The 144,179-nt window shown below is 43.5% G+C and overlaps 2 protein-coding genes and 1 non-coding gene across 3 annotated transcripts in view; 1 reads left to right on the forward strand and 2 right to left on the reverse strand.

Moving 5' to 3' along the window:
* Positions 1–14,916: 14,916 nt before the first annotated feature.
* Positions 14,917–99,135, reverse strand: LOC137650264 (AP-4 complex accessory subunit Tepsin-like). Its single transcript, XM_068383567.1, has 8 exons — positions 99,013–99,135; positions 96,150–96,222; positions 86,552–86,643; positions 85,917–86,078; positions 65,179–65,239; positions 52,436–52,575; positions 20,972–21,167; positions 14,917–19,254 (listed from the first exon to the last, which is right to left on the reverse strand). Exons 1-8 carry the CDS (start codon positions 99,058–99,060, stop codon positions 18,704–18,706), a joined length of 1,323 nt encoding a protein of 440 aa, XP_068239668.1. The 5' UTR covers positions 99,061–99,135; the 3' UTR covers positions 14,917–18,703.
* LOC137650320 (5S ribosomal RNA) lies at positions 89,837–89,955 on the reverse strand. Its single transcript, XR_011045958.1, has one exon. It is a non-coding gene; the product is annotated as a 5S ribosomal RNA (ribosomal RNA).
* An 18,095-nt stretch (positions 99,136–117,230) lies between the features above and the next one.
* LOC137650265 (polyadenylate-binding protein-interacting protein 1-like) overlaps positions 117,231–144,179 on the forward strand; it is a 109,355-nt gene continuing 82,406 nt past the window's right edge. The window contains exon 1 of the mRNA XM_068383568.1: positions 117,231–117,587. Within this exon, the coding sequence (XP_068239669.1) occupies positions 117,371–117,587 (217 nt within the window). The 5' untranslated portion in view covers positions 117,231–117,370. The remainder of the gene's footprint in view (positions 117,588–144,179) is intronic.

Below are 144,179 nucleotides of genomic sequence, written 5' to 3' on the forward strand. Positions count from 1 at the left end.
ACCACGGTAGGTCTCTCCCTTGCTTGAGACTCAGCTTTTATCGGACAAGGTTCCTGTAGATGAGGAAGTTGCTGTTCTCCCTCCTACTGATATTCCCTTGAGGACTCTGTCAGATGGAGAGGAGCCTAAAGCTGCTTAGCCTCCTATGGACTTTAATCAAATCATGATGATTTTTTTAAGGATCTTTGTCCGGATCTTTTGTAACTGCTGCTCCTCGTTCGCCTAAACGTCAGAGCTTACACTAGGCCAAGCTACTTCGAAGCCGTTGTTTTTAAGCTAGTGCTCTCTCGCTCTCCTAGAGAGCGTTACGTTGGCTAGGCGACTGGTTTTTCACCAGGAGGAGTTTGGGGGATACAGCCTTTGCTTTCCCTTCTTTTAAACTGGTTTATAGTGCGAGAGTCTGATATGACACGAGAGAAGTTCTCGGCTTGGGAGTTCATGCCTCTGCCCAGATAGACGTCTCAATTCTCGTAGACTCTCCCTGGCGCCTGGCCAGGAGACGCTCCAAGTTGTTTGCAGGTCAACTTCACAGCTGTTTTCGAGCCTTTGAAGTTTTGCTGTACAATTATGTCACGCATAACAAGGCTTTCAGTGATGGTAAACGGTACCGCCTCAGTCGCTAACCCCGTCTGTTGCCACACCTGCTCCCGTAGACCCTAAATGGGCTTTGCTGCAAGACATGCAGTCCAAGCTTGCGTCCTTGTTAGAGGACTTTAATGCGGAGAAGGTTGCTACCGAACCTTCTGGCCAACAACCTTCCAACCGGTCGGTTGTGCGCCCTGTTGACGCTGAGGTAACCTACTCGCGTCTGCCAGTTGAGGTGGTCCCTCCACCGATGCGACCCAGTGTGGGTTGCCGGCCGCACGTTGACGTTAAGCGACGCTCGGAGGTGGTTGTTGACGTTCAGGGCGTTCAACAACCAGCAGAGGTGACTTGTTTTGACGCAGTGCGTCAACCTCAGCAACCCGGTAGGGTGTTGACTGCACAACCCAGACGGTCTAGACAGTCTCGGTTGACGCTGTGCTTCCTCGCGCACCCATGGTTGTTGACAGTTCAAAGACTGTGCAGCAGTTCCATGATATTGCGTCCGGCTCCGTCACGCATCCGCCAGTGCGACCGGACTCAGCAAGCCAGACGTTGCCCACTCCGTTGCCGTTTCCTCATCAGGATGAGGAACCCTCTGATGAGGACGTTGCTGAACAACAAGACGATCAGCCCCCAAAATAGATCAAGCCCTGCTATCCATCCAGAAGATGCTGAAGAAGGAACGCTGCTCAGTCAGGCTGTGGATGAGTCTGGTAGGGACGCTGTCATCCGTGGAACAATTTGTGTCACTAGGAAGACTACACCTCCGTCCTCTTCAATACCATCTAGCTTTTCACTGGAAAAAGGACAAGACGCTAGAAGCGGTCTCGATCCCGGTTTCCGAAAAGATAAAGTCTTGTCTGACTTGGTGGAAGGACAATATCAACCTAAGAGAGGGTCTTCCCCTGGCTGTTCAGACTCCCAACCACGTTCTCTTCTCGGACGCATCGGACGTGGGCTGGGGCGCGACACTAGACGGTCGGGAATGCTCAGGACTGTGGAACTCGAGTCAGAGGAGCATGCATATCAACTGCAAGGAGCTGTTGGCAGTACTTCTGGCCTTGAAAAGCTTCAAGTCTCTCCTTCGAGGCAAAGTGGTGGAAGTTAACTCGGACATCACCACGGCCTTGGCGTACATCTCCAAACAAGGAGGTACCCACTCACTGACGTTGTACGAGATCACAAGGGACCTGCTCATCTGGTCAAAAGGTCAAGACATCTCCCTAGTAACGAGGTTCATCCAAGGCGACTTGAACGTCATAGCAGATTGTCTCAGTCGGAAAGGGCAAGTAATTCCAACCGAATGGACCCTCCACAAGGATGTGTGCAAGAGACTTTGGGCCACTTTGGATAAAACCATCCATAGATCTCTTTGCAACCTCGCTGACCAAGAGGCTTCCAATCTATTGCTCTCCAGTCCCGGACCCAGCAGCAATACATATAGATGCTTTCCTCCTAGATTGGTCACATCTGGATCTCTACGCATTCCCACCGTTCAAGATTGTCAACAAGGTACTGCAGAAGTTCGCCTCTCACGAAGGGACAAGGTTGACGTTAGTTGCTTCCCTCTGGCCCGCGAGAGAATGGTTCACCGAGATACTTCGATGGCTAGTAGACGTTCCCAGAACTCTTCCTCTAAGGGTGGACCTTCTACGTCAGCCACACGTAAAGAAGGTACACCAAAGCCTCCACGCTCTTCGTCTGACTGCCTTCAGACTATCGAAAGACTCTCGAGAGCTAGAGGCTTTTCGAAGGAGGCAGCCAGGGCGATTGCTAGAGCAAGGAGAACATCCACCCTTAGAGTCTACCAATCGAAGTGGGAAGTCTTCCGAAACTGGTGCAAGTCAGTATCTGTATCCTCGACCAGTACCTCTGTAACTCAAATAGCTGACTTCCTCTTATACCTGAGGAAAGAACGATCTCTTTCAGCTCCCACTATCAAGGGTTACAGAAGCATGTTGGCATCAGTCTTCCATCACAGAGGCTTAGATCTTCCCAACAATAAAGATCTACAGGACCTCCTTAAGTCTTTTGAGACCACGAAGGAGCGTCGTTTGGTTACACCTGGTTGGAATTTAGACGTGGTACTAAGATTCCTTATGTCAGACAGGTTCGAGCCGCTACAATCAGCCTCCCTGAAAGATCTCACCTTAAAGACTCTTTTCCTGGTATGCTTAGCCACAGCTAAAAGAGTCAGTGAGATTCATGCCTTCAGCAAGAACATCGGATTTTCGTCAGAAAAAGCTACATGTTCACTACAACTTGGTTTTCTAGCCAAAAACGAGCTGCCTTCTCGACCTTGGCCGAAATCGTTCGATATTCCAAGCTTATCGAATATGGTTGGCAATGAACTAGAAAGAGTCTTATGCCCTGTGAGAGCTCTTAAGTTCTATTTAAAACGAACTAAACCTTTACGAGGCCCGTCTGAAGCTTTATGGTGTTCAGTTAAGAAACCATCTTTGCCTATGTCAAAGAATGCTTTATCCTATTTTATCAGACTGTTAATACGAGAAGCTCATTCCCATCTGAGTGAGGAAGACCAAGCTTTGCTGAAGGTAAGAACACATGAAGTTAGAGCTGTCGCAACTTCCGTGGCCTTTAAACAAAATAGATCTCTGCGAAGTATAATGGACGCAACCTATTGGAGAAGCAAGTCAGTGTTCGCGTCTTTTTATCTTAAGGATGTCCAGTCTCTTTACAAGAACTGCTACACACTGGGACCATTCGTAGCAGCGAGTGCAGTAGTGGGTGAGGGCTCAACCACTACAATTCCCTAATTCCATAACCTTTTAATCTTTCTCTTGAAATGTTTTTATTGTTGTTTTTGGGTTGTCCGGAAGGCTAAGAAGCCTTTCGCATCCTACTTGATTTGGCGGGTGGTCAAAGTCATTTCTTGAGAGCGCCTAGATTAGAGGTTTTGATGAGGTCCTGTGGTATGGGTTGCAACCCTTGATACTTCATATCCTAGGGGTCGATCAGCATCCTAAGAGGATCGCGAGGCTCCGTAAGGAAGACGTACTTAAAAAGGCAGAGTAATTGTTCAAGTCGACTTCCTTACCAGGTACCTATTTATTTTGTTTTTGTTATTTTGATAACTTCTAAAATGAAATAAAAACTCTTAGCTCATAATAATGTAAACATATTTTGCTGGTCTCTACCCACCCCCCTGGGTGTGAATCAGCTATTATAATCACCGGCTAAGTTAAATATTGAAAAATGTTATTTTGATAATAAAATAAATTTTTGAATATACTTACCCGGTGATTATAAATTAAAGGACCCTCCCTTCCTCCCCAATAGAGACGCAGTGGAACGAGGAGAAAATTGAGTTCTTTGTTTACATTGAGTACTGGTATCTGGACGACAGATGGCGCTGTTGGGCACACCCGCAATCTGTGTAGCGATCGCTGGCGAGTTTTACCTTAGAGTTTTCTGTTGAGCAACAGAGTTGCAGCTATTATAATCACCGGGTAAGTATATTCAAAAATTTATTTTATCATCAAAATAACATTTTTAAATATTAAACTTAGCCGGTGAATATATAATAGCTGACGTCTCCGACGGCTCGACAGATTCCAAAAACTGGCGAGCGATCGCCATGAAGGTTGCAGGTGTGCCCACCAGCGCCGACTATCGGCCAGATACCGCATATACTTGTCAATCTCTCCAGTTCTTCTCTGTCGGTCTTGTCGACATGTTGGTTCCGCTCGCTTTAGACCTCGAGTTTTCGACCGAATTGGTGAAGTACTTTATTTTGGTTGTTTATTGGCTTTCGCTGTGTTGGTGTGTTTCTTCAATTAAACCCTTTTTTTGGCTGGTGTTTATTGTTGATGAATTTGGTTTTGACTTGTATTTTCTCTGATTGTTCAAAATGGCTGACCCTTCTCCTGCATATCGCAAGTGTGCGAGGGATTGTAACAAACGTCTTCCCAAGGCCTCTATCGACCCTCATACTGTTTGTTCTAATTGCCGGGGTAAATCCTGCCAATTAGGAGATCGGTGTGAGGAGTGCGTGGTCTTGTCGGAATTCGAATGGCTTGAGTATGAAAAATATACTCGTAAGCTTGAGAGAGATAGGGTGAGGAGAAGCTCCTCTAGATCTTTGGAATTTTCCTCCTCCCATGCCCCTGAACTTAATCCTTCCCCTGTAGTAGTTGTTCCTGAACCCCCTACTAGCACTCATGAACCGTCCATGCGGGATATGTTTTTTAGCGATTCAAGCTTTAGGCGAAAAAGTTGAGTCCTTAGCATCGGACAGAAACCAACTTATGTCAGATGTTAAGTTGTTGAAGTGTCAGAGTGGTAAAACAGAAAATCTTAGTGATAAAGTGATAAGTGCGCAAAATGTGTTTAGTGTTGCGACCGAGGGTTCGTCTGTTCGTGCTTGTCGCTCCCCTAGTCCGAGACCTCTTTCAGGCTCCCCTGCACCAGGGAGAAGTAATGTCGTAGGACTTAAGGGGGCGAGAGGTGTAAACCAACGTACAGAAGTTCCCTCTTTGGTATCAGATGTTTCTCGTCAAGATCGTCCTTACCATAAGACGGGTGAGACTAAGTTCTCCTCGTCCTCCGAAGATTTATCACATAAGAAACCTTGGCGCAAGGTATCTAGACCCTTAAAGCGAAAGTCAGTCCCTTCAGGACAGGTCCAGCGTCCTGGCTGTAGCCATTGGGGCAGCTCTGACCTTTTGCAGTCATCGGATGACAGTTCGCCTGTTAAGCGAAAGCGTAACACGGGGTCCGAGGGTCTCGGTAGAGGCAATGTTTTGCCAACGCAGACGTTACCGACGTCACGGCCCGTTCCGACTCCCGTTGATCCGAAGTGGGTTGTCCTGTGGGACATGCAGTCTAAGCTTGCCTCCCTTATGGAAGAGTATAACTTTGATCAGGTTCACGATGATCCTTTGCTTGCGGGTCGCCAGTGCGCTGAACGTGACTCTGGCCTTCAGCCGCCTAAACGAGTGTTTTCTCGTCCGTTTGACGTTAGTGCTAACATTTCTAGTGCTTTGAAACGCGATGCTAGTCGTGTGCCTAGTCATTCACGTCAGTCACGTGACATGGATCCCCCTTTGCTACAGTCTCAGACTGACGTTCAGCTGCTGCCGCCGCAGCCCCGCACTGACGTTCGCCGATCGGCTCCGTTGCCTCGACGTGACGTTGAGCGTCTGTCACCGCAGTCGGAAGTTGTTTTGCCTGCTCAGACTCTGCAGTCAATGCAGGTCCGACGTGATGTCGAGCGACAATCAACTTCACCTGTTGTTGTTGGTCAGTCACAAGACTTTCAGTCCTTTCAGCAGCGACGTGACGTCGTTTCCTCTTCTGCTGCTGCTGCTCCGTTGCTTGTTGACATTGCCTGTCAAGCGTTGCCTCCTCGGCATGTCTCTCCGTATCATGAGACTCGGCAGTTGTTGGACGAAGTTCCGTCGGATGAGGAAGTTGCTGATCCCCTTCCAACTGATATGCCTTTGGGGACTTTGTCAGATGGAGAGGAGCCTAGAGTTGCTCAGCCCTCTCTTGATTTTAAAAAGATCATGCTGATTTTTAAGGAACTGTTTCCTGACCATTTTGTGACTGCTGCTCCTCGTTCGCCTCCATCAGAGTTTACGCTAGGCCTAGCTGCTTCGACGCCGTCGTTTACTAAGCTAGTGCTCTCTCGCTCTTCTAAGAGAGCTTTGCGTTTACTAGGCGACTGGTTGATCACCAGGAGGAGTTTGGGGAAGACGGCCTTTGCTTTCCCCCCTTTTAAACTGGCTTCTAGTGCGAGCGTCTGGTATGACACGGGAGAAGTTCTCGGCTTGGGAGTTCCTGCCTCTGCCCAGGGAGACTTCTCAAGCCTCGTAGACTCTCCCCGTCGCCTGGCCATGAGACACTCAAAAGTTTGGTGGTCCTCTTCGGACCTTGATCATCTCCTCAAAGGGGTTTATAGGGCCTTCGAAGTTTTTAACTTTTTGGATTGGTCGCTGGGAGCCTTGAGCAGGAAGATCTCTTCGGCCGACCGTGATGTATCCGTGCTACTTATGTCCTGCATGGACAAAGCTATCCGTGATGGCTCTAATGAGCTCGCTGCTACCTTTACGGCAGGAGTCCTTAAGAAGAGGGAGACTCTTTGTTCGTTCCTTTCTGCAGGAGTAACTCCCTGTCAAAGGTCAGAGCTTCTCTTTGCTCCGTTGTCATCTGCCTTGTTCCCTCAGCAGTTGATTAAGGATATCGCAGCTTCTCTGGTGCAGAAGGATACCCACGACTTCATGGCTACGTCAGCACGTAAGGCTGCTCCTTCATCATCTTATGTCATTAGACCTAAGCTCGATACTCCAGCAACGAGGTTTATCCCGCCCTTTCGTGGCAGAGCTCTCAGTAAGGGAGGCGCTCGTGCCGATAGTAAGAGAGACAAGAGGAGAGGATCTAAGTCCTCCCGTGGCAGCGTCTGACTGCCCACGTCCTCAGACAGCGGTAGGGGCCAGACTGAACAACTTCTGGCAGGCCTGGGAGAAGAGGGGTGCAGACCGGGAGTCTGTTTTGTTGCTAAAGGAGGGGTACAAAATTCCTTTTGTACAGAGACCTCCTCTAGTAAAAGTCCCTTTAGACATCTCTCCCAGGTATCGAGAGGAGTCAAAGAGGCAGGCATTACATCTGCAGGTGTCTCAGTTGCTAGAGAAGGGTGCGGTGGTGAAAGTCTCGGGCCTTCAATCACCGGGGTTTTACAACCGTCTCTTCCTAGTACCAAAGCATACAGGAGGTTGGAGGCCGGTGCTGGATGTCAGTGCGCTCAACGTTTTTGTTGTCAAAACAAAATTTACGATGGAGACCACCAAATCCGTTCTAGCAGCGGTCAGAGAGGGAGACTGGATGGTCTCTCTCGACCTGCAGGATGCGTACTTCCACATTCCTATACACCCGGATTCTCAACCGTATCTGAGGTTTGTATACAGGAATGTGGTGTACCAATTCCGAGCACTGTGCTTCGGCCTCAGCCCTGCTCCTCTTGTTTTTACGAGGCTCATGAGAAATGTAGCAAAATTTCTACATTTATCGGGGATTCGAGCCTCCCTGTACCTGGACGACTGGCTGCTCAGAGCGTCGTCCCGTCATCGCTGTCTGCAGGACCTTCAATGAACGTTGCATCTTGCAAGGAGTTGGGACTGTTGGTGAACATAGAGAAGTCTCAGCTGACTTCCTCCCAAACGATTCTCTATTTGGGGATGGAGATTCACAGTCTAGCTTTTCGGGCTTTTCCGTCTGCCACCAGGATAGAGCAAGCCTTGCTCAAAGTCCGCCTCATGCTGAGGAAAGACCATTGCTCTGTGAGAAGTTGGATGAGCCTCCTAGGGACGCTGTCATCCCTGGAACAATTTATCTCTCTAGGGAGACTTCACCTTCGCCCTCTCCAGTTCCATCTAGACTCCCATTGGAACAAGAACAAGACTTTGGAGGCGGTCTCGATCCCGATCTCCGAACCAGTAAAGACGTGCCTGAGCTGGTGGGACAGCAATATAGGTCTTCGAGAGGGTCTGTTCCTGGCAGTCAAGAACCCAAACCACGTGTTATTTTCAGACGCGTCGGATTTGGGTTGGGGAGCGACTCTGGACGGTCTGGAATGTTCGGGTCTTTAGACGGCAGATCAGAGGAGCCTTCACATCAACTGCAAGGAGCTGTTGGCTGTTCACTTGGCCTTGACGAGTTTCGAGAGTCTTCTTCGAAACAAGGTGGTAGAAGTGAATGCGGACAACACCACAGCCTTGGCGTACATCTCCAAGCAAGGAGGCACTCACTCCCACACTCTGTTCGTCATCGCAAGGGACCTCCTCATCTGGTCAAAAGATCGAGGCCTCTCACTGTTGACGAGGTTCGTCCAGGGGAAATTGAACGTCTTGGCGGACTGTCTCAGTCGGAGAGGTCAGGTGATCCCTACAGAATGGACCCTCCACAAGGACGTGTGCAAGTGTCATTGGATGACTTGGTGTCAGCCCACCATAGACCTCTTTGCGACCTCACTGACCAAAAGGCTCCCGACCTATTGCTCTCCAGTCCCAGATCCAGAGGCGGCCCACATAGATGCCTTTCTGTTGGACTGGTCTCACATGGACGCTTTCGCATTTCCGCCGTTCAAGATCATCAACAAGGTTTTGCAGAAGTTCGCCTCTCACGAAGGGACAAGGTTGACGTTGGTTGCTCCCCTCTGGCCCGCGAGAGAGTGGTTCACAGAGGTACTTCAATGGCTGGTAGACGTCCCAAGGAGTCTGCCCTTACGGATAGATCTCTTACGGCAGCCCCACGTAAGGAGTCTTCATCAAAGCCTCCCCGCGCTTCGTCTGACTGTCTTCAGACTATCGAAAGATTTTCAAGAGCTCGAGGATTTTCGAAGGAGGCAGCCAGAGCGATCGCGAGGGCTAGGAGATCATCTTCTATCAAGGTCTACCAGTCGAAGTGGGAGGTCTGAGAGTGGTGCAAGTCCTCCTCTATTTCCTCTTCCAGTACCTCTGTAGCCCAAATTGCGGACTTTCTCCTGCATCTGAGAAATGTTCGCTCCCTCTCGGCTCCCACTATTAAAGGCTACAGGAGCATGTTGGCATCTGTTTTCAGACATAGAGGCTTGGATCTGTCAAATAACAAAGATCTCCAAGATCTCCTTAAGTCCTTCGAGACCTCTAAGGAGCGTCGTATGTCAACTCCCGCTTGGAACTTAGACGTGGTCCTAAGGTTCCTAATGTCAGACAGGTTTGAACCATTGCATTCAGCCTCCCTGAAGGATCTCACCCTCAAGACGCTTTTTTTGGTGTGCTTGGCTTCGGCTAAAAGGGTCAGTGAGATCCATGCTTTTAGTAAGAATATCGGCTTCTCTACGAATAAAGCTACATGTTCGCTTCAACTTGGTTTTTTGGCCAAGAACGAACTGCCGTCTCGTCCTTGGCCTAAATCTTTTGAAATACCTAGTCTGTCAGAAATCGTAGGTAACGAAGTTGAAAGAGTGCTGTGCCCCGTTAGAGCTCTTAAGTTTTACTTAGCTCGAACTAAACCATTATGAGGTGGTTCTGAGGCCTTATGGTGCTCCATTAAGAAGCCCTCATTGCCCATGTCTAAAAATACGTTATCGTACTTTATTAGACTTTTAATCCGGGAGGCACATTCTCATTTAAATGAGAAAGATCGTTGTTTGCTTAAGGTCAAGACGCACGAAGTGAGAGCGATAGCAACTTCGGTGGCTTTTAAGCAAAACAGGTCTCTTCGAAGTATTATGGACGCGACCTTTTGGAGGAGCAAGTCGGTGTTCGCTTCATTTTACTTAAAAGACGTCCAGACTCTTTATGAGGAATGCTACACCCTGGGTCCATTCGTTGCAGCGAGTGCAGTAGTGGGTGAGGGTTCTACCACTACATTCCCTTAATCCCAATATCCTTTTAATCTTCTCTTGAAATGTTTTTAATCTTGTCTTGGGTTGTACGGAAGACTAGGAAGTCTTTCGCATCCTTTTTGATTTGGCGGGTGGTCAAATGTTTCTTGAGAGCGCCCAGATTAAGGGTATTGATGAGGTCCTGTTATAGGGGTGTTCGCCCTGGATATAACAGCTCCTGGGAGTCTTTCAGCATCCTGAGAGGATGGCTGGGCTTCGTGAGGAAAGCGGACTAATGAGGCAGAGTAATCGTCAGAGTCAGCTTCCTTGCCAGGTACCTATACTTAAGTTGGTTTTTTATGAAATATTTGTCAAAAAACTCTTGAGCATATACGCCTTTATTGTATTAATACTGGTCTCTACCCACCACCATGGGTGTGAATCAACTATTATATATTCACCGGCTAAGTTTAATATTTAAAAATGATATTTTAATTATAAAATAAATTTTTGAATATACTTACCCGGTGAATATATAAATTAAAGGCCCTCCCTTCCTCCCCGATAGAGACCCAGCGGACTGAGAAGAACTGGAGAGATTGACAAGTATATGCGGTATCTGGCCGATAGTCAGCACTGGTGGGCACACCCGCAACCTTCATGGCGATCGCTCGCGAGTTTTTGGCATCTGTCGAGCCGTCGGAGACGTCAGCTATTATATATTCACCGGGTAAGTATATTCAAAAATTTATTTTATAACTAAAATATCATTTTCTAATCGTGACAAGGCAACCCTGTATACACATTACGAGCCTATAATGAACTGGACTCATTATCATTTGAAACAAGATTTAGAAAATTCTTTTTCTATACTACCAAAACCATCAAATATTCCTGCCATTGTTATAGCTAACAAATGGTTGACCATGGAAGCTTATGTACCTTTCATACTTGATCTCTAGACACTATCTCAAACATCAGGGTTCAAAGTTCCGGGTGGTATAACGAACTGTGTCAGAAACCATGGAAGGATACTTAAAAAGTAAATTTTTTGACTTTCTCAGGATTTCCCTGAACTAAATGCAAAGCAAAATTAGTAAAAATGGGAATTACTTATGTACGACGTCTTACAACGGCCAGCTACTAACTGAGCTAAATTTCAATGAAGAAAAATATTAACCTTCCTCAAAACAAAAACCTTCCCAAATGAATGAATGAACTCTGATCGACTTAGATAGCAATTCAAGAAGACATCCCGCAATTAACAGTTAAATAAATTACAAACCAAAGGAAACACTCAAAACATTGCGAGAGAGGCTTCAAATAACCACAATTTAAAGGTTGATAATGATCACCTTGTCAACACACAGTTGAATTTTCTATTTCAGTTCTTGGCTACAAAAACTTTTGTTTAGTATCCTGTGACAGAGTTAGATTGACTTTAACCACCAGTTGTCACCTTGGTAGGCATAAATCATAGCCTCTTAAAGGGAAGAAAATTGGAAATTTTTAAGTTTATGGGGTAAAATCGATATTGAGTTAGTTTCGGGGATGAAGCAATATAAACATCAGGGAAGATTCAAAGAAATAATGTTACCTCTTACATTCATTGCAGATGGCCTGAGGTAGGGTACTATTAAAGTTGTCCTGCAAAAAATTGACTTAATGCATGGAAAAACAAAATAACAGCTGTTCAAATGATGGTGGGTAAGTGCAAAACAAAAAAGGTAAAGGACATAGCATTTCCATTATCTTAAACTGTATTTTTATATAAAATTCAAATATCTGAGTAGGTAAATAAACTCAATTAACAAAACTTGTAATAAAGAATAAAATTTATGATATGAATATTAATTATAAATAATCTTTACACTGTGCATGAAATTTATATACATTACATCCATGTAGACAATCAGAACATTATCTATATACCCATACAGACCTTACTGTTAAAGGTATGGGATTAAAATCCCTTAGCTTTTACACTGCTCATCCACATCTACAAATAATACTCAACAAAACAAGGGTCTCTGATACCTAATAACATAACACATTTGGAAGTAATTTGTATTTTTCCTAGTATACAAACCTGAAGCAATTTATGCTATTTATAAGGGTATTACTTTCTTCGTAGCTGAAAGACAACCCATGATAAGTTTAGTGAGGGATAACTACCCCATCCACTAGTTAGCGGGTGGGGTAGACTGACTACCTCTCTCACTCACACATCTTGTCTGAGTAACCACTTTGCTTTATAGCAGGACTTCTAGGGGGACAGGGTGGCGGGCCAATTTGTATAAATAGCTCCAGGGTTGTATCCTAGGAAAAATACAAATTAATTCCAAATTTGTTATTTGTTCTGGCATAAATACAAACCCTCCGCTATTAATATGGGTGACTTACTCTTAGAATGGAGGAAATCCTCACCAACTAGCCTTGGTCATGACCCGGGGTCCTCTCTATTTCGATCTGTGATCGATAGTAGAAGGAACCCTACCCTTGCCAAAATCAAGTGCCAATATGAGGTAATGCACTGATAGTGGCCTGCAGAAGCTTGTGTGTGAGTGGAACTAACAGTGTGGTTTGTCTTTAACATAGGAACTCGAGTACAAAACCTATTGTTCTTAAGACTTACCCAATACCCTCCCTCAACAAGGTATTGGGGACGTAACAAAGTATTAATCTATACTTAGGAGGCACAAGGGAAATGAGTCTTCCCTGCAGCGAGGTGAGGTCAGCTATGCTGAGGCTTGGGGAGCTCTTTTCCCCAGAGGGGAGGTGAAAGAAAAAAGGAGACATTCATTCTTACTCATTCACCCCAGACTTACCCAGGTAACCTCAGCCATCTGCTACTTGTCCATCAAGGAGCCTAAGGTGTTTAGACCATTTGTTGTGCGACCACCACCGGAACAATGGAAAAGTTCTCCATACTCCTGTGGGTTACATCTTTGCAGGTAGTGGGCCATGAAGGTCAATTGATGCTTCCACACGCCCACTTATAGTATCTGCGCCACAAAGTAAGCTCTTGAACGCCAGGGACGTAGCAACGCCACTGTCGTTACGAGCTCTGGGTCCTAGGATGGAGGAGGGTCTAGATTGAGAGTAAACTCAATAGCCTTCCGATCCCGGAGGGAAAGGAAATCCTTATGATCCTCCTCTTGAATTTTCCCTGTGCTGGTCAACAGTGCCGACACACGGGGGCGAGCTGGTGTTCTCTTAAGGTAACACCACTGACTCCTAACTGGGTAAAACCTCAGTTGAAAGGGTCTTTGGTTACCGAACAAAGACACTATCTGGAATGGGCTGCACCTAAGGTACAGCCATCTTCTGTGTAAGGAAGCAATCTGTTGCCTGACATAAAGGTTCATAGAGAGGGGCCTTCAGGGACCGAAGGACCCAAAACGCATTCCCAGGAGGAGGTTGAGATGCAACGGGGGACAAGTTATCTCAAACTTTGTATGAGTAAAGGCATCGAATGGAGAGAACCCCCTTCCACGAAATCAGTCACAAAGGACCGAACTTTTCACCTGAAAAGTGTCTGGGATGTCTAGACATCTTTTCCACAACTTGTTGCGAAAGGCCTCTCTTGGAGAGGAGGTGTAGGACCGTTTCCAGGCGTGAAGTCAAAGCAAAGCTACGGCTTTGGAAAGTTGTGGCATGTGGCTAGTTGGAAGATTGTGTCGTGGAGGAAGAGCCATCGGAACTTCGTCGGGAGCTGCAGAAGGTCCGGGAACCATTCTGCGATGCCATAGCTAAGCTATTAAGTCTCATTGATAAAATCTTGCTTATTCTGACTTGGCTGAGGACTTTCTCACCAGATCGAATGGGGGAAAAAGCATACACCTCTAAGCTGTGCCACCGATTTTTTAATACATCTTGTTCGAGGGCCTGGTGTTCCGGGACTGAGGAACGGTCAAGCAGGAGCCTGAAGTTCAGGGCCGTTGCAAGCATGACCACATTCGGGGGACCTCACAAAGTTAGGACTTTGTTGGCTACAAGATGATTCAAAGACACTAGGAGCCCACTATCTGAGTGGTCCTGTTCAGATTATCTGCAAGCACATTCCTTTACCAGGAATGATGAGAGAGGATGGGGGCACACCTAGCTGTCCTCTGTGGTTTCCTACTCCTGGTACATTTCAGAATCGGGCCAACGGATGAAGATGGAAAGGTGCGGCACATAAACACCCAGAATTTATTTAGTGAATTTCTTTCTCATGCCCCTAAGGGATCGTGAATTTATTTCGCGCGATCCTAAGGTATCGTGGTGACGAAAACCCGCAGGAACTCTATCGCTGATTCCATCCTTCAGGAATCGTGTCATGTGAACCCACAGTGGTTCACGCGACCAGAAGCATTGTCAGAACCCAAAGGAACTATGTCATAGTTACCTGTAAGGAGACGGAAATCCTTAAGCAGCAGGTTTCCCTTAGGGTTTATATGAACGGTGTTTTGGTTATTATTTATTTAGTTTTAAGTTTTGATTAGTTTTAAGTCTTTATTTTGAATGTGGATGGTTTATGGTTTATTTTTAGTTTTAAGAAATATAGTTTTAAGGTTATGTTTTGTTTTTGTTTCCTTTCAGTCTAAGAGTCCAGTTTATGATAACATAAGGGGAAAGTTTGTGCAGAAGAGACATTTGTCTATTAGAGTGATCAAGGGTGTGGGGGTTGCTTTTGTGTGCATCTCGCCACACCCTTTGGGATAGGATCTGGGCATGGTCGCGTGGGCGACTGCGGTCTTTGTGGTGATGGAGGCCTATGAGGCTGATGAGTGTCTATCATTGAAGGAAGGTTACCCCACTGCCACCAAAAAGGCAGACGGTACTTAGTCCAAGACGAGGTAGCCACCGAAGAGAGGCGGGTTTGGTTCCACGAGGATGTTAAACAGTGAGAACCCTCTCTTGACTGAGATGTAAGAACACCAAGAGCCAGCGCTTGGAGAGCATCGAGTGACACTGTTCTGTTGCGTGACACAGCACGAGGAAGAGCTGTGTCTAGAGGTGGGGGGTGATAATGGGGAAACTTGAACCACGATCAGAACTCGCACATCTAGGAACCTCATCACTAACTCCTGTTGGGATGCACAATGAGAGTCCAAAACCTCTCTGTCGTAAGAGTAAACTCTTGGTGACTAGGTTCACGAGAACCAGAAGGTTCAGCGTGATCGCGTGAATACTTAGAGATTGCATGCTTAGGAGAGAACTCCTTGCTACCATAACCCAAAGGTTCAAAGTAGCGCAGGTCGCGCAAACGCTCAACACGACGAGTCTGAAAATTCCCTGTTATAAGAGCAAGACTCTTGATGATAAGGGTCATGAGAAACTGAAGGTTCAGCATGTTCTGTGTTGCGAGACCCTGAAGGGTCAGCGCAACGAGAAACCTAAGTTCCTCTGTCACGAGAAACTGAAGTGTCAGCGTGACTAAAGGTACAAGAACCAGAAGGTTCAGTGAAGTGTTTGGCACGAGAGCCTACAGGCTCAGCGATGCCGATGTTATGAGCGTAAACTGTGTTGCGAAACCACTAAGGGTCGGCGCAACGGGAAACCGAAGTTCAGCATGGCTTAAGGCAAGAGAGACCCACCCAAAGGCTCAGGGTAACCTGTGTTGCGAGATCCCGAAGGGTACCGTAACGGGAAACCAAAGTTTCCTTGTCACAAGACACCAAAGGGTCAGCGTGACTGATGGTACGGGAGCCTGAAGGATCAGCGTAACCATTGTTACGAGACCCCAAAGGCTCAGCGTAACTGAAACACAATGGTTTCAAGTCGCATGAACTTGAAAGACCAGCGCAACTAAGGCCCGAAGGACTCCTAAGGTCATGAGAACCCGCAGGATCAACATGATGAGAGCCCGAAGGCTCACGATCACCAAGAGGAGAACCAGCAGGTTCAAAAAGACATCTCTTCACAGCATGAGGAGGAGAACATCCAGGGAGGAGAGGTGTCAGAAACCCTTCCACCCTACGATCCTCCGGAGAGGAACGCAGAGGAGACTTCGCCTGAGGGAGAGACTGATTCAGCTCTAAAGGAAAACGTCACTTAAGACAAGGTTCTCGCTACGCCACTGTGTTGTGAGACCCTTTAGGGTCAGCGCAACGAGCAACCTTAGTTCCTCTGTCACGAGACACCGAAGTGTCAGCGTCACTAAAGGTACAAGAACCAGAAGGTTCAGTGAAGCGTTTAGCACGAGAGCCTACAGATTCAGCGATGCCAATGTTACGAGCGTAAACTGTGTTGCGAGACTCCTAAGGGTAAGCGCAACGGGAAACCGAAGTTTCCCTGTCACGAAACACCGAAGTGTCACCGTGACTAAAGGCACGAGAGCCCGAAGACTCGGGGTAACCTGTGTTGCGAGATCCCGAAGGGTACAGCAATGGGAAACCGAAGTTTCCTTGACACAAGACACCAAAGGGTCAGCGTGACTGATGGTACAAGAGCCCGAAGGATCAGCATAACCATTGTTACAAGAGCCCAAAGGCTCAGCGTAACTGAAACCCAATGGTTCCAAGTCGCATGAACTCGGGAAGTCCAGCGCGACGGAGGCCCGAAGGACTTCTAAGGTCATGAGACCCCGCAGTATCAACATGATGAGAGCCCGAAGGCTCACGATCACCAAGAGGAGAACCAGCAGGTTCAAAAAGACATCTCTTCACAGTACGAGGAGGAGAACATCCAGGGTGGAGAGGGGTCAGAAACCCTTCCACCCTACGATCTTCAGGAGAGGAACGCAGAGCAGACTCCGCCTGAAGGAGAGATTGATTCAGCTCTAAAGGAGAACGTCGCTTAAGACAAGGTTCTCGCTCCGCCCCTGGAGGAGAACCATAAGCGTAAGGGGAGAAGGCGGTCTTCTCTCGAGAATGAGAGACTCGTTTCCCAGAAGGAGAAACCTACTTCGGAGAAAGCTCCCACTGCCTCGGTGGATCAGCAAACTCCTCGGTGACGGAAACAGACGCAAGGCCTGACCAACTGACTGCAGCGTCTGCGACAATCCACAGCTCTAACACAAAAGATGAACACAAGTTTTCTCTCGCGAACAAAAGTAAAGTTCTCCCGAAGGAGATCGCCTAGAACAAGCTTTCTCCCAGCCCTATGGGAAAGCGTAGGCGTACGACATTTGTTGGTCACTGAACAAACACTCTTGCGAACGAGAGAGAATTCCTTCCAGAGGACATCGCCTAAGACAACCATTCTCCCAGCTCTATGGGAAAAAAGCGTAGGCATAATAATCCCTCTCTCGCGAACGAGAGAGAAGTCCTCCCGAAGGAGGACATCGCATAAGACAAGCTTTCTCCCCTTCCAGCTCTATGGGAAAAGGCATAGGCGTAACAATCTCTCTCGTGAACGAGAGAAAAGTTTCCACGAAAGAGGAACAAGCTTTGGACTTGCTTTTCCCCACTCAAGGGGAAGAAACACAGTCTTCGGTGACAAGATGGCACAAGCAGATCTCGACGAGCTGTCAGCAATTCTTCCCGAAAGAGGGAAGGTTGCCGAACGGCTTTAGTGGGGAAGTTCTCCCTCGGAGGGGGTAGCCCAACTCAGGGGAAGTTCAACACTCCCTCGTAAGGGAAGCTTCCCATCAACAATAATTGTTCAAGTTGAAGGTCGGCAATGAGTGCTACCTCATAACATGGGCAGCTGAAGATCTGCCACAGGAAGCGCAAGGCATTGACCAGAGCGGCCGAAGCCATCGGCCTTGCTTTCTACATCGCTCCTATCTGTTGGATGTTGTGAAAATTCATAACTACACTGCATAACATGATCTATTTGGGGAATAAGTCGCCTTCCTAGTAAGAGGATTCCTCGAAAGGGAGCTGAACGAGTTAAAGTAATGAAACAAACACACGGGAGTGTCGAGGACCTGCCAACCACCTCCGGCAAGGTAGGGGAGTAGTATCAAAACAATGACAACTCCCTTACGGCGGAGAGCGAGACCGCCGGATACGTTGTCAACAATAATCAGTTACAAATATTTAACAACATAAAGAGTATGTTTCCATTTATAAATATACACGCATATATTTCTATAAGACAAAAACACACATAAAAGAAAAAAAAAACTAAACAGGAAAACAACCAACGCAAGTCTTTGCGGGAAAGAAAGGCAGTATGTCCGTTCTCTACTGAGCCAAAAAGTAAAGTGGATACTCAAACGAGAGGTGTGAGAGAGCGGGGTAGCCAGTCTACCCCAACCCCTGGATCCTTCAATAAAATTATCATGGCTGGTCTTTCAGTTACGCAGAAAGTAATACCCATATAAATAGCAGAGGGTTTGTGGGTTTGTATTTACGCCAGGACAATTAGTAATTGAAATAAAATAAATTTAACAATTACAATAAGATTTTAATTCTTTTAGATTTGAGAAAACATATCACTACATTTAGTTATTAATCTAGGATAGCATTCTAAATGTTTAAAAAAAAAAAAAAACACACACCTTTGACCGCTGCCCTTTTTTAGTTCTTTTAGAACTGGTGTCCCTACATTTGCATAACAACCTAGTAGTTTTGCATTTTATGCAGGACTATAAATTGGACTAGATTTATGAATTTGGGGTATAATAGCCCAGGAATGGGGCCTTTAAGGCCATGCACCTCTTACAGTTCTAATAATAACACAAAGCAAAAACAATATGATTCCCTATAAAAAAATCTGGATAAAAAAGGATTGAAATAACAACAAATACTGTAACACTAAAACCTATAAACATTATCAAAGGGAAAACAGAAATGAAATGTTTTGACTTATATCACCTCACAATCTTAAATACAATTTTATATTTTCATTGTACAATACTTAAACTAATTTATGGAGAATTAACGAAAGCTTTCTAGATTTTAACCTCACTGAAGATTCCAAATTCTCATTTCCTTGTAGGTTCTGAAGTATTTTTCCTAATATATTATTTACCTGATTTGGGGAAAAAACATCATACTGGATTCCAAATTCCACGATCAAAAGCAACCTCAATAACCTACATGTCTGCAAACTATCTACAGGAGGTGCAGTTTCTTTCACAACGGCAAAAGGTTCTTCAGCAAGGGCTTTATTCTCTGCAAATTCACCAAGTTTATGCGACACTTTCTCAAGCAAAAGAGTAAGATTAAATGAAGTGCATTCTTGACAGGTTTTGACTAGTTCATTGTGATCTACAGGCCAAGCAATTTTGTCATGTAAGTAAATATTAAGAAATTCCTCTTCCGACATGCCAACGGACTGACTCTCACTTAGATGATGGTCTGAAGTCCCGATGGACATTTCCATATCAGAAGTAAAGGGGGATGGAGAAATATCAGTTGGTTCTCCATCACTATCCCAACCACCTCCGGCCCGTCCTGTTCTGTGAGCTGAAACGAATAATAATGAGCATGGGGAAACTTTCATAAGGTTGAGTAAAAATTGGAATTGGAGAAATACCAATGATTTTCAAGAAAATTTGACACAATACATAAAACTACATGAAAAGTTTAAAAAATGGAAAAATTAAGTCGTTGATTTAAAACTTCATGGTTTAAGTGAATAAATATCAATGTCAATCGGAATGATTTACCATTTACTATATAAACTAGTACATTTGATTCCCCATACTACAGATTATGTGAGATGAAACTATACAAGGGTCATTAGTGATTGATATCAACCCTCTTGGGTCAATGGAACTATAAGGGTGCCTGGAGATCAAAATGAGGTCGATAAACACCAGGGTTCCATTGAACATTTTGGCCAAAAGCTGACATTCCTATAAGAAATAAAACATTACTAGAGGATAAATCTTTTGATGCCCATTAGGGCTGGTTTTTGTCCAGCCAATGCAGTTCTAACAAGACGAACAACCAAAATTTTGAACAGGGATAACTTGAAACTCACAAATCAAGAACCCAAGTACTAAAGTCCTTGCTACTGTTCATCAAACCCTTCTATACCACTTTTAATGAATAGCAAAATGTAAAAGTGAAATAAATCTTATCGAGAAATTATGAAATAAGAAATGTACATATAAATTTTGTGCCTTATAATGATGATCGACATCATTATAACTAATTTATTTATTAATTTGTTCACAAGCCTAAAGGGTCAATGCGGGATTACGAACTTCGTGAAGGGGTTGATGGTCTAAGAAGTTTCGGGACCCCTCAACTATGGTAATAAATGTACAGTAATGCCAAAACAGTAACTTTGAGAAATTGTGTAACTTGCCATTCTGGTAATTGTTATTATTATTATTCAGGTTTTACACCGAGTCAAAATTTTACAATCTTACGAGGCTAGCCAGATCATTCTCTTGCATTCATCATTAACATAGGTGAGGAAATACTGTAGGATAGAAAACCCCCAAAAATGGACATGATAATTATGGACAGTAATTTACATAGACATTACACATTTAGCAAAATTTCTTCAAAGAATACTGTAGCACAGTACTGTACTAGGCTTTCTTTTTCTTTTCTTTTTCCCCTTCTGTCATACATAAAACACAAATATAATAATTTATAAATATTTATCCTTAAGAGTATTCTTTAAATGTTCTCTTGCATTATTTAGCCAAAGACAATTAATCAGCTTTTTTACTGATATCTTCTTACATTTTTTCTCAATCAATTATGATAGTTTTCTCTGATACCCAAATTTTCTATTTTATCATATTGTTTCCTTTTTTAACTTTGCATATTGTTGTGATAAGTAAAACTCTTTCGCAGCATTCTCATATTTACTTTACTTTCTTTATTACTAAGTTTAAATTTACAAAGGCTCCATCCTTGCCAAGTCTAGAAAAAGAGCACATTATAGCTGTGCTACTTTCAAGTTTTTGCCAAATGTCTCATGCCTATGTAAAATACTATTCATAATTTATGTGTCCATTTCTTTGTGTTTTCTGTCATACCTGTACTTCCTTGGTCAAGTTATAATGAAAAATAATTGTGATAAACCTGTTAGTATTATTTCCATTTAAAAGACTAATGACTACTGTAGATATAGAACTCATCAATGTAAAAATGTCTCTTTGCTCTCAAACCATTATTACAGACCAAAATTCCTTTGATGAGCATCAACTACTACACTCACCCTTATATTTAGTAGAGTGGGACTTAGCAAGAATAGGAAGATGTGGCTGTAGAACTGCCTGGTTTGGAACATATACAGATGATCCAAGGGATGGAAGAGAAAGAGGCTGATAGTCTCCCTTTTCACTCTGTAGAAAATTTACCTCTTTCTTGTTTTCTCCTGAGGGGGACATGACACGCTCTACTATGTCCCGTACCTGGTTCAAACAAATTATCCAGTTATGAGCAAACCTTGAATATACTGAATGCAACTTACTTAAGAATTAAGTAAATACCTTCTATAATATCTCAAAGAAAACAACAATACATTGTTTAATTTTCAAAATAAAGATGAAAAATGATATTTTAATTATAAAATAAATTTTTGAATATACTTACCCGGTGAATATATAATAGCTGCAACTCTGTTGCTCGACAGACAAAAAACAGTAAAAACTCGCCAGCGATCGCTATACAGGTTACGGGTGTGCCCACCAGCGCCAACTGTCGGCAAGATACCACTCACGATGTAAACAAAGACTCAATTTCTTCTCATCCCACTGCGTCTCTATTGGGGAGGAAGGGAGGGTCGTTTAATTTATATATTCACCGGGTAAGTATATTCAAAAATTTATTTTTCAATATTAAACTTAGCCGGTGATCATATAGCTGCAACTCTGTTGCTCGACAGAAAAACCTACGGTCAAAATACGCCAGCGATCGCTATGCAGGTGGGGGTGTACATCAACAGCGCCATCTGTCGAGCAGGTACTTAGTACTCCAAGCAAACAAAGAACCAATTTTCTCTCTGTCGGGCTACCGGCAAGACCTACTAATACGCTGTTACTAACTGGATTTGTTTTCACAACTATTTGGTGAAGTACACTATTCTAGTTTTGAGCTTTCGCTATGCAGGTGTTTTATCTCATCTCAAAACTTGAACTCGTTTTGAATAGATTTAATTATGGTGACAAAGAGAGTATGGACTCTCTTTCACTTTTAAATGGCCGACCCTTCCCTTAGACGGAAGTGTGTTTAGGTTTTTAGTAATTTTGCTTAACACGTTATAGATCTATATATTTTATATCTCTCCGCCATTATTAGGCCTCTTCGATTAACTTTCCATTTATTATAAACATATAAAAATAAATTTTTATGTTTTGTTTATATGCGACCTTTCCTGATAGTAGGCGGTCCTAACTTGGAACCGAAGTTAATCAACGTTGAGCCCGTTATATCGTATTTAAAGAATTTAATGTTTTATGAAGAATTTCTTTGATAGTCTTCGTACTGTTTTCAAAGATGAACTAATGTTTAGTTTTTTAGACTACGCAGTTGTTGACGTTCAGGACGTTCAACATGCGCTCTATCATTACGATAGAGAGAGAGAGTGTATCACGGTTTCACTTTGCAGTAAGAGTAAATCGATTCTGACGTTTTGTTCATTCTTTCTTAGCTTAAATGTTTTAAATTCTATTTTAAAGGAACTTTTTAATTGAAAAACCTCTCAGTTTTTTCCTTTAGTCAAATAACATGTTTTTTTGACGAAATATAATTGGCCTCTTCTCTTAGGTGCGAAATCAAGAGAGAAAGAGAGAGAGAGATAGAGACGGAGGGAGAGAGAGGAGAGAAAACGTTCCGTTCAAGCGGGTAACGTTGTTCTCGTGTTACTCTCCTCCCTAGTCGCTGTACGGGGAAGAAGGTAAAACGTTTCTAGGGTTTTATTCTTGTCCCCAGGCTATGTGCGGTGAGAGATTGTAAACGTAGTTTTGAATGAACGAGTGTTTAGTCTCTTTCCCAGCCACTGATTTTTTTTTATCTCTATAAAAGTTTCGATTTCAGTGTAATAAGTGCAAAACAGAAAATCGAAGTGATAAAGTGATATGCGCAAAGTGTTACAGTGTTGCGTCCGAGGGTTCGTCTGTTCGTGCCTGTCGTTCACCTAGTCCGGGACCTCTTGCAAGCTCCCAAGCCCAGGGGAGAAGTAATGTCGAACGACTTATGGGTTCGTCAGGCCTTGATCAACGAACAGACGTTTCCCTCCGTGGTTTCGGGCGTATCTACCCAAGATCGCCCCACCCACACAAAGACGAGAGAGCCCATTTATTTCTCGTCTGCGGAAGAGGTTTCTCGTAAGAAACCATGGACCAAGGTCTCGCAGCTTATTAAGCGCAAGTCGGTCCCTTCCGCGCAAGTCCAACGGCCCAGTTGTAGCCACTGGGTCAGTTCGGACTCGCTGCAGTCTTGCGACGACTGCTCACCTCCTAAGAGAGGCAAAGCGGTACCGCATCAGGCAGTCACACCGTCTGTTGCCGCACCTGCTCCTGTAGACCCTAAGTGGTCTGTGCTGCAGACCATGCAGTCTCAGTTAACGTCATTGATGAGGGACTTTCGTGCGGAGAAGGTTGACACTGCACCAACCTCTAGCCTACAACCAACACGGTTGTGCGTCCTGTGGACGCTGAGGCAACCTTCTGCCGCACTCCAGCTGAGAGAGTCCCGCCACCCATGCGTTCCAGTGTACCCTGCCAGCCGCATGTTGACGTTCAGTAACGCACGGAACCTTCCGTTGACGTTCGCGAGGTACAACAACAGTCTAAGTTGTTTTGTTTTGACGCGGTGCGTCAACCTCCGCATCCTAGAGTTGTTTTGACTGCTCAGTATAGACAGTCAAAGCAGGCTCGAGTGAACACTGTATGTCCTCACGCACCTGTTGTGGTTGACAGTTCAGTTGTTGACAGTTCACAGACTGTCAAGCAGTTACATGACGTTGCCTTCTGGTCTGCTACTAATGCACCAGTGCTGTATGTCCTCACGCACCTGTTGTGGTTGACAGTTCAGTTGTTGACACTTCACAGACTGTCAAGCAGTTACATGACGTTGCCTTCTGGTCTGCTTCTAATGCACCAGTGAGAGACTCACTGAGATATCCTAGCTTTTATCGGACAAGGTTCCTGTAGATGAGAAAGTGCTGTTCTCCCTCCTACTGATATTCCTTTGAGGACTCTGTCATTTGGAGAGGAGCCTTAAGCTGCTTAGCCTCCTATGGACTTTAATTAAATCATGATGATTTTTTAAGGATCTTCGTCCGGATCTTGTAACTGCTGCTCCTCGTTCGCCTAAACGTCAGAACTTACACTAGGCCTAGCTACTTCGAAGCCGTTGTTGTTAAGCTAGTGCTCTCTCGCTCTCCTAGAGAGCGTTACGTTGGCTAGGCGACTGGTTTTTGCACCAGGAGGAGTTTTAGGGATTCAGCCTTTGATTTCCCTTCTTTTAAACTGGCTTATAGAGCGAGAGTCTGATAGGACACGAGAGAAGTTCTCGGCTTGGGAGTTCATGCCTCTGCCCAGATAGACTTCTCAATTCTGGTAGACTCGCCCTGGCGCCTAGCCAGGAGACGCTCCAAGTTGTTTACAGGTCAACTTCTCAACTTTTGTCGAGCCTTTGAAGTTTTGCTGTACTATTATGTCACACATAACAAGGCTTCCAGGGATGGTAAATGGTTCCGCCTCAGTCGCTAACCCCGTCTGTTGCCACACCTGCTCCCGTAGACCCTAAATGGGCTTTGCTGCAAGACATGCAGTCCAAGCTTGTGTCCTTGATAGAGGACTTAAATGCGGAGAAGAACCTTCTGGCCAACAACCTTCCAACCGGTTGGTTGTGCGCCCTGTTGACGCTGAGGTAACCTACTCGCGTCTGCCAGTTGAGGTGGTTCCTCCTTCTGGCCAACAACCTTCCAACCGGTCGGTTGTGCGCCCTGTTGACGCTGAGGTAACCTACTCGCTTCTGCTAGTTGAGGTGGTTCCTCCACCGATGCGACCCAGTGTGGGTTGCCAGTCGCACGTTGACGTTAAGCGACGCTCGGAGGTGGTTGTTGACGTTCAGTGTGTCACTAGGAAGACGTTCAACAACCAGCAGAGGTGACTTGTTGTGACGCAGTGCGTCATCCTCAGCAACCCGGTAGGGTGTTGACTGCACACCCAGACAGTCTAGACAGTTTCGGGTTGACGCTGTACTTCCTCGCGCACCCATGGTTGTTGACAGTTCACAGACTGTGCAGCAGTGCCATGATATTGCGTCCGGCTCCGTCACGCATCCACCAGTGCGACCGGATTCAGCGAGTCAGACGTTGCCCACTCCGTTGCCGTTTCCTCATCAGTTTCGGATGAGGAACCCTCTGATGAGGACGTTGCTGAACAAGACGATCAACCCCCAGCCCTGCTATCCATCCAGAAGATGCTGAAGAAGGAACGCTGCCCAGTCAGGATGTGGATGAGTCTGGTAGGGACACTGTCATCCGTGGATCAATTTGTGTCACTAGGAAGACTACACCTCCGTCCTCTTCTATACCATCTAGCTTTTCACTGGAAAAAGGACAAGACGCTAGAAGCGGTCTCGATCCCGGTTTCCGGAAAGATAAAGTCTTGTCTGACTTGGTGAAAGGACTATATCAACCTTAGAGAGGGTCTTCCCCTGACTGTTCAGACTCCCAACCACGTTCTCTTCTCGGACGCATCGGACGTAGGCTGGGGTGCGACATTAGACGGTAGGGAATGCTCGGGATTATGGAACTCGAGTCAAAGGACAATGCATTTCAACTGCAAGGAGCTACTGGCAGTACGTCTGACTAGAAAAGCTTCAGGTCTCTCCTTCAAGGCAAAGTGGTGGAGGTGAACTCGGACAACACCACGGCTTTGGCGTACATCTCCAAGCAAGGAGGGACCTACTCTCTGTCATTGTACGAGATCGCAAGGGACCTCCTCACCTGGTCAAAAGGTCTAGACATATCACTAGTAACGAGGTTCATCCAAGGCAACTTGAATGTCATGGCAGATTGTCTCAGTCGGAAGGGACAAATAATTCCAGCAGAATGGACCCTCCACAAGGATGTATGCAAGAGACTTTGGGCCACCTGGGGCCAGCCAACCATAGATCTCATCGCAACCTCGATGACCAAGAGGCTCCCAATATTTTGCTCACCAATCCCGGACCCAGCAGCAGTTCATATAGATGCCTTTCTACTTGATTGGTCACATCTAGATCTATATGCATTCCCTCCGTTCAAGATTGTCAACAAGGTACTGCAGAAGTTCGCCTCTCACGAAGGGACAAGGTTGACGCTAGTTGCTTCCCTCTGGCCCGCGAGAGAATGGCTCACCGAGGTACTTCGATGGCTAGTAGACGTTCCCAGAACACTGCCCCTAAGGGTGGACCTTCTACGTCAGCCACGCGTAAAGAAGGTACACCAAGGCCTCCATGCTCTTCGTCTGACTGCCTTCAGACTATCGAAAGACTCTCGAGAGCTAGAGGCTTTTCAAAGGAGGCAACCAGAGCGATTGCTAGAGCAAGGAGTACATCCACCCTTAGAGTCTACCAATCGAAGTGGGAAATCTTCCGAAACTGGTGCAAGTCAGTATCCGTTCCTCGACCAGTACCTCTGTAACTCAAATAGCTGACTTTCTCTTATATCTGAGGAAAGAACGATCTCTTTCAGCTCCCACTATCAAGGGTTACAGAAGCATGTTGGCATCAGTCTTCCGTCACAGAGGCTTAGATCTTTCCAACAATAAAGATCTACAGGACCTCCTTAAGTCTTTTGAGACCACGAAGGAGCGTCGTTTGGTTACACCTGGTTGGAATTTAGACGTGGTACTAAGATTCCTTATGTCAGACAGGTTCGAACCGCTACAATCAGCCTCCCTGAAAGATCTCACCTTTAAGACTCTTTTCCTGATATGCTTAGCCACAGCTAAAAGAGTCAGTGAGATTCATGCCTTCAGCAAGAACATCGGATTCTCATCCAAAACGGCTACATGTTCTACAACTTGGTTTTCTAGCCAAACACGAGCTGCCTTCTCGGCCTTGTCCAATATCGTTCGATATTCCAAACTTATCATATGGTTGGAAATGAACTAGAAAGAGTCTTGTGTCCTGTAAGAGCTCTTAAGTTCTATTTAAAAACCTTTACGAGGCCCGTCTGAAGCTTTATGGTGTTCAGTTAAGAATCCATCTTTGCCTATGTCAAAGAATGCTTTATCCTATTTTATCAGACTGTTAATACGAGAAGCTCATTCCCATCTGAATGAGGAAGACCAAGCTTTGCTGAAGGTAAGGACACACGAATTTAGAGCTGTCGCAACTTCCGTGGCCTTTAAACAAAATAGATCTCTGCAAAGTATAATCGACGCAACCTATTGGAAAAGCAAATCAGTGTTCGCGTCTTTTTATCTTAAGAATGTCCAGTCTCTTTACGAGAACTGCTACACTCTGGGACCATTCGTAGCAACGAGTGCAGTAGTGGGTGAGGGCTCAACCACTACAATTCCCTAATTCCATAACCTTTTTAATCTTTCTCTTGAAATGTTTTATTATTGTTTTTGGGTTGTCCGGAAGGCTAAGAAGCCTTTCGCATCCTACTTGATTTGGCGGGTGGTCAAAGTCATTTCTTGAGAAGCGCCTAGATTAGAGGATTTGATGAGGTCCTGTTGTATGGGTTGCAACCCTTGATACTTCAGATCCTAGGGGTCGCTCAGCATCCTAAGAGGATCGCGAGGCTCCGTAAGGAAGACGTACTTAAAGAGGCAGAGTCATTGTTCAAGTCGACTTCCTTACCAGGTACTTATTTATTTTATGTTTGTTATTTTGAATAACTGCTAAAATGAAATACAAAATACTTAGCTCATAATAATGTAAACATGTAATGCTGGTCTCTACCCACCCCCCTGGGTGTGAATCAGCTATATGATCACCGGCTAATATTGAAAAATGTTATTTTTATTAATAAAATAAATTTTTGAATATACTTACCCGGTGATCATATATTAAAGGACCCTCCCTTCCTCCCCAATAGAGACCCAGTGGACTGAGGAGAAAATTGGTTCTTTGTTTGCTTGGAGTACTAAGTACCTGCTCGACAGATGGCGCTGTTGATGTACACCCCCACCTGCATAGCGATCGCTGGCGTATTTTGAATGTAGGTTTTTCTGTCGAGCAACAGAGTTGCAGCTATATGATCACCGGGTAAGTATATTCAAAAATTTATTTTATTAATAAAAATAACATTTTATAATTAAAATATCATTTTTAAATATTTAACTTAGCCGGTGAATATATAATAGCTGATTCACACCCAAGGAGGTGGGTAGAGACCAGTTAAATATGTTTACATCGTATAAGCTAAGAGTTTTTTATTTCATTTTGACAGTTATCAATATAACAAAACCAAAATAAATAGGTACCTGGTAAGGAAGTCGACTTAGACGATTACTCTGCCTTATAAGTACGTCTTCCTTACGGAGCCCAGCGATCCTCTTAGGATGCTGACAGACCCCCAGGAGCTGAAGTATCAAGGGCTGCAACCCATACAACAGGACCTCATCAAACCCCTAATCTGGGCGCTCTCAAGAAATGACTTTGACCACCCGCCAAATCAACCAGGATGCGAAAGGCTTCTTAGCCTTCCGGACAACCCATAAAAACAACATTAAAACATTTCAAGAGACAGATTAAAAGGATATGGAATTAGGGAATTGTAGTGGTTGAGCCCTCACCCACTACTGCACTCGCTGCTACGAATGGTCCCAGTGTGTAGCAGTTCTCGTAAAGAGACTGGACATCTTTCAAGTAAAATGACGCGAACACTGACTTGCTTCTCCAATAGGTTGCGTCCATGATACTTTGCAGAGATCTATTTTGCTTAAAGGCCACAGAAGTTGCTACAGCTCTAACCTCGTGCGTCTTAACCTTAAGCAAAGATCGGTCTTCCTCACTCAGGTGTGAATGAGCTTCTCGTATTAACAATCTGATAAAGTATGACAAAGCATTCTTTGACATAGGCAAGGATGGTTTCTTAACCGAACACCATAAAGCTTCAGATTGGCCTCGTAAAGGTTTAGTACGAGCTAAGTAGAACTTAAGAGCTCTAACAGGGCATAAGACTCTTTCTAGTTCATTGCCTACGATCTCCGATAAGCTGGGAATATCGAAAGATTTAGGCCAAGGATGAGAAGGTAGCTCATTTTTGGCTAGAAAACCAAGTTGCAGAGAACAAGTAGCTTTTTCTGACGAAAATCCGATGTTCTTGCTGAAGGCATGAATCTCACTGACTCTTTTAGCCGAGGCTAAGCATACCAGGAAAAGAGTCTTAAGAGTGAGATCTTTCAGGGAGGCTGACTGTAAAGGCTCAAACCTGTCTGACATGAGGAATCTTAGGACCACATCTAAATTCCACCCAGGAGTAGCCAAACGACGCTCCTTAGTGGTCTCGAAAGACTTAAGGAGGTCTTGCAGATCTTTATTGTTGGAAAGATCTAAGCCTCTATGCCGGAAGACCGATGCCAACATGCTTCTGTAGCCCTTGATAGTGGGAGCTGAAAGGGATCGTCCTTTTCTCAGGTATAAGAGAAAATCAGCTATTTGGGCTACAGAGGTACTGGTCGAGGATACAGAGACTGACTTGCACTAGTCTCGGAAGACTTCCCACTTCGATTGGTAGACTCTAATGGTAGACGCTCTCCTTGCTCTAGCAATCGCACTGGCTGCCTCCTTCGAAAAGCCTCTAGCTCTCGAGAGTCTTTCGATAGTCTGAAGGCAGTCAGACGAAGAGCGTGGAGGCTTTGGTGTACCTTCTTTACGTGTGGCTGACGTAGAAGGTCTACTCTTAGAGGAAGACTTCTGGGAACGTCTACTAACCATCGAAGTACCTCGGTGAACCATTCTCTCGCGGGCCAGAGGGGAGCAACTAACGTCAACCTTGTCCCTTCGTGAGAGGCGAACTTCTGCAGTACCTTGTTGACAATCTTGAATGGTGGGAATGCGTAAAGATCCAGATGTGACCAATCTAGGAGGAAGGCATCTATATGAATTGCTGCTGGGTCCGGGACTGGAGAGCAATAGATTAGAAGCCTCTTGGTCAGCGAGGTTGCAAAGAGATCTATGGTGGGTTGACCCCAAGTCGCCCAAAGTCTCTTGCACACATCCTTGTGGAGGGTCCATTCGGTTGGAATTACCTGACCTTTCCGACTGAGACAATCTGCTAGGACGTTCAAGTCGCCCTGGATGAACCTCGTTACAAGGGAGATGCCTCGATCTTTTGACCAGATGAGCAGGTCCCTTGCGATCTCGTACAACGTCAGTGAGTGGGTACCTCCCTGTTTGGAGATGTACGCCAAGGCCGTGGTGTTGTCCGAGTTTACTTCCACCACTTTGCCTCGAAGGAGATACTCGATACTTCTCAAGGCCAGATGAACCGCCAAAAGCTCCTTGCAGTTGATATGCATGCTCCTCTGACTCGAGTTCCACAGACCTGAGCATTCCCGACCGTCCAGCGTCGCGCCCCAGCCCAAGTCCGATGCGTCCGAGAAGAGAACGTGGTTGGGTATCTGAACAGCCAGGGGAAGACCCTCTCTTAGGCTGATATTGTCCTTCCACCAAGTCAGACAAGACTTTATCTTTTCGGAAATCGGGATCGAGACCGCCTCTAGCGTCTTGTCCTTTTTCCAGTGAAAAGCCAGATGGAATTGAAGAGGATGGAGGTGTAGTCTTCCTAGTGATACAAATTGCTCCAGGGATGACAGCGTCCCTACCAGACTCATCCACAGCCTGACTGAGCAGCGTTCTTTCTTCAGCATCTTCTGGATGGAGAGCAGGGCTTGATCTATTCTGGGGGCCGACGGAAAAGCCCGAAAAGCTTGACTGTGAATCTCCATCCCTAAATACAGAATAGTTTGGGATGGGACCAGCTGCGACTTTTCCAAATTGACTAGGAGTCCCAATTCCTTGGTCAGATCTAGAGTCCAATTGAGATCCTTCAGACAGCGACGACTGGAAGAGGCTCTGAGAAGCCAGTCGTCCAAATAAAGGGAGGCTCGGATGTCCGATAAGTGGAGGAATTTCGCCACATTCCTCATCAGCCTCGTAAACACGAGAGGAGCTGTGCTTAGGCCAAAGCACAGGGCCCGAAACTGGTAAACCACATCTTCGAAGACGAATCTCAGAAAGGGTTGGGAGTCTGAGTGAATGGGGATGTGGAAGTAGGCGTCCCTTAGGTCTAGAGAGACCATCCAGTCTTCCTTTCTGACCGCTGCTAAGACTGACTTTGTGGTCTCCATGGAAAACTTCGTCTTTGTGACAGACATTCAGAGCACTGACGTCTAGCACCGGTCTCCAACCTCCTGTCTTCTTTGATACTAGGAAGAGACGGTTGTAAAACCCCGGTGATTGAAGGTCCGAGACTTTGACCACCGCTCCCTTCTCTAGCAAAAGAGACACTTCCAGTTTCAGGGCTTGTCTCTTTTCTTCCTCTCTGTGCCTGGGAGAGAGATCGATGGGGGACGTCGCTAGAGGGGGTTTGCGTACAAAAGGGATTTTGTACCCCTCTCTGAGCAACCTCACAGATTGTTGATCTGCGCCTCTCTTCTCCCAGGCTTGCCAGAAGTTCTTGAGTCTGGCTCCTACTGCTGTCTGAAGTTGCGGGCAGTCAGACTCTGCCCTTAGAGGACTTGGATCCTTTCTTCTTCCCTCGCTTCCCTTCGGCACGAGCACCTCCTCTGCTGGAGGCTCTGCCACGAAAGGGCGGGATAAACCGAGACGCTGGAGTGTCTATCCTCGGTCTAGCAGACAATGTAGGCAAAGGGGGAGCTTTGCGAGCCGAGGACGCAACTAGATCGTGGGTGTCCTTCTGTACTAAAGACAAGGCAATTTCCTTAACCAAGACTTCAGGAAACAGGCACTTGGACAAGGGTGCAAAGAGTAGCTCAGATCTTTGGCATGGCGTCACTCCAGCAGACAGGAAAGAACATAGAGACTCTCGTTTCTTCAGGACTCCGGACGTGAATGAAGCGGCAAGTTCGTTGGACCCATCACGGACGGCCTTGTCCATGCAGGACATAATGAGTAAGGAAACATCCTTATCAGCAGAAGAGATTTTCCTACTCAGGGCTCCTAAACACCAGTCTAGGAAGTTAAAGACCTCGAACGCCCTAAATATACCTTTAAGAAGGTGGGCCAGGCCCGATGGTGACCAACAAAACTTCGAGCGTCTCATGGCAAGGCGGCGGGGAGAGTCTACAAGACTTGAGAAGTCGCCTTGGGCAGAGGCAGGAACTCCCAACCCGAGAACTTCTCCTGTGGCATACCAGACGCTCGATCTAGACGAGAGTTTAGATGGGGGGAAGGCAAATGCTGTCTTCCCTAAACTCTTCTTGGTCTCTAACCAATCGCCCAACAGCCGCAAAGCTCTCTTGGATGAGCGAGAGAGAACGAGTTTAGTAAAGGCAGGCACGGTAGCAGGAACGCCTAATACAAACTCCGATGGCGGCGAACGGGGAGCCACAGAAACAAAGTGGTCAGGGAACAACTCCCTAAACACAGCCATGACTTTTCTAAAGTCCAAGGATGGTTGAGCTGCCTTAGGCTCATCAAGTTCTGAAGGTTGATCCTCTTGTGGTTCAGCAACGTCCTCATCTGACAGTTCCTCATCCGATAACTGATGAGAAAACGTCAAAGGAGTGGGCAACGTTTGACTCGCCGAGTCCGGTCGCACTGGTGCATGCGTGACGGAGCCGGACGCAGCGTCATGGAACTGCTGAACAGTCTGAGAACTGTCAACAACCATAGGTGCGCGAGGACGCACAGCGTCCACCCGAGACTGTTTAGACCGTCTGGGTTGTGCAGTCAACACCATACCGGGTTGCGGAGGTTGACACACCGCGTCAAAACAAGTCACCTCTGATGGTTGATGAACGTCCTGAACGTCAACAACCACCTCCGTGCGTTGCCTAACGTCAACGTGCGGCTGGCAACCCACACTGGGTTGCATCGGTGGAGGTACTACCCCAACTGGTTGACGCGAGAAAGCTACCTCAACGTCAACAGGACGCACAACAGACCGCTTGGATGGTTGTTGGCCAGAAGGTTCAGCTGCAACCTTCTCCGCATTGAAGTCCTCCATCAAGGACGCAAGCTTGGACTGCATGTCCTGCAGTAACACCCATTTAGGGTCTACGGAAGCAGGTGCGGCAACAGACGGGGTGAGCGACTGAGGCGGCACAACTTTGCCTCTCTTAGGTGGCGAGCAGTCATCCGATGATGGCAACGGGTCCGAACTGTCCCAGTGGCTACAACCGGGACGTTGGACTTGTCCTGAAGGGACCGACTTACGTTTCAAAGGTCTGGAGACCTTGGTCCAAGGTTTCTTACGAGAAACACCTTCGGACGACGAGGTAAAAATGGGCTCTCTCGTCTTACGTTGGTAGGGGCGATCTTGGGGAGATACGCCTGATACCATGGAGGGAACGTCTGTTCGCTGATCAAGGCCTCTCGAACCCATGAGTCGTACGACATTGCTTCTCCCCTGGGCTTGGGAGCTTGCAAGAGGTCCCGGACTAGGAGGACGACAGGCACGAACAGACGAACCCTCAAGCGCAACACTGTTCACAACACTTTGAGAAACACTAGGCACTTTAACACTTTCCGCCGCGGCACTTTGGCACTTTAGTTCCTTTACGTCCGCCATGAGTTGATTTCGGTCACTTGCTAGGGCCTCAACTCTCTCCCCCAAGGCATGGATAGCACGCATCATGTCTTGCATCGACGGTTCCTGAGTGCTAGGAGGGGGGTTAGGAACAACCACTACAGGGGAAGGATTAGGTTCAGGGGCATGTGGAGAGGAAAAATCTACCGACCTAGAAGAACTTCTCCTTACCCTCTCTCTCTCTAGTCTGCGTGTATATTTCTCAAATTCGAGAAAATGGAATTCCGAAAGGCCCACGCATTCCTCACACCGATCTTCCAATTGACAGGTTTTACCCCGACAATTGGAACAAACAGTGTGAGGGTCGAGAGAAGCCTTTGGAAGACGCCTATGACAATCCCTAGCATTACATTTTCTGAACTTGGGAACTTGTGAAAGGTCAGCCATTTTGAATTAGTCAAGGGAAAATTCCAAAAAACGATCTAAGTCATCAACAATTAATCCGATCCAAAAAAGAGTTCAAGGATTTATTTGAAGAAAAACACCTGTACTGCGAAAGCTCAAACCAAATTAAAGTACTTCACCAAATATGATGTGAAAAAACTTCAGGTTCGACAGCAAGTAAAGTACGTCTTGTCGACAGAGAAGAAATTGAGTCTTTGTTTACATCGAGAGTGGTATCTGGCCGACAGTTGGCGCTGGTGGGCACACCCGCAACCTGTATAGCGATCGCTGGCGAGTTTTTACTGTTTTTTGTCTGTCGAGCAACAGAGTTGCAGCTATTATATATTCACCGGCTAAGTTAAATATTTAAAATTACAGTATTTTAAATTACAGTAAAATTACAAATTCATCAAGAAAAAAACCAATACATCTTGTATGCTTAGTAAATGTCTCAATTTCTAATGGTTTTACCATTGTACAGTAGTGCCATTTAAAATAATATTATGGGACTGCATAATACATTATTCAAATTTGATCTCAAGGAAAATAAATTACATCAATAACTTCATAACTCATAATATGATAAAATTTAGAATTTCAATAATAAAATTTTCTTAATTCTATATTCACCCAATGTTCATTGTTGCTTCTCCAGAAGCCCTATTTGATCAACACTGACCCATAAAATTTTAAATATTTAAAAAATTTCCCATTTTCTTTTGCTTCAACAAATAATGCCCGTAAGGGATGAAAATCTGCCTCATTAAAATAATGCTATTTTGTGGTGATTTCAAACTTAATCTACTACCCTGTATTTTCTTTCTCAACCTATTTTCAAGTCTCCGAAGGGAGCTAAAATTAGCATAAACAAAGACAAAGAGAGGTAGATAAAACAAATCATTAAAGTTTGTGAAAAAAGCGGCCCCAAAAATCAACCGCACCGTAGCCAACAGCTGCGTTCGAAGGAATGAGAAGCAGGAACGTATAGGGGCACTCGAAGGTGATAGGATGTGTAACAGCTCCTTACTTAAGCTTCCCCTTAGTGGATTACACTGGGTAAGGTCTATTTGGGGTGCAGATATCTATGATTATCTTAGGATACGTCCCTGATTATACACGATATCTTCGGATAGTTGTTTAACCCCGTGATACCTGACGGTAATTCCCTTGTAATATCAATCGCACAAATATTAAACTGTAGAAGTTGCCAGAAGGAACTTCCATCAGGACGACATGGCTCGAGCCTAAAAATACATTTTTCCTATGTCAAAATCCCTTTTAAAGATATTTTTCTTAGCAAAAATTTTTATAGAGGATATGTTTCTTATCCATCCTAATTTTTTATATACAGTACCAAGTATACATTTTCCAAACATATTGGCAATAATAATGGAAATTACCATTTTTCATATACTGTATGTCTATAATTTTCCAAAAACCCTTTTAAATATTTAGAGTATAAAGTTTCTTATCTTTTCATTTATGAATGGTACATATTGGTCAATAAACAGAAAAGTAGTTTTATTTTTTTCTTAGAAATGTCATATTTTGAGAACTCGGCCTTCATAGTTTTTTTTTTTAATTATGAATCATCTGATAAACTTTATTAGGGGTTAGTTTGGGCTTTTAGGCATAGTTATACTTCACTACTGGGGATCATATGGACATAATCATGATATTTTAATTATAAAATAAATTTTTGAATATACTTACCCGGTGAATATATAATAGCTTCAACTCTGCGGCTCGACAGAAAACACACTCAAAAACTCGCGAGCGATCGCTATGAAGGTTGCGGGTGTGCCCACCAGCGCCACTATCGGCCAGATACCACTCTTGCATGTAAACAAACCCTTCAATTCTTCTCGTCCCGCTGCGTCTCTATTGGGGAGGAAGGGAGGGCCTTTAATTTATATATTCACCGGGTAAGTATATTCAAAAATTTATTTTATAATTAAAATATCATTTTTAAATATTTAACTTAGCCGGTGAATATATAATAGCTGATTCACACCCAAGGCGGTGGGTAGAGACCAGAGTTAATTAAGTTTACAGCGTATAAGCTAAGAGTTTTTGACAGTTATCAATATAACAAAACCAAAATATATAGGTACCTGGTAAGGAAGTTGACTTAGACGATTACTCTGCCTTATAAGTCTGTCTTCCTCATGAAGCCCTGCGATCCTCTAAGGATGCTGAAAGACTCCCAGGAGCTGAAGTATTAAGGGCTGCAACCCATACAACAGGACCCCATCAAACCCTTAATCTGGGCGCTCTCAAGAAATGACTTTGACCACCCGCCAAATCAATCAGGATGCGAAAGGCTTCTTAGCCTTCCGTACAGCCCAAAAAAACAATATTAAAAACATTTCAAGAGACAGATTAAAAAAGGTATTGGAATTAGGGTAATGTAGTGGTAGAACCCTCACCCACTACTGCACTCGCTGCAACGAATGGACCCAGTGTGTAGCAGTCCTCGTAAAGAGTCTGGACATCTTTTAAGTAAAATGACGCGAACACTGACTTGCTTCTCCAAAAAGTCGCGTCCATAATACTTTGCAGAGATTTATTTTGCTTGAAGGCCACGGAGGTTGCTATATCTCTAACTTCGTGCGTCTTAACCTTAAGCAAACATCGGTCTTTCTCATTCAAGTGAGAATGAGCTTCTCGTATTAAAAAAATCTGATAAAATATGACAAAGCATTCTTTGACATAGGCAATGAAGGTTTCTTAACTGAGCACCATAATGCCTCAGATTTACCTCGTAATGACTTAGTACGAGCTAAATCCAACTTAAGAGCTCTAACAGGACATAATACTCTTTCCAGTTCGTTGCCTACGATCTCTGATAAGCAAGGAATATCAAAAGATTTAGGCCAAGGACGAGAAGGCAGTTCATTTTTGGCCAGGAAACCAAGTTGAAGTGAACAAGTGGCTTTTTTCTGTAGAAAAGCCGATGTTCAGTTCACTGACCCTTTTAGCCGAAGCCAAGCACACTAGGAAAAGTGTCTTGAGGGTGAGATCCTTCAGGGAGGCTGAATGTAATGGCTCAAACCTGTCTGACATGAGGAACCTTAGGACCACGTCTAAGTTCCATCCAGGAGTTGCCAAACGATGTTCCTTAGAGGTCTCGAAAGACTTAAGGAGATCTTGGAGATCTTTATTGTTGGAAAGATCTAAGCCTCTATGTCGAAAGACCGAAGCCAACATGCTCCTGTAGCCCTTAATCGTGGGAGCTGAAAGGGAGTGAACCTTTCTCAGATGTAAAAGAAAATCTGCGATTTGGGTTACAGAGGTACTGGACAAGGACACAGATGCTGACTTGCACCAGTCTCGAAAGACTTCCCACTTCGACTGGTATACTCTAATGGTAGAAGCTCTCCTAGCTCTTGCAATCGCACTGGCTGCCTCCTTCGAAAAGCCTCTAGCTCTTGAGAGTCTTTCGATAGTCTGAAGGAAGTCAGACGAAGAGCGGGGAGGCTTTGATGGACATTCTTTACGTGGGGCTGACGTAACAGATCTACCGTTAGAGGAAGACTTCTTGGAAAGTCTACCAGCCATTGAAGTACCTCGGTGCACCACTTTCTCGCGGGCCAGAGGGTAGCAACCAACGTCGACCTTGTCCCTTCGTGAGAGGCGAACTTCTGCAGTACCTTGTTGACTATCTTGAATGGAGGGAATGCATATAAGTCCAGAAAAGACCAATCCAGTAGAAACGCATCTATGTAGATTGTTTCTGTATCTAGGACTGGAGAGCAATAGATTGGTAACCTTTTGGTCAACGAGGAGGCAAAGAGGTCTATGGTGGGTTGACCCCAAGTAGCCCAAAGACTCTTGCCCACGTCCTTGTGGAGGGTCCATTCCGTGGGTATCACCTGACCCCTCCGACTGAGACAGTCTGCCAAGACGTTCAAGTCCCCCTGGATGAATCTCGTCAACAGGGAGATGCCTTGAATTCTTGACCAGAAGAGAAGGTCCCTTGCGATCTCGAGCAGCGTGAAGGAGTGTGTGCCTCCTTGCTTGGAGATGTACGCCAAAGTTGTGGTGTTGTCTGAGTTGACCTCTACCACTTAGTTTCGAAGAAGCTTTCGAATATCATCAAGGCCAAGTGGACTGATAATAGCTCCTTGCCGTTGATGTGCATGCTCTTCTGACTTGAGGTCCACAGACCCGAGCATTCCCGACCGTCCAGGGTCGCACCCCAACCCAAATCCGACGCGTCTGAGGACAACACGTGGTTTGGGTTCTTGACTGCTAGGGATAGTCCCTCTCTCAGACTGATATTGCTGTCCCACCATTTCAGGCATGCCTTTACTGGTTCGGAGACTGGGAATGATACCGTCTCTAATGTCTTGTCCTAGTTCCAGTGAGAGGCTAGACGGAACCGGAGAGGCAGAAGGTGTAGTCTCCCTAGTGAGACAAACTGCTCCAGGGGTGAGAGAGTCCCTACGAGACTGTTCCAACTCCTGACTGAATAAACGTTTCGTTTCAGCATTACTGTAGTTGGACTTCGAGCAGGGCTTGACTGCGAATCTCCATCCCCAAATATAGAATAATCTGGGATGGGATCAGTTGGGACTTTTAGGTTGACCAAAAGTCCCAACTCCCTGGCCAGACTCAACGTCCAATGTAGATCCTGCAGACAGCGAAGACTGGACGATGCTCTGAGAAGCCAGTCGTCCAAGTACAGGGAGGCTCGGATCCCCGATAGATGGAGGGATTTTGCCACATTCCTCATGAGCCTCGTAAACACGAGAGGCGCAGGACTGAGGCCAAAGCACAGGGCTCGAAACTGGTACCCCACATTCCTGTAAACAAACCTCAGAAACGGTTGGGAATCCGGGTGTTTAGGAATGTGGAAGTATGCCTCCTGAAGGTCGAGAGAGACCATCCAGTCGCCTTCCATAAATGCTGTCAAGACAGCCTGATAGACTTCATCATGAAGTTTGTCTTGACAATGAACACATTGAGCGCACTTGCCTCTTACGTACTCCTGCAGTGAACATGGCTGCCAAATCATTGGAGCCATCCCTGAGGGACTTGTTCCTGCAGAGAACGTGGCTGTCAGATCATTGGAGCCATCCCTGAAAGCCTTGTTTATGCATGACATAATTGTACAGCAAAACTTCAAAGGCTCGAAAATAGCTCTGAAGTCAACCTGTAAAATCTTGGAGCGTCTCATGGCCAGGCGCCAGGGAGAGTCTATGAGGTTTGAGAAGTCTATCTGGGCTGAGGCAGGAACTCCCAAGCCGAGAACTTCTCTCGTGTCATATCAGACTCTCGCTCTATAAGCCAGCTTAAAAGAAGGGAAAGCAAAGGCTGTCTCCCCCAAACTCCTCCTGGTGATAAACCAGTCGCCTAGCAAACGTAAAGCTCTCTTAGAAGAGCGAGAGAGCACTAGCTTATAAAACAACAGCTTCGAAGTAGCTAGGCCTAGTGTAAGCCCTGACGTTTAGGCGAACGAGGAGCAGCAGTTACAAAAAGATCCGGACAAAGATCCTTAAAAATCAGCATGATTTATTTAAAGTCCATAGAGGGCTAAGCAGCTTTAGGCTCCTCTCCGTCTGACAGAGTCCTCAAGGGAATATCAGTAGGAGGGGGAACAGCAACTTCCTCATCTGAAGGAACCTTGTCCGACAATAGCCGAGTCTCAAGCAAGGGAGAGACCTACCGTGGTGGCAATGCTTTACAAGCAGAGTCCACACGCACTGGTGCATTAGTAGCGGACCAGGACGCAACGTCATGTAACTGCTTGACAGTCTGTGAACTGTCAACATCAACAGGTGCGTGAGGACGCACAGCGTCCACTCGAGACTACTTTGACCGCCTAGACTGAGCAGTCAAAACAACTCTAGAATGCGGAGGTTGACGCTCAGCGTCAAAACAAGTCAACTCCGATTGTTGGCGAACGTCCTGAACGTCAACAGAAGCATCAGCAAGTGGCCTAACGTCCAAATGTGGCTGAAAATCCACACAAGACCGCATCGAGTGTGGTTCTAAACAACCTGACTGACGTGACTTGGCTACGCCAACGTCAACAGGACGCACAAAGGAACGTTAGGGTGGCTGAAGGCCAGGATCTCGATGAGATAAACGGCTAGGCTCAACGGACTTATCGGCAGAATAGTCTTCCATAAGGGAGGCAAGCTTATTCTGCATGTCTTGCCAAACAACCCATTTAGGATCAACGGGAATGGTTGCGGTAAGAGACGAGGGTAACGTCTGTGACTGCAAAACCTTGCCTACAAAAAGACTCTCGAAGTCTGTGCTACGCTTTTGTTTAGGCGGCGAGCAGTCTTCCGATGACTGCATAGGGTCAGAGCTGTCCTAATAGTTAAAACCAGGATGCTGGACCTGTCCTGAAAGGACTGACTTTCGCTTAAAGGGCCTCGAAACCTTGTTCCACGGTTTCTTATGCGAAAAGCCTTCGGATGACGAGGAGAAAATCGTCTCTCTCACCTTATGGTAGGGGTGATCTTGGTAAGATACACCTGATACCATAGAGGGAACGTCTGTTCGCTGATCAAGGCCTCTCGAACCCATAAGTCGTACGACATTACTTCTCCCCTAGGCTTGGGAGCTTGCAAGAGGTCCCAGACTAGGCGAACGACAGGCACGAACAGACGAACCCTCGGTCGCAACACTGATAACACTTTGCGCAATATCACTTTATCACTACGATTTTCTGTTTGCACTTATTTCACTGAAATCGAATTTTTTAACAATTCACATTAGGTATGAATAAAACTGATTTCTACCTGAAGCACGCAATTCTACCCTCATCAAAAGGTTGTAATTACGAAATCAGTCGTATAATGTAAGCACATTAATACCAGCAAAAAACAGTAAACATATTTTAAGATGAAAAAATCAGTGGCTGGGGAAGAGACTAAACACTAGTTCATTCAAAACTACGTTTTCAATCTCTCACCGTACAGTGCCTTGGGACGAGAATAAAAACTAAAAACGTTTTATCCTTTCTCCCCGTACAGAGACTAGGGACGAGAGTAACTCGAGAACAACGTTACTCGCTTGGGACGAGATAAAGATCGGAACGTTCTCTCTCCTCTCTCTCTCTCCGTCTCTATCTCTCTCTCTCTCTCTCTCTCTCTCTCTCTCTCTCTCTCTCTCTCTCTCTCTCTCTCTGATTTCGCACCGAAGAGAAGAGCCCACTTACCTTTCGTCAATAAACAGGTTATTTGACCAAAGGAAAAAACTGAAAGGTTTTTCAATTAAAAGTTCCTTTTTAGTCTTTAAAACATTTAAGCTTTGAAAGAAAAAAGAACAAAACGTCAGAATCGATTTACTCTTTCTGCAAAGTGAAACCGTGATACTCTCTCTCTCTATCGTAACGATAGAGCGCAAACTGCGTAGCATACATAAACTAAACGTTAGTTCATCTTTGAAACAGTACGAAGACTATTCAAAGAAAAAAGCTATCATAAAATATTTACTAAAAATATGTTATTTTTATAATAAAATAAATTTTTGAATATACTTACCCGGTGATTATAATAGCTGCAACTCTGTTGCTCGACAGAAAACTCTAAGGAAAAATTCGCCAGCGATCGCTACACAGGTTGCGGGTGTGCCCAACAGCGCCATCTGTCGTCCAGATACCCAGTACTCAATGTAAACAAAGAACTCAATTTTCTCCTCGTTCCACTGCGTCTCTATTGGGGAGGAAGGGAGGGTCCTTTAATTTATAATCACCGGGTAAGTATATTCAAAAATTTATTTTATTATAAAAATAAAATTTTTCAATATTTAACTTAGCCGGTGATTATAATAGCTGATTCACACCCAGGGGGGTGGGTAGAGACCAGCATTATATGTTTACATTATTATGAGCTAAGAATTTTTATTTCATTTTAGAAGTTATCAAAATAACAAAAACAAAATAAATAGGTACCTGGTAAGGAAGTCGACTTGAACAATTACCCTGCCTTTTTAAGTACGTCTTCCTTACGGAGCCTCGCGATCCTCTCAGGATGCTGATCGACCCCTAGGATCTGAAGTATCAAGGGTTGCAACCCATACCACAGGACCTCATCAAAACCCCTAATCTAGGCGCTTCTCAAGAAATGACCTTGACCACCCGCCAAATCAACCAGGATGCGAAAGGCTTCTTAGCCTTCCGGACAACCCAAAAAACAACAATAAAAACATTTCAAGAGAAAGATTAAAAAGGTTATGGAATTAGGGAATTGTAGTGGTTGAGCCCTCACCCACTACTGCACTCGCTGCTACGAATGGTCCCAGAGTGTAGCAGTCCTCGTAAAGAGACTGGACATCCTTAAGATAAAAAGACGCGAACACTGACTTGCTTCTCCAATAGGTTGCGTCCATTATACTTCGCAGAGATCTATTTTGTTTAAAGGCCACGGAAGTTGCGACAGCTCTAACTTCGTGTGTCCTTACCCTCAGCAAAGCTTGGTCTTCCTCATTCAGATGGGAATGAGCTTCTCGTATTAACAGTCTGATAAAATAGGATAAGGCATTCTTTGACATAGGCAAAGATGGTTTCTTAACTGAACACCATAAAGCTTCAGACGGGCCTCTTAAAGGTTTAGTTCGTTTTAAATAGAACTTAAGAGCTCTGACAGGGCATAAGACTCTTTCTAGTTCATTGCCAACCATATTCGATAAGCTTGGAATATCGAACGATTTTGGCCAAGGTCGAGAAGGCAGCTCGTTTTTGGCTAGAAAACCAAGTTGTAGAGAACATGTAGCCGTTTCAGATGAGAAACCGATGTTTTTGCTGAAGGCATGAATCTCACTGACTCTTTTAGCTGTGGCTAAGCAAACCAGGAAAAAAGTCTTTAAGGTGAGATCTTTCAGGGAGGCTGATTGTAGCGGCTCGAACCTGTCTGACATGAGGAATCTTAGTACCACGTCTAAATTCCAACCAGGTGTAACCAAACGACGCTCCTTCGTGGTCTCAAAAGACTTAAGGAGGTCCTGTAGATCTTTATTGTTGGAAAGATCTAAGCCTCTGTGACGGAAGACTGATGCCAACATGCTTCTGTAACCCTTGATAGTGGGAGCTGAAAGAGATCGTTCTTTCCTCAGATATAAGAGAAAGTCAGCTATTTGAGTTACAGAGGTACTGGTCGAGGATACTGATACTGACTTGCACCAGTTTCGGAAGACTTCCCACTTCGATTGGTAGACTCTAAGGGTGGATGTTCTCCTTGCTCTAGCAATCGCTCTGGCTGCCTCCTTCGAAAAGCCTCTAGCTCTCGAGAGTCTTTCGATAGTCTGAAGGCAGTCACACGAAGAGCGTGGAGGCCTTGGTGTACCTTCTTTACGTGTGGCTGACGTAGAAGGTCCACCCTTAGGGGAAGTGTTCTGGGAACGTCTACTAGCCATCGAAGTACCTCGGTGAACCATTCTCTCGCGGGCCAGAGGGGAGCAACTAGCGTCAACCTTGTCCCTTCGTGAGAGGCGAACTTCTGCAGTACCTTGTTGACAATCTTGAACGGAGGGAATGCATATAGATCTAGATGAGACCAATCTAGGAGAAAGGCATCTATATGAACTGCTGCTGGGTCCGGGATTGGTGAGCAATATATTTGGAGCCTCTTGGTCATCGAGGTTGCGAAGAGATCTATGGTCGGCTGGCCCCAGGTGGCCCAAAGACTCTTGCATACATCCTTGTGGAGGGTCCATTCTGTTGGAAGAATTTGTCCCTTCCGACTGACACAATCTGCCATGACATTCAAGTTGCCTTGGATGAACCTCGTAACTAGCGATATGTTTAGACCTTTTGACCAGGTGAGGAGGTCCCTTGCGATCTCGTACAGCGTCAGTGAGTGGGTCCCTCCTTGCTTGGAGATGTACGCCAAAGCCGTGGTGTTGTCCGAGTTCACCTCCACCACTTTGCCTTGAAGGAGAGACCTGAAGCTTTTCAAGGCCAGATGTACTGCCAGTAGCTCCTTGCAGTTGATATGCATTGTCCTTTGACTCGAGTTCCATATTCCCGAGCATTCCCGACCGTCTAATGTCGCGCCCCAGCCTACGTCCGATGCGTCCGAGAAGAGAACATGGTTAGGAGTCTGAACAGCCAGGGGCAGACCCTCTCTGAGGTTGATACTGTCCTTCCACCATGTCAGGCAAGACTTCATCTTCTCGGAAATGGGGATCGAGACCGCTTCTAGCGTCTTGTCCTTTTTCCAGTGAAATGCTAGGTGATATTGAAGAGGACGGAGGTGTAGTCTTCCTAATGCTACGAACTGTTCCAAGGATGATAGCGTCCCTATCAGACTCATCCACTTCCTGACTGAACATCGTTCCTTCTTCAGCATGTTCTGGATGCATAACTGGGCTTGGCTTGTTCTGGGGGCCGACGGAAAAGCCCGAAAAGCTAGACTGTGAATCTCCATCCCTAAATACACAATAGTTTGGGATGGGACCACTTGTGACTTTTCCATATTGACAAGGAGACCCAATTCCTTGGTCAGATCTAGAGTCCACTTTAGATCCTTCAGACAGCGACGACTGGAAGAAGCTCTGAGAAGCCAGTCGTCCAAATAGAGGGAGGCTCGGATGTCCGCTAAATGAAGGAATTTGGCTACATTCCTCATTAGCCTCGTAAACACAAGAGGAGCTGTGCTTAGGCCAAAGCACAGGGCTTGAAACTGGTAGACAACCTTTTCGAAAACGAATCTCAGAAAAGGTTGGGAGTCCGGTTGGATGGGGACGTGGAAGTAGGCGTCCCTTAGGTCTAACGAGACCATCCAGTCTTCCCTTCTGACCGCTGCTAGAACCGACTTTGTGGTCTCCATGGAGAACGTCTGCTTTGTGACAAAGACATTCAGCGCACTGACGTCTAGCACCGGCCTCCACCCTCCTGTCTTCTTGGACACCAAGAAGAGACGGTTGTAGAATCCTGGGGTTTGATGGTCCAGGACTTTGACTACCGCTCCCTTCTCTAGTAAGAGAGACACTTCCTGTTTCAATGCCCGTCTCTTGTCTTCCTCTCTGTACCTGGGAGAGAGATCGATGGGGGACGTTGCTAGAGGGGGTTTTCGTACAAACGGGATCTTGTACCCCTCTCTGAGCAACTTCACAGATTGTGCATCTGCGCCTCTCTTTTCCCAGGTCTGCCAGAAGTTCTTGAGTCTGGCTCCCACTGCTGTCTGAAGAAGTTGGCAGTCAGACTCTGCCCTTAAAGGACTTGGTTCCTTTCTTCTTTCCACGTCTCCCTTCGGCACGAGCACCTCCTCTGCTGGAGGCTCTGCCACGAAAGGGCGGAATAAAACGGGACGCTGGAGTGTCCATCCTTGGTCTAGCTGACAAGGTAGGCAAAGGGGTAGCTTTGCGAGCAGAGGACGCGACAAGATCATGAGTATCCTTCTGTATCAAAGAAGCAGCAATCTCCTTAATCAGGTCCTCTGGAAAAAGGCACTTAAAAAGAGGAGCAAACAGAAGTTCGGATCTCTGGCATGGTGTAACTCCAGCTGAAAGGAATGAACACCGGTTTTCACGCTTCTTAAGGACTCCGGACACAAAGGATGCAGCAAGCTCATTAGACCCATCACGTATGGCCTTGTCCATGCAGGACATAATGAGCAAGGAAGTCTCCTTCTCCGTCGGAGAGATCTTTCTGCTTAGAGCTCCTAGACACCAGTCTAAGAAGTTGAATACCTCGAAGGCTCTAAATATCCCTTTCAAAAGGTGGTCCAGGTCCGAAGATGACCAACATATCTTCGAGCGTCTCATGGCTAGGCGGCGGGGAGAGTCTACAAGACTTGAGAAGTCGCCCTGGGCAGAGGCAGGAACTCCCAAGCCGAGAACTTCTCCCGTGGCATACCAAACACTCGATCTAGAAGAGAGTCTAGCAGGGGGAAACGTAAAAGCTGTCTTCCCTAAACTCTTTTTGGACTGCAGCCATTCTCCAATCACTCGCAAAGCTCTCTTGGACGAGCGTGCGAGGACGAGTCTAGTAAAGGCAGGAGCAGTTGACGGCATGCCTAACACAAACTCTGACGGAGGCGAACGCGGAGCTACAGACACAAACTGGTCCGGAAACATCTCTTTGAACAGGGCCAAAACTTTCCTAAAGTCCAAAGAGGGTTGCGTAGACTTGGGCTCGTCCAGTTCTGAGTGCGGTTCATCTTCATGTGCAGCACCATCATCATCAGAAAGTCCCTCATCCGATAACTGATGAGGGAACGGCAACGGAGTGGGTAACGGCTGGTTGTCCGAGTCCGGCCGCACGGGTGCATGCGTGACTGAGCCGGACGCAACGTCATGGAACTGTTGCCCAGTCTGTGAGCTGGCAACAACCATAGCAGCGCGGGGACGCACAGCGTCTACTCCAGACTGTCTAGACTGATGTGGGTGCGCAGTGGCAACCACACTGGGTTGCGGAGGTTGACGCACCGCGTCAAAACAAAACAACTCTGACGGTTGTTGAACCTCACGGACGTCAACGGATACCTCCGTGCGTCGCTGAACGTCAACATGCGGCTGGCAGATCACACTGGAACGCATGGGTGGCAGAACTCTCTCAACTGGAGTGCGTGAGAAGGTTACCTCAGCGTCCCCAGGACGCACAACCGATCGTGTGGGTGGTTGTAGGCAAGGAGCTGTACTAGCTACTGGTGCGGCAGCAACCTTCTCCGCACGAAAGTCCTGCATGAGCGACGTGAGTTGCGACTGCATGTCTTGCAGTAAAGACCACTTAGGGTCTACAGGAGCAGGTGCGGCGACAGACGGTGTAACTGTCTGAAGCGGTACCGCTTTGCCTCTCTTAGGAGGTGAGCAGTCATCGGATGACTGCAGCGAGTCCGAACTGACCCAGTAGCTACAGCTGGGCCATTGGACTTGCGCGGAAGGGACCGACTTAAGCTTTAACGGTCGTGAGACCTTGGTCCATGGTTTCTTGCGAGAAACCTCTTCCGCAGATGAGGTATAAATGGGCTCTCTCGTCTTTGTAAGGCAGGGGCGATCTTGGGTAGATACGCCCGATACCACGGAGGGAACGTCTGTTCGCTGATTAAAGCCTCTCGAACCCATTTGTCGTACGACATTGCTTCTCCCCTGGACTTGGGAGCTTGCAAGAGGTCCCGGACTAGGAGGACGACAGGCACGAACAGACGAACCCTCAAGCGCAACACTATCCACAACACTATCACTCACTTTATCACTTCCCACTGCACTTTTACACTTCAGCTCCTTGACATCCGCCATGAGCTGATTACGGTCACTAGCCAGTGACATAACTCTCTCACCCAGAGCTTGGATGGCACGCATCATATCAGCCATCGAAGGTTCCTGAGTGCCAGAAGGGGGATTAGGAGCAACCACTACAGGGGAAGGAATAGGTTGTGGGGCATGAGGAGAGGAAATGTCAATAGAACGAGAGGAACTTCTCCTAACTCTATCTCTCTCTAGCCTACGTGTATATTTTTGGAATTCGATAAAATCGAATTCCGAAAGCCCAACGCACTCCTCACATCGATCTTCCAATTGACAGGTTTTATCCCGACAATTGGAACAAACAGTGTGAGGGTCGATAGAGGCCTTCGGAAGACGCCTTGAACAGTCCCTAGCATTGCACTTCCTAAATTTTGGGACTTGTGAAGGGTCAGCCATTTTGAATTGGTCAAAGGGGAATTCAAAAACTATCAAAAAGTCATCAACAAAGAATCCGTAATCAAAAAGAGTTCAAGGAATTGCGAAGAAAAAGCCTGCACAGCGAAAGCTTAAAACTAGAATAGTGTACTTCACCAATTAGTTGTGAAAACAAATCCAGTTAGCAACAGCGAATAAGCACGTCTTGTCGGGAGCACGACAGAGAGAAAATTGAGTTCTTTGTTTACATTGAGTACTGGGTATCTGGACGACAGATGGCGCTGTTGGGCACACCCGCAACCTGTGTAGCGATCGCTGGCGAATTTTTCCTTAGAGTTTTCTGTCGAGCAACAGAGTTGCAGCTATTATAATCACCGGCTAAGTTAAATATTGAAAAATTTCATTTAATAAGTTTTAAATCATTAGCTCTGTAAAAGTTATTTACGATTGAAAAGGGCTCAACGTTGTTTAACTTCGGTTTCCAAGTTAGGACCGCCTACTCTCAGGAAAGGTCGCATATAAACAAATCATTAAAATTTATTTTGATGTTTATTATAAATGGAAAGCTAATCGAAGAGGCCTAATAAAGGCGGTTGAGATATAAAATATATAGAGGAAAATCTATAATTAATTTATAACGTGATAAGATAATTGCTAAAAGCCTAAAACACACTTCCGTCTAAGGGAAGGGTCGGCCATTTAAAAGTCAAAGAAAGTCCATACTCTCTCTCTTGTCATCAAAAATTAAATCTATCCAAAAACGAGTTCAAGATTTAAGATGAAGATAAAACACCTGCACTGCGAAAGCTCAAACCAAAATGAAGTACTTCACCAAATATGTTGAGAAAACTCCAGGTTCTACAGCGAGTATTGATACGTCTTGTCGTCAACGTCGACAGAGAAGAATTGAAGGGTTTGTTTACATGCAAGAGTGGTATCTGGCCGATAGTGGCGCTGGTGGGCACACCCGCAACCTTCATAGCGATCGCTCGCGAGTTTTTGAGTGTGTTTTCTGTCGAGCCGCAGAGTTACAGCTATTATATATTCACCGGCTAAGTTAAATATTTAAAAATCATATTTCAAGGTTATTTACAACTGTAATGAGAAATACAGCTCAGATCCAGTAATATATACACTTCATGTACCAAATGAATATACATAAGTAAGATGTTGCTAGCATAATATATTCTTTTCTGCTGACTTTCTGGGCAAATCTTACTCTTCAGGCAAACTTATTCATCGTCTCTGACACTTCATACATCTTTCAGCATAACTATAACATAAAAATTGTAATTATATAAACAAACAAACAAAGATATACAGTCTTCAAATTGTTTTATTTTGTAATGATCAGTTGAATATACTTTAGTATACATAAGTATGGCCTTATAGTGATAATTTGCCTCAACACTGGGGATCATAAGGTCATGATCATCATATCTCATGGTTATTTACTAAGCAGTGGTGAGTCCCCTCCCTCAAATCTAGAAATACATGTGCTATACGTACCTAATGCCCACACGAGTAAGACAGCGCTAGCATAATATCTGGGCAAATTTTACGCTTTAGGCACACTTAGTTATTGTCTCTGACACCTTTTGCATCATTCAGTATCTCCAGAATATAAGAATTGTAAATACAGTATATAACCGAACAAAGAAATGCGATGAATATAACTTTATAGAAGTGCAGTACAGTATGTTTTTTCATGAAACATTGAGAGAAAAAGGATATTACATTATCTTTCAGCCCTACTCAAAGAAAATGACATATTAGAAGTTTATGGAAGACAACTATAAACATCTTTACCTCAAATTCCTGAAGAAAAATTAAATATTTACGTAGACTTCTCATAAAAAGGTTGCATAATGGAATGGATGTGCTTATGTAGATAGAAGAAATGAGCACTTTAGCCATAAATCAAATTGTTTTCATTAAAACAAAATCTAAAACATAAAAGATAGACTTCCTCCTAGCCGAAAATGTAATAATCTGAATTTTCAAAATTCAAGGTCATGAGTCGCGCCCCTTAACAAAGGCATAGAGCCCTCTACGGTAAGTGATACAAAGCTCAAGTTATACGTAACGAAGTATAGTTTTCAATTTCAAAATCAGCATTATCCCTCCTTTTAGGTCCTTCAAACCTAAATCATAAAAAAGAGCATGTAGTTCACTATAGTACTGTAATGCATTTAGCCAATGCTAAAGCCAATAGGAAAAGTCTTAGCTATGCAATCTTTAATTGAAAGATTTTCCAAAGGTTCAAAATGTAAACCTTTTAAATATTGTATTACAAACTGACATACTTATCTCATGAGGGAATGCTGCCTTATTATAAAAAGGGTAACTTAATAGCTTCTGTAGACCTGGTTCAGCAATTAGTTTACCTCCTCCAGTGCCCCAAAAATGAAATTTGACCAGGCTAGCCAGAATGAAAATATCTTCTCAGGAGAGAACCCGTGTGTTCACTTGACAGCTAAGGCTAAGTTTCAAAGGGCAGACAGAGAAGTCTTCGCAACACGGTTTTGTCCCCGGAAAAAGTACACAAACCCAACTGATAGCACAATATGAAAACATATATAAAACTATGATAAATGAAAAAGACACAGATGTGGTCTATCTTGATTTTGCAAAAGCCTTTGACAAGGTAGACCATAATATATTAGAGAATAAAATGAGAAAGCATAATATTATGGGAAAGATAGGAAAATGGATAAAAGAATTTCTACAAAACAGTAAACAGATGGTGGTTGCAAATGACGAGAAATCAGATGAAGTTCAGGTAATATCTGGCGTACCACAGGGTATGGTATTAGCTGTACTGCTGTTTGTTATTATGATCTCAGACATAGACTGTAATGTTAAAGACTCTGTAGTGAGAAGTTTTGCCAATGACAAGAATAAGTAGAGAAATTACTTGTGATGAAGATAGGAACTCATTACAAAGAGATCTAAACAAAATATATGAATGAGCGGAGATAAATAGGATGGTATTTAACTCTGATAAATTTTAATCAATAATTTATGGAAACAGAGAAAGAATATTATATGCAAACATGGGACCTAATAACGAGACAATCACAAACAAGGAAGCAATTTAAGAACTTGGTGTAATGTTAAACAGGAATATGTTATGCAACGACCAAATAGCAACAGTGTTGGCTAAATGTAAAGCAAAAATGGGAATGTTATTCAGACACTTTAAAACAAAAAAAGCTGAACACATGATTATGCTGTACAAAACTTATGTACATAGTACACTCGAGTACTGCAATGTGATATGGTACCCATACTACCAAAAGGATATCGCACAAATAGAGAGTGTACAAAGGTCCTTTACTGTTACAATAGAAGTTAAGGACCTTGACTGCTGGGAAAGACTGCACTTTTTAAAATTGTACAGTCTAGAAAGGAGAATGAACGCTATATGATAATACAAGCATGGAAGCAAATCGAAGGTATAACTGAAAACATCATGGAGCTAAAAATGTCAGAAAGAGCAAGCCGAGGTAGATTAATAGTGCCCAAAACTATACCAGGAAAACTAAGGAAGGCACACAGGACATTAATCCACTAAGCACCAGCCTCAATAATACAGCGATTATTTAATGCGCTGCCAGCTCATCTAAGAAACATATCAGGAGTGAGCATAGATGTATTTAAGAATAAGCTCGATAAACACCCAAGATGCATCCCAGACCATCCAAGACTGGAAGATGCATTAGCAACTTTCTGGTGGATATACAAAGTGCCTCACACTGAGGGACCTGGGGGAACCCAAACAAAGAATAAGGCAATAAGGTAAGGTAAGGCACTCCAAATTATCAACGAAAGATATCTGTCCAACTCGGTCTATTGTACCCCAGTGAGTTTTTTTTTTCTTAGATTCATTACATCAAAACAATACAGCATGTACAGCTCTCAACTGAATTCCTTTATTTTAATATATTTCAGTTTTATATTACTAAAATTCTCATACCATCTGTACACACAGCACTTATAATGACTTTCAAACCCATAGCTATAGAAGAAGACCAATTTCCCTTTAGTTGAAGATATGTTGCTTGCAAAACATGTAAATATAAGACACATTTCCTGACATTAACACATTTTCATAACAAACGATCAATGCTGAACATTGGTTGCATACAGTGCTGTACAATGTCTACAGTAAAGTCCGTAAGCTGTGTTCATAAATCAGAAAACAAGTAAATATTGACAGAAAATGGAAAGAGATTATGGCAGACTAAATATGGCTAATGACTACTGACTGATAGCGGCCTACACACTCGCTTCCTTAATCTTTAGTGTTTGCTCTGGAAATCCTGTTTTTCCTTTATAGTAAAGTATTGAGTACTCTTTAATACTTTAACTAACTAAGATTTCTTTGCTAATTGCTGGTGTGGGGAAAACCCTACCATAAAAAATTAACTATATGAGTATCAGGATGACTAACTAGATTAGGACATTTTGCTTTCTTAACTGCAGTACTGTATTTAAATGAATTAAAAAAAAAAATCTAAGTCTACACTCTTGGTTCTCTGGATTATTATGGCTTTTTTATGTGTGTTTAATGGTAGGCTAAATAAATTTCAAAGCTAGGCTATAGATGGATTCTACTTTCTCTAACTTTATCTCATGCACAATCATTGGCACTACTTTACAGAAATGCATTTCCAGAGTAATCAATGTATCATATAAAAACTATAAATGTATACACCGTATATTGAAGGTTCTCTCAAACTCGAGTGTGCCCACCTGTAGATCTGCCACTTTACATACAGCCCATGTTCATCCAGCTCAGGACAAAATATCCTATGGGCTTAATACTGAAGGTCACTAAGAAGTGTTGAAACATGAGCATCCTCATATTAAAATGGGTATGAAGCAGAGCTCTTTACTGGTGTTCTAAATCTAATGTACTACAGCATCATTGCAATTGTAACAGAGATGGTATTTTTTGTAAAAAAAAAAATATTCACACTTTACCTGGTTGACAAGGTTATCATTACGAGTAATAGGAGAACTTCCAAATCCTTCATATTTCCCTTTGGGTGCTGATGAACCATAGCCCTGTCCAACTGATGACTGTTGGGCAGAACTGCTAAATCCTTCTGCATCTGCTCTCCCTAAAATAAAATAAAAAATTTTAATCATCTGCTCTCCCTAAAATATAAATTTAAAAAAAAAAGTAATATACTTTTCTTTTCTATACAAACCTGTCCTTTAAAATAAGGAACGTTGTCAGTGGAACAAACTTTGTTTTAATTCATTAATGATGTTATTAATGACAGGTGGTGCGAGTAGGCAAGTAGCCCCGCCCATCCACCAGTAAGAGACTTTCCTTTTGACCCTTAGCTCAGGAATGAGAGGGGTGGTTGAGTTCATTCATTCGTTGATGATTACCTAGACGTTATCTCTAGGCAGGGAGCTCTTAGACTAAAATTCAGCACAAAAAGATGGTTGAGGAGGGAGAATTAACTTTAAAGACTCAGATCTGTAAAACTAAGAAAAAAAATTGCTTTTGAAAGATTTTATTTGTTCCTAAGTGTATACTAACCTTTCACATTTTAACATGGGGGAGAATCACTCAATGGTGGATTGTAAGCACCCTTAGAACCAAACTGGTAGCTTCTTTTTCTTCCCTGGAAACATCAGTTTACCCTGTCCTATATGGGAACAAAGTATATGACTCCAGCAACCATCTATTTGTCCATCATTCAGATGATTAAGCTAGTAGGATCTGGCCTGTACTAAGTCTAAGGAGAAATCCATTCCCCCAAAGGGGAGAGCAGTCAGGAATGTAAAACCTGGCAAAGGGTGATCAATAGATGGGATATATTCCAACATACTCCCTCTCATGAGGGTAGGATGGAGGAGATAATTCTTTAAGATTTCTAGTGAATGGAGCTCAGAAGTGTAGCTTACCAGCATCAAGTCATATCCAGGCATCAACATTATAAGTGCTTCACCCCTAAGAGAGGTGAAGAAAAGATGAAGGAGAAAAGACAGTTATTCTACCTTTCATTCCCAAATTACATCTATCGGCTACACAATTACTTGAGCAACCACCACAAGGCCTTGAATTAAAGTGTCTGAGGACTTGTGGGTATACTCCCATACGTAAAAGGCTGTGAAGGTTATTTGGTATTGTAGTGGTTTGCGGACTGTAGCCAGATGTAGCACTCAGACTGCCTAGTGTCCAAATGCCAATCACACTCCAACATTTTACTACACAATAAAACACAGTGGAATGCCCAGAGATGTGGGCATAAAGTAAATAATTAAGGATCAACTGGTCAAGGCAACTCAACTAGAACCTTACTTCCTTATTATTTTATCTTGAGTATACCGTCTCTCTCCACAGTATTGTGTGCCAAATTCTAAATAAATAAAACAATATGCATTTCAAGTTTAGGAAAGCCTTATTAACATTAGGAGATAAAATTTAAATTAACTCTAGGCAGGTGGACAGGACACAGTGAGAGAGGAAATGTATTGAAAGAAAATAATATTTTTCAATATCAAACTTACCCGATGATCATATAGCTGCATCCCTGCTGCCCGACAGAAAAAACCTACGGGCGGAATACGCCAGAGATCGCTATACAGGTGGGGGTGTACATCAACAGCGCCATCTGTCAAGTAGGTACTCAAGTACTCGATGTCAACAAAGAACCAATTTTCCCTCTGTCGTGCCACAGGCAAGACCTACTAAATACGCCGTCCCTAACTGGATTTGTTTTCACAACGATTTGGTGAAGTACACTATTCCAGTTTTGAGCTTTCGCTATGCAGGGGTTTTATCTTCATTTCAAAACTTGAACTCGTTTTGGATAGATTTAATTATGGTGACGAAGAGAGTATGGACTCTCTTTCACTTTTAAATGGCCGACCCTTCCCTTAGACGGAAGTGTTGGTGACGAAGAGAGTATGGACTCTCTTTCACTTTTAAATGGCCGACCCTTCCCTTAGACGGAAGTGTGTTTAGGTTTTTGGTAATTTTGCTTAACAAGTTATAGATCTATTTATTTTATATCTCTCCGCCTTTATAGGCCTCTTCGATTAACTTTCCATTTATTATAAACTTATAAAAATTAATTTTTATGTTTGTTCATATGCGACCTTTCCTAATAGTAGGCGGTCCTTACTTGGAACCGAAGTTAATTAACATTGAGCCCGTCATATCGTATTTACCTTTTAAGAATTTAATACTTTTTTAATTTTAATGTTTTATGAAAGAATTTCTTTGATAGTCTCGTACTGTTTTCAAAGATGAACTAACGTTTAGTTTAGTCTCCGCAGTTGTTGACGTTCAGAACGTTCAACATGCGCTCTATCGTTACGATAGAGAGAGAGTATTTCACGGTTTCACGTTGCAGTAAGAGTAAACCGATTCTAGCGTTTCGTTCATTCTTTCTTAGCTTAAATGGTTTAAATTCTAAATAAAGGAACTTTTTATTTGGGAAACCTTTCAGTTTTTTTCCTTTAGCAAATAATATGTTTTAACGATATATAATTGGGCTCGTCTCTCAGGTTCTAAGTCAAGAGAGAAGAGAGAGAGAGAGATAGAGACGGAGGGAGAGAGAGGAGAATAAACGTTTCGTTCAAGCGGGTAACGTTGTTCTCGTTTTTTACTCTTCTCCCTAGTCGCTGTAGGGGAAGAAGGTAAAACGTTTCTAGAGTTTTATTCTTGTTCCCAGGCTTTATGCGGTGAGAGATTTTAAACGTAGTTTATTTGATCTAGTGTTTAGTCTCTTTTCCAGCCACTGAATTCTTTATCTTTAATTATGTTTTTCTGTTGCATTGTAAAACTGTTTTCGCAATTACTACCTTTTAATGAAGGATAGGATTGCGTGTTTCAGGTAGAAATCAGTTAAAGTTTCGATTTCAGTGAAATAAGTGCAAACAGAAAATCAAAAGTGATAAAGTGATATGCGCAAAGTGTTACAGTGTTGCGTTCGAGGGTTCGTCTGTTCGTGCCAGTTGTTCACCTAGTCCGGGACCTCTTACAAGCTCCCAAGCCCAGGGGAGAAGTAATGTCGAACGACTTATGGGTTCCACAGGCCTTGATCGACGAACAGACGTTTCCCTCCATGGTTTCGGGTGTATCTACACACGTTGCCGACGTGATCGCCCCACGCACACAAAGACGAGAGAGCCCATTTATTCCTCGTCTGCGGAAGAGGTTTCTCGTAGAAACCATGGACCAAATCTTGCAGCTTTTTAAGTGCAAGTCGGTCCCTTCCGCGCAAGTCCAACGGCCTAGGTGTAGCCACTGGGTCAGTTCGGACTCGCTGCAGTCATCCGACGACTGCGCACCTCCCAAGAGAGGCAAGGTGGTACCGCAACAGGCAGTAACTCCGTCTGTTGCCGCACCAGCTGTTTTAGACCCTCAGTCACAACGGACAGTAGCTCCGTTTGTTGCCGTCTTTTGTAGACCCTAGTGGTCTTTACTGCAGTCTATACAGACTCAGTTAGCTGCGTTTATGCAGGAGTTTCGTGCAGAGAAGGTTTACACTGCTCTCGTTAGCCTACAACCTGCCACGGTTGTGCGCCCAGCTCACACTAAGGCTGCCTGCTCCCACACTCCGGCTGCGGAGAGCTCCACCTCCGTTGCGCGATCGACCCTGCCAGACGCATGTTAACGTTAGCCGACGTGCGGCTCCCTCCGTTAACATGCGTGAGCTACCGCATCAGCAGTGGGAAGGTGGAGTCAAGCTGCCGTGTTTTGACGCGATGCGTTAGTTTCCGCAACCCACGGCAGTCCCCACCACGCACCACCACTCCGCTTTGGTTTTTGCCTGCTCCCACACTCCGACTGCGGAGAAGGTTGACGAGGCACCCGTTGGCCTACAGCCTGCCACGGTTGTGCGCCCAGCATGGCTGCCTGCTCCCACACTCTTGTTGTGAGAGCTCCTCCACCCATGCGCAGTCGACCCTGCCAGACGCATGCTGACTCCCACAGACACACGGAGCACTCCGTTGCCGTGCGTGAGCTACCACAAGCTGCCGTGTTTTGACACGGTGTGTCAGCCTCCGCAACCCACTGTGGTTACCGCCACTCGCCCGCAGCAGACTAGTCAGTCAGGAGTTGAGGCTTCCCCACACAGCTTTGGTTGTTGCCAGCTCACAGACTGTCAAGCAGTTACATGACGTTGCCTTCTGGTCTGCTACTAATGCACCAGTGCTGTATGTCCTCACGCACCTGTTGTGGTTGACAGTTCAGTTTTTGACAGTTCACAGACTGTCAAGCAGTTACATAACGTTGCCTTCTGGTCTGCTGCTTGTGCACCAGTGAAACCCTCACTGAGATAACCTAGCTTTTCTCGGACATGGTTCCTGTAGATGAGAAAGTGCTGTTCTCCCTCCTTCTGATATTCCCTTGAGGACTCTGTCATTTAGAGAGGAGCCTTAAGCTGCTTAGCCTCCTATGGACTTTAATTAAAGCATAACATGCTTCCAGGGATGGTAAATGGTTCCGCTTCAGTCGCTAACCCCGTCTGTTGCCACACCTGCTCCCATAGACCCTTATGGGCTTTGTTGCAAGACATGCAGTCCAAGCTTGGTCCTTGATAGAGGATTTTTTACGGAGAAGAACCTTCTAGCCAACAACCTTCCTACCGGTTGGTTGTACGCCCTGTTGACGCTGAGGTATCCTACTCACGTCCGCCAGTTGAGATGGTTCCTCCACCGGTGCAACCCAGTGTGGGTTGCCAGTCGCACGTTGAAGTTAAGCGACTCTCGGAGGTGGTTGTGGACGTTCAGTGTGTCACTAGGAAGACGTTCAACAACCAGCAGAGGTGACTTGTTGTGACGCAGTGCGGCAACCTCAGCAACCCGGTAGGGGGTTGTCTGCACAACCCAGACAGTCTAGACAGTTTCGGGTTGTTGCTGTACTTCCTCGCGTCCCCATGGTTGACAGTTCACAGACTGTGCAGCAGTACCATGATCTTGTGTCCGGCTCCGTCACGCATCCACCAGTGCGACCGGATTCAGCGAGTCAGACGTTGCCCACTCCGTTGCCGTTTCCTCATCAGTTTCGGATGAGGAACCCTCTGATGAGGACATGGCTGAACAAGACGATCAACCCCCAGCCCTGCTATCCATCCAGAAGATGCTGAAGAAGGAACACGGCCCTGTCAGGCTGTGGATGAGTCTGGTTAGGACACTGTCATCCGTGGTTCAATTGGTGTCACTTGGAAGACTACACCTCCGTCCTCTTCGGTATCATCTAGCTCTTCACTGGAAAAGGACAAGACGCTAGAAGCGGTCTCGATCCCGGTTTCCGGAAAGATAAGTCTGGTCTGACTTGATGAAAGGACTTTATCAACCTTTCAAAGGGTCTTCCCCTGACTGTTCAGACTCCCAACCACGTTCTCTTCTCAGACGCATCGGACGTAGGCTGGGGTGCGACCTTAGGCGGTAGGGAATGCTCGGGATTATGGAACTCGAGTCAAAGGACAATGCATTTCAACTGCAAGAAGCTTCTGGCAGTACGTCTGACCTGGAAAAGCTTCAGGTCTCTCCTTCAAGGCAAAGTGGTGGAGGTGAACACGGTCAACTCCCTGCTTTGATGTACATCTCCTAGCAAGGAGGGACCTACTCTCTGACATAGTACGAGTTCGCAAGTGACCTCCTCTCCTGTTCAACAGGTCTAGACTTTTCACTAGTAACGAGTTTCATCCAAGGCAACTTGAATGTCTTAGCAGATTGTCTCAGTAGGAAGGGACAATAATTCCAACATATTGGACCCTCCACAGGGATGTATGCAAGAGACTTTGGGTCACCTGGGGCCAGCCAACCATAGATCTCTTCGCAACCTCGATGTTCAAGAGGCTCTCAATACTTTGCTCACCTATCCCGGACCCAGCAGTAGTTCTTATAGATGCCTTTCTACTAGATTGGTCTCATCTAGATCTATATGCATTCCCTCCGTTCTAGATTGTCAACAAGGTACTGCAGAAGTTCGCCTCTCACGAAGGGACAAAGTTGACGCTAGTTGCTTCCCTCTGGCCCGCGAGAGAATAACTTACCGAGGTACTTCGATGGCTAGTAGACGTTCCCAGAACACTTCCCCTAAGGGTGGACCTGCTACGTCTGCCACGCGTAAAGAAGGTACTCCAAGGCCTCCACGCTCTTCGTCTGACTGCCTTCAGAATATCGAAAGACTCTCGAGAACTAGAGGTTTTTCGAAGGAGGCAACCAGAGCGATTGCTAGAGCAAGGAGAACATCCACCCTTAGAGTCTACCAATCGAAGTGGGAAATCTTCCGAAACTGGTGCAAGTCAGTATCCGTGTCCTCGACCAGTACCTCTGTAACTCAAATAGCTGACTTCCTCTTATATCTGAGGAAAGAGCGATCTCTTTCAGCTCCCACTATCAAGGGTTACAGAAGCATGTTGGCATCAGTCTTCCGTCACAGAGGCTTAGATCTTTCCAACAATAAAGATCTACAGGACCTCCTTAAGTCTTTTGAGACCACGAAGGAGCGTCGTTTGGTTACACCTGGTTGGAATCTAGACGTGGTTCTAAGAATCCTTATGTCAGACAGGTTCGAACCACTTCAATCAGCCTCCCTGAAAGATCTCACCTTTAAGACTCTTTTCCTGATATGCTTAACCACAGCTAAAGGAGTCAGTGAGATTCATACTTTCAGCAAGAACATCGGATTCTCATCCGAAACGGCTACATGTTCTACATCTTGGTTTTCTAGCCAAACACGAGCTGCCTTCTCGGCCTTGACCAATATCGTTCGATATTCCAAACTTATCGTATGGTTGGAAATGAACTAGAAAGAGTATTATGTCCTGTAAGAGCTCTTAAGTTCTATTTTAAAACCTTTACGAGGCCCGTCTGAAGCTTTATGGTGTTCAGTTAAGAATCCATCTTTGCCTATGTCAGAGAATTCTTTATCCTATTTTATCAGACTGTTATTACGAGAAGCTCATTCCCTTCTGAATGAGGAAGACCAAGCTTGGCTGAAGGTAAGGACACACGAAGTTAGAGCTGTCACAACTTCCGTGGCCTTTAAACAAAATAGATCTCTGCAAAATATATTCGACGCAACCTATTGGAAAAGCAAATCAGTGTTCGCGTCTTTTATCTTAAGAATGTCCAGTCTCTTTACGAGAACTGCTACACTCTGGGACCATTCGTAGCAACGAGTGCAGTAGTGGTGGGGGCTCCACCACTACAATTCCCTAATTCCAGAACCTTTTTAATCTTTCTCTTGAAATATTTTTGGGTTGTCCGGAAGGCTAAGAAGCCTTTCGCATCCTACTTGATTTGGCGGGTGGTCAAAATCATTTCTTGAGAAGCGCCTAGATTAGAGGTTTTGATGAGGACCTTTAGTATGGGTTGCAACCCTTCATACTTCAGCTCCTAGGAGTCGCTCAGCATCCTATGAGGATCGCGAGGCTCAGTAAAGAAGACGTACTTAAAAAGGCAGAGTAATTGTTCAAGTCGTCTTCCTTACCAGGTACTTATTTATTTTATGCTTGTTATTTTGAATAACTGCTAAAATGAAATACGGAATACTTAGCTCATAATGTCAACTTGTAATGCTGGTCTCTACCCACCCCCCTGGGTGTGAATCAGCTATATGATCATCGGGTAAGTTTGATATTGAAAAATGTTATTTTCCTTAGTAAAATAAATTTTTGAATATACTTACCCGATGATCATAAATTAAAGGACCCACCCTTCCTCCCCAATAGAGAACCAGTGGGACAGAGGAGAAAATTGGTTCTTTGTTGACATCGAGTACTTGAGTACCTACTTGACAGATGGCGCTGTTGATGTACACCCCCACCTGTATAGCGATCGCTGGCGTATTCCGCCCGTAGGTTTTTTCTGTCGGGCAGCAGGGATGCAGCTATATGATCATCGGGTAAGTATATTAAAATTTAAATTTCCAATATGAAAAAAAAAAAATAGGTTGACCCAATACATGAATATTTGAAAGTACAATTTCAATTCAAAATCTGTATTGTAAAGGAAAAAACTAATATCACTACATTTCAGTCTCACAATAACTAGATTAAAAGAATAGTCTGATTTGAAAACACAAGAAATATTTAAATGCTGGACACCCCCATATCAATACAATACAAAGTCCCCAAGAACAGGTTATTTAGTAAGCCATACATTTAGTGAAAAGACATCACTCACAAAAGTTCAATAATCTTAGTACATGTGTGCAGCATAGGATTGTCCTCCTCCTCCTAAAAACTTACTGGAAGAATAAAGATTCTCCACAAGCATCATTTCATCACAGCCAGACCAATTCACAATAATATTCAGTCCCTTCAAATTTACTCGCACTTGGAAGTTTCTTTCAATATGAAAATTCAAGTGCATGCATAATGCTTTACGTGGCAGTTAAAGGCAATTTTACTTTTATTTTATTTTCTTTGTCTACTGAACACGGACGTTCTACAGACGCTAACTCACTCTAGGTTTTGCACATTACCAACTACACTCATCTAGGCAAATATATGTATCTTGATTGTGTTTACTTGTGTTTAATAACGTGCAGCTTGAATTGATACAAGAGTACAGTCAGCGGTTAAACACTTTCAATCAGAAAGGATATCACCCCACTATGGGGCTATTTTCTACTCCTATCAAGTGAGGATTTCCTGTCGCGATCATTAACTCCACTATGCCCTTTCTTGATCTGACACTGTTGTTAACCCAAGCCAATGGCATGATATCAGACATGTAGATGTGGGTACGTTCCAGTAAATAAAATTAATTAGGACGAGCCATGCATCCTAAGGAGGACGTGCTTTGATTACTTTGTCTTCAAAATCCACACGCTTATTCATGACTACTTCTCTGTTCTATTCATCAGAATTACCTTTAATTACATCCAACGACAACCCATTAAATCCTTGTGAATACCACAGGAAACAAAGATCTCGGTATTCAAGTGACAGCTCTTCCTTTCACTACAGTTCAGGGTTTGTTATAAATCTACTTGATCTTTAAAAGCCCTACTAGGTGTAGGGACCCGTCGCCAGCCATTGGCTATGAAAAGAAAGAAAAAAAAAAAAAAATTGAGTGATAATAGATATGAGCTAACTAAATTCCTAAAACAACTCGGCTGAGTCCCTGGTTAGGCTGGAGGAACGTAGAGAGTAGAGGTCCCCTTTTTGTTTTGTTTCTTGTTGTTGTCGGCTACCCCCCAAAATTGGGGGAAGTGCCTTTGGTATATGGATGGACAAATAAAACAATTTAAAAGATTTAGTATTTTTCCTGAACAGTCTTTCTTCTAGTCTCAAAACTTCAGCCTTCAACACCTGGCCAACAGTTAGAATCCTCTTGAAGGTTAAGGTGAGACATATACCACTGACTTCATGAGCTGATACCTCAACCCTCTTACAAATCGAGGCATATACCCCAAGGATCGTCACATGAAGCCAGAAAGAGACAGTGTTCTTCGACACCTCTTTCTTGGTTTTACAAGTGCTAAGGAAGAGGTGCTGACACTAAGGCATGTGTTGTATTCTCTTCAGATAGTACTGAAGAGCCCTCAAAGGACACAAAAGCATGTCCTCGTGATCACCACCTGACACTGCACTTGGAGAGGGATGGAGAAGATCTTGAACTTGGGTCCATGCACCAAAGGATTATGGGTTTCGGCAATGAACTCTGGCACAGACTTACAAGTGACCTCCATCCAACCCTTAGGATGGGAGACTAGAAAGACCATGCAACTCACCTACCCTCTTCGCCAATACTAGGTAGCAAAAAGAAAATTTTGAGGGTCAGATATATGTCTGACAACCTTCTCAAAGGCTCAAACACAACGTGTATAAGATCCTTGGGAAAGAGGATCCCATCCCATTCTGGGGTCCGAGGTCTCAGGATGGGCAAGATTGCTCGAAGCTCTTCGTGAGCATAGACAGTTCCCATAAAGAGAGGTCTATACCCTAAAGTCGAAAGACCGCATTCACGGCTGACCAGTGGCCTCTGACTGCTGCATGACTGAGAGGTACCTCTCTTGGCAAAGGAAATCTGCAATTGCAGATGGCCCACTTTTCTTGAAAGACAGTTGCAGAGGGCCTTTGCAGGTATCTAGACATCTCTTATTCAGTCCGTTGCAAAAAGCCTTTCGTTCAGAAGAAATGCTGGATAGTCTAACCATGAAGCCCCAGCAACTTCATGGATTAGTGTTACCTCTGAAGGTGCAGCTGACAGGGAGGTGAGGTACATTGGGATAGTTCTACAGGGACCTCGACTAGAAGTGTTAACAAATAGGGATACCACACGGCATGTGGGCATCTGGGAACCACCGGGGTCATCCAAGGACCAGGTGTGATCAGCACTCAGTTGACCAGCTAAAAAAATCTAAAATTCTTTCTATATGCCTGAAAATAAAGTATGAAATCTCTCCCTCTCTCGCACACACAAAAAAATGAAATTGAGATACCAAAAAAAGGATCGAGATATAATCTATCTATACTGGTAATGAGTTTAACGTTTTCTGAGGATTTGTCAAAGAACTTTGTCTCTTTGCACCTACTTGTGAAACTATTACCTGCCAATACTGGTGAAGAAAATATTTCCAATGGAGGTTTGTAAAGACAAAGTACAGGTATGGAATTATAGAATTTCGTACGATTTTTTTAAGACTTTTTCCTCTTTTTAGAGATATTCTAAGCCATTAATTATTAGCCCAGGTAAAAATCTGTACAAAATAGTACCCTTTAATTATACATGAGATGAAAATAGGGAGTTGAGTATTTAATTCCCATAGAGATTGCTGGAGCTGTGCACCTGGGATGTTGCCACCCAAAGGCAACTCTGACCATGCATCAGCGTTTGCCCAGGCATAACATATTTAGACCTTCAGTCGCATGATCTTGAGCTTGCTGATGCAATTACCTAAAGGAAAGACTCACTGCTGCTGTGTCTAGTAATTTAACCTCTGCTTAGGTATAAGATTAGACTTCACCCAATTTATCAAAATCCCCCCATATTGATAAAATAAGAGAAATCATAAACCAGTTGCAGCAGTTACTCTTTCCCTTATTGTCCTAGGCGTTGCTAAAACCAACCCGGAGAAGGCTTTACTCTCTTCTTTCCCTTCAAAGCATACATTTGCCACAGCACAAAAGGCTACAATCTGCACTCAGCCCTTGCGGATAGCTGCAAATAATCATGCCTCCTACAAGAAGCATGGAGAGAATGGTTTATCCATAAACCAGTTGCAGCAGTTACTCTTTCCCTTGCAAGTATGAAATTCTTGCTTATTCACATCCATGTTCAACACAGCCAACACCCAGCCTTCACTTTCTAGAAAGTAAAAGGAAAAGATCAAAGCCTACTCGTTATGGTTGAAGACAAAGGGGAAGAGTCTCCTACAGGAGGATGGCCGGGCTACTTGTCCATGTGCACCACCTGTTGTTATATACCATGTTAACAAATTCAACAGCCGCTCTAGCTCCGCCGAAGACATTCCTTGTTTTAAATGAACAAAAAGTTTGTAAACACATAGGAACAAATAAATAATTTGGATGATTTAGGTGAGTGATTGATAAAATTTTTTCTATATAAATTACTATTTTTTAGGGTGTATTCACAACATCCAGTGCCTGTCATTCATACATCGTTACCAGACACAACGCGGACCAGCAATGAGCATAAATAAAACCAAAAGCAAGAATAAGACAGGAAATCAACATCATGACCATTTTTGTCGTTCATAAAAGCAATGCCAATACTGTACTAGTAGGCACACAATTCCAAATTAGCATGTTTACTGCATGACATCTGGCTAGTAATTTTTAGGTTGTGTGTCTAGTAAAATGTTATCAGTGTGGTTATAAATAATTCTACCATCTCTAAAAAGACTGTTTGTCACCAGATCTACACCTTTGGTTGAGCACTCCCCATGTCATATCTTCTCATTTTTGCCACACATCATAGTCGTAATGATGTTTGGCCATCAGACAGTGCCTGTTGTGTGGAGGCACCCTTGGAAAATTTTCCTTCCTGAACACAAAACTTACAATTTTCCATGAACCTGCTTCAAATAAGAGAAATTATGAAGTCCGATATGTTTATAATTTACAATTATAGAAAAGTATTTTACAGAATGATCAAACTTGAAAAATACTAATACACAGTAGTATTGTATTCTTCATATACAATTCATGTACTAAAGATAGTACAAAAAAAAATATTGACCTCGGCATTGAAAAGAAAATATTTTAAATGTAAAACCCAACCAAGTATGGAGTAATCATGTCAATTAATAAAGGCCTAATTTGGCAAACTCACTTGTTTTAATGAGAAACCTTATTCTTAACACATGAACTGTAATTGAAATTAAAAAAGCATCTATCTTGTACTGGTCGCAATTTGAAGTTCTAGAGATGATTACTAAAGTTTAAGCTATGAATACTTCCACTAAAGGAAAACAGAGTATTGCTAAAATAAATATCAACGGGATATCAAAACACAATTTGTTGAAAGCTACAACACAAAAGACAAACACGTTACTAGCTGATCAAACTCTTCTAACTTTTACCTAAGAGTATAACTCAAAGGTTTCACCCCCAAATACTCTTGGATGGTAATTGGACTAACAGATTCCAGTCCAGACTAATTAGTCCAAATTTATTGCAAGGATGGAAAAATCATCAATACTAATAAACAAACAATAAAAAGAACATCGAAAATCTTTCTCTGAATAGATCTTCCAAAAAATGAATGCTTACCTGCTAACTTCAATTCATCCTCTTTCATCAACTTAGGGTCAAAAAGAAGAGTAAGTAGTTCCTGAAAAAAAAAAAAATTGAAAGCTTTTCTAAAATCATATCCATGCAAAGTGCTAACAAATACCATGTTAATTCATCTGAAATTTGACTAAGCTTCTAATTTTGAAAGCATGAGAGCAATCAAACTTTTCAATGACTTAATGAAAAACATATTTTTAATGATGAAATTTATCATTTTTTTACTACCCTATTTCATATTACTTCTGCAGTACTAAAAGCTGTGTCAACATCTACCCTAAAATAAAAATTTCCAATTCCTCCCCTTGCAAAATGTCTGCCTCTCTGGGAACCACTACACCATCTGGCAATTGATGGCAATTAATTAGACAATGATATGACTTATTACTTTCTACTTTTCAATTCTTGAAGTTGAAAACATGACAAATTTGTTAGTAATTTGTATTTTTCCTAACAATACAAACCTTAGCTATTTATAGAGGTATTACTTTCAGCGAAGCTGAAATGACGAGCCAATAGAATTTAGCCAGGGTTAACTACCCATCCCACTAGTTAGAGGGGGATAGTTAGCCACCCCTCTCACCCACACACCTGTGACTGTGTTTCAGTTTGCTTGGAGGTAGGACTTCGACAGGGGACAGGGTTGGCGGGCAAGTACTGTATGTATAAATAGCTAAGGTTTGTATCGTTAAGAAAAATATAAATTACTTCCAAATTTGTCATTTGTTTCGTAACTGGAATACAAACCAATGCTATTTACAGGGGTGACTCACCCATTAGGAGGGTGGACGTCCCTGCCAATCTGGCTTTTGGTCTTACCCGAGGTACTCCCTATTGTGCAGGTTAGTGCACAAATAAGGAGACCCTAACACCTAGCTAAACCTGCTAAGTATGGTCTGCGGCCTACGCAATCTGTGTGTGATAAGATACAGTACTAGCAACGTGACCGTCAAGGTAAAAGTTATCCCGAATCTTGTAGGAATAACCGAGGAGAACGAGACATTCCCAATACTACCTCGCCCGTGTATGGGGACGCAGCAGTATTGGGACAATACTAGGTTACACGGGGAGCAATGGTTTACCTGCAAAGGTTTGAGGTCAGCTTCTGCAGGGGAACCACGTTGCTGATTTCCCCAAGGGAGGAGAAGATGAAGAAAGGCAAAGAGCCAGACATTCCTTTTCATTTATTCAGACTAAGACCCGGGTAACAAATGCCTCAACCTTCTGCTACTTGTCCAATAAGGAACTTGAGGTACTAAATCAGCTGTTGTGCAACCACCACAGGACCGATAGAGAACGTATCGAGGTTCCTGTTGGTCACGTCTTGCAGGTAGTGGGCGGTGAAAGTAGTTTGCCGTTTCCACACGCCCGCTTGCAATACCTGCATCACAGAGTAGTTCTTTTTTAATGCCATGTATGTAACTATGCCCCTGATATCGTGGGCTCTGGAAGGATGTGATAGAGGAGGATCTGGATTCTGAGCAAAGTCAATGACTGCGAATCCATGCAGAGATTGCGTTTTTCGTGATCCTTCTCTTGTTTCTGCCCGTGCTGACGAAAAGTGAGGGCACTCTGGGCCGAGGTGCTGCTGTTCTCTTGAGGTAGTGCCTAAAACACCTTACTGGGCATAGCCACAGATGATCTGGGTCGTCGGTTACAGAGCAAGGACTCGTTACCCGGAAGGAGTTGAATCTAGGATCCGAAACCCACGGATTCTGAGTCTTGGCAACAAACTCAGGGATGAAGCTGAAGCTTACCTCTCTTCATACCCTTGAATGGGGGATATCATATGAGAGACCATGAAGTTCGCTAACTCATCTGGCCGAGGCCAAGGCGAGCAGGAACACCGTCTTCCAAGTTAGGTGGCGATCTGTTGCCTGGGACCTCGAACCCTGTTCCATGGGGGAGGTCTCGCTTCCGACTGAGGACAGGTAAGTTCATAACTCCATATGAGGAGGGAAAGTTCTAGCGATGAGGAAATGTTCATTCCTTTCAGTTTAAAAAGGAAACTCAAGGCTGAACGAAAGCCTTTAATAGCTGAAACCAAAAGACACACTCCTTCCTGCAAATACACAAGAAACTCCTCTATTGCTGGAATAGTGGCATAGAGTGGATTGAGGCCCTTTCCATGGCACCAACCACAGAAGACATTCCACTTCACTTGGTAGACTGAAGCTGATGATATTTGCAGATATCCAGACCTAAGTTGCGAAAATCCTTTCTGAGAGAGATGCTGGATAGTCTCCAAGTGTGAAGACGTAGCGAATCTACTGCCTTGTAGTTAAATGTTGACAGGTGGTTGTCAGAGTTGATTGTGTCATGGAGGAAGTTCTAATGGCAGCTCCGTCAAGAGCAGCAGAAGGTCTGAGAACCATTCTGTGTGATGCCAAAGCAGAACTATGAGGGTCATCGAAAGATTGACCAATGTTCTGGTCTTGTTGAATACTGTTCTCATCAGATAGAACAGTGGGAATGCGTAAACGTAGATGTTATCCCACCGTTGTTGGAACGCATCTTACCAGAGAGCCTTGGGGTCTGGGACTGGGGAGCAGTACAACGGGAGCCTGAAGTTCAGGGCCGTTACAAACAGATTCAGTCGGTGAACCCCACAAAGTCAGGTCTTTGTTGGCTACTAGACGATCCAACGACCATTCTGAACCCACTATCTATGACGCTCTGCTCAGACTGTTGGCGAGCACATTCCTCTTGCCGGGAATGAAGCGAGCTGATAGTGAGACCGAGTGGACTTCTACCCATCTCAGTATCTCTACTGCTAGATGAGATACAGGCTGCGAAAAAGTACCTCCTTGTTTTTTTATGTAAGCCACTACCATGGTGTTGTCACTCATCACCACCACCGAGTGACCTGCCAGGAACTGCTGGAACTCTTGAATGGCCAGATATAAGGCCTTCATCTCTAGGAGATTTATGTGATGGTACTTTCCAGACTATGACCAAAGGCCTGAGGCCGTGTGGTGCAGCACGTGCCCCCCCCCCCCCCAACACTTCTTTTGATGAGTTCGAAAAGAGCATTAAAGAGAAGATCGACACCCTTCAGCAGTCTCGTATGCCAGCCAATATCTGATTGGGTTTCAGGTGCCATGAGAGATCAAATCCTGAGGCGGCCATTGGGAACTAGACAGGCCAAGGATGATAGGTGTCCGAGAAGACCTAGCTACTTCTGGATTGTGAGTTTTTTTCGTCTGAGAGAGGGTCTTGCGACCTTTCTCAGCGTCGCTATCCTGTCATCTGATGGGAAGGCTTTGTGTAGTTTGGTGTCTAACATCTTGCCTAGGTAAACCAGCCTTTAAGTGGGAAGTAGGGATGACATCTCGATGTTTACCATGATCCCCAGATCTTGGCAAAGCCTCAGAAGTTTGTCTCGGTGCTGAAGAAGGTTCATCACCAAGTCTGCTAGGATCAGCAAGTCATCCAAGTAACGAAGGAGACAGATGCTGAACCTGTGCCCAGGCTAAAACTAGGGCGAACACTCTTGTGAAGACCTGAGGTGCTGTGGAAAGTCCGAAGGACAGCTCCTTGAACTGGTATATTTTTTTGTCGATGTTGAATCTTAGATACTTCTTTGAAGACAGATGGATTGGGATCTGGAAGTATGCCTCCTTTAGATCCAGTGTACACATGAAGTCCTGTGGCCTTACCACTTGTTTGACCATGTGTGCCGTCTCCATACTGAACAAAGTCTTTGACAAACTTGTTCAGAGCCGAGGGGTCGTTAACTGGTCTCCAGCCTCCAGACGTCTTTTTCACAAGGAGTTGACTAAAGAATCCTGGGGACCTGTTGAGAACCTTTCTTGAGAGTGCCCTTCTCCAACATAGTCTGGACTTTGACCCAAAAGCCTTGCCCCTTTCTTGATCCCATCCCAAAGGAGTTCACAAGCATTGGACTCTTGGTCAGTGGAGGGAGATATGAGATGAACAGGACACGATACCCCAAATCACAGACACTGTCCAAGGTTAGGTCCCGAGCTGCATCCACTTGAACCAGCAGCTTTGTAGACATCCCCCACTGGTGGACAAGCAGGGGGAGGGTCACCTATCCTAGCGCTTGCGGCTTCTGCCACCACACCACCTCTCTGCTGTTTTCCTCCACGGTTGGACTTGGTACCTTTCCGGCTCCTGGCAGGAAAGGGCTTTTCAGACATCACCTTTTCTTTCGTAGCCATCTTACTTGTAGAAGGTTTCGACTGGCTAGTCTTTTTTTTTTGGGGGGGGGGGGCTGGAGGGCTGTAAGGCTGCAATGTCAAAGCCCTATGAAGGACGGAGTCCTGGTTGGACTTCCTTTACCTCTCTGCAGCCTGCTCGACGTCCTTTGGTTTGAAGAGGAAGAAACCCTCCAGGGAGGAGTTCCGGAGCCTAGCAATATCGACAATAGGGACCTATTGGTGGAATCTCTCAGCCAATGCATCCCTTCGTTTCAAGATGGTTCTGTACTGGCCCACAGGTTCACCACCTGGTGTATCAGAAACTCTATGGTTCGGGTACCATAGAGGATGTGATGACCTTCCTGGCGGGGAGAGAACTAGGAACCTTTACAGGAATCATGGGCGAAACGGAGACCTCTCCATGGACTTTATCCGTAAGTGACGGAAAATAGAGTCCGAAACTGACTCTTCCCTAAGAGAGCTCAAGTCGGAGAGTGAGGCATCGGTGGGTAGAGGCGACGATGGTTCTACAGGGGACCTCTACCCTTCGAGCGCTGACCGGAGTCAGCTTGACCATGGATGATGGCATTTTGTGAGGTACTCTCTCTCTCTCTTCAAGGGGAGAAGCAGTCACAGTCCCTTGTCCTGGGTTGGTCGAAAAGGAGGAAATCCCAGAGAAACCCTGGGGGCTTCCGTAGCTCGCGAAGGGAACATACGTACGAAGGCCTGAGTCACGGCCCTAACCAAGGCGCTGAACCCTCTATTCCCCTGAAGGAATAGAGGGTGAAGGGTCCTTCTGAGGAATCTTTATTCCCAATGATGAGGACTTAGGTAATGATGACGACGTTTCCTTCCTAGGCGCTCTTCCTTCTTCCCCGGCGGTCGCGCAGTTATGCGTTTGGGGATGGGTAAACGGTCAGTAACCACCTTACCCTTTTTGGAAGCCACAACCACTACCTTCGGTGGTTGCAGCTGGCGATCCTTGCTTGAATGAGGATGAACAGTCACCTTCGCGGTCATATGTTGGACGAGTGACGGTTGCTGACGCGTTGAATCTCCAGTGAATCTCCGATCGCTAACGTGAGGCCTGGTAATGAAGCGATGGTTGTCGAGTAGAATGTCCAAACGTTGACACGCAATGCCGCGAAATCGCGGTATCGATCGGTACCGATGAGCGAGAGGAAGGGCAGTGGGTCAACGATTCACGAGCAGGCAATTCGGTCAACGATTCACGCACCGATGGGTGTTCGCATTCAGATAGTCTGGAAACGCTCCAGCTTGTTGAGTGGTGAGTGGGCTTCTATGCCACTGACGTCTCCTTGGACGTTCAAGATAAAAAGTTGGAAGATGCTCCAACACTGGGTAAGAGGGTTCCAGTAGAGCTCTCAACGAGGTGCCCTTTATCTTTCTTCTCTGGAACTGAAGGACCTCCTCTTTCCCAAGGCTAAGGTGACCATTGTGTTGGGTAACTAGTTACCGATGGTTCAACTCCTGCCAGTACCAACAAATCATGTGGATGATGAAAGTCCGGGACACTGCAAGTCGAGAGCCTGACAAACCTTCGCTTCCTAGTAACTTGGAACTTATGGCGTCCATGAAAGCTTTCATGGAAAACCTAACCGCCAAACATGAATGTTCTCAAGCGGACCTAATAGCGAGGATAGAAGCTTTACAAAAGGCACCTGTTTCTAAGGCTCCCCCCAGCTTCAAGCATATTAGAATGCACAGTTAAGAGCCCTTGGCGCTTCGCTGAACATATGGCCTTAACTGAAGGGTTCCTCTATATCAAAGACGGTTTGGGTTTCAAGCCAGTTTTGGACTTGGAATTCTTTACATCGATCGATAGTTATCCTTACTACTACATAAGGCTCCACTCGGAGGTGTCCATTACGAATGACACAATCCCAACGGAAATAATCATTCTGGACCATAGCAAGGCTCAATCCCTTTTGGTTAGAGAATCAAAGATGGCCGAATTCACCAATACCCAACTTTCTGCCTTCGGCAGGAAGCAGGCCACCTTTGTGGCCCATAAGGATACTATCTTCCCTCTTACCTCTAAAAGCTTAGAGGCCGTGATAAAAGCAGTAGTGAAGAGCAGGCCATTCCTAGTGCTAGAGGCATGCAAACCTGTCTCTCTATTCCTTCCTTAAGATTAAAACAACTGGGAGGACGTCCAACATATCTTCACTGTTGGAAAACTAGATAGAAACATCGGAGGCATACAGTTTAATGACCAACTGCCTAAAATTCCTGAATCCCTATTATAGGGAGAATTGGAAGCTAAAGAGAGGCTTTTTGCCTTTTTATTATCAAAGGGAGATTTGGAAGCTAAAGAGAGTCTTTCTGCCTTTATATCCTTCCAATTTTATCAAGAGATGCTTACTGGGGACTATTCCAAATCATACCTCTTCTCTGTCTTGGCGAAGACTCACCTAATCATGTTTCATAGAGATCTCCATGCTTTCTTCCTAGCCAGGAGAGCATATAGAGAACATGTCCTAGCCGCTGCTAAGATCAGACATGAACCCAGAAACTGATCGACTCCAATATCTGGGGGAAGGATCTCTTCCCTGAAAAATTGGTTAGGGAAGTCATGGACAAAGGGGCTCAGGAGAATAAGAGCCTTATAGATAAATTGGGTATGGCCTCTAAACAGAAATTTACCCCCAATGAATGACCTCAACCCAAGAGCAAGATGCTCAGAAGTCACTTTAAGGGAAGGAAATCCTTTCCTGTCGCGACAGCCTCAGTTGCCACCATCCCTCAGACTGTACACAGTTCCCTAGCAATATGTATCACAGTCTCAAGCCTTCAACCCGGTGTATGAGAGAGCTACCACTACGTTCGACCTTTCCAAAGCTCATAAGAAGGGCTCCGGTAACTGGGGAAGGTCTGGAAGAGGCAGTCAAACTAGAGGCCGAGGAAGTAGAGGCAAGGCAACTAAAGATGCAGGTCCTTCACAACAATGAGGAGCTCCCGGAAGGGGCACGACTTCACCTGTTCAGGGATCAATGGGAGTTCAATCCCTGGACTCACAGCATAGTCTCAAAAGGGCTGAGCTGGAAATGGAGACAGAAACCACCCCAGTTCAAGAAGTTCCTTCAACCCACAATCCCATTTTTTATATAAATTAAGGAAACACTAAGCTCCGTCTGTAACCTTCTTCCTGGGTCAACCATCCGTTAAAATCCTTTTATATATATGGGATAAACTTATGGGATCAGAACAGGGTAGATTACCTGAATCTGATCAAAGAATCATAGCTACTAACTTATAGATACAATTCTCAAGTTATCCCAGTCTTCCCGGGGCGGAAGGATAGCGAAGATGGAATTCCGGGGAAGGGGGATACGAGGTACATAGCGAAATGCATACCCAGTCCCGCGCGTCTGGTGGCCAACTATGACGAGCCGAGGAGAAAGCGCTACCCTTGTCGACTCACGGAGCGTGTGAGCCAGGTCTCTCTCTCAGTTGTCTTCCCTCTCTCCCTAATAGAATGTGACTCAAGCCTACTTCCCGAGGTTAGGGTGTGGCGAATAGTTCACCAAGGTGGGTACAGGGGCAGGGGGACAACCAAGAAGAGTGGCTCGCTCGAGGTCAGGTGATCACTGTGGCCGGTCGGGTGGGACAACCCTCCGAGACACAGTGGAACCACTCGATGAGGCAGTAGGCCTATGGCTTCCTGACTAAAGCATGCAGATTGAATAAAAATAATAATAATTATTTGAAGATGCCCAGTCCCGCACATCTGGTGGCCAACTATGACGAGCCGAGGAGAAAGCGCTACCCGCGTCGGCTCATGGAGCATGTGAACCAGGTCTCTCTCTCAGTTGTCTTCCCTCTCTCCCCAATAGAATGTAACTCAAGCCTACTTCCCGAGGTTAGGGTGTGGCGAAAAGTCCACCGAGGTGGGTACAGGGGCAGGGGGACAACCAAGAAGAGTGGCTCGCTCGAGATCAGGTGATCACTGTGGCCGGTCGGGTGGGACAACCCTCCGAGACACAGTGGAACCACTCGATGAGGCAGTAGGCTTATGGCTTCCTGACTAAAGCATGCAGATTAAATAAAAATAATAATAATCATTTGAAATATGTGTTCTAAAGTAAAGAAGGCTATAACAACATAATGTGAGTAAAAAGGGGAATAGAGAGATAGGGAGAGGAACATGGTGTGATACGAGCGCAGAGCCTAACCCTCCAAAATCGGGTATAATGCCGACCTGGTCAGGAAGACTAAACTGCTCTAAACAATAACTAGCCCTCCAAAATCGGGTATAATGCCGACCTAGTCAGGTAGTACAATGACTTAAGGATATCATCCTAAATAAAGTTTAAACGTGTCCCAACTCCCCGCATAATATTCAATAGGAACATCTTAACCTAGATATAAAATACGTATATCGAAGGGGAAGCTCACTGGCGTAGGCTACCTTCTGAAGCCGCATACAGCCCGGTCGGGTAGGCTAACCAAATGAACCCCAAAACAGCCTAACTAATACTCAAAAGTTAATGAACTTCAACAAGCATACTTAAATACTGTATAAGATTTCTAGAGCTTAATAAACAAAACTACAATTAGTATGAGGAACTAATTGAAAGTCGTAATAATCATGAAGCTCTTGGAGGTAGTGACGCCAAAATGGCTGCCGAGGGTAAGGCATCACACAATGCAGCTGAGTATAAAATTAACAATATTATTCATTTTACGTGTGTCGCTACCTTGAATTATCAAAACAGATAATTGCAATACTTAACTTGGGAATAGGGGTCTCCAAAAGGTCAGACATCTTCAAAAACACAGTCACGAAGCTATGAAAACGAACGCGTGTGGATATCACGGTGCTAGAAAAGGAATGATAGGATAAGCATGGGTGGTGGTGGTGGTGGTGGTGGTGGTGGTGGTGGTTTGGGGGGGGGGGGGGCAGCTGTAGTAGCGGGCAATAGTCGGATGAAAAACGGCACCTCGTAGTAACGGGGAATATTGAGAAAGGCGAAGACTAATTGGTAAGGGACCTCTGGTAGTGGTTTTAACATGCCCCAGTTACTATACCGACACCCTATAAGGGTGAGCGAGCTGGGTATATTCCTGGCATTCCATGCAACTTTTTCTCTGGTATATTTAGCAGTATTTATACCTTAGAAATGGTGCTATAAGGAGCATTTCACAGAGCGACACAGGTTGAGCCAAGAAATAGATTTTTCCTTTGTCAAAATCCCTTTTTTTGAGGATTATGTGCAGGATCTTCTCCGGAAGGGAGTCATATGTTTCACAAAATTCATGAACTTTCAAGGGCAGCTATTCTGTGTGCCCAAGAAAGATTTAAACACTCTTCGAACTATTCTGGACTTGTCCCCACAAAACAAATTCATTCTGAACGACAAGTTCCGGATGCTATCTTGCAAATACGGACCCTAATACCCCATGGAACCTACACCGTCTCCATAGGTCTTACAGATGCCTATTGGCATCTTCTAATTATTATTATTGTTGTTATTATTATTATTATTATTATTATTATTATTATTACTATTATTATCATTATTATTATTATTATTATTATTATTATTATTACTAGCTAAGCAACAACCCTAGTTGGAAAAGCAAGATGTTATAAGCCCAAGGGCTCCAACAGGGAAAAATACCCCAGTGAGGAAAGGAAATAAGGAAATAAATAAACGATATAAGAAGTAATGAAGATTGATATAAAATATTTTAAAAACATTTAACAACATTAAAACAGATACAGTATTTGATTTATAAACTATAAAAGGACTTATGCAAGCCTGTTCAACATAAAAACATTAGCTGCGAGTTTGAACTTTTGAAGATCTACTGATTCAAATACCCGATCACAACTTGGTCACAGGTGGAATAAAACTTCTAGAGCACTGTGCAGTATTTGTTCTCATGATGGAGAGGGCCTGACTTAGAATTAACTGCATACCTAGTATTACGAACAAGATGGAACTGTCCGGGAAGATCTGAATGAAAAGGATGGTCAGAATTATAAAAATCTTATGCAACATGCATAATGAACTAATTGAACGACGGAGCCAGAGATTAATATCTAGATCAGGAATAAGAAATTTAATAGAGCGTAAGTTCCTGTCCAACAAATTAAGATGAGAATCAGCAGCTGAAGACCATAAAGGAGAACAATACTCAAAACAAGGTCAAATGAAAGAACTACAACACTTCTTCAGAATAGATTGATCACCAAAAATCTTGAAAGACTTTCTCAATAAGCCAATTTTTTTGCAATTGAAGAAGACACAGACCTTATGTGTTTCTCAAAAGTAAATTTGCTGTCGCGAATGAAACCTAAAATTTTAAGTCATACAAAGTTAAAGAAACATTATCAATGCTGAGATCCGGATGTTGAGTAGCCACAGTCCTTGACCTACTTACAATCATACTTTGAGTTTTGTTAGGATTAAACTTCATACCACATAATTTGCACCATGGACTAATTTTAGCTAGATTTCTAATAAGGGATTCACCAACCCCAGATCTACATTCAGGAGATGAAATTGATGCAAAGAGAGTAGCATCATCTGCATATGCAACAAGCTTGTTTTTAGACCAAACCACAAGTCATGCATATATAGTATGAAAAGTAATGGGCCAAGAACACTACCCTGAGGAACACCAGATATCACATTCCTATACTCACTATGGTGCCCATCAACAACAACTCTTTGGGATCTATTACTTAAAATTTCAATAATGATGCTATGAAACAACCCACCCACTCCCAACTGTTTGAGTTTAAAAACAAGGGCCTCATGATTAACACGGTCAAAGGCAACACTAAAATCAAGGCCAATCATACAAACTTCCTAACCATATTAAAGGGATTTCTCTACAGCATTGGAGATTGTAAGAAAGGCATCACATGCTCCAAGGCCTTTACGAAAACCAAATTGCAAACTAGGGAACAGATGATTACCTTCAGCAAACCTATTAAGACGTTTTGCCAAAAGACACTCAAAAACTTTAGATGATATGGGAGTTATATAAATTGGGCGGTAATCAGTGGGACTTGAGCTACCACAAGCAAATTTACATAGTGGAGTAACATTACCAATTCTCCAGCAAGTTCTAAAAGCTCCTCTTCTTGCTAACTTACGCAAAATAACAGATAACTTTGGAGCTAAGAAATCTGTAGTGTTTATGAAAAACAAATGAAAAATACCATTTGGATCTACACCTCCATAAGCATCAAGGCCCATCAAGAGAGCTTTAATTTCACAAGATCGAAAAGCTAAACTAGTTAGTTTAGCCTCAGGAAAACAGGAATGAGGAAGTTCGAGTTTCTCATTACTCTGCTTACTGTCAAACATATCTGCCAAAAGGGTTGCCTTTTCCCTTGGACAGTGAGTGACAGAACCATCTGGTTCAAGTAAAGAAGGAACTGTTGCATCTACACCAAAGAGTGCAGATTTAAGGGTAGTCCACCACTTATTCTCCAGGGTTGTACCAGAAAGGGTTTCTTTCATGGTTAAATTCTATTCTTTTTCATGTGGAAGAATAAACTCTCTGAGCAAAAGCTCTAAGCTGAGTATAGGTATTCCAGGTCAACTTTGATCTGTTACCCTTCCCAAGAAGATAGGCCTCCTGCTTCTCCAAATAAGCACGTTTACAATCATCATTGAACCATGGTTTGTCCTTCACTTGGAACCTTCGTACACGAGAAGGGATACGCCTATCAATTATGCAGACTAGATTTTCATTTAAAGGGACTATAGGATCAAGACTACTTTACAATTGGTGACCAATTCAAGCCCAAAAGATCATGCAAAATCCCATTCCAGTCTGCTTGGGATTTCATATAAATCTTACATGAGTAAGATACATCAGGGACAGGCTTCTTCTCCCTCCTACCTTGGTTTCAGACAGGCAAAAAAGGCCTACGTATTCAATGCTATGCCTTTCGGCCTCAGTATAGCTCAAAGGATTCTTACGAAGCTAGTTGAGACCATTGTCCAACAATTTCGGAACAGAGGCCTTCAACTGATGGTGTATCTGAACGACTGGTTAGTCTGGGCTGCAAGGAAGTTGGAATGTCTTCGGACAGCCCAAAAAGTCATGAAATTCCTAGTCTCTGGGCTTCCAAATTAACCTTGAGAAGTCCAGACTATCTCTAGCTCAGAAATTCCAGTGGCTAGGACTTCCCTGGAATCAACAGTCACACACCCTCTCTCTACCAAAAGGCAAGAGAAAGGAAATCGCAAACTTGGTAAGGTGCCTATTTCATTCAAAATTACTCACCAGAAGGCAACAGGAAAGTCTTGGGGTCACTGTAGCTCGCTGCCGTGACAGACCCAATCCTGAAAGTAGGACTCAAAGATGCCAACAGAGTCTGGAGAAGAAAGGCATCCAATGCTTGGAGATCTTTGCCACAAAACCCCAGCCTTACTGCGGAAGCAGCTCAAGCCTTAGTTTTTGCTAAGAGTCTATCGAACCACGTTCCTCTTCAGTAACCTCCTCCTTCCATGACTATTCACGCGAACCCCTCCGAACAAGATTGGGGGGGGCCACTCCTCTCCCAAGAAAGTGCAGGGTCTATGGTCGATCGCATTTCAGAAATTTTACATCAATGTTCTGGAAGCTATGGCAGTGTTTCTGACTCTGAAGAGACTATGCCCAAAGACAAAATCACACATCAAATTGGTCATCAACAACAGGATGATAGAAAACTGTGTCAACAGACAGGGCTCCAGATCAACTATGTAATCTTATCCATCCTTTCTAAAGCAAAACGGAGGAATTAGGATCTCTCAGCAGTTCACCTCGAAGGGGTTCGCAATTTGACAGCAGATGCCCTGTCGAGATCCAAGCCTCAGGAAACAGAATGGTCTCTGAACACAAAATCATTCTGTTTCAGCAAGTCCCGAAACTGTAAATCGATCTCTTTGCGATTAGCTTCAATAAGAAGCTTCCCTGGTATGTAACACAAAACTTGGATCCCGAAGCGACAGGAATGGATGCGATGTCTCTAGATTGGAACCAGTGGTCTCACATCTACCTATTTCCTCCATTCAACCTCCTACTGAAAGTACAGAACAAACTGTGGACTTTCAGGGGAACAACAGCTCTATTGGTATCCTCTTGTTCTGGAACTCAAACCTCTCCAGGTCCCTCTACCACCTCTAGTGCTGTCCCAGGATGTTCAACAGAAGACTGTCTTCACTTCCTCTTGGATAATGAAAACCCTTCAGCTAATAATTATCTCACCCTCACAGCTCAAAGAAAATTCAGAGTTGCGGGGGAAAGAATTGACTTCATAGAAGAGTACAAGTCCAACACCACGAAACGAAAATATTTGTTCTACCGGAAAAATGGATTGCGTTCGTGAAAATTCATCAGCCCTCTTCTATTTCTATGGACTTTTGTATTTCTTTCTTTATTTCACTACATGATCTAGGTCTAGCCTCTACAACTATTGCCTCATGTAAGTCAGCACTAGCTAGACCGATCACTTATGCTTTTGATATCAAACTAAATAGCAAGCTGTTGAATAAAATCCTGAAGGCTTGTGCTAAACTGAAACCTAATGCTTCTCCCAAGGCTATTTCATGATTGTTGGATAAACTCCTGCACTTTGCCTCTTCGATAGATAACATTTCTGCCTCTCTGTGGGGTCTTACTCGATAGTCCAATTTTGCTTATTATGGCTTCCGGTGCTAGAGTCAGTGAGATTGTGGCTCTTTCAAGGGATGATGGCCACATTGAATTCCCTGATTCGGGGGAGGTAAATCTTTATCCAGGTCCTGCATTCTTGGCAAAAACGAACTTCCCACGAAACACTGGGGGACCTGAAAGATTGTTCCACTACAGGAGGACCCTTCTCTGTGCCCCATGGAATGCCTTAAGGCCTACCTATCCATGAACAGGGCCTTTAAAGGCAGGCAACTTTTTAAAGGGGAGATGACAGACAGTTAAGGTCAAAACTCACCTACTTCATCAGAAGGGCTGACCCTGAAATTATTCCAGCAGATCATGACCCTAGAAAAGTTACCTCTTCCTTAAACTTTTTCCAATCTATGAGCTTTGTAGGCTTGCAAGCTTACACAAGATGGAACTTTTCAAGAGTGTTATTCAAACATTACTTATGTCAGTCTGAAGAGATTAAACACTTTGTGGTGGCCTCTGGTAGTGTCATTAAACCAGCCTGGACTCTTATGGACTGTATAGTTGGGACTTCTCAGTCTACATTGTGCAAGGGGACTATGATCTTCTGTTCCATATACCTATTTAATACTATAATGAGGCACATATGATATTTTCCTTTTATGTCACGAGTACAGTATTACTATTTTACTACTCTGTTCCATAATTTGCAGTCTGAAAACTCTGGTTTTCTGTATATATATTTAATATAATGTTGTATTGCTAATGCTACATGTATGTATTTTTGGAAACAATAAAAGACTACTGTTCCTTTTGGCATTTCCTTTCTTTGGACCTGTTATCTATATAAAATAAAAGTAGTGTATCAAAATTTTAACCCTCCTTCTATAGACTTCAGTCTTTTCATATACTGGAGACAAAGTTCTTCACAGTGATTGGGACTGTGCTACTTATTTCCTTTGCTCCTACTTTTATACAAACTTTGCGCTTACTCTCATCGTTCGGTACCATAGTTACCAAATACTTGCTCTGAATGAGTTTACCCTTCGTTTACAGACTTCGCACTGTTACACAGATGTTTCCATTAACCAATCACGTAACCGTATGTATGGAAACTTACACAGGGGGTTATATTTCCCCCATTCCTTTGCTATCACTTCGAGTGCTTTGATTCAGTCCTTTCAAAATCCTTTTTATGTGCGTCACAAAGTTTCGCTAACACATTTCTAAAAATGTATAATGTCATACCACAAAAATTACAGTGCCCGAAGTGTCGTTCTTGGCTATCTTATAGGGAAGAGAAGCACCATCAATGGCTCTATTATAAAGTAAGTCATTACAGTATTGAATTTTAGGGTCTGTGATTTTTAGAATTACAAGAATCTGTAGAATAATTACCAAGAAATAAGAACCAATTAGAGGGGTTGCACAGGTCAGCATTTACTGCTAGCCAGTACATAGGAGCTAGATGTTTTTCTTTTTACTCTAAAAAAAAAAAAATATAACGGGAATAATTATTTAAGAAATAATAATCAATCATCGATGTTACCATGCGCAGCTCAACAAATCCGCTTGCCAGTACATGGGAATAAGGTGATTTACATGTAAAATGTGACTCACAACAGGAAAAAAATCACGTTACGAAAGCCACCCCAGAACGAATTAATTTCAGGTTGCCAAGCATTACTGTTGTGACTTTTCGGGGTTTACCACGATCTCCAGATCTTGGCAAAATCTCAGAAGTTTGTCTCGGCTAGAATCAGCCAGTCATCCAGATATCTTAGGTGACGGATGACAACTCTGGGAGCTAAAGATGACACAAGGGCAAACACTCTTGTGAACACCTGGGTTGCTGTGAAAAGACTGAAACACAGCACCTTGAACTGGTATTGTTTCTGGCTGAACATGAATCTTAGATACTTCCTGGAAGACAGATGAATTGGATTTGGAATTATGCATCGTTGAGATCCAGTGCGGTTTAACTGCTTGTCTGACTGTGTCGGCTGATTCCATCTTGAACGAAGTTTGGCTGACAAACCTGTTCAAGGCTGAGAGGTCGATGACTGGTCTCCCACCTCCAGAAACCTTTCTCACAAGAAAGAATCAACTGCAAAAGCCTGGGAATCCGTCGAGGACCTCTTGGAGAGCACCCTTCTCCAACATGGTCTGGACTTCTTCCTGGAGGGCTAACTCCTTTGCGGATCCCTTCGCATAGGAGTTCGTTGGGACTGGATCCGACTCAGTGGAGGGAGAGATTGAATGAACTGGATGTGATACCCTGAACGAATCACCTCGATCATCAAGGGTTCAGCCACGAGATGCAGCCACCTTGGCCTAGCGAGATCAGCCTCTGTCAGATCCCATTTCCCTTACCTCCAAAGGAGAACTTTGAACCTTTCTGGTTGTCTCAAAAGGACTTTTTAGACACCTTTGGGCTCTGTTGTTTTGGGCCCCTTGTCCTATTTGTCTGTGGTCTAGAAGCAGGCTGCTTTTTCTGTGGCACAGATTGATAAGGCCTCAATGTTATGATAGAGTTGATAGGGAAGCAATGTGGAATGTGATGAGGTTATATGGAGTTGGTGGAAGGTTGTTGCAAGCAGTGAAAAGTTTCTACAAAGGTAGTAAAGCATGTGTTAGAATAGGAAATGAAATGAGCGATTGGTTTCTGGTGAGAGTGGGGCTGAGACAGGGATGTGTGATGTCGCCGTGGTTGTTTAACTTGTATGTTGATGGAGTGGTGAGAGAGGTGAATGCTCGAGTGCTTGGACGAGGATTAAAACTGGTAGGCGAGAATGATCATGAATGGGAGGTAAATCAGTTGTTGTTTGCAGATGATACTGTACTGGTAGCAGACACAGAAGAGAAGCTTGACCGACTAGTGACAGAATTTGGAAGGGTGTGTGAGAGAAGGAAGTTGAGAGTTAATGTGGGTAAGAGTAAGGTTATGAGATGTACGAGAAGGGAAGGTGGTGCAAGGTTGAATGTCATGTTGAATGGAGAATTACTTGAGGAGGTGGATCAGTTTAAGTACTTGGGGTCTGCTGTTGCAGCAAATGGTGGAGTGGAAGCAGATGTACGTCAGAGAGTCAATGAAGGTTGCAAAGTGTTGGGGGCAGTTAAGGGAGTAGTAAAAAATAGAGGGTTGGGCATGAATGTAAAGAGAGTTCTATATGAGAAAGTGATTGTACCAACTGTGATGTATGGATCGGAGTTGTGGGGAATGAAAGTGATGGAGAGACAGAAATTGAATGTGTTTGAGATGAAGTGTCTGAGGAGTATGGCTGGTGTATCTCGAGTAGATAGGGTTAGGAACAAAGTGGTGAGGGTGAGAACGGGTGTAAGAAATGAGTTAGCGGCTAGAGTGGATATGAATGTGTTGAGGTGGTTTGGCCATGTTGAGAGAATGGAAAATGGCTGTCTGCTAAAGAAGGTGATGAATGCAAGAGTTGATGGGAGAAGTACAAGAGGAAGGCCAAGGTTTGGGTGGATGGATGGTGTGAAGAAAGCTCTGGGTGATAGGAGGATAGATGTGAGAGAGGCAAGAGAGCGTGCTAGAAATAGGAATGAATGGCGAGAGATTGTGACGCAGTTCCGGTAGGCCCTGCTGCTTCCTCCGGTGCCTTAGATGACCGCGGAGGTAGCAGCAGTAGGGGACTCAGCAGTATGAAGCTTCATCTGTGGTGGAAATGTGGGAGGTTGGACTGTGGCACCCTAGCAGTACCAGCTGAACTCGGCTGAGTCCCTGGTTAGGCTGGAGGAACGTAGAGAGTAGAGGTCCCCTTTTTTGTTTTGTTTCTTGTTGATGTCGGCTACCCCCCAAAATTGGGGGAAGTGCCTTTGGTATATGTATGTATGTATGTTATGACCCTTTGGAGGAGGGAATCCTGGTTGGACTTCCTCCACCTCTCTGCCACCTGCTCGACATCTTCCAGCTCAAACAGAGAACTCCCCTCAAAAGAGAAATTTCTCAGCTTCGAAACCTCAGCTTGTGGGAGCTGCCGATAGAATCTGTCGATGATCAAATCTCTCCTTTTCAAGATGGTGTTAGCCCACCCGTTAACCACCTGGTGGGAGAGGAACTCGATCGCCCTGATGCCGGACAAAAGGAAGATTTCCATCAACTTCCTTATGGACTCACGAGACCAGTACTGAGACCTGACCAGATGTCCCACAGATCCCAACCAGAGGTCTAGCCACAAAGTTGCCTGCATGGCATACCACACAACTTTTTCCTGGTTGAGGATCTCCGAGGCTGAGTACGAGACCGAGAGTTCCGTTAGTCTCTTGAAGGGAGTACCCCCAAGATTGCCCCTATTGAGTGGTCAAGAGGCAAGGCCAAAAGAGGCTCATTAAGGATCTCATAGTATTTCCTCTGCTGCACAAATGGCGGTGGGAGGAGCTTGAAGGAAGCGCTAGAGTGGTGGGAGGTAGAGGAGCCTGTGGCCTGAGCCGCTGCCTTCTGTTTGGCACTCTTCAACCCCTTTGACCAGGGCAAAGCTGCACTGGCCCTCACGGTCTCTGAGTACCATAGACGTCACAAGAACCTGAAGGAACTATGTGACTTGAACCCAAAGGTCAAAAAGACGTTTCCTTACCGCTGGGGGAGGAGCACGCCCGGGGTGACGAGGGGTCAAAAACTCTTCCACCCGACGAACCTCAAAGGGTAACGTTTAGTAGGAACCCCCAAAGGTGGAGACTGCTGAGGTCCAAAAAGCTAGGAAGCTTTCTATCTCAAAAGAGAGGAATGTTCTCCCGATGGAGAACATCACCTAGGACTATGCTCTACCCCCGCCTAGAAGTGCGCTTCCACTCAACCCCAAACTGAAGGAGCTTGAATAGAACTTCCTTTGAAAGGGGTACCATCAATGCCCCGTGATGGCCAAAAACTCAATAAATCAGAGATAGAGCACGTGCTCCCTGGGAAAGGGGCGGGACCGAATTACTAGGGGAAATGATATCATCCCAGGGCTGCACTGCTACTAGGCCATTCTCCAGAGAGGATCAGCAGAGGAGCTGTTTCAGGAAGAGATCGGGGGGTTAAAGAAGAAGTCTGCGATTTCTTCGACTTCGAGGAAGATCCCAAAGGAGAAGAATCTCGCTTAGCATTCTTCTTTTCCTGCACCCAAACCTCTCCCACTGGGAGGCAGACCACTCTTGACAATCATTACAGATGCTGTCCCGATCACACTGGCAGCCCCAGCAAGCCGGACACAGCAGGTGGGGGTCTGTCTCAAGGGCGGACACGAAGGTACCGCAGGAGCGGCCTTCGGGATCAGGACAGGTACGTATGGGACTAGAAGAAATCAAAACACACTCTGAGAAGAAAAAGAATAATAGTATTATTTCAAAGGCAAGTCTTAGCAGGAGAGAGTGGCAGTGACCACCTTTACCGAGCCAGAAAGCAAAATGGGTGCTCAACCTAGGTATGTGAATGAGCAGGGTAGCCGGCTATCCCCCACCCCTCCCGCTAACTCGCGGCTGGGGTGGTTATCCCTCGCTCAAATTATCGTGGCTTGTCTTTCAGTTTCGCCGAAATTATACCCCTATAAATAGCACAAGAAAGGCGAAGAAGAAAATCTCCAAAAACACCATCTCCTTCTGGCTTCCTGAGGTCATCCGTAGAGTTTACAGAGTAAGGAGCTGAGGCATTGGACTTCGACCCTCCAAGAGCTCATGATTGGTATTACATTAGCCTTCAGATCAAACTATTCAGTTGCCTAAGTGTTGAAGGCAGACCCCATTCACGGCACATTATCTTCGAGATTGTACCCACAAGTCCATGGACACATTTTCCATAGGGCTGGTGGTAGCTGGCCGGCAAGTGGTGTAGAAAGCCTCGCTAATTTCGGGACATAGAAGCATCGTGTCTAAGATAGCGTTTACAAATTTTTTTTTAAGATTTAAGAGTAAGAATGACTGGCCTTCTTTCCTCTTATCCTTGCTCCCCTCTCTTGAGATCAGCTGCTGAAATGCTATGGAGTTCGAATGAACATCGATACAGGGGAGCACACTAATTACAAGTAGTCATTTTGCTAATACAGTAGTACAAGTGTAAAATCCCCACACTTCTTTCAAGGGGGAATGTGACAGTTACGGCATACCCAATACTTATATCAGTCCTTAATGGGAACTTTGTTCCCACTGAAGATAGGATCTTTATGAAAAAACTCCTGGGCTGTGACACGATAAGTCACTCAACCATGGGTCATGGGATGCAAAGATCCTTTGCTCTGATCTTCTCTCCAGACTGAGCATTGTGATCCAAGGTTATTAACCTGCGAGTTGGGAGAGCGAGACTTCCTCTCTCTTAAGGATGACTCCCCCTACTAAAGGACGACGGTTTGTATTTGCATAGAAACAAATCACAAATTTTAAAAGTAATTTATATTTTTCCTATCTATAAAAACCTAAGTCCCTTAAGATTCACTTCCCACAGCATGCGCCCCCGCAAGTTCCAGACAGAATCATAATTGGGGCTCCAAGCACTCTCAGATCCAGACCACCAGTGAATACTAGATGGCAGATAGCAGAACCTCAATAATTCTTCATTGGCCATTACCAGCTTTTGCCATGATCTTTCCTCTACTAAAGGACTTGGGTATGTATAGCTGGGAAAATACAAATCACTCTTAATAATTTACATTGTTCTATGTCATATTATATTTTCCTATACAATTTCACCATTTGATTTTTATTTTTTACTTTTTTTAACTTTGAAACCATCAATTTCCATTTTTTTTTTTACTTTTAAACCAAGTGATATATAACCATGAAATATGAACTTATAAATTTAAAACTATTAATGAAAGTACCAATCAACAAAATTAATACAGTACTGTATTGTACGTACTATAATTTTTGTTATACACAATGATATAAACATTTTCTATGTCAACTGCAGAACACCATTAGTTTTTTCACCTGAATTGCTGAACTTAGGAATAGTTGTGGAGTATTTGCTAAAACTGGATCAGGTGGACCCCCCGCAGATGATGCTTTCCTGAGCTCTCCATCCTTTCCCCTTAAATAAATTCGCACTCCAAAATGTCCACGAGAACTCACTTGATGAAGTATACGGACAACCTGAAAAGTTAAATCTTCCTTTGTTAACAGCTTTATCTGAATGATGATTATACAGTAGTAATTTTATTAAAGAAGAGACACAACATACAATCTGCCTTGTGCAGCACAATATAAATGGTACTTAAGGTTCTTCTATACAGCATCTACCCAGCTGTAGATATGTTGCTTTTTGCCATCTACTTTACAGCCTGTCCTGATAGTCTCTTCACTCTTCCCACTTGGCCATCTAACTTATTTAATCTAATTTTGTTCCATATTAATTTCTCATTCAAGAGTAATGTACATCTCTCAAAAAGTCTAGAGCAGTTATGTGATTGAGTGGATCTCATTAAACATCTCTGTTAACATTACCAACTTTAAAATTTGAGAGAGAGAGAGAGAGAGAGAGAGAGAGAGAGAGAGAGAGAGAGAGAGAGAGAGAGAGATTGTACGAGTACATATCATATAATCTAAGTACAGTACTTATAACATACCTTTTGCTTTCCAGGCCATGAAGAAATCTGTAATCTTGCAAGCATGAAATCTACAAGATGCTGCCGATGCCCAGAAGACTGATGACTTAGTTCTTGAAAATATATCTAAGGAAAATTATGTTAAATTTTCAAATTTTAATTGTACTGCAACTTTTACACTAATAAAACCTCTGCAATGAACTTTGAAATTATGCTTAAAATATTTTACATACTATTCAACCATTAATAATCGCAAAAACAAGATAGGTCTAGATCAAAGATACAAGTTTCTCTGACTACTCAATACAATAAGCCGAAAAATTATTAAATTAAATAATTTTGAGTACAATATTTCTAGGTATATAAAAGGTTATTTTAATACAGTAATTAAAATGACAAATTCGGAGATAATTTGTATTTTTTCTAACCATACAAACCTTAGCTATTTACATTGGGTATTACTTTCGGCGTAGCTGACATGACGAGCCATTAGATTTTAACGAGGGTTTCCTACCCCGCGCTAGTTAGCAGAGGTACGGGGAGTGGTAGCTAGCTACCCCTCCCCCCCCACACACCTGTGAGTTGTCTCACTTCACTTAGAGGTAGGACTTGACTTGGGGGACAGGGCTGGCGGGCAAATATGTGTAAATAGCTAAGGTTTGTATGGTTAGGAAAAATACAAATGATCTCCGAATTTGTCATTTGTTCCGTAACCGAAATACAAACCACGCTATTTACATTGGGTGACTTACCCCTTAGGAAGGGTGGAAAGTCCCCAGCCATACTGGCTTTGGCTTTACCCGGGGACTCAGAATCCGAGTGAGTCGCACTCGAGAAAAGGAGTCCCTGCACCTCACAAGTTCCTTGCTTCGCAAGGAAACGTGTGGCCTACATAAGCTTGTGTGTGAAGGAAGAAAGTGTGACCCGTCCTAGGCAGTTGACCTGGAGTTCCAGAAGGAACTCTGGGTTAGGACGTTCCCAATACCACCTTGTCAGGGTATGGGGGACGCGATTGTATTGACTCAATACTCGGAACACAAGGAAGCATGGTTTACCTGCAGAGGTTTGAGGTCAGCTATGCAGAGACCAGGATGCTGCTTCCCCAGTAGAGGGGACGATGAAGAAAGAAGTAAGGGCCAGACATACTTCTTTCGTTCATGCAGACTAAAACCTGATAACAATGCCCTCAACCTTCTGCTATCTGTCCAAAAAGGAGCCTGAGGTTAGACCAGCTGTTGTGTAGCCACCACAGAGCGATAGAAACGTATCGATACTCCTGTGGGTCACGTCCTGCAGGAAGCGGGCTGCGAAGGTCATTAGACGCTTCCAGACTCCAGCTTGTAGCACCTGCGTCACAGAGTAGTTCTACTCGAAGGCGAGAGACGTTGCGATGTATCCGATATCGTGCTGTAGGGCGACGTGACGGGGGAGGGTCTGGATTCAGGTCGAGATGAATGCCCTTGAGTCCGAGCTGAAGAGGTATACTGGTGACTCTCCCCTGTGTCCTCCCTGTGCTCCCAAACCGGCTTGCACGTGAGGACAAACTGCAGCTGTTCTCAAAGATAACCCCTCGATTCCTTTACTGGCAAGAAGGAGAAGGTTTGGGTCATCTGATACAGAACGGAGACTCGAAATCTTGAAGGCGTCGAACCGAAGGTCCGGGACTCCCAGATTCTGAGTTTAGAAAACAACTCAGGAGCAAACCTGAATGTTGCTTTCCCCTATTCTCTTGAAAGGGCGGACTCGTATGAAACCATGAAGATTGCTTACACACTGGCCGAGGCCAGAGTGAGCAGGAGCACCGTCCCCCAAGACGGAATACGATCAGAGGCCTGACGTACTGGTTCTTGGGAAGATATCTTAAGGGACTGAAGAGTCCGAACCATGCTCCATAGCGGAGGTCTCACTCCGACTGGGGGCAGGGACGTTCGCAGCTTCGCGTGAGCGAGGAAAGGTCCAGCGGGAAGGAAAAAGTCTATTCCTGTCAGCCTGAAGGCCAGGGAAAGGCTGAGCGATAGGCTTCACTGCCGAGAGCAGAAAAGAGTTTCCTCCCGCCGAAAAGCAATAACTCCGTTATTGCTGGAGAAAAGGCCTCAAGGGAAGAGGTATCTCTCCCACGACACCAACCACAGAAGACTCTCCACTTCGCCTGGTAGACCCCTGCGGATGACTATCGCAGGTGACGCGACCTCCGCTCCGCGACTGTAGCGGGTTGTCTCTTCTTGAGGGGGCGGCGTAGTGTCTCCAGGCGTGAAGCCGAAGCAATGCAACGTCTTGTGAAAGATGTTGTAGTGTGGTTGTTTGAGTAGCCTGTGTCGTGGAAGAAGCTCTCCCGGGAGTTCCGTCAGGGGAAGCAGAGGGTCCGGAAACCGTTCTGCGTATAGTCACAACGGAGCTCTCAGGGCCATCGAAAGGTTCACAGACAACCTGGTCTTATTGAGACCCATTCTCAACAGACAACAATGGCGGGAAGACGCAGGCGTCGATGTTGTCCCACCGTCACCGGAAAGCATCTTGCCAAAGAGTCTTGGGGTCTGAGACTGGGGGGAAGAACAGCGGAAGCTTGAAGTTCCAGGCTGTCCCGATCAGGTCCCCCAGGCCAGGACTTGCTGGTTACTATAGGCCAAAGACCCCCAAGTACTCTCTATCTGCGAGGCTCTGGTCAGATAGTCGGAGAGAACATTCCTCTGCCCGGAAAGAGCGAGCCGATAGTGGTATTGAGAGGACCTCGGATCATCTCAGTAAGTCTACTGCAAGATGCGAAAGTATGAAAATGGGCCTCCCTGCTGGTTGGAATACGCCAGTACTGTACCATGAAGTCGTCGCGCACGGAGCGACTCGGCAGGATCTGTAGGATCTGTAGAGGGGCCAGACTACGGACCCTAAGCCTGCCTGAAAGATGGGAAGGTACCCTTCAGGTCCTGACCATAGGCCTGAACCGGAACATGCCCCTCCCCCCCCCTTTTCTTTGACGAGTCCGAGAACAGCATCAAATGTGGGGAAAGGACGAGAATATCCACTCCCATGCAAGAGGTTCCAAAGGTCAACCCATTGCCGGTCTAAACGTTCCGCTGGTCCCATAGGGACCAGAAAGTCCGGTTAATCGTTGCTTGGATACCACCGGAACTTGGGCCGCCTCACAGGGAACTTATCCTGAGGCGACCGTTCGGAACTAGATGGGTCAATGAGGAAAAGAGACCCAGGAAACGTTCCAAGATAGGGCTGAAAGCTCTCCTTGACTGAGAACAGGTACTGCGACTCTCCTCAGCCTTGCCACAGTCAACTGAAGGGAAGGCTCGGAGAAGAAGTCAACAGCATCTGGTGTTCCCAGGCGGTCACCCATCCAAGTACTGACCAGACTCAACGTTGCTTAACTTCGCTGATCGGACGAGAAGCGGTGTTTTCAACGTGGTATGGCCGTTGACTCAATATCATGGCTAGATACTCCAGATGTTGAGGCAGAAATAGAGAAGGCTCCTAGCAAATTACCATGATCCCTCACTCTTGGTAAAGACCCGGAAGCTTGTCCCGGTGTCGAAGAAGGTCGAACCCGAGCCTACCGGAGTTGACCAGACCTCCAAAAAGCGAAGGAGGCGGAAGCCTGCTCCTGAGCGGCCATGAGGAAAGCAGGGAGAGTTCTCTGGGGAAAAACCTGCGATGCCGCGGCAGGATCGCCACACCGCATCTTAAGCAGGAACACCTGTAGTCTAGGCTGAATTCCAAGAGCTTCCTGGAAGATGGATGGAATGGAACCTGGAAGTACCCGTCCTCCCGATCCAGGGCCTAAGGAGTCCTGCAGCCTCGTTACCAGTCTGATCGACTCTGCTGTTCCTCGCTGGACGAAGTTTGTTCGACAAACTTGATCAGAGCTGAGAGGTCGACGACGGAACTCCCGTCTCAGATGCTTTCCCAGAAGAAAGGATTGACTGAAGAAGCCCGGGGGGGGGGGGGAAGCTGTCGACGACCCTATGGAGGACCTTCTCCTAAGGCATGGATCCTTCTGCCCAAAAACCTCTTGCCGACCCCATGGCATAGAGGCTCAGTGACACTGGATTCGCTGACAGTGACGGAGAGATGGTAAGAGCGAGGCGCAATATCCTTGGCTGATCACGGAGACCGTGCAGGAATCGGCATCGGGAAACTGTTATCCGGACGAATAACCTTAGGCATCCCCCCAGCGTGAGACCTGCAAGGGGGGTTGCCAATCCTAGAGTTTGTGAACTCTGCCGCTCCCTCTAGGATTATGCCTCCCCGGGAGAGCCTCCCGTGCTACCTGTCCCTGACAGGAGGGGACTGCTATTGTACACCTTGTCTTAGCTGCCGTAGCCGGTCCGATAACTTAGGCTGACGAGGCTGAATGAAGAGGCGTCGGAGGCCTGCAGGGTCTGGAAGAAAGCACCTTGGAGGAGTGAAAACGGAAGTCGACTTCCTCCGCACAACAGCTGTCCATGTCTCTGTCCTTGGGCTCCAACAAGCTCTTCCCAAGGATGGAAGAGTGTCTGAGCTTGTCGACATCCACGTATGAGACACCCGAGAGGAAGCCCTCGGTCACTGCGTCTAGATGCTCCAACATCGAGTTTGCCCGCAAGTTCGAAACTTGGCAACGAAACGCCAAGGTGCTTGAGCCCGAGAGGAGGAAAGTACCCATGATCTTCCTGGAGCTTCCTTGTACAAAACCTCGGGTCGCAACCGAGGAGGGAAAGGACCTGGTAAGCCCCTTCCACGAGATGGAGAAGAGGAAGGGCTAAACCAGTCACCCCTTGCCCGACGGAGAAATCTCGAACGGAAAGCCCCCTGGCAAGACCCTTCCAGGGACGAGGAGGAAGGGCTAACCCAGGTTCTGGAAAGAAGAATGTTGCTCAGACCTCCCTGAAGATTCTTCCTGCTCTTGCATGTGCCATGCTCTGCGTTTACGGGGTGAAGACCGTGTTCTGGAAATACGCGCTCCAGAAGACTTGCCAGGCTGGCCGTGTTGCGAAACCCCGACGGGAATTGCAGTCGCAATCGCCCTGGTGCTCGCACGATGGTAAATCAATGGTTCGTGCGTGGCCGAACGTGGAAGCGCCCGTGCGCGGGCACGCAGGAGCGCAGACGAAAGTATGTGAGGGAGCGCAGAAGGAGGGCGAGCGTGGTAGGAAGGGCGAGAGCTGGTGGTCGGAATCCGATAGTTCACAGGCGAGCGATGACCCGTAGGCAAGCAATGGCTACTGCAGGAATCGAGCCGGCAATCGCGCGATGGAACACCGTAGGTTTGCGCGATGGAACACCGTCGGTTCGCGCGATGGAACACCGTCGGTTCTCGCGACGGAACAATGTTGGTTCGCGCGATGGAACACAGTTGGTTCGCACGATGGAACAATGTTGGTTCGCACGATGGAACAATGTTGGTTCGCGCGATGGAATACTGTTGGTTCATGCGCGGGCGCGCATGCGCATAGGTGCGCGGGCGCGTAGGTGCGCGGGCATGTGGGCGTGCGGTCGCGCGGGCACGTGGGCGTGCGGTCGCGCAGGCACGTGGGCGAGCGGTCGCGCAGGCACGTGGGCGTGCGGTCGCGCGGGCACGTGGGCATGTGGTCGCGCGGGCACGTGGGCATGTGGTCGCGCAGGCACGTGGGCGCGGGCGAGCGCAGGCGGTCGTGAGACCGATGGCGCGTAGGTGGGCAATGGCGCGTTGACGAGCGATGGCGCGTCTTGGCGAGTGATGGCCCGTAGGCGAGTGAAGGCGCGTTGGCAAGCGATGGCGCGTTGGCAAGCGACGGCGCGTTGGCGAGCGGTGGTGAGTTAACAAAACGCTAGCGCGCAGGCGAAGAATCGCTCGGGCGCGAAGGAGATCGCCGACGCGTTAGAGACTAGGGATGGTTAGCGCGCATCGCGCTAATCAGAAGGCGCGCAGGTGCATCAGGAAGGTGAGCGCTGATGCGACCTGTCAGTCAGGCGATCCTGGACGGTCAGGAAAAACCGTTGGTGCCCATTGGTGCGTGGCAGGAAAGGGTGCGCAGATGTGCGCTGGCGATTGAAGAAAGCTGGCGCACAGAAGGACAGAAGTAAAGGTGAGCGCTGGCGAGCAGGAGGAAGATCTACGGCAAGAGTCAGCTACCGGAGATCGTGGTCCACAGCAGGTGAGCACCAGATCGCTACTGACGGTGTCCAGGGGACCTGTAACGCGTGGAAGATCGATGGCGAGTGTTGACGCGCAGGAGATCGCTGACGAGCAGGCGAACGTTGACGTGTCTGTGGTCGCTGGCGAGCTGGTGATCCCTGGCGAGCAGAAGGACGACGTGTGGAATCCTGTGCGTACAGTACTTTAGAAGCACACGTAGGCGACCGCGAGCGTTGCTGCGCTGAAGCAGGCTGACGAGCCGGATCGTGAGGTCGAGGAGAAGAAGAGTCCTTATCCAAGACCTGAACCGAAGTTCTAGGTCACGCGGGTGAACGTGGGCGCACAGTGTGCGAATCAGGAACTGGAAGCACAGGTGCGCTCTGACGGGCAGGAGATCTAGAGCGCTCAGGAGACCGATGGCGCGCAGGGCGCACAACAGGAACAGCAGGATGTTCGGAGTCCTCAGGAGAGCGCTGGCGAGCAGTGGGGCGATGATCATCAGGAGAGCGCTGACGAACAGGAGAGCGCCGGCGAACAGGAGAGCGTTAGCGATCAGGAGAACGCTGACGATCAGGAGAACGCTGACGAGCAGGAGAGCGCCTGTGCGCTAACACTGCAGAAGGGCGTGCAGGGGAACCCTGACACGCAAGGGAAGACCCCCCGTGGGAGGCAACCCGTTGCCCGTCGGATGACCGAGGTCAGACTGCTGTCCAGCTGCACCAGGGGCGGAATGTCAGGAAGGCGTTGGAGATCGATCCCCGGAGAGATCTAAGGAGGAGGAGCTGCAGGCTGCATACGGAGAAGATTCAAAAAGGCGCCTCTTAGCACCCTTATAGGGAGACAGGAGGCCCTTACGACGTAGCGGACGGTGAGCCTTACGGCCAAGGCGGCATACAGCAACAACAGCAGAAGAGTCCTCCGAAGAGGAGTCTCTATGAGTGTACTCCCTCGCGAACGAAAGAGAAACACTTCGTAGAAGAGACGGGTCAGCCAGTGACCTAAAAAGAGCAATCCTCTGAAGAGGGGCTCCAGCAGTTGCCCAGCCCCTTGAGCGTAACTGCAGGTGCGACCACTCAGCACCAAGAGCATAGTCGCACGAAATAAAGGCAAGAGGAGAACCCCCCAAAGGGGAAAAAAACTCAAGCCTGGACAGGAAAACTTCCCTCGGAAGGAAAGCTACCCACCCAAGGAGGCAAGCCTCCTGAGTGTTCTAAAATGAACTGGAGCGCTGTCAATCGTCACGGGAGTACTTCCAGGAGAAGGAGACACGCCCCTGACGAAGATTTATAGGGGAGGCAGCAACAGCCGAATCCCCATTACAGAAACGAACTAGATCGGTAACTGAAAAATAAAAACAAAAATCATTAGTTAACATTAATTCCCCCGGGAAGGCTCCGAAGAGGAATCACGAAGGAAAAAGAACACAAGAATTACACAACAGGCACGTGCCCTCACAACCACTTACACTCACGGAAGGAGAGCTGTAACCAACACAGAATTATAACAATTATAATTATGTAACTATGTTATTTAAAAATGAATGAACACTAAATAAAGAACGAAAACCCCGAAAGGAATCGTTCTACAAAAGCTGAAAAATCAACAAATACAATTAGATTCATAAACTAATTGAGATAAAATGTACGGCGTAGCAACCCCACTCACACGAGAAGGAAGCTACTCAGACGTAGTAAAGGTAACGTAGTAAAGGGTGAACGACCTCAAAAGAGAGAGAAAGACCGTAGTCAAACTCGATCGCGACCCATGAAATTACACCATGGTGGCCTAACTGCCAAGGGCTCCATGGAAATATCGTACACTAGACACACAGGCACAAACTCTGAAAAGGAAACTTACTGATTTCTATTCTCAAATATATACATAAACACGAAAAAATGTTTACATATACATTGAGTAAAAGAAAAGTAAGTGATTAAGTAAAGATAAAACAAACAAACAATGGCTGCCAAGCGAGGACGAAGACAGAGACGTCTGTCCATTGTCCGAGCCAAAAGTGAAGTGAGACAACTCACAGGTGTTGGGGGGGGAGGGGTAGCTGGCTACCACTCCCCCTACCCCTGCTAACTAGCGCGGGGTAGGAAACCCTCGTTAAAATCTAATGGCTCGTCATTTCAGCTACGTCGAAAGTAATACCCAATGTAAATAGCGTGGTTTGTATTTCGGTTACGGAACAATTAGTTATTTCTATACACATCTGCAGTTCATATTACTAAACTTTGGAAGTTTTGAACTATCAACGTTTACCCTTAAATTAAATATATGTTCCCATTTTCTTTCCTTCCAATCAGCTCAGCTTTGCATTTTCCATCTAGAAATGGAAACTATTATGTATTCTGTAGTCTCTTGACACCACGAAGGAGGGTTGACATGTATGTATATGTACATCAGGTAAATATAGAAATAACCAATTCTATTATTAGAATTCCATTTATTTCTATGAACCTCCTCTCATGTAGATATTGCTGACTCCCACACACCTCCTGTCATACTTCTCGCATTGGAAGGGCAGCAACTACTAACACTCGTCACAGGGAGAGGTCTGGTTGCAGGAGTGTCCTCTGCAGGTCGGGCATAACTGGTAAGGATTAGTTTCCCTTGTGCTCATGAAGGTACTGCATGCCTTAGGCGACACCCCTAAGCACTTCCACATCTCTACAAGCATCCTCAAAACACACAGAGTAAAAAAGAGACTGGAACAAAAATTAAACTAACAAATCTACTAAAATTCATGCAAGAGAGAATGCCTGTTCTCACTACAGTACTGGTTGATATCGTAGTGATTTGTCAGTGAGCCAGCGTAGGGTTGCCTTCCTACTACCGGTAGGTAAATACCGGCTGGTTGTTGACACATCGTTATAATTATTAACTGCCTTATTCCAGGTTCACTTTTATTCGCCTATGTAAAAAACAAGGGTTTGTATTTGTGTAGGAATAGAAAGGCGTTTCAACAGACTAGAGATGGCCAAGATATCTCTTCCATTCAACTACTGCCATGTATTCCTTGACCAATAAGTTCCATAATGTTTCCTGTAATAAAGAACATACATTTAAACTGACTTTCCCTTAGAGGATGAAATATCCAACAAGACAAATTCAGAGGTAATTTGTATTTTTCCTAACACAAACCTTCAGCTATTTGCTAGGGATATTACTTTCAGCTACAAGCCATTAAAATCTAGCCAGGGTTAACTACCCATCCCGTAAGTTAGCGGGGAGTAGAGGGTAGATCATTACCCATCCCACTCACACACCTGTGATTGCACTCACTTTGCTTGGAGGTAGGATTTCAAGGGGGATAGGGTTGGCAGGTAAGTTTGTATAAATAGCTAAAGGTTTGTATCATTAGGGAAAATGCAAATCATCTCCAAATTTTTCATTTCTTTCCACAAGATAGCTCTTAAATTTGTCAACCAAATCTCTAAATCAGTGATTTTACTAACTCCAGATACTAAACAATTTACACACATGCAACAGCTAAAAGTAACCATAAAAGGATACTAATTATTTCTTCAAACAGGTAGCCAGGGGTAGGTGTGTCATTGTCTATTGTTGCTTTGTTGAGGAGAGGATACTGGAAAGATATTTCAGAATTAAATATTATTTAATAAATATACCTGTCTGACAAGTAATAAAATTGACCCCATCAAAAATAATTCCTTTTCTATTTACCTCAATTATGAAAAGTTATTAACAAATTTCAATGCTTCACAGTACACAATTTTCAAAAGCAAATTATGCTTTTCAAATACGTATATCACATTTGGAAGTACTGTACTAATTTGTATTTTTCCTAACAACACAAACCTGGAGTTCTTTAAATGGAAGAAATCAGTACAAGTTGGTGTACATCTATAAAACTTTTTAACAAGGTGTAAACAACCGTGAAATAGTACCCCCTGTTTGTTTAGATGAGACTATGGTCGTGTTGTGGCTCATCAACACTACCGAGTGACCAGAAAGGAGCTGTTGGACATGTTGAAGAGCAAGGAAAGTTGCCTTCAACTCCAAGTGGTCATGTGGCATTGCTGGTCTGACTCTGACCATAGCCCTAAGGCCATGGCCTGCACCAAGGTAGTACAGTAGGAGAAGCACCAACCCAGATGCTGCCAAATATATCAGCATGCCCCGGTGCTTCACCCTCTGCTTGGGTATGAGATTTAACTTCTCCCAGTTTACCACAGTCCCCAGATCATGACAAAGTGCAGATGTTGATCTTAATCCTGAAGCAACTGCCTCTTCGACGAGGCCAGGATCAAACAGTCGTTGAGATACATCAGGAGACGTATCCCTCATGAGTGGGTCTGAGAGGCCACCGAGGTGAACACTTGAGGAGCCGTACACAGTCCGAAACTCAGAGTCTTGAATTGGTATACTGTACCGTTGAGGTAGAAGCGGAGGTATTTTCGAGATGTCTGATGAACCAGCACTTGAAAGTATGCATCCTTCAGATTTACTGAAAGCATGTAGTCTCCCTCTCTGATGGAAGACAGCACAGACTGTACTGCTTCCATCATGAACTATGTTTGACAAAAAAACTTGTTCAGTAGAGAGAGGTCGATAGCCGGTCTTTAGGCCCATCACCTTTTCCACCAAGAACAGGTGACTGTAAAAGCCCAGAAAACCGTCCCAAACAACTTTGAGCACTTTCTTTTCTAACATTGCATCCAACTCTACCTGCAAGGCTAGGGCTTTCACCGATGTTAGAAGGCCCGATTTCTAGTTAACATTGCAAGAACCTCCAGAAACCAACTTTCTGACTCAGGGTAGCCAGCCTCTATTGGCTTCAAACTGCAGCCTAAAGTCCTGGGGATATCCTGCCCCTGAGCACCCTCTCCCTCGGACAAAAGTGATGCAACAAACTCCAGATTCTCCTCTCCCCCCGAGTAGGTCTGCTTCGTCCCCAAGACGGAACCAACCATGTACTCAGGGGCAGACGAAAGCCTGGGAAAACCCAGGGCTGCAGGAGAAGGACCCCTGGCACCGAACCCAGTGGCACTAGATGAGGTACATCGGGTACCCAGCACCACAGGTTGGAGCAGAGGGACACCAACGGTCTCATGCCCATGGACACAAGAAAATGAGCCCTACATTTCACATTCTCTACCTACTAGAGAGTGCAAGCCCTCTAGAACACCATCAAATGGTGACCCCAATCTTCCACAAGAAAGTCCATGCAAGAGGGTGGGAGCTGCCATTCAATGACCAGAAAAGAAGGGTGATGGAGACCACAACAACTCCTCCATCATCCTTGAAACAGACTGAGTGCCACACCTCTGTCTGTTCCAACCAACTACTGAAGTAGACGGATCAGCCGGGGCTACCTGTCCAGGCCTAACCACTAGGGTAGCCAGGACTACCTGACCAGGCCTAGCTACTAAGGTAGCCAGGGCTACCTGTCCATGCATAGCTACTGGGGTAGCCAGGTCTACCTAGCCAAGCTTAGCTACCAGGGTAGCCTTTGGTTGGCAGGGTGGCCAGGGTAGCAGGCACCACTCAGCCAGACATGGCTACCTAGGTAGCCAATTGGACCAAAGTGTACCAAAGCCAGGCTGAGGCACGGAGCTGTGGCTTGGGCCCCATACCAGGAAACAATACGGGGTAAAATTTTTCTCTACATTTCCCATTACCACATTTTCTTCTTTTCATGCTTTCTGATAATTACTCATGTGAACCACAATTTTTTCCGGATGTATCCCTTAAAATTGTTGGATTGTTTCATCATTAATAAGCAATTGGAGCTACTCATCCCTTTTAGTGCATGCCCCATTTCCAATTGGGATAACGGAACACAAAAATTAGTGGTCTGTTGGTAAAGAAAATTCAAAGTAAGGGTTTTATTATATTTAGGGACAGGAACAGCAACCCCAATAATAAAAAAATGGGTTATGCATTATGTTAAGGGGGAACAAGTGATTTCTACATTTACTACTACACTCTGCAAGGAATATTAGCCAAGAATTTAATAAAGGTTGTTTGCAGATCAGGGAGAATCAGGAAACTCAGAAATGCCAAGTGAATAGGTCTGGGTGGTAGCAGGTTTACTTAGCCCCGACAAAGTAACCTTGTATACCATTATGCATACTGATCTATATTCCCAAAGCATACAGGTCTAAGTTAACTAAAGTTAGCTTAAGCGTTTAGACAACATAAACATCCCAAGACAAACCCTACCCTATGCTAAGTTGTTAATGAATGTCCTTAAATATTAGTACGATGAATATCAATTAAAATACAAGTTCTTGTATGTTATACATTAATTAGTTTCGATTTTTCTATGGTCCATTGGATGACAGTCGTAGACCCTATGCTAGAGGTAAAACAACCCAAATTTACCAGCAGTTGCTTGTAGTATGAAACTTACATATGTTGCAAAATCAACAACATTCTTCGCCTCTTTTAATAATTCCATGTTAAGCCCTCAATAACAAAATTAAAGTCATTCACTACATTCCTTGTGAGCACTTGTCAAATTTGTTTTAAGTCAATGGAATAGTTATTGTACTGTCTCTCTCGAGAGAGAGACGATCATAATGTCTTATGTTCAAACAAAATATAAAAATCACAATTTATGTAGAACAATTTATGTAGAAAATTATTTTTGTATCATACTTTGCTATCTGAAATGCTAAACAGAATATCAGACTATACGTAAATTTTGCATAAAAAAGAAGCATGATTAATCTTCATGTTACCCTGTCTTATAACAGGGGGTAGACTCTTTACTTTGTTTATATCAGGCAGTTTCTAGTTAATATAACAGTAAATATTTTTTAAGGATTTGATGGCATTTAAAGACTAATGGAACATTATTTCTTTTGAGATCAATAAGTGCCCATTCGACAATAGGTTAAAACTGGTTTTTATTCTATGCCAGTTAAAGGAACAAATAAATGCATTCGGAAAGAGAAAGCTAAATTAGTGAAATTAACAGTGAAATTAACGTATGAGTTTCCAGGTATCCAAATTCTTTCCTTATTCTCCATGAGTAAATACCATATTTTATCACGAGATGAACTTTTGCGTAATTTGTGCATGTTTTTTATTCAATTATCAAATAATATACACAAATATTCAAAATTAAATGAGTGTTCTTTATGACAACAATGTTACAATATAAACAAATATGGTATTTCTAGGTATCAAAGTGGCAGTCGCTAAAGCAAAGCTATGAATGGCGTACAGATGGACCACTTATTATATTTTAGGGACTCTAAAGCTGCAAGTTGGAAATCTTAGCATGGAAATATTTTCTTTCCCATTGACTTGAAATGTGTCTAACATAATGCCATGCATAATTATTTCAATTAAATCACAAATATGTTTGTTATGGTATTATATTTTGATAATCATTCACTAGAAATAGCTTTCATGAAAGTTATACTTGCCGTTTCAAATGTTTTGGAATTTTCCATTCGATATATATATTTGATAAATGTTCCTTATTTTCTCTGCAAACTGTCATATGTTCTTTACTACTCGATTTACTCCCACCTTCTGTAAAAAAAAAAAAAATATTTGTTTTTTCTTTATGAGCGTGTCATTAGGCTTTCGACAATTTTCCAGAGACTTCTCGACTTTGCGTAATTCTATTCATGCTTGGGTAAAATTTTCTTTATCTGGTATTAAATAAAGAAATAGTATTAATGTGCACTAATGGATTTTTTTTTCTTAATATATATTCTGCGCTTTCTATGCTACATTATTTTGACAATATTCTAACGTCTGGCAGCGTTTCTCGCACCAACGTCTACAGCAGTGGTCGCTCACAGTCCATAGATCTAACAAACTCGGTATCAAAAGTGGCACAGCGTAAAATCCGGACGTCGGACGTCGGATGCCGCCCGAGAGAATAGAAAATTGCTTGTATCACCGAGAAAGACGCAAAAATACACCTCTTTTTGTGACTGGCAATGTTCACTGATACTTTCTGTTATTTTCTGAATAAATGTTCGAAAAATATTTGTTTATTTTCATGTTATTGAGATTAATCTCAATCGGACGTCAACATTACACTATTTAACTGCCCGCTATTTTACCCTGTTAGGATAAAAGCCGGACGTCGCCAATCAGCAGTCACAGATAAGAATTTACCCGGCTGTAAAGTAACATAAGGAGAAAGGGCCTACCACTCCATTTACCCTGCATTTAGTTGCCAATAGGTTTAGTATGATCCACTACCCAATTAAAATGTTGCCAACTTTAGCCAGACACAGGATACTACATGTAAGAAATAAAGCCTATTTCACGTGAAATGTACTGAAATTTTATCAATTAATTTGTTTTTATTCGTTTTATAATAGCCTGTGCCTGTTGCCCAGTCAGAGCCACGGGAAGGCAGTTGACAGTCTAACCAACTAATCCACCACCCTTCACCATATTATTTCCCATAACCATAAATATAAGCAAATATACACAATTGAAAGAAATAATAAAACAATTAAGAAAAGGTAAATATTAAAATTAATGTAAAGGTAAATGTAAAAAGTTTTATCAGACACAAAAAATTTCAAGAAATTTACAACAATGATATCCTAATTGGACTTGTATCGACCAAACAAACAACATGTTAGAATAGTTTATTTTAAAAGTTACATGAGACTACAAGTAGAAATACAACAAAAGCAGTTTCACATATAAGCATGTAAGTGTGAGACGATGCACACACAAACCATCCAGGCGCCTCTTTTGTTTTTTTTAATGTGCTGTTAATATATCACTTAGTACATCTGTCACAAATCCAAGTTTCATTTAATAATGTTTTGGCACCTTTATTACCACACACTGGATGATACCATGTATCACATTCTAGGCATTGCACTAATTTGTCAACATAAAAATTTGGTCGATTGCATGGATCAGTATTTTTCGAACAGTTATTCAGGAAATAACAGAAAGTATCAATGAAAATTACCAGTGTCAAAAAAGTGGTATATTATGGCGCCTTTACCGGTGATACAAGCGGTTTTCTATTCTCCCGGACGCCATCCGACGTCCGGATTTTACACTGTGCCATCAAAAGTAGTTGCAATATTCCTGTGACAAGAGTCGACAAGTTACACACACACACACACACACACACACACACACACACACACACACACACACACACACATATATATATATATATATATATATATATATATATATATATATATATATATATATATATATATATATATATATATATACATGTGTGTGCGTAATAATGACCTTATGTGAAATAGTATGATGAGGTATTTCCAAGTTGTAGGGATACAGCGTTCTAGCAGACATTTTGTGTAGAGTTCAGTAAGTTTTACTATTATGAAATTATCTCCATCTATGATTATATCAAATTGTTATGCCATCCTCTTATTCTGTTTTACCTCTTCCCGTGACTTTTTTGTGAAGAATTTTTCTTCACTCTTCTTCTTTCATTCAGTATTCTGGCCTTGCTTCAAATATTCTAGTCACCCTTGAAACTTTCACTTCCATACTTCACATTTTCTTTTCCAAAATATGGGTAGACTATGCTGAATTTAACTCTTGGACAATAACGTACGCCATGTTTGTAACGTCACAGCGTCGAAACGCAAATCAAAAGCCTTGCGCCGGCGTAAAATGGTTCTTTCTTTAAACTACGGGTGGCGAGATAAATTTTTACACTGGTTTTGAGTATAATGTTCGTACTTCTGACTTATAAGCAGCTTATCTTATCTCTCAGTATCTATTCAGGTCTGATTAATTTCAAAATGTATGCACATAGCACCAGCCCGTTGCTAATTGCTCTTTTATATTATTATTTTTTAGTAAGCCAGAATAGGTAGGATTATTGTGTATGTATATTCCCTTAGAGCTGCAAGATCCTTCCTCCTACTCACTCCTTACAACGTTGCATTGCCGTGCCCTAAAGTCCCGATATGGCACCTCAACTGGGTTATCTTACACCCGATGACCCTCATCTGTTTGGAAGCTGAGCCTAGGTGAAACCGCGTGACCTAAGGATCGGCCCATTCAGTCGGATGATCGTCCTGGTCCTGCTCAGTCAATTGGCATCTCTGGTTCACCCTCCAACTAGACTCTCACCAGACAAAGGAGAGGGGAGTTTTTGTGTCCTGTCGGCAGGAGAGAGGGAAGCAGGCACGCCTAGGAACTGTTCCGGAAAACCATGTCTACCAAGAAACGAGGATTCCAGGTGTGAGCCAGTCAAGGGTGCAATTATCCAATCAACGGCAATTTACCAGCAACAAGCTATACGGCCATTTAAGGACAATGACTATCTTTCGAGTAAGGAGCGCAGGTACATCACGTGGCTACATAGTTTTTCCCCATTTTTAGATTAGCTTAAAGTCATTTTTACTTGATTTGTTTAACTGGCTTTTTCATAATTTGGGCTGAGTGTGTAGGATTGTGTGTACAAATTTTGTTTACAACTTTTGCTTTAGAGACTAGTACAGTCTCGGCTCAAAACACTACGTGTCCGACCCCATTTCAACCATTTATCATTGCAAGAGACCTCAAGTCACGCATATTTTGATTGCCTTTTGATTTTGCTAAGGTGCATTTGTTTTATTTCGTTTTGTGCTCGTTTAACCTTTATTGCTGCTGTTAAGATGTCCGATTTTTTAATGCAAATTCTGTGTGATAAAATTAATAGATTAAGTTGATTACACCCTTTCATATTACTACTCCCTTTTTTGGTTGATTATGTCTGACATGAATATTTAATCTCGGGACAACATACCTGATAGATTGAAAGGAGTAAGTCTAAATACCATAAGAGTCTTAGTGTGTTAGCGAGTGACTTAATATTCATTATATGATTGGAAGGTAAAGATCCTTACCTTCAACTTTTACTTGACTACAATACATCACTGATCCCTCCATTGCCAGTGCCTCAGTGATTACTTAACGTGAAATTCCTGCATTTCACTTGGGTCCCTGGGATGGATCCGAAACAGGGCCTAAGAGTGGGATAGATTTAGATCTGACAGGTAAGCCATCAAATACCTTTATTTCACGTGTAGAGTTTTCAGGCCTCTGGGCAGAATAGCCTACAGTTTTCTTTTGCATTTAGAGTGAAGGTTTGTGAAATACATCATCAAAGTTATTAACAGGGTGTTTGTGCCTTGAGTAATAATGCTCCTTTTCCTCTCCTGCTCATCTTAGTATAAATGTTGTAGAAAGACTTTCCCATGACAAGTAGTTCCCATTCATCAATTGAATAGAAATAAATATATATTTCTCCGCACTTTTAACACTTTCTTTACATGGACATTAAGAATGGGTCCATAGAGATTGCAAACGAAGCAACGGAAGGAAGAGAAAGAGATGGATAGACGAGCTAAGAAAATTTGCAGGTATAAACTGGCATAGAAAGACCTTAAACAGACTCAAAGGAAGGACATGCCTGAGGCCTATGTTCAGCAGGGGACTACTTACGGCTGCTGACACACACACGTATGTGTGCACATGTGTGTATGTGTCTGTGGCCTTTAATGGTGTTATTTTACTCAGAGAGCAACTAAACTAGACAAGTTATTTTACTTTTGTCATACAGAAAAGCTCTGTGCCTTGCAGGACCTACAACATTTTTTTTGAGTGTTTAGAGTATCATACAGCGTAATCAACATTGTGTGAAATCCACATTATTATAACACTTCGAAAATATGTCTTCAACTTCTTAGAAGCCTTAATATCTTCAGTCCTTCGGATGTCTAGTAGATTTTTTTTATATATATACAATCTTGGAGCCATGCATTTGAAAGCTGCAAAACCTACAGTAAAGATATATATTGGCACAAGTAATTTGAAACAGGCTGTAACTATTCTCGTGTCGACATGATATGTTGGTTACACGATGTGTAGCAGTTCTCTTAAATATTTTGGCGCAGAGGTCTGATAATTTGATGAGTCATTGTGCATATCTTCAACTACATTCTAGCTTTAATAGACAGCTAGTGTAGTTCAATCAGTACAGAGGTAATCCTTTTTCAGGGTGAGACATTTCATATATCTTGCTCCTCTGGTCTTTATGTTTTGTAATTTCTCAAGTTACAGTTTGGGTAGGCTGTAATAGAGTTACTGCTACATTAATATTTTATGGACAAAACTCTGAAGAGCTTCTTGCTGAGAATAAGAATCTAGATATAGCCTACTTGAAGTTTCCTGTGATAACGGCAAAATGCAAGAGATATAAACGATTAATACCCTAATATTTATTACAGTTAATTTTATTTACATTATCTGTTAATGATACACCGCACTGAATATTTATCCAGCAAACCTACAAATCAGATATCTATGCAAGAAAAAGACCAAAGCAAACAGCAAGTCCTAAGATTAAAAACGAAACATGAATAACTAGATATAAGAAATATGTTAAAAATAAATAATATAAGTAAAAGACATAGATGCCAGATGTAGTGACATAGTAATAAATTTCCACCAAGGAATCTGAATTTTGCCTTAGTAAAAATGCGCTTTGTCATTCAGCCGAGCAATCTTTACACAAGAATTGCATGCTTGTACAATCTATCAGAAACTGCTAAAATATGTGAATGACAAGTTTAAAGGCCTTATGTAATGGATTATGTACAAAATGAGAACTGACAAAAATTTGTAATGACAACAAAACTTAACCTAAGATATCAGTATTTCTTAACGTAGGTCATCTAGGGATGTTTCTTTTGATCTGTGTTATTTGTCCATCTATCCATACGCTCATATGGATTCTCATATTATTTCATAATTATCTGTTACAGGCTACATATGTCCATCCAATACTGCGTCTATCTGCAACACAACTAAACCGAAGACCATCTATGAATAATTTTATTTTTTTTCGGCTCGAGCCATGTCGTCCTGATGGAAGTTCCTCAATGGGAGCTTCTACTTGGGATATTTCTACCAGTGATATACCATAGTTCTAACCTCCGGAGCGAATATCCCGAGAGATATCTTGTATAAATCAGGGACATGTTAGTAACAAGCCATGGTTATCCTTCTCCAAATAGTTATCCTTGTCTCGAAGGATAAGGGATTGGGTAGGATACCTGGGCCGTTACAACTCCCAATCTTAATGTCTTACAATTAACACATTTTCGAACCTGAACCTGAAGAACAAAGGCCGCTGTACTCTTAGTGCTCTGCAAAATAAGATAATTAGTGAGAAATTAACGTGAAATAGTGTAAATTGTGAAAGTCAAACTGAGAGTGAAGTAACGAGTAATTCAAGCAATAACTCAAAGTCGGGACAAAATTGAAATAAGGTAAGATAACATCTTGTGTTCTCAGTCGAGGCAACTCACGTGGTCGGCATACCTGATTTAAAAAATACACGAGAAAACAACAGCAAAGAAAAGTTAATTAAATAATATGGCCGATAGAGTAGGATGCAAAACCACGTCTACTGGGGGTAGAATAATCAAAGTTGTGGGAAAAATGAAAGAAGCTAGCCTAGATAAGACGGACGTGTCTATGATTAGTCTAGGGGATAACAGCCAGGACTCACAAGAAAGTAGACTTATAGACATAGGAGATAGCAGGAATATTATAGAAGGAAAGTCGGGGGAAGACGTAATGTTGGATACAATAGTCACGTCCACACAAAAAGAGTGTAGTGATTCAGACCAATGGGCCCGGACGATGAAAGTGCAGAATGCGATAAATGCAAGGTGTGGTACTGCCTCCAGTGCATTAATTTAGCAACCACAACAAAAAGCCAAAAAAAAACTCTGATCAAAACTATCAAAATGACAGAAAAGATTGATGGGCTTTTCTGGTTTTGTGCAGGCTGCTCAGTAGAAACAAAACAATTCCTGATGGGAAAATGTGGTGACGGAAAAGACAAAAACAAAAAAGGAGAAAATTTAATGTCAGAGTCGCAAATGGGAAACCACATAAATTTGATGTCAAAATTGCTGGAAGATAACTGCTACAAAATCAGTTCACGAGATGCTGAAATAGAAATGCTTAAAAAAGAGTGTCGGAACTATAAAGATGAACTAGAATTGTGCCTAGGTGAACTGGCTGACCATAAACGAACAATAGGGAACCAATGGTCCCTCATTGAGGACTTGAAGATCATCAACAGAAAATTAATAACAGAGGGCAAAGTAGAGGAGTTGGCAAATGAAAGGGAAACTAGTTTAGAAAGAACAGAGACAACAGAGGGGGAAAATTCAAATTCAGGTGAAAATAATTCAGTGGTAAATAATGAAGAAAGCAAAGATGAAACAAGTAACGATGGAAAAGAGAAAGAACAGAATGAGATTCCCTCAGAAAAACGGAAAGAAAAGACCCCCAAAATATGCTACTACTTTAGAAAGGGAATTTGTAAAAAAGGACGATCATGCGACTTCATCCACAGGCGCAGCCAGGAAGGTGAAGATAACCCTCAGAGAAACGAGATGAGGAAGCATATTCAATGTAAGTTTTACAAAGAAGGCAGGTGTAGGTTAGGCAGGGAGTGCAAATATGGTCACTGGGAAAAGAAAATGGTCAACAAAATAAACTATGGGAAAGATGGATCGAAAATATGCAGAGATTATGTGAACGGTACCTGCAAAAGAGGTCATACATGCTCATTCAGGCACAACAATGTTAGATTCAAAGAAACCAGATCAAAATTTAGAGGAAATGAGGAGCAGTATGAACATATAAAGGGGGGAAAAGTAAGGAATCAAGTAAGCAACGGTCCAAGTAAAAAAAGGATGGAAAACCAATTAAATTTTTTAAATTCAAGAATGGAGGAAATGGGGAGATTGATACGAGAAATAAGGTACGAAAAATCATACAACCCGAGTCAACACAACTTGACGTGGGCAGAAAGGGCAGTGGGAAACCCCAACACAGCCTTAGGGATGGACTACATGATACCACAGGGTGGTCAAGGAAGAACAGGTCGTTGCCTGTAAAAATGGAAGAGAAAAGAAGAAATAAAAAGAGAAGAGGAAAAAAGAAAGCAAAATTTTACAAAGCTTTCAAGCTCTATTACATTAACATAAGGGGCATAAAATCAAAAGTGGACTCGCTAGAGGAAATAATAGAAAAAGTTAAACCAACCGTTATTTGCATCACAGAAACACATCTGAAGGAGGAAGAAAATTTGAAGATAGCAGGTTATAGGGTCTTTAATAATAATAGAAAATCAAACGGAGGAGGAGTGTTGATTGCAATAAAAAATGAATTGCAAAATGTAACGGTGGAAATAAAAAGCGAAAATCAGGGTCACGAGTCTCAATGGGTAAAAATTGATAATGGGAAGACTAAAGTCAGATTAGGAGTAATCTATTCCCCACAAGAAAATAAAACAAAGTCAAGCCATTTAGAAAATATGTACAAGTTTATTAAAGACGAAATAATGATAGCAAATAGCAGAGAAGAAAAAGTAATTGTAATGGGAGACTTCAACTGTAAAGTAGGAAGCATAATAAAAAACAATAGTAATGAGATTACAAAATCAGGCAAAATGTTAAGAGATTTAGCAGAGGAGTCCAACATGATAATTGCAAATAGCAACCCGAAATGCAGAGGGACTTGGACGAGAATTGAAAAAGAGAAGAAATCAGTGATAGATTATGCTCTAGTTAGAGAAAAAGACGAAAAAGGCATTAGGAGCATGGTAATTGACGAAGAGAAATTGATAACACCCTACAGAATATCAAAAGAAATGGTGTATTCTGATCACTGTGCCATCCTACTCGAAATGAATTGGTTGACCCTAAACAAGAAAGAAAGAAAGGTAAGATATAAAATAGTCTGGAACCATCTAAAAGTCCACAAAGATAAAAAGGAACTCATAAAGATTGCCAAAGAAAAAGCTAATATAAGAATAAAATATTCAAAATGGCAAAAAAAAGTGCAAGAAATATTAAGAAAATGTAGTGTAAAGGAGACAAACAGAAAAAACAAGAGGTCCAAGGAATTAAGGAAATTAATGAAACTTAAAAGAACCTTAAAAAAGAATTGTATTAATGTTGGAAAGGAAAACAATGAGGTCAAGAGAAGAATGAAAGTACAGGAGAGCCTTGTTGACCTATACATACAAGAAGAAAAACAAAAAGAGGAAGGTTTAAGAATAATCAAGCAAGTAGAAGAAATCAAAGCAAAAGGAGGTATGAACAGCACAGCCTTCTGGGAATTCAAGAAGAAAGTGGATGGAAAAAATGCCAGTAAATGTACATCAATCAGAGGAAAGGATGGAGAAATAATAGAGGATGTTGAAGAAATAAAGAAAGAATATGAGAAATTCTACAGTGATTTATTTAAGCTAGAAGATCCCCTAAGTGAAGAAGAGACCCTGGCAGAAGAAATCAACAACATGTTTGATAAATGGCTGTCAGGAGGTGACAGAGTGAGATCCAGCAAGGAAGAAAAAATAACATATCAAGAAGTAGAAGCCATCATAAAAAGCCTGAAAGACAAATACACAATGGACAGGCAAGGATTGAACAATGTTATGATTAAAATGATGGGGAATGAGATAATAGAAAGCCTGAAGCTGATACTCACAGAAATTGACGAAAGCATATGTATCCCTAAAGAGTGGGAAGAGATGTGGATACTTTCAATCCACAAAAAGGGAAATAAAATGGAACTAGAAAATAAAAGAGGCTTATTTATTACAAGCATAATTAGTAAAATATACGAGAAAATAAGGATGAAAAAATATAAGGACAGATTCAAAGAAGAGATGAGTCGATTCCAGTGTGGAGGCATTGAAGGAAGATCTACGGCCGATCATCTGCTTACACTAAATGCAGTAATAGACTATAACGCCTATTTGGGAGGGTCGACATACGTATGGTTCTGTGATGCGTACAAGTGCTTTGATAAGCTAGATCTAAAGGACTGCATAAAAGAAATGGGAAAAATGATAGGATGGAAAGAAGCATTGATAGTTAAAAAAATTAATGAAAAAGGTAGAGCAGCCATCAACTGCCCAGCAGGTACAACAGAAGATATAACGATTGAAGGAAATGTTAGACAAGGAACTATATATGGACCCAAGCTATGCAGTATAGCAACTGACAAGTTAATAGCATTAGCAGAAAAAATATCACATTGATAAGAAATATTGAAATTGAATCACTTGTATATGTAGATGATATAATGTTTCCCTCAGGAAGGAAAGATGGTATCGAATGTGCCATAAGTAACTGCCATAGCCTAGAGACCCTAAAGAAGTTCACTATAAACACCAACCCCAAAAAATCGGGGGTATTAAGAATTAACAAAAGAAAGAAAGAGAAAGAGGTGGAGATTGAAACAAAAGTGAAGAACGGAAAAGTAAGTTTAGTTAAGGAATATAAGTATCTGGGTGAATGGTATACAGAGAAGGGAAACAAAGAATTGAGTATCAGTAAAAAAAACCCCAGAGGGTTGCATATATGACCCAAGAAATAAGAAAATATGGGGATACGAGAAAAGTTGAAAAGATGGCATTGGAAGTCAGAAAGAAAATATATGAAACAGTAGTTGTACCAACAATATTTGCCAACATGGAGACCTGGAGTGTAATTAGGGACAAAGATATGAAAGATCTAGAAAACCTCCAATACAAGATAATAAGAAATATGTATGAACTACCTGCGAGTACTCCATATTGGGGCATACTTGCAGAAACAGGAATATGGCCGGTGTCCTGCAGAATAGAATATAAGAAGTTAATGCTCTTCCATAACATCATAAACTCCGAGGAAAAAAGATTAGTAAGAGAGATAATTGAGGATCAGTTGAAGAACCCGTATGGGAAGTGCTGGAGCAAGAGCGTAGAAGAAATCTGCAGTAAATATGGGATGGAAGTGGAAGAAATAAGAAGTTGGGGGAAAAGGACCCTGAAAAAAGAAATCAAGAAAAGAATTATAGAAAAAATAGAAGAAACTATTGAAGAAAAAAAGAAAATAATGAAAAAAATTAAGATTTATTAAAGGAAATGGCCCTATGCCTTATATCAGAGAAATGTATCTGGATAAGGCATCCCTTGTGATGAAAGCAAGATTAAATATGCTCAACTTAAAAGCAAATTTCAGGGGAAAATATGATGACAATTTGTGTGATCTATGCAAAGAGGAAGAAGACACCACCGAACATTTATTTTTATGCCCAAAGTTAGAACAGCTAAAGAATGTAGAAATAAGTTTAGGTATGCTAAAAAATCCTAGCAGGGATCTGGCTGTATTTATAGATAGGGCAATGAATATAAAAGAAGAGTTTAGGAAGCCCAAACTGATTACCACAACAGGTTGCCAAAACTGATGATAGCAAGGTGTTATCGTATCCAATTTCAAAGTATAAGGGAATAAAAGTAAAGATTATGAACCTCATTATAATATTAATTTATTTAAGGCACAGATGATATAAACTTAATAATAAGAATAAGCTTAGAAGCTTTGCACCTATCTATAAAGAGATAGAGTGCCCGCAAACTTATTTTGCGGAGTGAGCAATAAGGAACCAGGAACCATTCCCTTTTGCAGACGCCATCTCTGGTGATTGCTTGGAGTTTTTCTGCCTGCTTTTCCTAGCTTTTTGAGTGATGTACCAATCATGGATGCTTCAGCTTTTTCCTCATCGACTAAGTTGAGTACCCCTTTCTTGTGTTTTGGAGAGTTTTGCGTTTCCACCACGTTTTTTTTAATTATTATTCGATTTGCGTTCTTTTATTATTAATTTCCTAAATTGCTCCGAAATGCTTAGTTTTTTAGTCTTATTATTATAGGAATATGTTTTACATTATTCTTTCTCAGTGTAGTATGATTATGGGTATCCCAACCCCTTTTTATGGTGTTTCTTGTCTGTTATTTATCAGCATTAACTTAAGCTAGCTCCACTCGGGCCGTTGGCCATGCCTGGCAAATTTCCACTTGTGCACCATCCCCTTCTTTTACTTAACCTTGCTGGTTTTGTGAGGCTGCTCATCCTCCCATGCTGTCGACTCGTCACAGCGGGGAGCTGCGGTCCTGAAGGTTCATCTGGGAGTTGGATAGTGTTTTACAGTTGTCCTAGGGTGACTGTTTTCACTTTCCACTTAGCCTATATGTTTGGCAAGGTGGCACAGGTCTTGGGAACTTATTCCCTGAGTTTACCTGTTTACCCATTGGGACGCATTACCCCCTGTTCTAATGCTGACAGGTAGACGCCCTTGTGTGCCTTACCCATTCTTAGGATTCCCTCTTAGTTTTTGGTAGGCTGTGACTGGTTGTGAGGACTTGTCCTCTGTCCCCTATCACTACAACCCCCATAGAACACTTCCTGTTCTAATGTGGCAGTTGGACCTTCCTGTCATGCCACCTTACCAATTTCTGAGTCTCCCATCACCACTTTCCCTTCCCCTTGTGCCTGCTATAGTGTCTACCTGGTGTGCAAATTTGTTCCCATCACTGTCTAGTCTCATGGTGGCTGAAGTACTCTTCGTCACCATCCTTGGACAGGAGAGCTTGTAGGTTATCTATCCTGGCCCTAGGTGGGCGAGATTTTTTCCTTCCCTGGACTAAATCTCTATGCTGCCTGAGAGACCAACCTTGGGAGTTTTCTCTGCCCCTTTCCCTTCCTGATTAGGCCATAACCTGACTGTACTGGGAACTATAGTTCCTCTTGTCTAGTCATCTTACCCTAGTTAGGCTTGTCTGCACAGTTCTCCCAATGGCCTAACCCTATCTAAGTGAAGAGTTGGTACCCCTTGGGGTTCTCCTCTGCCACCTTGGCAGTTGCCTGTTCTGTGTCTGCAGCTTCGCATCCTGTGTTATGTTCCTCTTGCTGTGGAGTCTTGACTTCCTTTCCTGGTTAGCCTATCTTGGCAGAAGTGTCGCCTTCTGTCTCTGCTTCTGGTCTTGTCAGCCTGAATCCTCCTAGCACTGGCTGTGTGTTGGCTATGGGACATTCCCTCTGCAGTCTTAGCTGCAGCCTTAGACTGGTCATCTTCTCATTTCTATCCTCTTCCATATCTGAGGAACACTGTCCTCTGAAGTTGGTTGATTGGATCCCACCTGGTTGTCAGGACATCCTTTGAATTTCCAATTCTTAGTATCCTGGCCGTCCTGTACGGCTCTCATTATCTTACGGGCTAAACCCCTCCTTTCATGATAATGATCAGGTCTTGGCAGGTTTCCTTATCAGCTGCCTTTCATTCCTGTACCTCTCCCCATGAGTGTGGACCCTTCCCTGTGGGATTGTCCACTCTCTTCCTGTCGACTTGACAATGCCTCTGCTGCTTTGTGTTGGCATGTCCAGGTTGTTGAAAGGTCAGTTTTTATCTCGGACGCTAGAAATAGTTGCCGTTTTAAGCCAGCTGCTGCCAGTTTTGGGGCAGTTGTTGCTGACTTAGGCAGTATGATAAGTGAACTTGCCCACTTAGATTGTCCAATAGACTGACTCTGGAGGGCATGGTGTTCCTTTGATGTGAACCTTTCCTCCACATTCCTACCACACTGTCATTGATAGTTGGTTTCATAAATCTCCAATGATTTCTGAGTTCTTTGGCACAAGTCTTTATTATCTTATAGTCTTAAGCCTTATTTTAGCTGGTAGGTTTATATATGATAGAATTAATCTTAAGCATTATTTAATGTATGAAATTTCATATGTATGATTAATCTTAAGAAGAAATATTTTTTAATGATGTGTACTCATGGAATTTTTTTCGTCTTTACAGGTTGCTGATGAAATAGTGTTCAACAGTCACCTGTACCAGGTAGGTCAAGTTGCCCTGTGACCACAAGACCTGCTGGAAATATGCGGACTGTCATGTTTCCAAGGAGTCCGTTGCAATCTGGGAATCTACTAACTGTCAGGTTTGCAGGGACCTCCTTAACTCCAGCTTCCACGCCACCGATGTCTCCTTGGACGTGCAAGAACGGAGTTGGAAGACGCTCCATCATTGGGTTAGAGGCTTCCAGAAGAGCTCTCAACAAGGTGCCCCTTATCTTCCTTCAATGGAACTGAAGGACCACCTCTTTCCCAAGGCCGAGATGACTGCTGTTTTTGGTCACCAATTACTAACAGTTTACTTCCGCCGGCACCAGTAGATCATGCAGATGATGAAGTTCAGCTTCTTCTGTGTTGTCAGAGAGGGAGAGGATCCTGCTGACCACAGAGGCCTCTAAGGAGTCACTGGATGTATCTCGGGTGAGTATAGTTCCCAGTGCTTCTTTAGCGTATTTCCCCATCCCTGCTGCTCGGGTCCCAGCTTCTACTTCTACACCTGTTCCTATGATAGACAAACCTTCGTTTCCTAGTCAAATGGAATTCATGGCGTCCATGAAAGCTTTCATGGAAAACTAACTGCCATACATGAATGTTCTCAAGCAGACCTCATAGCGAGGATAGAAGCTTTACAAAAGGCACCTGCTTCTAAGGCTCCCCCAGTTGCGAGGCTATCAAAATGCACAGTTAAGAACCCTTGGCATTATGCTGAGTATGTGTCCTTAAGTGAAGGGTACCTCCACATCGGAGAGGGTATGGGTTCCAAACCAGTCTTGGACTTGGAATTCTTCCCATCGATGAATAGTTATCCTCACTGCTATGTAAGGCTTAACTCAGAAGCGTCCATTAGAGATGATATGATCCCTAAGGAAACAATTATCCTGAACCATAGCAAGGTTCAGTCTCTTTTGGTTAAGGAGCTGAAGACGGCCGAATTCACTAATACCCAACTTTCTGCTTTTGGCAGAAAACGGGTAACCTTTGTAACCCCCAAGACTACTGTCTTCCCTTTCGCCCCTAAAAGCTTAGAGGTTGTAATGAAAACAGTAGTAGAGGGTAGACCATTTCCAGTGTTAGAGGAGTGCAAACCTGTCTCCTTAGCCCTTCCTTATGATTCGAACAATTGGGAGGATGTCCAACATACTTTCACCGTTGGAAAACAAGATGAAGACATCGGAGGCAAGCAGTTTAATGAAAAACTGCCTAGAATTCCCAAATCCCTATCAAAGTAAGAATAAGAAGCTAAAGAGAGACTATCTGCCTCTTAATCCTTCCAGTCTTATCTAGAGATGCTTATTGGAAACTATTTCAAAGTATTTTATTCTCTATCTGTTTTAAATGTAGGCCAATTCTATTTTGCATATATATCCATCCTTATTCTGCTTGCTTGTTACCATAACCTCATTTTCCCCCCACACTTACCTTCACACCACCCAATTCAAGAAATGTTTCCCCTGTTTTTTTCTATGTTAAGTCCATTTATCTTTAATTAAATATAAACTAATGAAAAATATTATGTACAACTACCAAAACTCAATAGAATTCTACAGTACTTGTGATACTATAGTTCAATATATTTAACGCATACATTCAAGTTTAATAGTAGGCTATATATATATATATATATATATATATATATATATATATATATATATATATATATATATATATATATATATATATATATATATATATATATATATATATAAAGTAAAACTTATATATACATGTATACACATTTACATATACATACATACATACATACATATATATATATATATATATATATATATATATATATATATATATATATATATATGTGTGTGTGTGTGTGTGTGTGTGTGTGTGTGTGTGTGTGTGTGTGTGTGTGTGTGTGTGTGTGTGTATGTATTGTTATTATGTAAAATTAATAAAAATCAACATAGGTAGTCATAAGTAGATAATTAGGAAGAAATACTTCCAAGACCTGTCCAACTAACTTTAAAATCAAACCAAAGAACATAAAACAAAACCATTCTTTAGTTTTATTTTAAATTTAAGATAGTTGGACAGGTCTTGGAAGTATATCTTCCGAATTATCTACTTATGTTGATTTATATTATTTTCTATTAATTTTACGTAAGAACAATTGCAGATAGGCTGTAGCTGACAAAAGTTATGTCGAAAGCTACCAAATAATAATGATGATTGCAGCATTGGTCATTTTATTTTTACTTAAATTGCGATTACCGAGAACCCAACTACCATATATATATATATATATATATATATATATATATATATATATATATATATATATATATATATATATATATATGTATATGTGTGTGTGTGTATATATATATATATATATATATATATATATATATATATATATATATATATATATATATATATATATATATACATACACACACACACACACACACATATATATATATATATATATATATATATATATATATATATATATATATATATATATATATATATATATATATATGTATATATATATATATATATATATATATATATATATATATATATATATATATATATATATATATATATATATATATATATATATATATATATGTATACTCGGTCTTGAGATGGGCTATTTTCTATACATAAATGTTTATTTGTCTAAGTATTTAACCTATACGAAGGATTTATCGGTATCTATTTTGATGAATTCTTGATTTTCAACACTTACTGGACCTTATAAGTATAAGAGTTGATAAAGGTAAAGATAAAACTATAGCCTGCATATGATGAAGTAGGCTAATTTTTAAATCATGTATTACTTTGATACATATATTTACATACACAATCAATGTAAAATCCTAACTATTTATTCATTATAGAGTGAATATGAACCACAAGATTCTAGTATATTTTATCAAAAAGGTATTTTTTTCTTACTGGTAAGAAAAATATTGGCGAGAGTAACACAGTTACCCTAACTCAAAAATGAAGTGGTCAATTTATTCTTAGCATTGAATAACAGGCATTAATTTCTATCAGAGATATATAGATTCCCATAATAGAAAAACAATAGTTATGGTGACAACAGTGCATGAAATCTGAAATAAACTACAAGTCTGGTGTTCAGCTGCTGATTTTCATCTTAATTTGGTGGACAGAAACTAACGATCTATTAGATTTCTTATTCCCGATCTAGATATTAATCTTTGGCACCGTCGTTCAATTAGTTCATTATGCATGTTGCATAAGATTTTTCATAACTCTGACCATCCTTTACATCCAGATCTCCCTGGACAATTCTATCCTGTTCGTAATACTAGGCAGGCAGTTAATTTCAATAGCCAGGCCTTCTCCATCACGAGGCTCATTACTACACATTCTTCTAGAAGTTTGATTCCAGCTGCGACTAAGTTGTGGAATGATCTTCCTAATCGGGTGGTTGAATAAGTAGAACTTCAAAAGTTCAAAGTTGCAGCAAATGTTTTTATTTTGACTAGGCTGACGTGAGTCTTTTTATAGTTTATATAAGACATATCTGTTTTGACGTTGTTAATAGTTTATATATGACATATCTGTTTTGACGTTGTTACTGTTTTAGAAAGATTTATTGTTAATTTGTTCTCATGATTTATTGGTTTCCTTATTTCCTTTCCTCACTGGGCTATTTTTCCCTATTGGAGCCCTTGGTCTTATAGCATCTTGCTTTTCCAGCTAGGGTTGTAGCTTGGCTAATAATAATAATAATAATAATAATAATAATAATAATAATAATAATAATAATAATAATAATAATAATAATAATAATAAATAAAAACAGAATATTTAAAGCTAAACTTCATCAACTGGGAAAACATGTCGTACACTACTATATCGCAAACGACAACAGTGAACTGAGCGAAGGCAAAACTCTGAATCGGTTTGTTTCTGTGCAGTGAAGTTCATGCCCAAGGAACTCTTCCTTTAGGCCAGCGGCTTCTTGAAGTTCATGTTGCTTTCTTGATCGGAAAAGCAATACGACAGCCAACACGTTTCGGTAAAACACTAAAATGGAAGTAGGCGTTGGGAGAGGGCGCGGGCGTGGGCGTGGTACGAACGGATCCGATTTAACTGACCTCAGAAGACCACATGTATCTCCTCCAGAGGTGACTTCTACTACTTCGGTGTCATCACCGCAGCCGATAGGACAGCAGACGAGTCCTGCTCCTGCAGTGTCGCCACAAATGCCTCTGCAACAGCAGAACAAGGAGGCTAATGCCAATGCAGGTAACCTTTCGACTGCATATGAAAGGAATGCAGGAATTGGCTCAGACGGGACATTAGGTAGTGAATACCCATCAAACTCCCTTCAGTCTATATGTAAATTTTCCGTAATTTTTTTTCAAAAGTTTTTCCTTTGTATTTTTGATATATTTTACTATCTCTAATGTAGCATAGGCTGTCTTTCATATGAATTTTGTTTGAGATATATTTTAGGGTTAGCCTAACCTTATCAGATGGTAGGTAGTAGGATGGCTAGGGCACCAGCCACCCATTGAAATACAACCGCTAGAGCAGATTTGCCATTCGTACGATAATTGTTGGGTATTATTGTACATGTACGATTATTTTGGGTCCAGTAAGATCCATACCTTGAGTATCGTACGCTTTTGTACGATAATTTTGAGGTTTGAGAATAGGAAAAAATTTGTATAACCTTTTATTTTTTCAAAATTTTTTTATCAAAACAGTTCTTCAAAATTAATAGATTTAACAATGATTTTCTTATCATTTTCCTGTTAATTAAGGTAGCCTACTATTCATGTGGGATTGTAGGTTGGAGAAAAAGGTCAAGAGATTAACTGTATGGAAGTAGAAAGGTTACAGATTACTTTAGCATAGGATTGGCAAAGCTTTTAAGTGATTGAAAATGTATTCTAGTAGACAAGATGCAACAGAAAAACAACATAATCAAAGATTTTGTTATAGAGACACTTTACTATTTTCTTGGAATCTTCACTTTGAATAAGAATCGGAGTGATGTGTTATCTGTATGAATATATTAAACAATTTCTACGTTTCTGTTTGCTACAAATTTAGTTAAATATAGGTTGCTTTAATTTCCAGCCAAATACATGAACCATATATTTTTCCCACTTTCTATCATGTGTTTTATACATTTCTGGTCATTATTTTTGGGGCAAACCACCCGTTCATGAGTTTTTGGACCCTCATAGAAAGACAATTATATGTGACCCCAGTGGGAAACCAGGGTCGGTTTGGGTGGGGAAATGTCATAAACGTGTTCTTTGCAGGAATAATAATGGTCAGAAATGCAAAATGAGCACAAGATAACCAGTTGTATTTGTTAAGGGGTACAGAGCCTAACAAACCCACTTAACCTAACATAGTTGTTCCTAGGACATAACCCCCTAGCCTTGGGCAAACTCCCAGGACCCCCCTTCCCAGGTTATAACCCCCTAGCCGTGGGCAAGCTCCCAGGACCCCCCTTCCCAGGTTGCAAGCTCCCCTGGACAACCATTTCCAGGTCACAACCGTTAGTCGGATCCCCCTTCCCAGGTCACAAACTAAAAGTAAATTACAAATAAATCCTTTCAGTATGATTAAGTAAATCACAAATAAATCCATACATTATGATAAAGTAAATCATAAATAATTCCTTATCTTATGATTGACTGTTTTTTGTTTATTTTTGTCTTGGCAATCTTTATAGAAGCTTTGCAGTAGAAAATGTGCTGGTCTTCCCTTCAAATTAAGTCAGAATCGGATCTTTGAGCCATTATTTCACTGATATTTTTTTAATTTCACATGAGTAACAATAGTTTTTAAATATTTAACTTAGCCGGTGAATATATAATAGCTGCTGCTCCAGCGGCTCGACAGAAAACACACACAAAAACTCGCGAGCGATCGCTATGAAGGTTGCGGGTGTGCCCACCAGCGCCAACTATCGGCCAGATACCGCATATACATGTAAACAGACCCAATTTTTTTCTCTGTCGGCCTTAACGACAAGACTTATCAATACTCGCTGTATAACCTGGAGTTTTCTCAACATATTTGGTGAAGTACTTCCTTTTGGTTTGAGCTTTCGCAGTGCAGGTGTTTTATCTTCAACTTAAATCTTGAACTCGTTTTTGGATAGATTTAATTTTTGATGACTTTGGATTGTTTTTTTGGACTTTCTTTGACTTTTAAATGGCCGACCCTTCCCTTAGTACGGAAGTGTGTTTTAGGCTTTTAGCAATTATCTTATCACGTTATAAATTAATTATAGATTTTCCTCTATATATTTTATATCTCAACCGCCTTTATTAGGCCTCTTCGATTAGCTTTCCATTTATAATAAACATCAAGATAAATTTTAATGATTTGTTTATATGCGACCTTTCCTGAGAGTAGGCGGTCCTAACTTGGAAACCGAAGTTAAACAACGTTGAGCCCTTTCAATCGTAAATAACTTTTACAGAGCAAATGATTTAAAACTTATTAAATGAATATTTTTTAGTAGATATTTTATGAAAGATTTTCTTTGAATAGTCTTCGTACTGTTTCAAAGATGAACTAACGTTTAGTTTATTTATGCTACGCAGTTTGCGCTCTATCGTTACGATAGAGAGAGTATCACGGTTTCACTTTGCAGAAAGAGTAAATCGATTCTGACGTTTTGTTCATTCTTCTTTCAAAGCTTAAATGTTTTAAATACTATTTTAAAGGAACTTTTTAATTGAAAAACCTTTCAGTTTTTTCCTTTGGTCAAATAACCTGTTTATTGACGAAAGGTAAGTGGGCTCTTCTCTTCGGTGCGAAATCAAGAGAGAGAGATAGAGACGGAGAGAGAGAGAGAGGAGAGAGAACGTTCCGATCTTTATTCTCGTCCCAAGCGAGTAACGTTGTTCTCGAGTCAGTTTCTTACTCTCGTCCCTAGTCTCTGTACGGGGAGAAAGGATAAAACGTTTTTAGTTTTTATTCTCGTCCCAAGGCACTGTACGGTGAGAGATTGAAAACGTAGTTTTGAATGAACTAGTATTTAGTCTCCTTCCCAGCCACTGATCTTTTTATCTTAAAATATGTTTACTGTTTTTTGCTTGTATTAATGTGCTTACATTATACGACTGATTTCGCAATTATAACCTTTTGATGAGGGTAGAATTGCGTGCTTCAGGTAGAAATCAGTTTTATTCATACCTGATGTGAATTGTTAAAAAATTCGATTTCAGTGAAATAAGTGCAAAACAGAAAATCGTAGTGATAAAGTGATAATTGCGCAAAGTATTATCAGTGTTGCGACCGAGGGTTCGTCTGTTCGTGCCTGTCGTTCGCCTAGTCCGAGACGACTTGCAAACTCCCAAGCCCAGGGGAGAAGTAATGTCGTACGACTTATGGGTTCGAGAGGACTTGATCAGCGAACAGACGTTCCCTCTATGGTTTCAGGCGTGTCTCATCAACACCGCCCCTACCATAAGACGAGCGAGACGATTTTCTCCTCGTCATCCGAAGGCTTTTCGCATAAGAAACCTGAAACAAGGTTTCGAGGCCCTTTAAGCGAAAGTCAGTCCTTTCAGGACAGGTCCAGCGTCCTGGTTTTAACTATTAGGACAGCTCTGACCCTATGCAGTCATCGGAAGACTGCTCGCCGCCTAAACAAAAGCTTAACATAGGCTCCGAGAGTCTTTTTGTAGGCAAGGTTTTGCAGTCACAGACGTTACCCTCGTCTCTTACCGCAACCATTCCCGTTGATCCTAAATGGGTTGTACGGCAAGACATGCAGAATAAGCTTGCCTCTCTTATGGAGGACTATTCTGCTGAGCAGGTTCACGATGATCCTCGCCGCTTAGCTGATCGAGATCCTGGCCGTCAGCCGCCCAAACGAACCTTTGCTCGTCCTGTTGACGTTGACGTTACAAAATCACGTCAGTCACGTTTTGTAGAGCCTCACTTGATGCAGTCCAGTGTTGACTTTCAGCCGCTTGTGGACGTTCAGCCGCTGCCGCATGCTTTTGTTGACGTTCAGGACGTTCGCCAACCAGCGAAGTTGACTTGTTTTGACGTTGAGCGTCAAGCACCGCAGTCAAGAGTTGTTTTGACTGCTCAGTCCAGGCAGTCAAGGCAGTCTCGAGTTGACGTCGAGCGTCCTCCCGCACCTGTTGGTTGTTGCTGGTCAGTCCTTTAAGCAGTTACATGACATAGCATCCTTGACTGCTACTGTTGCTCCTTTGCGTGTGGACTCTGCTTGTCAAGCATTGCCACCACGGCAGGTCTCTCCCTTGCTTGAGACTCGGCTATTGTCGGACAAGGTTCCTTCAGATGAGGAAGTTGCTGTTCCCCCTCCTACTGATATTCCCTTGAGGACTCTGTCAGACGGAGAGGAGCCTAAAGCTGCTCAGCCCTCTATGGACTTTAAATAAATCATGCTGATTTTTAAGGATCTTTGTCCGGATCTTTTTGTAACTGCTGCTCCTCGTTCGCCTAAACGTCAGAGTTTACACTAGGCCTAGCTACTTCGAAGCCGTTGTTTTATAAGCTAGTGCTCTCTCGCTCTTCTAAGAGAGCTTTACGTTTGCTAGGCGACTGGTTTATCACCAGGAGGAGTTTGGGGGAGACAGCCTTTGCTTTCCCTACTTTTAAGCTGGCTTATAGAGCGAGAGTCTGATATGACACGGGAGAAGTTCTCGGCTTGGGAGTTCCTGCCTCTGCCCAGATAGACTTCTCAAACCTCATAGACTTTCCATGGCGCCTGGCCATGAGACGCTCCAAGATATTATGGTCGACTTCAGAGCTAGACCATCTCCTGTTAGGAGTTTTTTCGAGCGTTTGAAGTTTTGCTGTACAATTATGTCATGCATAAACAAGGCTTTCAGGGATGGCTCCAATGATCTAACAGCCACGTTCTCTGCAGGAACAAGTCCCTCAGGGATGGCTCCAATGATCTGGCAGCCATGTTCACTGCAGGAGTACGTAAGAGGCAAGTGCGCTCAATATGTTCATTGTCAAGACAAACTTCACGATGAAGTCTACCAGGCTGTCTTGACAGCATTAATGGATGGCGACTGGATGGTCTCTCTCGACCTTCAGGAGGCATACTTCCACATTCCTATACACCCGGATTCCCAACCGTTTCTGAGTTTTGTTTACAGGAATGTGGGGTACCAGTTTCGAGCCCTGTGCTTTGGCCTCAGTCCTGCTCCTCTCGTGTTTACGAGGCTCATGAGGAATGTGGTAAAATCCCTCCATCTATCGGGGATCCGAGCCTCCCTGTACTTGGACGACTGGCTTCTCAAAGCATCGTCCAGTCTTCGCTGTCTGCAGGATCTACATTGGACGTTGAGTCTGGCCAGGGAGTTGGGACTTTTGGTCAACCTAAAAGTCCCAACTGATCCCATCCCAGATTATTCTATATTTGGGGATGGAGATTCGCAGTCCAGTTTTTTCGGGCTTTTCCGTCTGCCACCGAATAGAACAAGCCCAGCTCGAAGTCCAACTAATGCTGAAAAGAAAACGTTTGTTCAGTCAGGAGTTGGAACAGTCTTGTAGGGACTCTCTCATCCCTGGAGCAGTTTGTCTCACTAGGGAGACTACACCTTCTGCCTCTCCGGTTCCATCTAGCCTCTCACTGGAACTAGGACAAGACGTTAGAGACGGTATCATTCCCAGTCTCCGAACCAGTAAAGGCATGCCTGAAATGGTGGGACAGCAATATCAGTCTGAGAGAGGGACTATCCCTAGCAGTCAAGAACCCAAACCATGTGTTGTTCTCAGACGCGTCGGATTTGGGTTGGGGTGCGACCCTGGACGGTCGGGAATGCTCGGGTCTGTGGACCTCAAGTCAGAAGAGCATGCACATCAACGGCAAGGAGCTATTAGCAGTCCACTTGGCCTTGATGATATTCGAAAGCTTCTTCGAAACTAAGTGGTAGAGGTCAACTCAGACAACACCACAGCTTTGGCGTACATCTCCAAGAAAGGAGGCACACACTCCTTCACGCTGCTCGAGATCGCAAAGGACCTTCTCTTATGGTCAAGAAATCGAGGCATCTCCCTGTTGACGAGATTCATCCAGGGGGACTTGAACGTCTTGGCAGACTGTCTCAGTCGGAGGGGTCAGGTGATACCCACGGAATGGATCCTCCACAAGGACGTGGGCAAGAGTCTTTGGGCTACTTGGGGTCAACCCACCATAGACCTCTTTGCCTCCTCGTTGACCAAAAGGATACCATTCTATTGCTCTCCAGTCCTAGATACAGAAGCAATCCACATAGACGCGTTTCTACTGGATTTGTCTCTTCTGGACTTATATGCATTCCCACCATTCAAGATAGTCAACAAGGTACTGCAGAAGTTCGCCTCTCACGAAGGGACAAGGTTGACGTTGGTTGCTACCCTCTGGCCCGCGAGAGAGTGGTTCACCGAGGTACTTCAATGGCTGGTAGACTTTCCAAGAAGTCTTCCTCTAAGGGTAGATCTGTTACGTCAGCCCCACGTAAAGAATGTCCATCAAAGCCTCCCCGCTCTTCGTCTGACTTCCTTCAGACTATCGAAAGACTCTCGAGAGCTCGAGGCTTTTTGAAGGAGGCAGCCAGTGCGATTGCAAGAGCGAGGAGAGCTTCTACCATTAGAGTATACCAGTCGAAGTGGGAAGTCTTTCGAGACTGGTGCAAGTCAGCATCTGTGTCCTCGTCCAGTACCTCTGTAGCCCAAATCGCAGATTTTCTTTTACATCTGAGAAAGGTTCGCTCCCTTTCAGCTCCCACGATTAAGGGCTACAGGAGCATGTTGGCTTCGGTCTTTCGACATAGAGGCTTAGATCTTTCCAACAATAAAGATCTCCAAGATCTCCTTAAGTCTTTCGAGACCTCTAAGGAACGTCGTTTGGCAACTCCTGGATGGAACTTAGACGTGGTCCTAAGGTTCCTCATGTCAGACAGGTTTGAGCCATTACATTCAGCCTCCCTGAAGGATCTCACCCTCAAGACACTTTTCCTAGTGTGCTTGGCTTTGGCTAAAAGGGTCAGTGAACTTCATGCCTTCAGTAAGAACATCAGCTTTTCTACAGAAAAAGCCACTTGTTCACTTCAACTTGGTTTCCTGGCCAAAAATGAACTGCCTTCTCGTCCTTGGCCTAAATCTTTTGATATTCCTTGCTTATCAGAGATCGTAGGCAACGAACTGGAAAGAGTATTATGTCCTGTTAGAGCTCTTAAGTTCTATTTAGCTCGTACTAAGTCATTACGAGGTAAATCTGAGGCATTATGGTGCTCAGTTAAGAAACCATCATTGCCTATGTCAAAGAATGCTTTGTCATATTTTATCAGATTTTTAATACGAGAAGCTCATTCTCACTTGAATGTGAAAGACCGATGTTTGCTTAAGGTTAAGACGCACGAAGTTAGAGCTATAGCAACCTCTGTGGCCTTCAAGCAAAATAAATCTCTGCAAAGTATTATGGACGCGACTTTTTGGAGAAGCAAGTCAGTGTTCGCGTCATTTTACTTAAAAGATGTCCAGACTCTTTACGAGGACTGCTACACACTGGGTCCATTCGTTGCAGCGAGTGCAGTAGTGGGTGAGGGTTCTACCACTACATTACCCTAATTCCAATATCCTTTTTAATCTGTATCTTGAAATGTTTTTAATATTGTTTTTTGGGTTGTACTGAAGGCTAAGAAGCCTTTCGCATCCTGGTTGATTTGGCGGGTGGTCAAAGTCATTTCTTGAGAGCGCCCAGATTAGGGGTTTGATGAGGTCCTGTTGTATGGGTTGCAGCCCTTAATACTTCAGCTCCTGGGAATCTTTCAGCATCCTAAGAGGATCGCTGGGCTTCGTGAGGAAGACAGACTAATAAGGCAGAGTAATCGTCTAAGTCAACTTCCTTACCAGGTACCTTTATATATTTGGGTTTTGTTATGATATAACTGTCAAAAACTCTAAGCATATACGCTGTAAACTTAATTAACTCTGGTCTCTACCCACCACCATGGGTGTGAATCAGCTATTATATATTCACCGGCTAAGTTAAATATTTAAAAATGATATTTTAATTATAAAATAAATTTTTGAATATACTTACCCGGTGAATATGTAAATTAAAGGCCCCCCCTTCCTCCCCGATAGAGACCCAGCGGGATGAGAAAAATTGGGTCTGTTTACATGTATATGCGGTATCTGGCCGATAGTTGGCGCTGGTGGGCACACCCGCAACCTTCATAGCGATCGCTCGCGAGTTTTTGTGTGTGTTTTCTGTCGAGCCGCTGGAGCAGCAGCTATTATATATTCACCGGGTAAGTATATTCAAAAATTTATTTTATAATTAAAATATCATTTTACACTGAATCAAGAGCATTTCCATCATAATCAGTTACCGACATAAATGAAATTATACTAAATTTCATAACATCGATGTACTTCCCTTAAGTTCCCTCGTGGAGATGTCTTTATGTGATGGTGGTGAAGTTGAAACTGAAGGGGAAGTTGGAACAAAATGGCTGTTGTAGAACAACATCCAGCAACTTATGAAGAAGTACTTATAAGCTGTTAATTGGTTTAGAAAAACCACCTGCCAAACTGATGGGAACCAAGCATGCGCAATAAGTCCCCTTCATTCTCAGATGTAAACAATTGACTTAGTGAGAAAATATACTTCACATTTTAATCGATCGATAAGTTGGTTATTATGCCCCAGCCCCTATTAAACATACTGTATAGAGAAAAATACCAAATTAGCCAGCACTCATCCATTTCTTATAGCGAATTCCACTTTCACTAGTAGTTAGAGTATCATATATTTACCCAAATTTAATTTAATTTAAACAATTGAGGTGTATATTGGAGCATTGGGAAGCTCCAAATTGTTATTTCAATGATACCAGTTGGTTGTTGGGGGGAGTTATGTCGGAAGAATTGATTTTCACTTGTCTTTATGATCGGATTGATTACCATTTTTTGATTGGGTTTTGCAGAAACGTCAGTACGTTTTTTTTTCAGTTAGACAAAGTAGTTATTACAATACTGCACTACACACAAAAGTTTCCTTGTTATATAGGGAATTATTATTTTTTCAATATTTAACTTAGCCGGTGATTATAATAGCTGCAACTCTGTTGCTGGACAGAAAAACTCTACGTAAAAATTCGCCAGCGATCGCTACACAGGTAGGGGGTGTACTCAACAGCGCCATCTGTCGTTGAGATACCTAGTACTCATTGTAAACAAAGAACTCAATTTTCTCTCTGTCGGGCTACCGGCAAGATCTACTAATTCGCTGTTGCTAACTGGATTTGTTTTCACAACTATTTGGTGAAGTACACTATTCTAGTTTTGAGCTTTCGCTATGCAGGTGTTTTATCTTCATCTTAAAACTTGAACTAGTTTTGGATAGATTTAATTATGGTGACAAAGAGAGTATGGACTTTCTTTCACTTTTAAATGGCCGACCCCTCCCTTAGACGGAAGTGTGTTTAGGCTTTTAATAATTATCTTATCACGTTATAGATTTTCCTCTATATTTTATATCTCTCCGCCTTTATTAGGCCTCTTCGATTAACTTTCCATTTTTTATAAACATATAAAAATAAATTTTAATGCTTTGTTTATATAACGTACTTAAAAAGGCAGAGCCTGAGTAGGCGGTCCTAACTTGGAAACCGAAGTTAATAAACGTTGAGCCCTTTATATCGTCTAGCTTTTAAAGAGCTAAGGTTTTAAAACTTTTTAAATGTAATATTTTATGAAAGAATTTCTTTGATAGTCTTTGTACTGTTTTCAAAGATGAACTAACGTTTAGTTTTTTTATGCTACGCAGTTGTTGACGTTCAGGACGTACAACATGCGCTCTATCGTTACGATAGAGAGAGAGAGTATCACGGTTTCACTTTGCAGTAAGAGTAAATCGATTCTGACGTTTTGTTCATTCTTTCTTAGCTTAAATGTTTTAAATTCTAATTTAAAGGAACTTTTTATTTGAAAAACCTTTCAGTTTTTTCCTTTAGTCAAATAACATGTTTTTTTTTACGATATTTAAATGGGCTCTTCTCTTAGGTGCGAAATCAAGAGAGAAAGAGAGAGAGAGGAGAGAAAACGTTCCGTTCAAGCGGGTAACGTTGTTCTCGTGTTACTCGTGTCCCTAGTCGCTCTACGGGGAGGAAGGATAAAACGTTTTTAGGTTTTTATTCTCGTCCCCAGGCTATGTGCGGTGAGAGATTGAAAACATAGTTATATGAACTAGTGTTTAGTCTCTTTCCCAGCCACTGATTTTTCTTTTTATCTTAAAATATGTTTTCTGTTTTTTGCTGGTATTATGAGCTTGCATTATACGACTAATTTCGCAATTACTACCTTTTAATGAAGGGTAGAATTGCGTGTTTCAGGTAGAAATTAGTGCAAACAGAAAATCGAAGTGATAAAGTGATATGCGCAAAGTGTTACAGTGTTGCGTCCGAGGCGCAAAGTGTTACAGTGTTGCGTCCGAGGGTTCGTCTGTTCGTGCCTGTCGTTCCATTTAAAACGAACTAAACCTTTACGAGGCCCGTCTGAAGCTTTATGGTGTTCAGTTAAGAAACCATCTTTGCCTATGTCAAAGAATGCTTTATCCTATTTTATCAGACTGTTAATACGAGAAGCTCATTCCCATCTGAATGAGGAAGACCAAGCTTTGCTGAAGGTAAGGACACACGAAGTTAGAGCTGTCGCAACTTCTGTGGCCTTTAAACAAAATAGATCTCTGCGAAGTATAATGGACGCAACCTATTGGAAAAGCAAGTCAGTGTTCGCGTCTTTTTATCTTAAGGATGTCCAGTCTCTTTACGAGAACTGCTACACTCTGGGACCATTCGTAGCAGCGAGTGCAGTAGTGGGTGAGGGCTCAACCACTACAATTCCCTAATTCCATAACCTTTTTAATCTTTCTCTTGAAATGTTTTTATTGTTGTTTTTGGGTTGTCCGGAAGGCTAAGAAACCTTTCGCATCCTAGTTGATTTGGCGGGTGGTCAAAGTCATTTCTTGAGAAGCGCCTAGATTAGAGGTTTTGATGAGGTCCTGTTGTATGGGTTGCAACCCTTGATACTTCAGCTCCTAGGGGTCGCTCAGCATCCTAAGAGGATCGCGAGGCTCCGTAAGGAAGACGTACTTAAAAAGGCAGAGTAATTGTTCAAGTCGACTTCCTTACCAGGTACCTATTTATTTTGTTTAGTTATTTTGATAACTTCTAAAATGAAATAAAAATTCTTAGCTCATATGATGTAAACATATTTTGCTGGTCTCTACCCACCCCCCTGGGTGTGAATCAGCTATTATAATCACCGGCTAAGTTAAATATTGAAAAATGTTATTTTTATAATAAAATAAATTTTTGAATATACTTACCCGGTGATTATAAATTAAAGGACCCTCCCTTCCTCCCCAATAGAGACATAGTGGACCGAGGAGAAAATTGAGTTCTTTGTTTATAATGAGTACTAGGTATCTCAACGACAGATGGCGCTGTTGAGTACACTCCCTACCTGTGTAGCGATCGCTGGCGAATTTTTACGTAGAGTTTTTCTGTCGAGCATCAGAGTTGCAGCTATTATAATCACCGGGTAAGTATATTCAAAAATTTATTTTATTATAAAAATAACATTTCATTTATAGACAGTATGTGATAAAAACCAGTAGATCCATGTAGAGTAGTTAAAAACAGTTCCCTATTATACAAAAATGTTTTTTCAATATTAAACTTAGCCGGTGATCATATAAGCTGCAACTCTGTTGCTCGACAGAAAAACCTACGGTCAAAATACGCCAGCGATCGCTATGCAGGTGGGGGTGTACATCAACAGCGCCATCTGTCGAGCAGGTACTTAGTACTCCAAGTAAACAAAGAACCAATTTTCTCTCTGTCGGGCTACCGGCAAGACCTACAAATACGCTGTTACTAACTGGATTTGTTTTCACAACTATTTGGTGAAGTACACTATTCTAGTTTTGAGCTTTCGCTATGCAGGGGTTTTATCTTCATCTCAAAACTTGAACTCGCTTTGGATAGATTTAATTATGGTGACAAAGAGAGTATGGACTCTCTTTCACTTTTAAATGGCCGATCCTTCCCTTAGACGGAAGTGTGTTTAGGTTTTTAGTAATTTTGCTTAACACGTTATAGATCTATATATTTTATATCTCTCCGCCTTTATTAGGCCTCTTCGATTAACTTTCCATTTATTATAAACATATAAAAATAAATTTTTATGTTTTGTTTATATGCGACCTTTCCTGATAGTAGGCGGTCCTAACTTGGAACCGAAGTTAATCAACGTTGAGCCCGTTATATCGTATTTAGCCTTTAAAGAATTTAAAACTTTAAATTTAATGTTTTATGAAAGAATTTCTTTGATAGTCTTCGTACTGTTTTCAAAGATGAACTAACGTTTAGTTTTTTAGACTACGCAGTTGTTGACGTTCAGGACGTTCAACAAGCGCTCTATCGTTACGATAGAGAGAGAGTGTATCACGGTTTCACTTTGCAGTAAGAGTAAATCGATTCTGACGTTTCGTTCATTCTTTCTTAGCTTAAATGTTTTAAATTCTAAATTAAAGGAACTTTTTATTTGGAAAACCTTTCAGTTTTTTCCTTTAGTCAAATAACATGTTTTTTTGACGATATATAATTGGGCTCTTCTCTTAGGTGCGAAATCAAGAGAGAAAGAGAGAGAGAGATAGAGACGGAGGGAGAGAGAGGAGAAAAAAAAAAACGTTCTGTTCAAGCGGGTAACGTTGTTCTCGTGTTACTCTCCTCCCTAGTCGCTGTACGGGGAAGAAGGTAAAACGTTTCTAGGGTTTTATTCTTGTCCCCAGGCTATGTGCGGTGAGAGATTGTAAACGTAGTTTATTTGAACAAGTGTTTAGTCTTTCCCAGCCACTGAATTCTTTATCTTTATATATGTTTTCTGTTTTTTTGCTAGTATTAATGAGCTGCATTATACGACTGTTTTCGCAATTACTACCTTTTAATGAAGGGTAGAATTGCGTGTTTCAGGTAGAAATCAGTAAAAGTTTCGATTTCAGTGAAATAAGTGCAAAACAGAAAATCGAAGTGATAAAGTGATATGCGCAAAGTGTTACAGTGTTGCGTCCGAGGGTTCTTCTGTTCGTGCCTGTCGTTCACCTAGTCCGGGACCTCTTGCAAGCTCCCAAGCCCAGGGGAGAAGTAATGTCGAACGACTTATGGGTTCGTCAGGCCTTGATCAACGAACAGACGTTTCCCTCCGTGGTTTCGGGCGTATCTACCCAAGATCGCCCCACCCACACAAAGACGAGAGAGCCCATTTATTTCTCGTCTGCGGAAGAGGTTTCTCGTAAGAAACCATGGATCAAGGTCTCGCAGCTTATTAAGGGCAAGTCGGTCCCTTCCGCGCAAGTCCAACGGCCCAGTTGTAGCCACTGGGTCAGTTCGGACTCGCTGCAGTCTTCCGACGACAGCTCACCTCCTAAGAGAGGCAAAGCGGTACCGCATCAGACAGTCACACCGTCTGTTGCCGCACCTGCTCCTGTAGACCCTAAATGGTCTTTGCTGCAGACCATGCAGTCTCAGTTAACGTCATTGATGCGGGACTTTCGTGCGGAGAAGGTTGACACTGCACCAACCTCTAGCCTACAACCAACACGGTTGTGCGTCCTGTGGACGCTGAGGCGACCTTCTGCCGCACTCCAGCTGAGAGAGTCCCGCCACCCATGCGTTCCAGTGTACCCTGCCAGCCGCATGTTGACGTTCAGTAACGCACGGAACCTTCCGTTGACGTTCGCGAGGTACAACAACAGTCTAAGTTGTTTTGTTTTGACGCGGTGCGTCAACCTCCGCATTCTAGAGTTGTTTTGACTGCTCAGTATAGACAGTCAAAGCAGTCTCGAGTGAACACTGTATGTCCTCACGCACCTGTTGTGGTTGACAGTTCAGTTGTTGACAGTTCACAGACTGTCAAGCAGTTACATGACGTTGCCTTCTGGTCTGCTACTAATGCACCAGTGAGAGACTCACTGAGATAACCTAGCTTTTATCGGACAAGGTTCCTGTAGATGAGAAAGTGCTGTTCTCCCTCCTACTGATATTCCCTTGAGGACTCTGTCATTTGGAGAGGAGCCTTAAGCTGCTTAACCTTCTATGGACTTTAATTAAATCATGATGATTTTTTAAGGATCTTCGTCCGGATCTTGTAACTGCTGCTCCTCGTGCGCCTAAACGTCAGAACTTACACTAGGCCTAGCTACTTCGAAGCCGTTGTTTTTAAGCTAGTGCTCTCTCGCTCTCCTAGAGAGCGTTACGTTGGCTAGGCGACTGGTTTTTGCACCAGGAGGAGTTTTAGGGATACAGCCTTTGATTTCCCTTCTTTTAAACTGGCTTATAGAGCGAGAGTCTGATATGACACGAGAGAAGTTCTCGGCTTGGGAGTTCATGCCTCTGCCCAGATAGACTTCTCAATTCTGGTAGACTCGCCCTGGCGCCTAGCCAGGAGACGCTCCAAGTTGTTTACAGGTCAACTTCTCAACATTTGTCGAGCCTTTGAAGTTTTGCTGTACTATTATGTCACACATAACAAGGCTTTCAGGGATGGTAAATGGTTCCGCCTCAGTCGCTAACCCCGTCTGTTGCCACACCTGCTCCCGTAGACCCTAAATGGGCTTTGCTGCAAGACATGCAGTCCAAGCTTGCGTCCTTGATAGAGGACTTAAATGCGGAGAAGAACCTTCTGGCCAACAACCTTCCAACCGGTTGGTTGTGCGCCCTGTTGACGCTGAGGTAACCTACTCGCGTCTGCCAGTTGAGGTGGTTCCTCCACCGATGCGACCCAGTGTGGGTTGCCAGTCGCACGTTGACGTTAAGCGGCGCTCGGAGGTGGTTGTTGACGTTCAGGACGTTCAACAACCAGCAGAGGTGACTTGTTGTGACGCAGTGCGTCAACCTCAGCAACCCGGTAGGGTGTTGACTGCACAACCCAGACAGTCTAGACAGTTTCGGGTTGATGCTGTACTTCCTCGCGCACCCATGGTTGTTGACAGTTCACAGACTGTGCAGCAGTGCCATGATATTGCGTCCGGCTCCGTCACGCATCCACCAGTGCGACCGGATTCAGCGAGTCAGACGTTGCCCACTCCGTTGCCGTTTCCCCATCAGTTTCGGATGAGGAACCCTCTGATGAGGACGTTGCTGAACAAGACGATCAGCCCCCAGCCCTGCTATCCATCCAGAAGATGCTGAAAGAAGGAACGCTGCCCAGTCAGGCTGTGGATGAGTCTGGTAGGGACACTGTCATCCGTGGATCAATTTGTGTCACTAGGAAGACTACACCTCCGTCCTCTTCTATACCATCTAGCTTTTCACTGGAAAAAGGACAAGACGCTAGAAGCGGTCTCGATCCCGGTTTCCGGTAAGATAAAGTCTTGTCTGACTTGGTGAAAGGACTATATCAACCTTAGAGAGGGTCTTCCCCTGACTGTTCAGACTCCCAACCACGTTCTCTTCTCGGACGCATCGGACGTAGGCTGGGGTGCGACTTTAGACGGTAGGGAATGCTCGGGATTATGGAACTCGAGTCAAAGGACAATGCATTTCAACTGCAAGGAGCTACTGGCAGTACGTCTGACCTGGAAAAGCTTCAGGTCTCTCCTTCAAGGCAAAGTGGTGGAGGTGAACTCGGACAACACCACGGCTTTGGCGTACATCTCCAAGCAAGGAGGGACCTACTCTCTGACATTGTACGAGATCGCAAGGGACCTCCTCACCTGGTCAAAAGGTCTAGACATATCACTAGTAACGAGGTTCATCCAAGGCAACTTGAATGTCATGGCAGATTGTCTCATTCGGAAGGGACAAATAATTCCAACAGAATGGACCCTCCACAAGGATGTATGCAAGAGACTTTGGGCCACCTGGGGCCAGCCAACCATAGATCTCTTCGCAACCTCGATGACCAAGAGGCTCCCAATATTTTGCTCACCAATCCCGGACCCAGCAGCAGTTCATATAGATACCTTTCTACTAGATTGGTCACATCTAGATCTATATGCATTCCCTCCGTTCAAGATTGTCAACAAGGTACTGCAGAAGTTCGCCTCTCACGAAGGGACAAGGTTGACGCTAGTTGCTTCCCTCTGGCCCGCGAGAGAATGGCTCACCGAGGTACTTCGATGGCTAGTAGACGTTCCCAGAACACTTCCCCTAAGGGTGGACCTTCTACGTCAGCCACGCGTAAAGAAGGTACACCAAGGCCTCCACGCTCTTCGTCTGACTGCCTTCAGACTATCGAAAGACTCTCGAGAGCTAGAGGCTTTTCGAAGGAGGCAGCCAGAGCGATTGCTAGAGCAAGGAGAACATCCACCCTTAGAGTCTACCAATCGAAGTGAGAAATCTTCCGAAACTGGTGCAAGTCAGTATCCGTATCCTCGACCAGTACCTCTGTAACTCAAATAGCTGACTTTCTCTTATATCTGAGGAAAGAACGATCTCTTTCAGCTCCCACTATCAAGGGTTACAGAAGCATGTTGGCATCAGTCTTCCGTCACAGAGGCTTAGATCTTTCCAACAATAAAGATCTACAGGACCTCCTTAAGTCTTTTGAGACCACGAAGGAGCGTCGTTTGGTTACACCTGGTTGGAATTTAGACGTGGTACTAAGATTCCTTATGTCAGACAGGTTTGAACCGCTACAATCAGCCTCCCTGAAAGATCTCACCTTAAAGACTCTTTTCCTGATATGCTTAGCCACAGCTAAAAGAGTCAGTGAGATTCATGCCTTCAGCAAGAACATCGGATTCTCATCCGAAACGGCTACATGTTCTACAACTTGGTTTTCTAGCCAAACACGAGCTGCCTTCTCGGCCTTGACCAATATCGTTCGATATTCCAAACTTATCGTATGGTTGGAAATGAACTAGAAAGAGTCTTATGTTCTGTAAGAGCTCTTAAGTTCTATTTAAAAACCTTTACGAGGCCCGTCTGAAGCTTTATGGTGTTCAGTTAAGAATCCATCTTTGCCTATGTCAAAGAATGCTTTATCCTATTTTATCAGACTGTTAATACGAGAAGCTCATTCCCATCTGAATGAGGAAGACCAAGCTTTGCTGAAGGTAAGGACACACGAAGTTAGAGCTGTCGCAACTTCCGTGGCCTTTAAACAAAATAGATCTCTGCAAAGTATAATCGACGCAACCTATTGGAAAAGCAAATCAGTGTTCGCGTCTTTTTATCTTAAGAATGTCCAGTCTCTTTACGAGAACTGCTACACTCTGGGACCATTCGTAGCAACGAGTGCAGTAGTGGGTGAGGGCTCAACCACTACAATTCCCTAATTCCATAACCTTTTTAATCTTCCTCTTGAAATGTTTTATTATTGTTTTTGGGTTGTCCGGAAGGCTAAGAAGCCTTTCGCATCCTACTTGATTTGGCTGGTGGTCAAAGTCATTTCTTGAGAAGCGCCTAGATTAGAGGTTTTGATGAGGTCCTGTTGTATGGGTTGCAACCCTTGATACTTCAGATCCTAGGGGTCGCTCAGCATCCTAAGAGGATCGCGAGGCTCCGTAAGGAAGACGTACTTAAAAAGGCAGAGTAATTGTTCAAGTCGACTTCCTTACCTGGTACTTATTTATTTTATGTTTGTTATTTTGAATAACTGCTAAAATGAAATACAAAATACTTAGCTCATAATAATGTAAACATGTAATGCTGGTCTCTACCCACCCCCCTGGGTGTGAATCAGCTTATATGATCACCGGCTAAGTTTAATATTGAAAAATATTATTTTTATTAATAAAATAAATTTTTGAATATACTTACCCGGTGATCATATATTAAAGGACCCTCCCTTCCTCCCCAATAGAGACCCAGTGGACCGAGGAGATAATTGGTTCTTTGTTTACTTGGAGTACTAAGTACCTGCTCGACAGATGGCGCTGTTGATGTACACCCCCACCTGCATAGCGATCGCTGGCGTATTTTGACCGTAGGTTTTTCTGTCGAGCAACAGAGTTGCAGCTTATATGATCACCGGGTAAGTATATTCAAAAATTTATTTTATTAATAAAAATAACATTTTAACAGAAGCAATATATATATATATATATATATATATATATATATATATATATATATATATATATATATATATATATATAATGTTGGTATATGTTTAGAAATATTTTATAATGGTTATATTACTTTACTTGTAATGTATAGTATTCATTTCCTTGTTTCCTTTTCTATACTGGGGTATTTTTCCCTGTTAGAGCCTTTGGGCTTATAGAATTTTGCTTTTCCAACTAGGGTTTTAGCTTAGCTTATGATAATAATAATGCATAATGTAATTTGTCCTATATTGTAACCTACCAGAGGGAGATATAACACTATTAATTTTGACTGCACGTAAAAATACTCTAATGCAATGTATGGAACATGTTATTTTGTTATTAATTTTATTGAATCTATTGTCTACTACTGTATTTGTAAAATATCTGAATTTGGTAATTGTTAACAACACCACGCTCTCCATTTACTCCAAAATAATGCAATCCTGCAGTTCTCATCTTCTTGCACAGTAATTAGGTGGTTATTTAAATTCTTGGAAAATAATAATTAGCAAGATATGTTGAGGAAGGGGGAAGGGGTTATAAAAAGAAAATAGCTCGGTTTCCTCACTAAACGACTTGGAACTGACATGTCAACATCGTTAACCAAACAGAATTCTTGATGCCAGCGTACATAAACAGAAGTTTGTGATGGCAGTGTAGATTTGATATACGTACTGTACTGTATATTCAAAATATACTTAATTAAAAATGGATTAATTACTCAAAAGTGTCAATAAAATAGGCTATGCAAGTTACCATAGTGACATTTTTTAGAAATCACTCAATTTTTGATTAAGTATATTTTGAATATACTGTACAGTATATCAAATGTACGCTGGCATCACGAACTTCTGTTCATGTACGCTGGCATCGCGAATTCTGTTTGGTTGACTATGTTGACATGTTAATTCCAAGTCGTTTAGTGAGGAAACCAAGCTTTTTCTTTTTATAACCCCTTCCCCCTTCCTCAACATATCTTAATAATTATTGCTTTCCCAGAATTTAAATAACCCCCTAATTACTGTCCTAGTCTACAAGTGTCCATCTAAAGAACTAAAGAACAACTTTCTAGGACGAGTCACACTTCTTCATACCTTCACACACAGCTTGCGTAGGCCGCAGATCTTGCGTAACAGGGTTCTAGCAAGGTGCAGGGACTCCTTATTTCTTGGGTGCTTACACACTCAAATAACGAGCCCCCGGGCAAAGCCAAAAGCCAGACTGGCTGGGACGTCCACCCTTCCTAATGGGTGAGTCACCCCTAATAAATAGCGTGGTTTGTATTCCAGTTATGGAACAAATGACAAATTCGTAGATAATTTGTATTTTTCCTTACTATACAAACCTTAGCTATTTAACCAAACTTGCTCGCCAGCCCTAACCCCCTTGAAGTCCTACCTCCAAGCAAAGTGAGCTCAAGCACAGTTGTGTGAGGGGGGTGGGGGGTGGGTAGCAAGCTACACTCCCCTACCCCTGCTAACTAGCGGTGTGGGTAGTAAACCCTCGTTAAAAATTAGGCTCGTCATTTCAGGTACGCTGAAAGTATTACCCCTATTAAATAGCTAATGTTTTTATACATACATACATATACCAAGGCACTTCCCCCAATTTTGGGGGGTAGCCGACATCAACAAATGAAACAAAACAAAAAAAGGGGACCTATATTCTCTACGTTCCTCCAGCCTAACAAAGGACTCAACAGAGTTCAGCTGGTACTGCTAGGGTGCCACAGCCCACCCTCCCACATTATCCACCACAGATGAAGCTTCATAATGCTGAATCCCCTACTGCTGCTACCTCTGCGGTCATCTAAGGCATCGGAGGCAGCAGCAGGGCCTACCGGAACTGCGTCACAATCGCTCACCATTCATTCCTATTTCTAGCACGCTCTCTTGCCTCCCTCACATCTATCCTCCTATCACCCAGAGCTTTCTTCACTCCATCCATCCACCCAAACCTTGGCCTTCCTCTTGTACTTCTCCCATCAACTCTTGCATTCATCACCTTCTTTAGCAGACAGCCATTTTCCATTCTCTCAACATGGCCAAACCACCTCAACACATTCATATCCACTCTAGCCGCTAACTCATTTCTTACACCCGTTCTCACTCTCGCCACTTCGCTCCTAACCCTATTTACTCGAGATACACCAGCCATACTCCTTAAACACTTCATCTCAAACACATTCAATTTCTGTCTCTCCGTCACTTTCATTCCCCACAACTCCGATCCATACATCACAGTTGGTACAATCACTTTCTCATATAGATCTCTTTTTACATTCATGCCCAACCCTCTATTTTTTACTACTCCCTTAACTTCCCCCAACACTTTGCAACCTTCATTCACTCTCTGACGTACATCTGCTTCCACTCCACCATTTTCTGCAACAACAGACCCCAAGTACTTGAACTGATCCACTTCCTCAAGTAACTCTCCATTCAACATGACATTCAACCTTGCACCACCTTCCCTTCTCGTACATCTCATAACCTTACTCTTACCCACATTAACTCTCAACTTCCTTCTCTCACACACACTTCCAAATTCTGTCACTAATCGACCAAGCTTCTCTTCTGTGTCTGCAACTAGTACAGTATCATCCGCAAACAACAACTGATTTACCTCCCATTCATGGTCATTCTCGTCTACCAGTTTTAATCCTCGTCCAAGCACTCGAGCATTCACCTCTCTCACCACTCCATCAACATACAAGTTAAACAACCACGGTGACATCACACATCCCTGTCTCAGCCCCACTCTCACCGGAAACCAATCACTCACTTCATTTCCTATCCTAACACATGCTTTACTACCACCAACTCCATATAACCTCATCACATTCCACATTGCTTCCCTATCAACTCTATCATACGCTTTCTCCAGATCCATAAACGCAACATACACCTCCTTACCTTTTGCTAAATATTTCTCGCATATCTGCCTTACTGTAAAAATCTGATTCATACAACCCTTACCTCTTCTAAAACCACCCTGTATTTCTAAGATTGCATTCTCTGTTTTATCCTTGATCCTATTAATCATTACCATACACTTTTCCAACTACGCTTAACAAACTAATACCTCTTGAATTACAACACTCATGCACATCTCCCTTACCCTTATATAGTGGTACAATACATGCACAAACCCAATTTACTGGTACCATTGACAACACAAAACACATATTAAACAATCTCACCCCCTTCCTTCAACATCTCAGCTCTCACACCATCCATACCAGACGCTTTTCCTACTCAAGTTTCATCTAGTGCTCTCCTCCCTTCATCTATTGTAATCTCTCTCTCATTCTCATCTCCCATCACTGGCACCTCAACACCTGCAACAGCAATTATATCTGCCTCCCTATTATCCACAACATTCAGTAAACTTTTCAAAATATTCCGCCCATCTTTTCCTTGCCTCCTCTCCTTTTAACAACCTCCCATTTCCATCTTTCACTGTCTCTTCAATTCTTGAGCCAGCCTTCCTTACTCTCTTCACTTCTTTCCAAAACTACTACTTATTCTCTTCATATGAATGACCCAATCCCTGACCCCACTTCAGGTCAGGTCAGCTGCCCTCTGCCTCACGTACCTTGCGCTTTACTTCCACATTTTTCTCTTTATATTTTTCATACTTCTCTACTCTATTACTCTGCAGCCATTCTTCAAAAGCCCTCTTTTTCTCTTCCACTTTTACCTTCACTCCTTCATTCCACCATTCACTGCCCTTCCTCATGCTGCCTCCAACAACCTTCTTGCCACACACATCACTTTCAATCCCAACAAAGGTTTTTATAGTTAGGAAAAATACAAATTATCCACGAATTTGTCATCTTAGGTCTTTTATCTAGAAGGCGAGAAATTTTGTTGCTTTTGTTACAGAGCTTTACCACGACTGGTGCCCATAAGTTAACCTTTTTACCCCTAGGCTATTTGGCAATTTCCAACCCTTAACCCCGAGGGGTTAATTTTTTTCAAGCATATTTTGCAGTATATATTTTTTAAATTGCTTTAACAGCCTTAATTTTCGTCATAGAGAGGTCAGGTTGGTCTCATTCTCTTGGAAAATGCCTGAAGTTTCTCAAAAAATTATCAAAAATATGCAAGAAAAAAATTTAAATAGCAGTTTTTTTGCAAGAACGTACCGGTACATCCATGGGGGTAAAGGGATGAGTTTTGAAATGTACTGTATTTAGAAATTGCTGTGAAATGATATTCAATTTGACCTCCTAACTGTTTTTAGTATGCCCATTGCTTGTTCTTCCCTTCCTATTCTCTCCCTGAATTCTGTAACTGGTGATCCATTGCTGGTAATTATGGTTTCTGGAAAGAGTTTGAAACTGCATGACCTGTTTTATACCTGGTTGTATTGAAAGCCAGTATTCATTCCTTGCATTACCTTGTTCATAACATCATCAATCACTATAATAAATAGTATAGGGTATAGCATTCCTCCTTGTAGTACTCCAGTCTTGAATTCAAATTCATCTGTAAGACTACCATCAACCATTGCCATACAACAACTATGCATATCCATTATCATGAACTTGAAATATAAACATTCTATACTTTTAATTTTTATAGCTCCAGAAGTCTTGCTATGAATTTAGACATGGACAAAATCAGGTTACTGTACTGTTACAAATACAATTTACTGTACTATTAGGATTGGTATACAACAAATTACAGTATATTATCTTAACCATGGGCAAAACTTAATTGAAAAAATTTATTGTTCTGTATTTCATATATATTAAGAGACTTTCCCTATTGAATATTAGGTATTATTATAGCAAAACAGTAAAATTTTTACTAATAAAGGAATGCAGTTTTATATACAATAACTTCCGTTATCCTTGAAAATTACCTTTATTTCCGTCGCAAATAAATAGTTAATAAGATATATCCTATGGTAATGGGGTCACCCAGTGGAACCATGGGTTTTGGGTGTGGAATATTTACTGGCAAATTGATAAATAATGGTAAAACTAACCTTTTCGTCTATACATTATTCTCTGGGATGCATAATAGATTCACGAAAAATCACAAAATATGGTCATCCTATTTCCATGAAATATTTATTTCACTCTTGTTTACATTTTACAAACCACACATATCTGCTTCTGTTTGTATGTTTGTACATATCTTGTTACTTAATAACAACTTTATACTTCTTACCCTATGGCCCTCCTCCGACTTTCTCTTTCCAATGGAATTACAGTACTCCTGTTCATTCGTTTGTACACAGCTCCTCCTTCCTTCCCCTACTATACGACGAAGTTTACCATATTTGGGCGTGCTGTATGCTTGAGTGTGACTTAGTCAGTTCTGTGACGCCACTTTTTCTTAGACTACTCCTCAGTTCATTTGTAGTTGCATTCTGTGTTGGTTGGACACTATGGAGCCCAATGTAACAAAGTGTAATGGCTGTCTGTATGGCTGTTTGGATTCTATAGCCAAATTTCACGGTATTGTGGTTCATCTAATGTAGTGAACAAATTTTTTAAAGCTCATTGTGTTATCCCTCAAAGTTTAAGCTGGGGGCTTGCCTTCGGCTAGGTCTGTGACCTGGGAACTACTAGGTTAGGTTAGGTTGGTATGTTAGGTTCTGTGTCCTCAAATCTTAGAAGCGTTAAATAGTCACTTACTTACCTCGAACTACTTTCTTAGGAGTATCTGGGATTCTCCCCCCAACCGAGCAGAATTTTGTGTAGTTTCTCCTATCTCCGTTTTCTATAGTGGGTCCCTCTGTGGCGGATGGATACTCGCCCTGAGGCGACCCGGGTCAGCGAGAGCGTGGGGCTAGGTCTCGGTCACCAGTAAGCTTCTGGTCGCGGCGTGATTAACATCTCGCCGCCATCTCACATCCCGTGCTACCCTTTGTGTCCCCACGTGGTTACTGCGTGTTTACCGATACCTTTCATCCACCTCTTTCCCCTGTGTTCTTGTGTTGCTTGGTGCTTTTGTGTTCTATTATGGATCACCAACGTCGCTGCTCGGGCCTAATGCCGGTAAATCGTGTGGTGCGTTTCTCTCTAAACCGAAGATTGATCTGCATACCCTGTGTTCGTCGTGCAGGGGTAGTGTGTGTTCCCAGTCCGCCACGTATCCGGAGTACGAGTCCTGGCCCGAAGTCCAGTGGGCCTTGTATGGGACTAAGAAGAAGAAGGCGTCCAAGAGATCCCCAATAAAGGCGGGCATCGCCTCGCCCTCGGTGTCGCCTTCAGAGAGAGGTTCCCCTTCACCTTCCCCTACCCGAGTAGGGAACGAGGTAAGTCTGTTGCGGGGAAGCGGCCCATTGCCGCTCCCCATGAGTCTGATGTTCCTGATGTGGGGGATATTGTTTCTTCGCAGACGTGTGGGGGGCCTGCTGGGGGTCGGGAGTGTGCTCGGGAGACGAGGTTCTGGTGCCTACAGGGCCCGTCTTGACCGAATACCCGGTGTGGGGGAAGACGGCTCCGGCCCCTTCCCCCGCATTGTGGATATGTGTTTCAGGTACTTCAGTGCCCGGGGGAGAAGCGGACAAGGAGAGACCGCTGACAGGTTCGTCCGAGCCCAACTCCATTGTGTGGATGGCGCCTAGGACACCTTTCAGGTCGCTGATGCGGCAAGAAGAGGAGTTCGGCGGCTGGTTCGCTTCCAGGAAGTCGGTACGGACTCCCCCGGCACCGTCGTTGACGCTCCCGCCTGACTTTATGCTGCTGTTCACGCCGGTGAAACAACACGTGGACCCTACATCAGCATCGGAGGTCTCGGAGGACTCGGCTGGCTCGTCTTCCTCCTCGTCATCGTCCTCCTCTTCACCATCCTCGTCAAACTCCTCGTCCTCGGAAGATTCAGGTCCCCGGGAGTCGAGAAAGAAGCGAAAGAGGTCCCGGAGGAGGAGGTATCGCTCCCGGTCAGCCCCGTCCAGGAAACGGGCGAGGACTTCCAAGAGGAAACACAAGAAAGGGCGTTCGTCCAGCGATGAGTGGGTCCGTGTGACCATTCCCCGTAGCTAACTCATCAAAGCAGCCTCCGCTCCAGGCTCATCCGGGTGGCTCCCTAGAGCCGCTTCTTCGCCCTCCAGTCGGTCCGCCCGTCGCCCGAAGCCTTTGGCGCAAGTCAGCTTCCCTAAGCCCAAGCCCGCGAAGGCACTGGCTCCATCCGCCCAGCGGGGAGAGCCGCTCCTTCGGCCTGGCAGCATGTCCCCTATCCCTGGGTCCACGGCAGCTCTATCCAAGCGCCCTGAGCAACCGGAAGTGGATCGTAGGCCCCCGGCCTCACGGAGCTCCGCGGGAGGGGATAGACCCATGACGGCTACCTCCGTCTCAGGGGATCCACCCGTGATGAAAGTTCCTGCGCCATTGGTACGGCGGGGGAGAGAAGACCTAGTCTCCCACATGGCTCCATCCGTGATCGGCGGGGTGCCCGACGCGGAAGGTCTAATAGAAGGGGGAGAGTGCTCGGCAGATGACGTCTCCTCCTACAGAAAGGTGCTGGCACTGATCAGGCGGCACCACAGGCTAGACGACCCGAAACCCTCGACGGAGCAGGCCTGGCTCTCGGGTCTGGGCAGGTTAGTGGACAACCCTGTCCAACAAAAGCCGTCTCTAACCCTTCCTCTGGCGCCGGACGTAAAACTGGGGATGGACCATGTTGACAGATACGTCGCGGGTCAAGCGGACTCCCTCAGGGCCCAAGGGTCCTTCAAGCTACTTCCAGGTTTACGGACGCAGAAGCGTTTTTACGTTCCGGACGGGAGGCGCGCGGGTCCCTGCGCAGTCGAAGCGGCGATAGCCACGCTTAACCAGGGCAGTGCGGAAGACAGGGCCTCCTCTGCCCCAGTGTGTTTTTCCCCAGCGGAGGCCGCAATGATGGAGGACACGGCCCAGGATATAGTCAACGTCACGTCATGGTTGGACTGGTGGGCCTATACCCTAGTGGGTTTCCAGTCATCTCATGATCTCTCGGTGCTGGAGAATCAAACATTACTTCAAGGACTGATCCGCTCAGGGGGTAAGGCAATGAAGTTCCTTACCTTCCAGTCCCTCATGCAGACGGTCAACTGGGTCCTACGGAAGAGAGACACCGTCCTCAGTAAACTGTTCCCCCCCCCCCATGTCATATGCGGAACCTATGAGTCGAGACTGCTATTTCTCCCCCATATAAAAGCAGCCCTGTTCGAGGATCCATTTTTGTCCGGCTTTTCCACACAAGCCAAGCTTTCCTCGTACCGCCTTACACGTAGAGTTCTCTGGAATCGTCCCAGAACTCCCCATTACAATGTACAGTATTAAGGTTGGTTAGACTGCTTCAACGGTGTCATATCCACAACCGCAACTTTGGTCAGACCAAGTTGTTCTAAACCTATTGTGTCTTCAACATCCAAGCAAGCTGTTTGGGAGTCAACAGTAACTACAACACATTCACTAATTCTGCACCTGTTGACCATACGCGACTTAACCCGGATGTGTCCTTAGGTAAATAAGTCTGTACTCGTTGCTGTGCCTACGCTTGATGATGTCACTGAATGTGCCGCCATTTCAACGTGTCATGATATTCCTCCATGTGATGGCTATGATACCATGTCACACTGTAATGCACCTTCTGAACATGCTGCCATGACCCAAGCTCGTATATGAATGGAACTCCCATCCATCCGTGTTCCATCGTCAGCTTTGGTTCTATATCAGGTAGCTTCGGCTTACAATCCGCAACAACCTCGTTCTCATAATCCACCAACTATTGGTTATTTTTAAATATTTAACTTAGCCGGTGAATATA

The sequence above is a fragment of the Palaemon carinicauda genome, chromosome 11 (assembly GCF_036898095.1).
Source record: "Palaemon carinicauda isolate YSFRI2023 chromosome 11, ASM3689809v2, whole genome shotgun sequence".
In the NCBI taxonomy this organism is placed as follows: Eukaryota; Metazoa; Arthropoda; class Malacostraca; order Decapoda; family Palaemonidae; genus Palaemon; species Palaemon carinicauda.

Coding starts and splice junctions, on each gene's coding strand:
- LOC137650264 (XM_068383567.1), bottom strand. CDS start 99,060: ATGGAATTATTAAAAGAGGCGAAGAATGTTGTTGATTTTGCAACATAT. Junction 96,223..99,012: donor TTGTTGATTTTGCAACATAT/GTAAGTTTCATA, acceptor ATATCTTTCCAG/TATCCTCTCCTCAACAAAGC. Junction 19,255..20,971: donor CCACTCTACTAAATATAAGG/GTGAGTGTAGTA, acceptor TATTCGTTTCAG/CTCACAGAACAGGACGGGCC.